The following is a 144,179-nucleotide window of genomic DNA, read 5'->3' on the forward strand; positions in this document are numbered from 1 at the left end:
CCTGGAGGAGTACATCAAGCAGTGGAACGGCCTCGTCAAACTCTTCAGGAATGAGAAGAGGGAAGGATTAATACAGGCCAGGAGCATTGGAGCCAAGAAGGCCACCAAAGGACAGGTACCATGTGACGCCACTGTTGCTTTTCCTCTCTAATGCTGACGATGTCTCTTAGACTTTTAATTAGCGAACTGATCAGAATTTAAAATAAACACAGTGACGTACTGTGTGTAGTGTGTAAGAGTACTCTGTGTTAAATGTACAACATCGCCTCTGAAGAGATCCCAACGTGCGGCCGCTGCAGACAGGAAACCGTTCCAGCTCAGTTCTTACGTTCTGGCACTGCTGCAGTTTTCCGCAGAGATTTTGGTTCCATGTGATGTAACTGTTTTGTTTTGTATGTACACTTTATTACTGCAGAAACAATTTCATATAGTAAGAAAGTAAACTGGGCTCCCATCTTTAAATAAGTGTCAATAACTGATTTGTAAAAGTGCCGAATGGCACCAGCAGTCCTGTCAGTGATCCTCTGCATCACCGACAGTCCGACAAGCCGAATAAAAGAACTCAGACAACTGATGGGAGATCAGCTGACAGGCGGGAGAAAAGCATGTAGAGAGGACACGAACACAGTGCAGAGGAGCGTCCACAAACAGCTACAGAGGGCCAGTCGTTCTGGCTCTAACAGGGATGAAACCACACACGACTAATCTATCAGCAGAGTGAGAACTTTTAGTTTCTCATTTTCAAACTGCAGAGAACAGGAGGCAGGCCTCGTCTTTGTAACGTGAAGTTTAAACATGCTGGAGAAAAAACACTTTGAGGTTTGTCACAGTGTGACTGGAGGTCACAGCCAGCAAGAGTGGACACCGTGTTTGTGACAATTTTACCAACAGACACGGCGCTTCATCTGTCCTTAAACATGCCTGCAGTTAAACCCTCGTTTGTGTCATGTGACGCCAGATTTGCAGATGCAAACCTGCTCTGAAGGCGTTGTGTGTTTTTGCTGCTGACATCAAGCCACAATGAACTGGTCCTTATGTTTCTGAGCAAGAGAAGGAAGAATTCTCACGAGTCGGCAGATTTCGTGACCCAGGAGTCGGAGCTGCTGTCATATTTCAGGATGTCAGTGGACGCGTGGAGCAACATTTAGACAGAGGCTCAGCTTTGCAGCATCACATTTCAAAGGGTTTCCTTTTTAAAGGTGCTGGTCTACCTGGATGCTCACTGTGAGGTCGGGATCAACTGGTACGCTCCACTGATCGCTCCCATTTCAAAGGACAGGTAGTGCGCGCACACACACACACACACACACACACACACACACACACACACACACACACACACACAGTGTAGCCTCATGTTATCACAGCTGTCGTGGTTGTGAAGCTGTGCTGTCTGTTAACCTGCAGCTTGTTGTTTTTCAGCACTGCTGTGACAGTTTCAGTTTTTCTGTTTGCACGTCCTGTTCAATGACGTGAACTCAGACATACAGACGTTATTATTACGACATTATTTGTAATGTTGCTCCCGTGTGATCGATGTGAAATCAAATCACGACGTGCAGACTTTCAGCTGTAATTCGAGGGCTTTGAGTCAACCTGCTGAATAATTTAGTCGGCTGTCTTTATTGACCCCCAAATTGTGTTTGTGTGAGTTTGTTATCGCAGCAGCAGATTCGCACAAAGACGCAAAACAGACGCATTTTAGAGGCTCAAAAGTCACGGACTGAACTATCATAAAGTCAAATTTAAGATTTTATTTTTAAATTAAGAAAAAGATATGAAATGTGATGACCTGCAGCTCTGTAGTGTGTCTTGGACAGATGAGCGAACCGGCCTCGCTAACCGCGAAGCCGTCTGAGTCGGTGTCCTGTTGCTTTTTCAGTTCTGCGATATCATCTACACATAATATAATCTGGATATGAGATGGCTCTGATTGAAAACCAACACATCACCAGAATAATATGGATCCAACTGTTGAATGTTAAAAATGGCTCAACAATGTGGCACAGATGGTTTTAATCTTATGGCTGATCAGTGGCTGAGTGCCTGGAGCTGTATTGATGGAGCCTCGGTGAGTTAGGGCCTCCCCTCCACCAGTCCTTTGACATTTTATGCTTTTTAATCAGTTTTCTGTATCAGAAAGGTCTGACGGCGCTCCGAGGACGCGTCGTCGTCCCACCGTGGCTGCTCAGTCTGCGCGCCTCTAGATCGTCTGCTGTGCTGCATCACTTCTACGCTCTGAGCCACACACTCCTTTACTCTGGTTTTACAGCGCTGTTGTTGAAAAGCGGCACATCCAAAGGCTTGTGTGTGTTTATGTGTATGTAGGACAGTATGCACAGTGCCGCTGATAGACTATATAGATGGTAATGAGTACAGTATGGAGCCCCAGCAAGGCGGAGACGAGGACGGCCTGGCTAGAGGAGCGTGGGACTGGAGCCTGCTCTGGAAGAGAGTGCCGCTTAGCCAGAGAGAGAAGGCCAAGAGAGCGCACACCACCCAGCCTTACCGGTACACACAACGCACCAGCTTGTTAAACTGACCTCTGTTCTGTTTGTGTCTCCACCCCCACCCCGCGTGGCACCTTTCCCTGTGTCTGTCTGTGTGTTTTTCCTGGCACTGCTGTCATCCCCTTCATGTACACCCCTCCTCTCCACGTATGCTGCATGCGTGGCCCTCTGTGTCAGAACGGTGTGTACGGTGCCTCTGATCGACTCCGTCCACGGCGAGACGTTCACCTTTGAGCCCCAGGGTGGAGGAGACAGCAACGGTTTTGCTAGAGGCGCCTGGGATTGGAGCATGCTGTGGAAGAGAATCCCTCTGGGAGCCAGGGAGCATAAGCTGAGAAAAACTCAGACTGAGCCTTATAGGTACACACAGTCATTCCTAACTCGTGTGGACGTGTCCCGGTCATTTCTCACAGGGCTCACAGTAGGAGTAGAGCAGCCTCACCTTAACAGAAAATGCTAATCTTAAGGTCATGTCAGCCGTGCCTGTGTAGAGGTAACGTCATGAGTATGAGTCATTGTTTAGGTGTCTGCTTTTGGGGAATCGCTGCACACATCTATCTTCCACCCACTGGAGGGGAGGAGCTTGTTGTTGACTCTTCTTTGTTCAGTGTAGCACAGCTTCCTCTCAGGTGTCTCTTACCCTGAGTCTGTCTGAAAGGCCTCCTTCTTTCCTTTAAGTGGTCTTGGCGGCTGCGTTGCCTAAGGTGGGTTGAGTCCCGAGCTGAAGGCCGTGGGACTTTGGGATATTTGTGGGGTCTGTGGGTGAGCTTCTGGTGTGAACTGGGCTCGGACTGGGGCACCATCACTCCTTTCTGTCTTCACATTTTCATTCGTCCTCCTGCTGTCTTTCACTCATGTCTCTGTCAGTGTCACTTGTTCATTATCACGTCAGCAGAGGGACTGACCGCGTAGAGTCACATGATTACAAAGAGATGGAAGCTTGTTTCGGGCTGAGGACTGTTTCTTTATACCTGCAGGTCTCCAGCCATGGCAGGAGGTCTCTTTGCTATAGAAAGAGACTTTTTCTTTGAGCTGGGACTGTACGACCCTGGACTGCAGATATGGGGAGGGGAGAATTTTGAAATATCTTACAAGGTAGACTTTGAATTGTCCAGTTTATGTTCATCCCTGCACATTGTAAAGACATCATGGTTACTGTGACTCTGTATGCTGGTCCAGATCTGGCAGTGTGGTGGCCAGCTGCTCTTTGTGCCCTGTTCTCGCGTCGGCCACATCTACAGACTTCAGGGATGGCAAGGCAACCCTCCGCCAGCACATGTTGGATCCTCGCCTACTCTCAAGGTGAAAGCAGACAAACGTGTGAATGGATGGAAACTTGTATAGTGCACATCTTCTGTTTCAAGTTTCCACAGAGTCCTGCATTTCCAAGTTTCTGTCTACACAAAGGAGGTGTTGCTGCCATCTGGCCCTCCACCTGCATGCATGGAGCCAGGTCCAATAGCAGATGCATGCTTTTGCCCTTCTGCCCACAGTCACCGCTACACCTATGCAATCACTCTGTCATGAAAGGGATGGTACTTCATCTACATGTGTTGTATTTGTGTTTGCAGAACTATGTTCGTGTGGTGGAGGTTTGGTGGGACGACTATAAGGACTACTTCTACGCCAGCCGCCCTGAAACTCTGACTCTGGCCTACGGAGACATCAGTGACCTTAAACGATTCAGGTGCACAAAAACCACTCTTCTACCTTTTTACTGAGTGAACGCCCACTCAGAACATAGTGTAGCACTGACTGACTTTCCCCAGGATGTATTCCTTCAGCTGTGCAGTGTGATTGTATGATTTGCAGTCGACGAGTCGGTCTTCATTTAGGGAAAACTGTTTAATGTGGGTACGATCATATAAAGGTTTGTTGTGCTTTTGACACAAATTCACTCCATCGCTGTGGAAACGTTAAACACTGACCTCCAACTGTGCTCAGAAAGATGTGGCTACGCATGCACCCTCTATCATGCTGTAGCGTAAATGTTTTAAAGTGGTGTGTTACAGGTGTGCAGTAAATAACATGCAGGACTATGTGACCTGAGGATGAAGCGTTTTTCTGTCTGAATTCATCTTTAGCTGCTAAGCACACAGCTGATCTCATGTTTGCTTGTTGCAGGGAGGAGCATCGATGCAAAAGTTTCAAGTGGTTCATGGAGGAAATAGCATACGACATTCCACAGCACTACCCACTTCCTCCTAAAAATGTAGAGTGGGGGGAGGTAGGCGTGCTCACACACACACTCTCGTTTTGATATCATAGTGAGGACATAATGCTTTCCCTAGCCGCACACCCTAACCATTAAAGATGAATGCATAACCCTGTCTGTGGCCCTAAAACCACATTTTGAGTTTCAAAACTGTCTTCCCACTCGTGTGGACGGGCGTTTAGTCCCCATAAGGCAGGCTTGGCCAACTCCAGGCCGAGGGGGCCGGTGTCCTGCTGGTTTTAGATCTCACCCTCAGTCAACACGCCTGAATCACAGGATTAGTCCATTACCAGCCTCTGGAGAACTTCAGGACACGTTGAGGACGTCATTTAGCCTTTAAATCAGCTGTGCTGGATTAAGGACACATCTAAAACCTGCAGGACACCGGCCTGAGGCCTGGAGTTTGGACACCACTGCCATAAGGGCTGTTGGTCCCCACAAGCCTGCCAGTATTTGGTCCTCACAAAGATGCATAAACATGTTTCACACACAGCATGCTTCACTGTCCCTGTGATTGCAGATCCGGGGCTTCGACACCAGTTACTGCATCGACAGCATGGGACACACTAACGGAGGGAATGTAGAGCTGGGCCCGTGCCACAGGATGGGTGGAAACCAGGTAATTAAACACTGTCACACGTGACGTGGCTCTTTGTTTTCCTCTGGTGTGACGACATGAGCCAGTGTTACTGTGATCAGTGGGTTAAAGGGACAGCTGGCTGCTTCTGTAGATGAAAGCTTGGGCTCCTTATCGCTCCATGAGTGTGCTCTCCTGCCTCGTGTCACAGAAAGGATGGAGGCAGGCTTTACGTTAGGTGTCCAGATCCTGACTCTGGTTTTTCACCCTGAACTCTGTGTAGCTGTTCCGCATCAATGAAGCCAACCAGCTGATGCAGTATGATCAGTGCCTGACCATAGGAGGCGACAAGTCTGCTATCATCATCACACACTGTGAAACCAACCAGCACATGGAGTGGAAGTACTTCAAGGTGAGACACACACAGATCATAAGATGGATGTAGTGTTGGTCTTTAGATGTTTGCTCAGCAGCGTGTGGAGGCTGGAAGCACTGAGATCACACCAACATGTAGGAGGCAGAAAATCTCTGACACAAGCTGAATTTACTGCCTTTTTTTCTCTCCTTTCCCGTCTGTGTCTGCAGGATCTGCATCGATTCACTCATGTGCCAACAGGTAAAGGACTGCACTGGCATTTTAACTCATCTTTTCTCATCATCAAAGGCACTTTTGGCTTTATCACACATGGAGTCAGCTGCTGTTCGCATCATTTACTTCAGCCTCAGAAGTGCTTTTGGTGCCAGACAGAGACAGACACACACACACAAAAGCCCGTTCAGCTATCTTAGTGAGGACCGTCATTGACATAATGGTTTCCCTAGCCCCTTACCCTAACCCTAATCTGGCCCTAACACTATTCTTTAACTAAGCCCCAACCCACATGATAAACCATAACCATTCTGGTCTTAAACCTAATTAATTGGACCAATAATTTGGCCCTAAACCCAATCATTGCATAACAATTAATTACAATTTCCATTTGGCTTTAATCCTAATTGGTACAGTATTACAGTTACAAACTCAATTGATTAATTACATTTAAGAATAATAAAACATAAATTAAATATACAGTTGTGGTTAAACATACTAAGTACACGGTTAAAAAAATACTGTAGACATGATTAAAAATGATTTACATGGTTAAAAAATGACAATCTTTCTAAAAACATGTTGTTGATAGTGAGGAGTGATCAAAAAATACATTTGGAGAAATTCTACCCAAAAAACTAAGAACTTTCTAAAACGAAATTCGAACTGAAAAACAGACGTGTACAAGTGGGAGGGTGTAAATAGAAGCACTCTCTGCTCACTCCTCTCCATCGGACAGAGCAGGTCGCTGAGAGCAAGCCTGGTTTCCTCTTTCCACTGTGCGTAACTAGACCTGAAGACCTTCACGGGTGGAATCGCCGCCACATAGGCACACACATTCATTTGTTATAATTTGATTTCTTTTTTCTGTAAAATACTAAAAGGTTCTTTTCAAAACCAATTCATTTTCTTTCTTTAAAAACTTTTTAAAAAGTTAAAAATTTCTTTTCATTTGGTGAAACAAAAACAACAATTAAAAAACTCATCATGGTTGGATGGACTTCTGACTGGACCCTGGTGCACCATGGCAGACGCCGTGGACAATCCAGGACCCAGACACCCTACCGAGGGATGGCCCGTGCACCGCCCGCCTCCAATTGGAGGAGGGGCCCAAACGCTCATCCTAAACCTGACCATAACCTAATTGTAACCCTGACACTAAAACCACAGCCTCAAAAAGGCCTTCAAACTTGTGAGGACCGGTGAGTGTGTCCTCACAAGTGACTGTTGGTTCTCACAAGTATAGTGAATGCAGCTTTGGGTCCTCACAAAGATAGCTAGACAGGAACACACACACCATTCATGGTTTGCCCGTGCTCTGGTCTGGTCTACATCCTGCAGTGAGTGTTGGGCAGAATGTAGACCAGACCAGCACAGAAGGTTCTGGTTTGTTTTTCATTACCCTGCAGTGTGACACCCTGCACGCTCACAGCAGTAATAATCGTGTCCACACCAATCATTGTTAAAGGGCAGCCTTCCCACAGTTGTCCCTCAGTGCATGTGGACAGCACTAGTGTGTAGACCAGGGGTGGGGACCTCCAGGCCTTGAGGGCCTGTGTGTGTCAGATCTCACCATGAATCACATGATTAGTTCATTACTAGACCTCTGGAGAACTTCAAGACATGTCTAAAACCTGCAGGACCTTGAGGCCTGGAGGTCCCCACCCTGGTGTGTGTTTTGTAGGTGGCCTGTGAGCGTCCGTCAGTAATCCCGCTGCTGTATTCTCCTTATAGGAAAATGTCTGGACCGCTCCGATCTGCTTCACAAAGTGTTCGTATCAGACTGTGACACCAGTAAAACCACTCAGAAATGGGAGATGAATAACATCGTGGCTGTGTGAAGACATCTGGGAGAGATCTGTTTAGAGGAAGAATACCTGACACCTAGGTGTTGGTGTACCTCCAACAAAATGAAGCTCAAATGGTTTAACTGTTGACATCGGCCCAAATGTGAAGGTTGCTCTGACACTCCAGAAGAGTTTGATCCAGAGCTGCTGGATGAACACGAACTGTCCCTGGTGGTTGTTTACACTGTCTCTGTCCTTTCAGGCTCTCAGGTCTTTTCTAATTTTCTCATTGCATTTGTGAAATGAATCCCATCAAGTCTTAAGATTATTAGGTCTGTTTAGTCCTCGGCCAAACTGATGAGCTGACTTACCAAAGAGTTTAGACTTCAGTCACATCATCATCATCATCATGGGTGTGGTTTTTAGTCTGCCGCTGGAAAAAGACCAGGATGAAGAAGGTCCTCAGTTTAACGGAGGAAAAGAGCGACAAGCAGCACATTTTGAAGAATATTTGGACGTGGTGACTCGCTGCTGCTGTTTGCTTTGATTTGGTTTTATTGGATCTTCACAAACAAACCCCTCGTCTGGCCTAAGTGTGATTTTGATTGCACAGGCTCAGTTTGGCTCATTGGTGATTTTATTTTCATTTACCAAAATGTTGAAAAGGCAAAAAAAAAAAAGGATTTCCTCCCATTCGCGTCCCTAAGCTGTGGCGGCGTTTCCTTCCTCTGTGCTGAGCTTTCAAACCAGCATGAACTCCTGAACTTTAGCGCTTTGCTCCTCACAGGCTTCATTTACTCTCTGACATACACTGGGATACTCTAAAGGATGTGTGGGTCGCCGTCTTACCGACAGTCTGGATGAGAAATATAGAGTTTAGTAGCTGACCAGTACTGTGACTCATTAGTAATCGGGGTGGGGTTGGAGGCAGGATTATTAACATGTAAAAAATGCACAATTATTGTGGTTAAAAAAAGATGATGTTTTTGTTTTGTGTGCAGCAGGGAGGGGCTTTGGTGTTTGGATGTTTTGTACTGTGTAAATAATCATTTCTAAAGATGATCGTGATGGATTTTGTGGAGGGCTTGAATGATCTTGTAAATAGCTAACTTATAGCAGAGATTTCATAATGTGGGCTGAGGAAATAAATGACCTGATTTTTACAACTATAACTGTGTGACTGAAGTGGAACTACTTCATCAGCCTGTGCGAGAATCTCGCCTCACAGCAACAAAGTTGCTATGGATACGACCCCTCCCACAGGCCGAAGATGTGCAGAGCTATGGACGCGAGCGGCGAGACAGCCTGCAGTCTAAAGCAGGTCGAGCAGAAAAGGCGAGAGGTGTCAGGACGGAGGGGTGGAGCTGCAGGTGGATGTGTCCGGTGTTACAGGCTGCACAGTGGGCTTCACTTTGTTCTGTGCTCTTCTTTCTGTTTAAAGAATGAGAATCGTTTCTTTTTGTGAAAAAGTTATAAACAGAAAAAGGATTGAGAGAAAGAAACCTAAAATTCCAAACAAAATACACTAACAGACAATTGTAGATGCTCCTGTGTAAGGTCATTAAGATTAAACCGTGATGATAAACTTTGAACAATATTAAGTTGGCTGAGTTAGCTGCACAGTTTCTTCCTGATAAAAGGGAGTTTGTCCTTCCCATTGTTGGCTGCTGGGGTTTTCTCCATTTTGCCAGATTTGTCTGGTGACACCACTGAGAGAAACGATCTTTATATGAAGTATTTAAAACCTTGAGACGCACACACAGCGCTGTATTGTGAGTCAGTCACGGTGTGTTCTGCAGTACCCCTCCATGAACATCGTGCTGATAACATTCATATACATTTACCCACAAGAATTTCTTACAGTTTGACACGTATTTACATTTTCACATAATTTACAAATAATCATCAAAATCATAAAAAGGAAATCAATTATTTTTTCAGTGTAATGTAAATTCGTGGTAGGCAATATCAGTGATGGCAATAACAGCGTTACAAGTAACGGCGTTACTTTTTTCAGTAACGAGTCCCTCCATATTTTGGCCAATCACATGCGAGGATATAGGATAATATCATTATGTGAAAAACAGAGAGTGAGAGACGCGACAGTCAAGTGGAGCGTGCGTCTGTCCTCTCAGTGAGAGACAGTAGACAGCTGTGCGAAAGCAAAAACACAAATATGCCTGACACCCGTAAACAAAGCAGCATCTGGCTGCAGTTTAAAGACTTTTTTGTCTTGGTCTCGATACCCTCCGGTCTTGGTGATGTCTTGGTCTCGGTTTAGGCGGTCTTGACTACAAGTCTAGTAACGAGTAATCTAATTACTATTCCTATCGTTACAACGCCGTTACCGTTACTAACAAGAAACTGCGGCGGGGTCGCGTTACTATTTTACAGCAAACAGACGGTTGAAGCTGTCTGTAGTTTACAGCATCTTATATCAGCTGCACAGAAGTAGCTGTAAGTAATCTGGGCGCTGCAGCTTTAAGCAGCTGCGCTCCCGCGGACAGCGATCACTTTCTGCCCGACGATCACTTTTTGGCACAACACCTGGAGCTCAGGGGGCAAAACAATGGCATGAGTGCTGCTGTTTGACTGAGGAAGAATAAAGTAGTCGTGGTAAGCCGATCACATGACCACTTCAAGATGACAAAGCAACAAGGTGCCAGTTTTTAAATTGTGCTGATAGGCCACGTAAAACCAGACTCATGATAAACAATATATACGTGTGTTTACTGTCTGAGGACAGCGCAGCGAGACCTCTCTGCTAATGAGCAAAAAAGAAAAATCAAACCAAAATCAGCCCGTTCATGTTGGTGCAAAAATGCACCATGTTGATATGGCAACATGACATTTGGTTGTTTAGGAAGATTTAGGAGTGACGGCGAGAGAGAGAGAGAGCGAGTTTTGAGATGTGAGAGATTTGTGACATTTAGCGTGTTTGGAGTGTGTAGTTAATGTGTTGTCTTGTGTAGTTAGTGTGTAGTGTTGTGGATAGTTTTGTGTTGTGTGTCAGAACAATGAGGCGACTGCTGTCTCCAGGTAGAAACAGCAGTGACACAGGCAGAAATATTTGGAGTGGCACAAATAATTTGTGTGGCGTCTTATTTAATGCAGAACAGCTGATGGTTCTGTAAATAGTTTGACATGGTTAAAAAAGGTAAATGGCTGCAAATCACTTTGTTGTTTGCAAAACTTGTGCATATGATTTTAAAACTGACAATTTATATTTGCATTTAAAGTTATGAAAAACATGTTTGTGGTTGTTACAGTAACAAATATAACTTTTTCTACTCATTTTTTTTTGTTTTTTGTCTGATTTTAGATCAATTGTGTTAATACAGTATGTCAAAATGAAAACATAACTGTAAATTCAGTTAGTAACTCAGTTACTTTTTTGAAGAAGTAACTAGTAACTATAATTAATTACTTTTTCAAAGTAACTTGCCCAACACTGGGCAGTACATCGTTAGATGTAATGAAAAGAAACGAAAACCCGAGCATCGAGCTCGTCCTCAGGTTCTCTTGTAGTTCCTCTACTCGTCCGCTGGGTCGCAGTATTAAGAAGGAACGAAGAAGAAGCAGAGGGACCGAAGAAGATTAGTTATGGCGGTTCAGGTTGAGCTGAGTTATTTGGAGACTTTCCCGTCTCACCTCAGTCCTCTGGATGTTTTGATGTTAAAACCACACTTGGACCGTGTCTTCCTAAATGACACGGATCCGCCGACCGTCCTCTTCACTCCTCGGGGGCCTCAGAGCTCCGGCAGGACGGGCATTTTACTGCGTGTTCAGCAAACTACCGAAGAAGAGACGGCCGACGGAGTGACCTGTCCTACAGCCAACACGGAGTCAGCGCCACGGGTTCGGCTCTTTGCCAGCCGGCTCTTCCTGCGGCACCACGGGCTCCAGCAGTTCAGAGGTACCGGAACCGTCCGAGCTGTGGAGCCCGTCAGCCTGGACAGAGTCGTAGTTGGAGCCCGCAGCAGGCAGAGCCTCCGCCTGGCTGGATCGGAGCAGTTCACCGACAGGTTGCTGGAACTCTGCCGCCCGGGACATTGGCTGCTGGCTCGGCAAGGAGACCCGCTGCTGCTCCCCCGACATACAATCCTGGGAGAAGACCCAGGACAGGTGATGTTCAGAGTCAGATCGATTTAGAATCCCACCGTGAAGAAAAGCTGTAAACATCATTTCTGTTTTCAACTGATAATGTTTGTTTTAGCTAGCAACAAACGTGCCCGTGTTTATGTTACTTCCACAGTGCATGTTAGCCTAACGTGCTTTATGTTTGACTCGTGTTGTGATGCTTGTTGCTTTAGATTCACACGTCATGTTAGTAAGAAGAGGATGGAAAAGGCCCTTTATTTACTTACACTTGTAAATGTTAGAATTCTGGTGAAATCATTTTGAGGCCCTCTCGCCCGCCCTTTAATATTTTAAACACAATGCGCTCATCTGGATCTTTGATAGTCTGATGTTTATGTGGCAGCTGAAGACAAAGACGCATGTTATTTGTTTTGTTCAAAGCTCTAAATTCAGCGATTCACTGATTCTAATAATCGCAGTGAATCATTTTCCACTGAGCAGCTTCTTGTTACAGCTCTGAAATAAATATATGATGGAGGTATGAGAATACAGACTGATTTGCTTCTGTTTTCTGTTCATGGTGCAGCATCAGCTGTTGGAGCTGCTGGTGCTGGAGTGCAGTCCTGTAAAACAGGGCAGGATCACAGCTGATACCTCTCTGGTTCTGACAGATTGCTGGGATTCAGTCACCCCCCCACCCTGCAGGCCACTCAGACTCTGTGTGTCAGACTTTGCTCATTACGCTGACGGCCTTTGTGCTGGCCCATGTCTGCTTGATAACAGGAGCGTGCTGGATTCTGGGTTCCCAGGTGTCCCGTGTCCACTGCTATGCAGAGTGGAAGTTCGGGTAATGGACACCCAGCGATGGCTCGAGCTCAAAGAACAATATGGGGTAGCCGTGGACCTGCACAGCTGTGTGTTTGTGACCAAACAGCTGCTTCTCAGACTGGGGCTTTTCAACCAGGAGTGGGTACGGCTGTCGAAGCTCGGCGAATCCAGAGGACCCACAGGAGAGGGCGATGTCACGGGGGGCATCTGCAGAGAGAGGCTGGTCTCTGTGGTGGTGATGGATCTGCCACCAAGTCCAGAACTACAGAGCCATGACGACCTGGGCCTCATATCACCTCCTCTGTGGTTCAACATGACTGGAGGAGAAGTGATCCCTGTAAACAGCTTTATGCTCAGGATGAAGGTGCTTCAACACACTCTGCAAACATTTCAGTAAACGAGCAACTGTAACCAGATAACAGATTAGCTAGCCATCTGCACAGTGGGCGTTTTGTGCTGTGGGTGGACTGCACCTGGTGGCAGTCGTCCTTGCTCTGCTCTGTAGCCTCGATGAGCAAACTAGTTGAATGTAGAGAAGCTCACCAGCTCACAGCGAGTCTTCAGAGCAGAAGAAATGTCACCAGCTGCAGCCAAGGAGTGCATTGCTGTGAGGAGGTAGTTAAATCATGTCAGGAACACAACACCTAAACAGTAAGCCCATACACTAATCCAAGACTGAGAGAGCCAGGCTGACTTTCAGAGTAAGTGCACGGTAACTCCCAGTAAATCAGTTTTATTCTTGGTTGCCCCGTCGTCACACGTCTGTGCCCACGGGCCCGTTGTTCTCGAATTGGTCCGCACTTTAGAAAAAAGTAGGTAAGAGTATGAACCAATCAGGGTTTGCTTCCTGTCATTAACCTTTTGCTCACCCTTACCAGACATGGGCCACAAACAGTATGTTCGACTTGGAAACGTGTTTGGAAAACTATAAGCACAGCCACCAGCTGGATCCAGCAGAGTCGGATAAATAAACTACTGCACAGCTGTGAGCAAGTCTGTTTCTTCACATACATTCGAATATCAGGTTTTTAAATGACTTTACATTTTTAACGCTCAGCGGGTGCTCACAGAGGAATCAGCTGTCTGACGGACTGCATTAGTGCCAATGTTCACCAGTTGCTCTTTTTGTACAGGTCTGATTGATGATCCATTAATCTGGAAGAGTTTCTTCTATTCCAGGATTCCAAATTCATTCAAATAAAGTGTCAGTGCAACAGGAAAAAACTGTCGCCAGCAGGCATTGTATATTTGTTGAAGACTCATATTTGATCAGTTAAACGATTTTGATCCTTCTTCTTAAAGTTATCCAGTGTTGTGCACTTCACACCATAAATATCCTGAATTTGAACCCAGGACCTTCTCGCTGTGAAGCAAAAAAAAAAAGGTTTCATCCCATCAGCAAACCTTCAGTGTTTGGTTTTTTTGTTTCTGTCTCTCGTCTGGTCTCAGAGGTGGGACCCCCCTCCTCCACAACCCAGTGGTTGTCGCTCTGACACGTTCTGCCGCTCGGCTTCTCCACCGTATGCCAGCGAGCTCCACATCCAGCTGGTCACCTCTCCATCCTACAACAACCTGGGCTGCTATGACAACCTGCTGGCTCAACATTTCTGCACGCCCAGGTTGACTGATGCATCCAAACAGTGTCCTTAACATGTAGAAAGAAAGCAGCACTGTTTTACTCCAGCAGTTTGTTTGGGCTCGTTTCAGGCTGGTGTCACCAGGAGACGTTCTGACCGTTCCAGCTGGAAACCATCCAGACCTGCTCGAGACCCCCCCTGAAGGGATCCACAGGTGCTGCTTATTACTGGTTAATAAGACAAGTCTTTATGCTCATTACCTAAATCAGATCAGTGTTTCTTAGGAGCACTTGTTTTGTTCAAGATAAAAACTTTTGAAAAAATAATTCAAACATTTTAATAAATGAAATATCAGACGAGGTTTCTCAGAGAATACTGTTAAATGTCAGAACATTGGTGGTTGGGTTCATTTACATTTATAGAGAAGCAAATTGAGCCTAATAGATCAAAAACCACTCTCTTTTTTTTTTTCTTTCTTTTTGTTTTTTTCGCCTGTCCCATTTGGTTCTTTAGCCATCAGAATTGTTGTCTGAAGACCAACAAGGATACCCAATGGATTTACTTTGCCAAATGGATCATCGTGGCATTGCCGTATTGGTCCATTTGGTCGATCTTTGTTTTTATTATTTATTATATTTTATTTTCAGATGTTACAGACGGGACAGACATGAGTGAGAGATAGGAAAGGGAGAAAGAAAGAGGAAGGAAAGGAAAAACAGAAGGGGAGAGGGACAGTGAGAAAGGGGGGGAGAAAAAAAATAAAAATCTCCTGGATCACCTGTTGAGAGAAGAATAGAAAACAAGCAAAAGAAACAAAGCAACATACTAAACACAACACCATCGCATTAATCTAGCTAAGTGTAAACAGCAGTAAATACTAAATATTCAATGTTGTTGTGCAGCACGCAGGACAGATGTGCTTCGAAGTAGTAGCCAAGAAAGGTGTAATTTAAGTCTACGAGCAGTGAACACCTGTGTGGATCAGCGCGCTTGTATTCCAAAGGTTTCTCCATGTAACGATCTGCTAGGGAGTGTGGGGGGGGGGCACAGCCCCGTCCTCCAGGGTATGAAGCGGGTATGGAGGAGATCAAAACTCCAGCCATCCAGAGGCCCCCAGAACACAAGAGACCAAGGAAGACCAACAGAGGGGCAGCTGCGCCACTGTCCCAGAAAGAGCTGAGGAGAGTCCCAGATGAGGGCTCACTCAGCAGCCGCGGAGCAGAAGCCAGGGGGAGTTGCAGTGACGCGCCCGTGAGCTCCGCCGGCAGCCAGCCGTGCCTGAGTGACCGAGCCCCAGGCCGAGAGGCCGGGGGCACCCCACCTCCGAAGTGGTCCGAGCGAGCCCCAGGTTCCAGGCCCCGATAAGCAGCCGCCAAGGAGTGAGCCGGTGTGTACCTGGACGCCCATCCCCGGACACAAAGAACCACCAACGCACCGACACCTGAGGGAGTCCGCCACTGGCAGGGGAAGTGGTGGTAGTGGGAGATAGGCCTCCAAACCTTGGAGGGCCTGAGGTGTCCCCAGAGAGGTGGCGCCTGATACCCAACCTGACATATAGACACAGACATACAGGCACACACAGATACAAACATCCATTCCCCCCCTCATGCTCTCATATGCACTCACTCCACACTCAACCAACGTGGAGACAGACATAAAGAGACGCTGTACACACAATCACACTCCCCAAGCGTACTCTACACTCAAAAACCACTCTCAGGCTGTAAGTTTCTAAATTAATGTTGGAATCATCCACAATAATCATTTTGTCTGAGCTGAGCTCTAAACAATAGGCCGAAAAATCCTGAGAAATCAGATAAATTCAATTGAATTCTGAATTCTCGTCGACACACAGGCTGAGGAGCAGGAGTGGCTGCAATCTCCTACTACAGCTTATTAAGCAACCAAAGACCCAGACTGTTAATGTGTGGATTCGTTTAGGCCATCATAATCATCAGATTGCTGTAAGAGTAAATCAACAAAGCTCAGAAGAGAGAAAACTAATGTTTAAAAATCCACATTTAACTGTTTTATTCTTTGGTGCAGTGGAGGATGCTGTGTGTTCTTTGGAGGGCTCCAGAGACGCTGCAGTTAGAAACTGTTTACTGCCGTAGCTAATGCACTGCATCACTGTCTGACTGTTCAGTGAAAAATGTGTCCTCTGAACGTCTTCAGGTGTCCGGTGCTGTTCTTCAGGGTGCAGAAGGTATGCTCATCTGCAGGAAGAGAAGAAGGAGGAGGAGCTTACTTGGCCAGCAGACAGCGTACCTCGCTCTATATGGTGAACAGTGACCGCTAACCTCAGTCATTCTTCTTTATTTCATTTCCTCTGTGCGCTCCAAACATGCGGTATGTTGTTGGATCCAGAGACTTTGATTTTGGCCTCATCTGACCAGACCAGTGTTTCACAGGCTCGTCTAAATGTTCTTCAGCAAACTTAAAACACGCTTTGTCTGCAGCTATGGAGTCCTGTGTGGTAAGCGCACATGCAGGTCAGGGTGGTTGAGTGCACTGATGCACCTGCTGGTCCTAAGCCTTTCTGTAGCTCTGCACATGTCGGCCCCTCGGACAACTCTCAGTAATTCTTTTCACTCTGTCTGAAATCCTGAGGGCAGCAGCTGGTCGAGGCCAGTTCACGGGGAGCTGATGTTCTGGTCTCCAGCAGTTTAGAAATTCTTCTGTAAGCGATGCCATCAGTATGTTTGCAACAATAAGGCTGTGAAGTACGATCGTTTCTTGTGTGACACTTTGGTAATGACACACCTTTTTATAGGCTATCAGTTGGGACTGAACCCGCTGATATGTGCACTGAGTGTTGCTTTCTGATTACTGATCGGGTTCAGCTGGCGCCTGTTTGCAGCTCCCTTTCTTCATGTGTTCAGTACTGTGTCCCTGTGGCATTTATGGACATCTATGGTTTGATTTCTTTGCATGTGTGGATTTAATTAGTAGTTGTCGACATTTGTTGAAAATTTCATGCAGCAGCACTTCTACACATCCGTTTAGTTGGTGATGTGTTCAACACTTATTTTGGATACGCTGCCAGTGAAACTGGGTTACTGGTGTTCATGAATGATTGTGTGACTACTGGTTCAAGTAGCATTCATGGGTGGCTGTAGCTCAGGAGGTGTAGGGCAGGTCGCCTACTGATCGGAAAGTTGGTGGTTCAATCCCTGGCTCCACAAAGTATCCTCGGGCAAGATACTAACCCCAAGTTGCTCCCCGATGATTGGAGTGTGGATGTGTGTGGATGTAGTTAGAAAGCACTCAGTTTAGAGTGAATGGGTGTGATTGTGTGAATGCGGCGTGTTGTATTTGAGGACTCCGGGAGAGTAGAAAAGCGCTCTGTAAGAATCCGTCTGTGTACCATTCATTTTGAAGTGCACAGGGTTGGACTGTCTGCTCAGATGCAGCTGAATGCTGTGAAGCTGGTGAATACCTCAGTGTAACACATCCTGTAAAAGCTTTCTTCTGATATGGTTTAGTGACCATGTCAGCCAGCTGATCTCAATGCTTTACTTAAACCGTTGAATAAACCCATTTTTAGCTCACTGGGTTGGAGTCCGACCCGCTTCCCTCCCTGTGTCCCTGCCTTCCTGTCTGTCCAATGAAGGCTTTTCCCAAAGTGTCAGACAGCAGCTTAGCTGTGTCTGAGGGCGCTAGCTCAGGGGAGCCCTGACTCACAATAGATGCACTTTTTCTTTATTTGATCTCATTTCCATCTTCAGTGTTTTGTTGGCATGTTTCCTGTCTTTGTAGTTTTTCTTTCCTTCTCATTTTGTTATTATTTTTGCCCCTCGTTCGTGTGTGTGTCTTTCACGTCCTCTGTGCCTGCACTGCCTTATCTCGGGGGTAACAGGGTTGCAGGCACTGTTGATTTATCACAGCGAGTAAATGAGACTGTTTGTTTGCAGGGATCCTGCTCACAGTGCAGTCTTTTCTAAATCTAAGCTGTTGTTAGTCAGCGTTGTTGCTCTGACAGCTTCCCCCATCTCCTCAGGGAACATCTATAAACAGCCCCGTCCCATGTTCTCTCGTGGAGGGAGCAGCTCTGTCTCCTCCAGGCCTTAACAAGACTGTGGAGCTCCTCATCGACACCATCCTGCCTCACCTGCAGCACAGGTAACCGACCTGTCTGCTCCGATTTACAACATCAGGCAGTGAAAAATACAACTCAATAGGACCTGAGCTTGAAGTTCACATAAACAAACCTAGTTCAGTAACAGAGGGATGCATGATGGCACACTGCTGATGTTGGCTGCATGTCTGCTCGCAGCAGCTCTCTGTCTGGTTGCACGGTCCTCCTTCACGGTGCTGCAGGAAGTGGAAAGATGGCAGCAGTGAGGGCAGCAAGTGGCAGACTAAACCTCCACCTGCTGAAGGTACAACAGCTGTGCTCAAGGTTTAGAGTGATAAGATAATTAGACACCAGCACATTCTTCATGATTCCTCTCTGCAGGAGAATATTTTGTCTTTAAATAAAAGGCAACGTATTGTTTGGCTGCTGTTGTTCCTCGTTTGCAGGTAGACTGTGTGAGCCTGTGCGCTGACAGTCCTGCAGCCTCTGAGGTAAAGCTGGCGTCAGTGTTTCAGAGGGCCGAGGCCCTGCAGCCCTGCGTTCTGCTGCTCAGGAACCTGCAGCTCGTCCTCAGATCACGAGGGGCTGCCGAGAGCGACTGCAGGGTCCAGGCAAAGCTCTGCCAGCTGCTCAGCTGCGCCCCCACCAGGTCAGTGACTGCCTCTAACCCTCATTCAATACACTGGTCTAGCTCATCGAGTAGGTGATCATGTTGATGAAATGAGCTTTCCTTTTATTACCTCCCCTACCTGTAAACCACGCACCACTACAGGAGCGCAGAGTATGACTCGGCGCCACACCAACAGCTGCACTTTCACTCGGCTCTGCTTCCGAGCAGCAGAGACTTGAAGTGTTTTTAGTCAAACTGGAAGTCTCCTGTGTGAGCCACGGCTCAGAATATAATCAAATGTCTCTGGTTATCTTTCAGTGTGGTGATGGTGGCAACTGTCTGCAAAGTTCGAGATTTGCCTGCAGGCATCATGGCAGCGTTTGTCCATCAGGTAGCAATAGAGAGTCCAACTGAAGAGCAGCGGCGTGCCATGCTGTCCAGCCTGAGCAGAGACCTGCACTTAGGGAAGGACGTCAACTTGGAGAACCTCTCCAGACTCACCACAGTGAGTAATGACATCGACTCTACTCACACCACCACTGGGGCAGAATGAACTGTTAAAGCTCAGGCGTTCAGGTGACAACATGGTAGGCAGCTGTGTTGGTCCAAATCTGTAAAGCTACTCTGGGGGAGGCTTCAGGTTGTTTCTAACCATGAAGCCAAAAAGCTTCTTCTAGCTGCTCCCGTGTTCAGGAGTTGCCACAGCTGGCTGGATTTGGATGCTGGTTGCCCTTCCCGAGTGCGGTTCCTGTTTCAGTCCACATGTTCTTCCTCTGCTCCACAGGGTTTCGTGTTGGGGGACCTCAGTGCTTTGCTGGTTGAGGCTGGTAGAGCTGCCTACAGGAGGTTGATCCACAGCTGGTGAGAATAACTATGTCTTACAGGACAAGATTACCTTCTAGTCCAGATCAAATGTGTCATACTTCATCACCTGTAGTCTATAACCGAGTCTCTGAAACATGTTGGTTTTGAAGGTTGTGGTCCTGGAAACAGCGAGGTGGTGGGGTTTTTAAACGCTGAAGCTCGGTGCTCTCAGCTTCTTGGTTTTTGTGTCTGAAGCTCTAATTCAGTATGGAAAGCTTGAATGCTCCCCTCTCAGGTCTCGACTGAACATCCTTCTGCCTCCTGGAAAAAGGTGTAGACCGGGGTGGGGGACTCCAGGCGTCGAGGGCCGCAGGTTTTAGATCTCACCCTGGGTCAACACACCTGAATCACATGATTAGTTCATTGCCAGGCCTCTGGAGAACTTGAGGACATGCTGAGGACACCGGCTCTCGAGGCCTGGAGTTCCCCACCCCTGGTGTAGAACCCTCAGAGAGCTTCTTCTCCACAGCACCATATCTCCCTCACCCCTGCATACCTCGTGCTTAACCCTTTAAGACCTACCATAGAACCAAGTTCGCCAGAGCTTATATTATATTTTTACATGCTGTGGAGCCATTTTTGGGAGCATTTCAAGTTGCTATACATCAATACAACCATTATAGCCCAAACTTTAATAATATGTCTGCATTAGGTGCATAGTAATTACATAAATTGCAAAAAAGTGCAATAAACTACAAAAAAATTGAAAATCGTTTTTGTTTTTTTAACATATATTTCTAGTTAGAGAAATTTAAGAGGCTTATCCCTCAAAACTGTAAATACAAAAAAGTTGCACAAACTAGTTTCCCACCACAGGAAATTTATTTTGAGTGTCTTCATAGTTTTATTTTTGAAATACACCAATTTTTATATACTGCAGGAAAAACGAAAATAAATATTATAGTGCAAATTTGCAAAATAACAGCATGTGCATCAAAATAAACTATTTCCAGCAGTGCAATATGAGTCTTAAGCATCCCAGAAATGACACAGAAAGTCATAAAGTCAAACATAACTTTTTAAAACACATAACAAGTAAAACACAAGCTCATAAGGCCCCGATCGTAAAAAAACTACATTTCCGCAAAATGACGTCACTTCCGGTTTCGGGCAGGTCATGCGGTCATGTGATAGTTCGCGCTGATGGACGTAGGAAGTGTTACAAACAGCTGATGGATCGGCGAAGCGTGTTTCTGGAATATCATGTTTTTGTTGCTGCAAGTGATTTTTATGCAGTTTTTGCAAAGCTATATGTGGAAGGAAACTGTGACCTAGGACAAGCTGATGGCATAAGATGTAAGTACAACTCCTCCAGTTTCATATGCAAAAAAAATTATTGCGCTAGCTTACTTGGTTGCAGAGCTACCGGGATTTAAAAATAGTTACGCAAAACAGAGCGTGCCCGCTCCGATCGGCTGTAAAGGGTTAAAGAACTGTGGAGACAACAGTTGGTACAGTGCTGCTTTGTAAATTTTTGCCTCTTACGTATCCTGTTGTCTGTGTCTTAAATACGGCTGTTCTATGCTGTAGGTTACCGCCCACTGTTGTTGTGTGAATACTTGATCGTCTCACTGAACAGCCTGTAGTTCCGTCTTTATTGTTGTTTGTGCAGTGGTGCTCGGCAGCAGGAGGATCTGTGCTCCAGCGGAGTGACCATCCTGAACCAGGACTTCACCTCTGCTCTGGAGATCCTGCAGGACATCCTGTCCAAGGCCATCGGGGCCCCGAAGGTGACCAAAGACTAAAAGACCGTTATATTTCCATTTTTGCTGTCGTTGTTGTTAGTGCCCCTAATAAGGCCACACACACACAAGTTGTTGTGCATGAATGGTTGTCTGTGGCAGACTGTGGTGGAGCCGACCAAAGCGGCGGAATAACCTTTACTCCGTTTTTAGAAATTCAAGTCCATGTTTGGAAAAATGAACTGACACAACAGGCAGTGATCTTTGTTTGTGTAAACATAATATTCATTATTTACAAAAAAGTGAATATAACAGTAAAGACTTCTGTGTGTCATCGGGTTGTTTGTTTACAGTGAGAGTGGAGAGTTGTGTTTAAGTCACTCCTGTTGTATAGATACTGTGTGTGTGTGTCACAGGTGCAGCTTAATAAATTGGAAAGAAGCAGCTGTTTCTTGTTTCACCACGTTGTTGTCCTTTGTGTCCGTGTTGTGAGTAGATACCTAATGTGCGCTGGGAGGATGTCGGCGGTCTCCAGCATGTGAAGAAGGAGATCCTAGACACGGTTCAGCTTCCTTTGCAGTGTCCTCAGCTCTTGTCTCTGGATCTGAACCGGACTGGAATCCTGCTGTGTGGACCACCAGGGACAGGAAAGACTCTGTTGGCCAAAGCTGTGGCTACTGAGTGCTCCATGACTTTCCTCAGGTAGATTTCGTTCCACTTCATAGGAACGAAACAGGCAGAAAGGCGTCACGCTGGAAAGAATCAGCATTTGTTCACTGACACTGTTACTTCTGTCTTTTAGTGTCAAAGGTCCAGAGCTCATCAACATGTACGTGGGTCAGAGTGAAGAAAACATCAGAGAAGGTGTTTCTTAGTCTTTACATTCAACCATATTTGTTTTGGTAATGTTGTTAGTTTCAAGCTAACGTCTGAGACTGAAAACTCACCGAGTTACTATAAAGCCACATTATTGTTTGTCTTGGAACATTGTTTCATTTTAACATGGCAGAGTGCCTGGACAGTGCCGCTCCTTCTTTAAGCCATTACCGAAAAAATTGAAGTTTATTTTTTAAAATGGCTCACTGTAAAAAACAAACAAACTGTCGTCTCTTCCTGTTTGTTCTTTTTTGTTTTGCTGCATTTACAGTGAATAATATTCTTGTTCCCAGAAACGTATCACCCAGAGTTAAATTGGAACACATTTTTAAGTAAATGTTATATTTTTGTACGTGATGTGGATTGCCATCAGTTTTCCACAGAGCACGCTCAGCAGCTCCCTGCGTCATCTTCTTTGACGAGCTAGACTCTCTGGCTCCCAGCAGAGGGCGCAGTGGAGACTCTGGAGGGGTGATGGACAGGTGTGTGCACGCCTTCATTTTTATTTTGTTTGATTATTTATAATATTTGTTGTTTCTGATTTTTCTTTTTCTTTCTTTTTTTTTTGTTCAAAAGAAATGAATCTTTTTCATTATTGGGAAGCACTATGGCACCTTGACTGAGAGAGAGGGCTGCCACGATTGGTCGACTAGTCACGATTACGTCGGCTATCAAAATCGTCGACGACTGATTTAATAGTCGACGCGTCGTTTGAAGCTTTGTAAGATCACAAAAGACGCAGGAATAAGTAGCAGGATTTAAGAGTGTAATAACGGACTGAAACAGAAGATGGCAGCACTGCATGTACAAGGATGCCAGCTGCCGTTAAACACCAAAGAAGAAGAAACTGTGTCCCAGAATTCATAGCGCGGCCCTGCTCAGTTTCCAACAATGGCGGCAGCTAGTTAGTTTTAATATTACTCTTATTATTCTTTCTGGGTCACAAAATAAACATTTAACATATTTTCAGACGAGAATGTAGCTGTGTAAACCTCAAATATCGGCTCAGTTTATCAGGACACCACATATTTTCAAAAGCGCTCCGACGTTTTCGGAGACGTCTGTTACCCACTAGCTCGATAGCGAGCCGGGAGCTAGGCTCACTAGAGCTGTGAGAGCACCGGCTCTAGTGACACCGGCTGTTTTCAAACCCACCGCCGTCTTTCGCTACTCAGGTTAAACATGATATATAAGTCACTTAGATAACTTAAAATGTTATTGTTTGGCTTTTTTTTAGTATTTTATTTGTTCCTGAGTAAATCGGTTTGGCTGAGATTAAAGTTATAGTTTTTACACAGCTGAATAAACGTCAAGCAGACAGCTGATTATCAGAAGTGTGAGATGCTCCAGAGTTTACTCCGGTGTCCTGTTATATTTTAGATAGCAAGGAGTTTATTAAACTTCACCGAAACAATCTGCAAACTTCATCAAAATTTAATAAACTATCATCTTGTCTTTATTTTTAGTTAGCACTGACCATAAACACTTAAAGCTGTAAGCTAATGATAGTTATATAAGAGCAGATGCTGCTGGTGCAATAAGCTGTACGTTTTACGTCCAATGGATGATGATCTGATTAGTCGACTAATCGCAAAAATAATCGGTGACTATCAAAACAATCGTTTGTGGCAGCCCTACTGAGAGACATAATTTACTGTGCTCAGCTCTTGTACCATCGATAAATTTTACTTGCCTTCTTGTACAGAGTTGTGTCTCAGCTGTTGGCTGAGCTTGATGCGCTGCACTCATCTGGTGGGGTTTTTGTAATCGGAGCCACAAATCGTCCAGACCTGCTGGACCAGTCACTGCTCAGACCTGGCAGGTCAGCGCTCTCACTCACTCACACACAGTTATGTTTACATCACTTCACAGGGTGTTGTGCTGGCTCCAAAAACAAATCAGTTCTTAATGAACCACAGAATTACCTTGCTGCTTAGTTGATGAGTTTTTGTTTGCAATTCCTAGATTCAAGACTTCTTCAATAAAGCAATTCTGGTTCCCTTTCAGTGGTTTCACTCGGCACAACACATAAGCATCCTCCCCCTTCTATTTAGCTCTGTTGTCTGCCGCCTTGAAGTTAGCTTAACTGCCCCTGTTGGTGTTGGCCTCCAATGCACAGTTGGTGCATAGGATGCCCGTGGAGCGATAAGTTCGAGTTTTCCTTAGCGTTTTGGAATGGACACCAAATCAAAGCAAGCAAGGCAGAAATCTTCTGTTTGCCCCTGTCCTCAGGGGTGCGGTTTCTCTTTGCACGACAGGGACCAGCACGATGCGTGCCCCGTCTGCCTTGAGATTGTCCACGCTATGAGAGCATTGATGGAGCCGAAGCCTGTTATTTTGTCACTAGCTCCGGCGCTCGAGGCTGGAAAGACAGGTGGTGTTTGTGGGGAAAGTGCTGGGACATACGGTTGTCGCACTCCATGACCCTCTCCAATCTGAGTCTGGGGCCCCGGCTTCATCCGAGTCATGAGCTCCGTCACTATGTTCCGGATGTACCAGGAGCTCAGATTGCTGGTTCCTGATGACAGCCCGCTGGGACCTCACCCTGCGAGTCTTGAACAAATATTTACAAAGGTACAAGTTGAAGATGCTAACAATCAGCTTTTGAATGCAGTCGGCCTGGAAGATTGTTTCAAACCAACTGATCTAATAGATGCTTATTTTCATGTGGCTATACACCCGAACCACAGGCAGTTTCTGAGGTTGGATTCGAGCGCGTAGGCTATGAATACCTGGCGCTGCCATTCCGGTTGTCTCTCGCTCCTCGCACTTTCACAAAATGTGCCGAGGCAGCATTGGCATTCCTCAGAGAGGGAGGCATTTGCATCTTAGCTTATGTAGATGACTGGGCTCTTGTAGCTTGCTCCAGAGAGTAGGTGGCGACACAGCTGCCTCTGGTTCTGTCAAATATTCAGGCACTGGGTTTCTCTGTGAACTTTCAAAGAGCTTGCTAGTTCAGAGTCAGCACATTTCTTTCCTCGGTTTGGAAATATGCTTGCTTTCCAGCTGTGCACGTTTGTCAGCTGCATTTCATTGCTGATTTACTCTATGATCACTGTAGTGCCACTTGAATTGTTAAAGATGAGAGCGTTTCAGTGCTGCATCTTGCATGCTAGCTCTTGGTCCTGTAGGGAGCCGGGGTGCTGCATCAGGGTGTTGTTTCACAAGGTGGTGTCCACAGATGCTTCCCTAAGGGGGTGGGGAGCACTGTGTGAGGGCACATCAGTGAGAGGGATCTGGACCACAGCCCAGTGTGATCTGTGCATCAACCACTAAGAGCTGCTAGCAGTGTTCTTGGCTCTCAAGCATTTTAATTCAATTCAATTTTATTTACACAGCGCCAAATCACAACAACAGTCTCCTCAAGGCGCTTTATATTGTAAGGTAGACCCTACAATAATACATACAGAGAAAAACCCAACAATCATATGACCCCCTATGACCAGCACTTTGGTGACAGTGGGAAGGAAAAACTCCCTTTTAACAGGAAGAAACCTCCAGCAGAACCAGGCTCAGGGAGGGGCGGGGCCATCTGCTGCGACCGGCAGATGGCCGGTGATGATATGCATAAATGGGAGCTCATTTCTGTCCAGTTCTGAGGGGCCAGCATGTCCTAGTCAGTGCAAACAAATCAACAGAGGTCTCTTACATAAACAGGGAGGGAGGAAGACGCTCCCTTCCCCTGTTGAATCTGTCTTACTCTCTACTGTTATGGTGCAGTGTTCGTTTTATGTCTCTGAGAGCCGCTTATGTTATGGGCCATTTGAACCTGGGGCCAGACCTTCTCTCCACAGGGGGTCCTCTGGTGAGGGAATGGAGGTTCCACCCTTTTGATAGTGGCCCAGATTTGGGATCTGTTTGGCAAGGCGCAAATTGCACCAATCATTTTGCCTCCAGGGTAAACACTCACTGCCCCCTGTTCTTCTCCATAATTGACCACATTGCACCCTTGGGCATGGACGTGCAAGCGCACCAATGGCCAGACGTGCTCCTGTATGCATTCCTCTCGATATCTCCAGTTCTAGAGAGAGCCTCACCAGTGTCTTTCTCTGATTCTAGTGGCCCCTTGGTGGCCCACAAGGTCATGGTATGCAGAGATAATTGGTCTGTTGGCAGTGAGTCCTTGGCAGCTTCCTCTCCACAGGGACCTCCTCTCACCTGTGATTCACCCACACCCGGATCTGTGGTGCCTTCATGCTTACCTGGTCAATCTTGATTGCTACCGCAGCGTCCACTAGAGGCTGGTACCCTCACAAATAGCAGGCCTTGGAGCGAGACTGCCACACTCTCCAATTCCAGTGCTCTGTTGTGGATGTGTTGACATTCCTGCAGGAGCTGCTGGATGAGGCCCTTTCATTTTCTACAGTTAAGGTTTATTTAGTAGCTATATCTGCTTGTCATATTGACTTTGACAGGGTGACACCAGGTGCACATGCCCTCGCCATACGTTCTTTAAAAGGGGTTTGCCGGCTGAGACCTGTGGTTAGGTTAATCTGCTCTTATTGCACCTACTGCTCTTGCACTTCTGATTAGATGCAGAATTTATTTCGATACCCTGTATTTGTACATGTGTCATGACAATAAAGTTTAAGTACAGTGTCCCTGCAGGGGACTTGTCTTTGGTGCTGGAGCGCCCCCTTTTTTGAACCCATTAGGTCTTGGATATGAAATATTATATAATATGCTTCTCGCTTTGGCAAAGCGAGTGGGTGACCTTCATCGTCTGCCTGTGCATCCCTCCTGCACACAGTTCTCTCCTGATTGTGCCCGAATGCTGCCCATTTTCCCACGGTCATTCCTGCAGCTTCTAGCTCTATGGACATTGAGTGGCTGAGCTTTTGCTCCCCTCCTCTTGCGTCTGAGGAGCAGAGAAGGATGCTTTCTTTTTGTCCGGTGCGTGTGCTATGTACCTACATTTGGTCCACTCAAAACATGCGTTAATGTGACCAGTGTTTGTCTGCTTCGCTAAGGGGGGCTCTGTCTAAACCAGAGGTGGGACCAAGTCATTGTTTTGCAAGTCTCAAGTAAGTCTCAAGTCTTTATCCTCAAGTCTCAAGTCAAGTCTCAAGTAATGTCAGGCAAGTCAGAGTCGAGTCTCAAGTCACTGGTGTAAAAGTCCAAGTAAAGTCACAAGTCTGAAACTTTGAATTTCAAGTCCTTTCGAGTCTTTAAAAAAAACAACGAAAAAATAATGTTGCAGTTATGCTAAATGTAAATATTAGACCATGTAATTTTTAAATCTGTGTTTTTCTCAACACATGACAAAATAGTGAACTTAGAAAATATACACAAATTGTGAAATTGCACCTCTTTAAAATGCAGCTCAATTAAACCTAGCTCCAAGAATAATTTTCACCGACAGTTCTGAGATAAGCTGCATGTTATTCTTGGATGCGCTAGGACTGGCTTTAAAATCGCATGACAAAAATATCATACATAAATAAATGATATTTAAAAAAAAAACAAAAAAAACTGCATCACCAACGTAGCCTGGACAACATTTGCTAGTTAGATGAAGTCAGCTATCTCATCGTAGCATATTTATATGCATATTTATAATCATACGGTTCTTGGAGTGAGTGCATACACTCATGAAGTTTAGTAACTTCAGGTCACTGCAACAAGCCCAGGTACAGTTTACCGCCGGATGGGTGCAGGACCTTGAAATGCACCGTGTAGAACGAAAGACCATCGTACGTATCATAAGTTTACCAGTCTCACAAATCGTCGTCATAAATACACATTCATTAACCGTTTATTAATAGGACCTTTGAGCTCAACGGTAATTAATTAGTAGTGGAAATAATTTCTGGTAGCATCACAGAAATGTAGCAGTGACAATAATATTGTATGCTGTAATCGTACTGGGCAATTAGTGATACAAAAAACCTGTTTTATCCTGTGAATAAAAGTATATGTTTTTGTCAATGTACCATAATAACAGAAGCGAAACGCAATATTGTGTCAGGACAATTCACTATTTATGCACAATAAATAAAGGAGCATAGCGCGACAATTTCTGTTCAGCGCCAGACTTGCTTGTAACCTATATCACCAATTATGTTATGAAAATGACGCATTAACTACAACAGCAGACTGACCTTCGTGTAAATGCTTGGAGCAGACTAACCTGTGAGCTGGAGGGTTCTGGGACGTTATATTTGATCTTTGAATGGCTGCAATCCAGGCCATCCGTCGCGTCTTTGTTACTTCGGAAACATGGCTCGAACAATTTCTCTTCAACGACGTAATCCGATAACAACCGATCTCTTTACCCGTCGGCTTCCCGTGGCTGTCATGCGACCGGCTATTGCAGTTAATAATACAACAGCTTCTTGCCATTTTTGTGTTTCTTTTTATCGCTGTGTAACTGATTTCAATTGAAAGCCTGCGTGCGCTAGTACCGCTTGCCACGAGTTCCCAGAATCCTTTGCGGTTCTACCCGTGAATGACGTCACATTTTCAATCTCTATATAATATGCATGTTAAATTTTATATTTGGGGTGAAATATCAAGTCTTTTCAAGTAAACCGGTTCAAGTTCAAGAGACTGAGGAGGAGCTTCTTCCCGCAGGCGATACGGTCTCTCAATCACACCACCACACAGTACTGACCCACACATATGGTTCTTACACACACACTGGACTTTCTGGACTTTGGTTTTGCACAACACTGGTCACTATATTCTTCATTTCCGGTTAATACTTGTACAGCTGCTGTTATTGTGTATATATTTATTTAGATTTAGATTTCTTCATACATTCTTATATAGTTCTATATTGTGTATTTTGTTGTAGAGTTATTTTATTTTCAACTTTAATTTATAGATTTTATCTTATTCTTCCCAGTTAAATTTACCCTTCATTCTAATTTGTGTTGTACAGTTATTTCATTTTTAACCTTAATTTATATTTTATTCCTTCCTAGTTAAATTTACCCTTTTTAATTTTCCATATTTATTTCCTATCTTATTCATAGCCTTTTCCTTTTTTGTTTTCTTTAGGTCACGAGCAGTTGTCCAAGCATTTCACTACATATCGTACTGTGTATGACTGTGTACGTGACAAATAAAATTTGAATTTGAATTTGAAGTCCAAGTCAAGTCACAAGTCTTAGAACATTTTTTCAAGTCTAAAGTCATAAAATTAATGACTCGAGTCTGACTCGAGTCCAAGTCATGTGACTCGAGTCCACACCTCTGGTCTAAACCAGGGGTGGGCAACATCAGGCCTTGAGGGCCGGTGTCCTGCAGTTTTAGATATCATCCTAGGGCAACTTCTGTTCCCTGAAGGAGAGGAACGAGGTACAACACAACATTGCCCTGCCGCACAGCTTGGCTCGGTGAAGAGCGACTATCGAACTGATGGATGACTGTGATGACACGGGGTATATATGTAGGCGGGGCCGTGCGCATGTCATCGCGGGCCATCCGCTTTAAAGGTGTGAATAAAGGTTTCTTCAGCCAGGGCACGTGGGAGCGTAATATCAAATACTTATGTGTTGTACTAGGGCTGTGCGATATGACCAAAATCTCATATCCTGATATTAAGACGTCTATCGTCCCAATAACGATATAAATCACAAACATGGAACATTTTCTGTAAATCCTGTGAACCTCGGGCAGCTCGACTTGTGTGAAGTGTTTCCAGCTGGGCGTCCTGTAGCTGGAGGCGAGTGTTTTAACGATGCATGAAACGATACATTTTTAGTCATAAGTTGTAACGGCGCCGTTTTCTTTGAGTATTTATTACACGGCGTGCTGCGGGGAAAAGCCTGTTCTAACGTTTGAGTCTAAGGTTTATTTTTTAGCACCTGACGGCTCTTTTTGCTTCTCATTCATAAACTCTCTGCATCTTTCACGTGATTCAGTTTATTTTGAAAAGTCTAAACAGGATCGTGTCACTAGCGTGTCACGTGCGACACCACGAAACAAACGATAGCGTAAAATGAAACGACAGACGTTTTTATATCGTCATCCGATATATATCGTTACATCGAACAGCCCCATGTTGTACCTCGTTCCTCTCCTTCGGGGAACAGCAGTTATAGATATAACATTATGTTTCATTTGGAATCAATTAGACAGATTTCTCTGATTTCAGTGTGTGTCTGAACCTCTCCTGGACTTTGTCTTCTTAGGTTTGATAAGCTGGTCTACATGGGAATCAATGAGGATCGTGTTTCCCAGCTGCAGGTTTTTCAGGCCATCCTCAGAAAGTAAGAACAGCACTTCCTGCGAAGGCCGGGCCTTTACACAAGCTGCAAAAAGCTAGGCACAAAAAACAGCCATCGAGCTTTTTTTCTCCGACATTTTTCATTCTGATATGTTTCATTAAATACTTTGGTCTTCACAGCTTCAGTACAGAGAACCTGTCATCGGATTAAAGTAAAATTATGAAATTATGAGCATGAGAAATTTGTGTTTACGTAGCATCAGTCCATTTAAATGGTAAGTACTATACTTTAACTTCATCTTTTAAAATGAGCTTTTTCTTGGTTCCAGATTTCAGTTAGACCCTGCTGTGAATCTCCAAGAGGTGGTGGACTGCTGCCCTGCTCACATGACCGGTGCTGACCTATACGCTCTTTGTTCAGATGCCACGATGGCAGCCATCAAGAGGAAGATCTCTCTCATCAGTGACGGTGAGGAAACCTGATTCATTCTGATTCATTGAAAGGACTAGATGTTACAATCCCTGATGATGCATTGCTTAAGCGATGACTACTATGAGGAAAGGCAGCCCGAAGCTTTTTCAGGGGGACACATTGTCAGCTGTGTGCCTCAACTTCACAGGGTGTTTCGGCCTTTTGTCACAAATATTTTACTCTTAGCTTCCTTGGTTAGGTGTAGGGATTAGAAATCTGATCTAGAGTATTATATTTAAATTATTAACATTTTTTTTGTGATCAACATTTTATTGATTTAAAACGGGGAGGGGGGGTACAGACATATACAGCACAACTGTAAACTGCAGTAGCAAAGCAAACATTGGTCACAAGGCATAGGGACAGCAAAGAACAAACACAAAGTCAAAACCAGTTATTGCCTGTTCCAGGAGGAAGAGGATGTGAATCCAGCGAACAACATTTTGCATTTTATTTGTTTTAAGGAGATTTCAGAGGTATCATAAGGAGACAAAGACCAGGATTGGGAATATAAAAAAACTTCCAGCACCTCAGATAACACAGAGTTCACAAAGACCCAAAAATTGGATACAACAGGACCGTCCCAAAACGTGCAAGAACGAGCCTGGTGACGAATCATTGCAGATGTGACAGTGATACGTAGCCTGTAGTTTCATCTGGAACCTCCTACAGGGTGTAATGTATGTTCTGTGTATGGTTTTCAATTGATGCGCCAGGTTCTTAGAAGTCAAACTCAGATTAGACCACACTGTATCCCAGTCTACATTAACCTGTAGTCCTCCCAGTTCCCTGACCCAAATAGATTCAATGGGCAGGGGCTTTATACCCTGTTCAGCTAATTTGTTGTAGAATTTGGAAACAGAAGGTCTGCCAGAGTTAGGCAAGATCCATTCCAGCATGGGATGAGAGGGAAGAGGAGAGTCCCAGGGGACACCATATGCTTTTAAAGCTGATCTGAGCTGCAGATACACGAAGTAAGAAGAAAAACGTGTCCTTAAGTCCTGAAATGAACGAAGGCCTTGGGCGTTGAATAGATCATCAAAAAGGTTTATCCCGAGTGAGAACCAAGAGGGTTGAACAAATGGTTGGTGATATATTTGGAGGGCTGATGAAGACAACACAATGTCAGGATCCCAAATCTCATGGAGTCAGTCGAGGGAAGTGACCCAATTACTTTCTTGGGGAAGTTTATTCCCAAGATTGTGGAACTATTGGTTTGGTCTGTCACTGTGATAACGGTCTTTTCTTTCTGATTTCATTTTTATTTTAATTATATCTTCTAACCTGTTGTTGCCTTTACCCATGAACTTAACTTTCATTTTTGGGAAAGTAATAAATAATGCAGATTTTATCGTTATTACTGTTGATTTGTTTACTCAGACCTTCTCTGTCACTTTTTAACCGGATCTCGAGGGAAGGAAGTCCCTTTTAGCACAGTTGCATTAGCAGATTTGTCTGAAGCTGGTTTTTCTCTTTGCTCCAGAAGAGTTATACACAGGGCTCTCCCCGTCTGCTCTCTGTAATATGTTGACATTTCTATTGTTTTTGCAGGTCTTGTCCTTCTAACAGGGTTTTCCAGTCAACTGTTCATTCTTCTGCTGCTGATAAGTGTAATGGGGTTGTGAGATTTTCCATTGTAATCTACAGTTCAAATTGTTGGGCTGACAACGGTGGTAGAATAGCTGTGCAAAAACTCAAACTGATTTGTGGTCAGCTAGTACTGCTGGGCCTCTCAGGCTTTAAACTTGTTATATGTGCTCTGATGGATCATACACTGTATAGATTATTAACAGAGTCTTTGCAAGCGTGGTCAAACAACAATAGCAATAGTAGATTGCTGCTGCCTGTTAAATCCTAGTGTTTACCCACCTATCATTAAGACATAAATCCAACTCAAGAATTGACTTCAGTTTTGTGTCTAGTTGTTTGTTCCACGAAATCTGAGGTGAATCACGTAGGCTTTACTGTGAAGCAGGGACTGCTCCGTACACTACACCTCATCGAAACACCACCTAACTGTGCGATGAGCTCTTTGGGAAGCCCCGGTCGGTGTCTCTGAATCCAACCACAGACGACTTCAACCCCGACCTCCTCTTGCCGCCTTTTATTGAAAACAGTTACAGTGCACACAAGCAGCACCCATTGTAAAATCCCCCTATGGTCACAAAAGGTTAAAATTGTGTGTGTGTGTGTTTTGGGGGTGCGTTTGTGTGACTTCCTGCTCACCAAAGGCTAATCTCCCCCCCGTGTATGGCTTAACCCCTCTAACAGTCTCACAAAACACGAACACAGGTGAGGTCATAAAGGCAGGAAGTAAAACATCCTCACTAAATAAGAAACAGAACCCTCACATAGGATGTGTCCCTGTAATGAAACACTACAGCCTCCCCCACCCACAGGCTGGGGAGGTCAACAGAAACAAAAGAATGTCTTTGATCATGCTGCTTGAACTAAGACTTACAAATTTAAGTAACACAATGACAACATTTAACAATTTGATTTGTGTAAAAACAACAAAAATGTGATCACAAAAGATACACTTCCTGTTCCTCTTTCTGTGCTTGTTGTTATTTGTAGTAAACACTGATGGACTATATGTATAGAAAAGTCTGAGTGCAGCTGCAGTCTGCCAGCTGAAAGTTGTGCCCGTTAACAGCTGATTCTGCTGGTCTGACAAAAATGATGCAAAAAGATCCCTGTTCCACATCTTTAAACTTTTGAACAGGCGGTGAGATCGGCGCGACTTGTCTGCTCTTCTCCCTTCAAACCTTTTACCCTCTGCATCCCTTCCTCTCTCCCTGTCAGGTCTAGACTCTGAAGACTCTCCTGTCCTCCTCTCTACTGAGGATTTCTCCACTGCTTTAGAAAACTTCAAGTCATCAGTTTCTGATGAGGAGCTCCTGCGATACAAAGACATTCAACAAAAACTCGCTGCAAAGTAGAAACACACAGACATCTGTTCGTCATGGGGCTGACAGATGTTCAACAGTTTCATTTAAATCACCTCAGAAACATCACTGCTGTACAATACTGCACGGCAATGTAAATCATTTAAACAGAAGTTGGTAATATATTTAATTAATAAAGACACTAATGAAAAGTGGTTTGTCTGTCTCTGTGTTAGCCGTGTGACCCTGGACCGTCAGTCTGTCCCGGGTGTACCCGGCCTCTCGCAGCCTGTAGGCTCACTGTGACCCTGGACTGGCTGGATGAAAACTGGTGTAGAATTTCACTGTGTTTGGTGGAGCTGCCATCATCATTTGTAATTGGCACATAAGCGGGGCGTCGGAACGATCTGGAGTCGTGTTTCAGCACCTTCAGTAAATCTGAGCGGCAGCTTAATGCTGTTAAGGAAGATCTTTCTATTTCTGTGCTGGAGCCATGGTTCCACCTGCAACGCTCGCCACACAGCCTGCTTTCCTTCTCGTGTCTGTCATGCATGTAAGCATGCATAGGTCAAAGTTACAGCCAGTGTTTTTCTACACGTAACTACCATGAACAAAGCCGCTGATACCATAAACTCCCACAAAAGAAGAATCAGCAGCAGACACAATCTGTTGGACCTTTTTGTCAGCCATGTTAGTGATACTCATAGTTCCCCAAGTGCAACATTATACTTTTACTTTAAACTTTATCCTTTTTCCTTTTCTGGACAGGGAGGAACGCTGGTTTGAGGGCGGAGTCAAGGGAGGCCATTTACGTGAAAAGAGAAAGGCCCCATCCTCCATTCAGAGATGGCCTAAGGGTCCATCTGTCACCATCTTACATGCTGTGATTGCAGCCATTCAGCTCTCTGTGAATGAGACTCATGGCCGTTGATCAGTGAGCGTTGTTCAGTGGTCATGAGAATTTGCATATTAATGATCATAAACTGACCTCCCAGCCCATTGTTCCGTCAGTGCTGCTGGTTTCAGTCATTATGCAGATGTTTACAAGGTTGGAAACCTGCAGTCAGCTGAGACTGAAGAAGGCAGTTGGATGAGTGACAAAACATTTCTCCCACTGAAAACATCCAGATGAACAGAATTCATTTTTTGGGGCTGTTTATAATAGATGTAATTTATCCACTCCGGGTTTTTTTATTGTTGGTATTACATGTCCAAAGAATAGAAGCCATGATGTGATCCTGCAACAATTTAATTGCATACTTTAAATTTATCAGGGATCTCTGGGGTGTCTTTGTTTGAAATCATTAACAATAGCAGCCCGTCTGACAGCCTGGTGGAAGTGTTTCAACAAATGTGTCCTTAGAAGTTTATTTAGATGGTGCTATTTCGAACAATTCTGACTTTACAATTAACATGAAACCACTGTACTTGTGCATACGAGTTAGAAAAGGCTTCACACACCTGCAGCACATTTTTAAAGTAATATCCTGGTCTTATTTTCTCACTTGATGCAGACGTACAGGATACGGACATTTATCTGCAATACCTACAACTTAAATCAGTTGTCCACTCACTTAATACTGAGCTTAATACTATAAATGTTATCTTTCCACAGGCAACTTCAACATCCAATTACAAAAAAAAAGAAACATGGGAATCAGACCTATCACTACTATCACTACTAATGCCAACATCTGGAATGAGATTTGCAGAAGCATCTATTTCAAAACAAAATCTGCCAATTTACAGCTAATGCAATATTAAATATTCCACAAAACTCAGCTTTCTAGACAAACAACTTTAAATAGGAGTCACATCAGGATTGTTCACAAAATTAGGTAAATGGTTTTATGCAGCTCTGCTTTTACAGTTAAATCGACTTAAACTACAGTATAAAAGAGCCCTTGCACTGCAGTGGTGGTCTCTTTGATTGAAGCCCAAGTCAAAAAAGCCCAGTATGCAGATGGCATTGCTGTCTTCAGTAATAGATTAAAGTTTATTGTCATGTACACTGCAAAACACAAATGGTTACTCTGAGCAATGAAATTCTTGCTTTGCGAGTTCCCAGGCAGGGGACAGAAGTAGTGGTGGTTGAAGTGAGCCTTCAGAAAACGAGGGAAACGGCTGGCTCACCAGAGGAATGGGCGCAGGCATCTGCCAGGTGGCAGGAGTGTGATCTGTGTGCCGTGGGTGGGTGCGGTCCTTAATGATGTTGTGTGCCCCTTTTCCGACCTGGGTGATGTAAATCTCCTGTAGTGGTGGGAGGGGTACTCCACAGGCAAACTGTGCTGTTGGAATTACCTCACTGTGATGGAGTTTGTCAGGACACTCTTTGCTGTGCATCTGTAAAGGCTGCTAAGACGTTTGGAGGTTAATCGAAATTTTCTCAGCTTCCTTAGAAAGAAGAGGTTTCAAGATGGAAACCATCATGAACTGAACACACCTGCAAAGCAGGTTGCTGAATTTAGATGCGTGAGTGTCATTGAATACCTGTGCCTGTGAAAGAAGTTAGTTGCACATGATTATGTTCTTTCTAGCACATGGCTTTGGAAATAAATATAATTCCATATTTTAGTTATAAAAAGGGGGTTGTCATAGTTTACCCCTTCAACATCAACCAGGTAACCAAAAAACTCAAGACGACCTCAGAATCTGGAGCTTTTTCCTATAAGAGATCTGGAAGTGAGAAAAGGCAATAAATAGACATTTTCACATAAATCTGCAACAGTAGGGCTGATGAGAAATAGAAATCTATTTTAATATTTGATATCTGGCAAATAGGTCTTTAAATTAGTTGGTGTTGATGCTTCTTATCACCTGTCCATGGGCCTTTGGAGAAAAAGCCCATGGACGGTGTCTGCTCATTATACTGGAGTGCTTTTGAAGAGAGGTATTTTGAATATAACTTTGTAAGGTGTAGTCCCCTCACTTATGTACTCATCAGTAAAAAAGCTGTCTTTGTGCCATCTGAATTTCATGTTAATTCCAGACAGAGGAGGATTTTTTTAAAGGTTTATTTGAAGATCATCACACACTGACAGTGTTTTGTTTTTTTTTACATCGGAGTTTCAGTGGTAGAGCACAGAGACAACTATGAAAAAGGCAAATGTATTGATTTATTTATTGATTTGGTGTCGATAAAGTAACTATCTAAACTCTGTAACATTAAAAACAGTCAGAATCTTCTCCTTCACTCATGCATCGTTTCACTATAAAACAGTCACATCACATAAATCCTGCTGAGGGGAGATTACAAGTGCAGTCTCTTCAGAATCTTCATCTTTATTTCCACCACTCATTCCTTCTGAATGACTTTGACCTTCATCACTTGAGGTACTCGTTTCATCCTCATCCTTGTCCTTGCTCTGGTTCCCCTCCTCTTCATTCTGTCTGTTTAGTGCCCTCTCCCTCAGATCATCCCCCTCCAAACTTGAGCAGTCATCCGAAGTGTCGCTGTCTTCCTCCTTGTGTTCTCCTTTTTCCTCGTTGCTTAGTTCATTATTAGCTCCTTCTCCACCCCTCCACACCTCTCCCTCATCTGCCTGTCCTCCTTCTGTGTCCTCCATGGCATCCTCCTCCATGGCATCCTCTGCTGGTCTCTTGTCCCCTGGCCAAAGCTGAACACCCTGGTGGTCCTCCAGGTTCCTGATCCAGGTTCTCAGCCTCTCCCTCACATCTAATAGGAACCTGGGCACAGAGCCGCTATGGCCGGACTGCTGGCACACGTGATGGAGATATGCCACAAGCACCATCAAAACCATGATGACCAACAGAATGACAATAAGCCAAATCTTCACTGCCTTTCCGGTTGTGGGGGATGAGGAAGTTGTGCTAGGTAGAGCTGTATTTGTTGTACCTGATGGAACAACGGTTGTAACTGAATTGGATGTTGGGGAGGATGTTGTTGTGCTGTTTGTAGCTCCAGAGGGAGAGTGTGAATAGCCTAAAGTTTGAGTAGATGTCGTATTGTTCTCTAGAGTATAGTTTTGAGTGCCGGTAGCAAAAGATACGGGAATCAAGAGTATCAGTATAAACACTGACATAAGAAGGATGGCTTTGGTCCTCATGGTGACTCTGTAGATCACTAAAAAGACAAAAAGCAGAAACTGCAGTTAAAATGATGTGAATCGCAAGAAATGACCTCAGTAGCTCTAAACTCAATGAACAACTTGTGAACAGATTTGTCAGGTAATGTTTCTTTAAACACTAAATGATTATTCAGTTTTGTTTATATAGTACCACAACAACAGTTGCCTCAAGGCGCTTAGTATTGTAAGGTAAAGACCCTACAATAATACAGAGAAAGCCCAACAATGACACTTTGGGAATGAAAAACTCCCTTTGAACAATCAGAAACATCTGGCAGAACCAGGTGACCAGTAGGGGCTGTGGGGAGGGAGATGGTCAACAGTGGGTGCCTCCCCTACTAAAGAAGCATGCCGTGGTGGAGAGCTGGAAAAAGAAGCAGCGGCAACAACAGGTAGACACTACAAAGGCACACACAGGAAGACGTGTGTGTAAAAACATAAACCCCACATTGTTTGCAATAAACAATTTCTGTAAATGTGCAGATGTGATTGTTTGCCAGCAACTTTCCTCTCTATTTGGAACTGTATACAGTAGATACAGCAGTACCTGTACTCTATAGCTCCATCCAGCAGGTAAATAGTTACATATTGTTAATGCACATATTTTAAATGTTTTAAAGAACTTCAATAACTCAATAGACTCAAGACATTTGCCTGAATATTTTAAAAAAATGATTTATAATGTTTATTTTCATTCTTCCATGATATGACATTAGTGTCTCCTCACTGTGCAGCTGGTCTTTTTTCCTGCTACTTATCTCTTCTCCTGCATATTGCATTACCATTCTGAACATGTGTCTGTCTCGTGGTTACAGCGTCACCAGTTTGCTCTGGTTTTTCAGAGGTTTTTCTTTCCCACGTTACTGAGTGCTTGCTAAGAGGGGAACTTTGCATTACACTGTATACAACAGATGCATAGAGTCTGACAGATTGGAGATGAAACTACTTTAGCAGAGGTACAAAGGTGAAGAAGAAGCAAGAAATCTGCTATATTTAACATCATAAATGATAAACACGCTGTACAGTTACAGCAGCTGTGATTTAGCTAGAAGCCAGGCAAACAGGTTTTTCACTTGCATTTTATTTAGAATTGAACTATTGACATTATTAACATCATATTTTATAAACTGATATCTGAAAAAAATGTTCAGCTATGATTATGAGACACACACCTGTGTGAAGTGACAATCAGTCATGCTTGTATTAGTTACAGGAAGTATGCTGTCATAAGAGTTTTAGTTGCTTTTAGGATAATTAAAAATACAAGACTGACTGATGAAAAGCACACGGACACTCGCTGAAAACTTCACGAGGTACACCTGGTCAGCTGCTTGTTAATGCAAATCAGCAAATCACATGGCAGCAACTAAATGCATGTAGGAATGCAGTCATGGTCGAGATGACATCAGAACGGCGAAGAAAGGTGATTTAAGTGAATCTGGTTGTACTGAGTATTTCAGTAACTGCTGATCTACTGGGATTTCCCCATATAACCATGTCTACAGTCTACAAAGAAACTGGTCAGAAATAGAGCAGCAGCAGCTTCCTGTGTGAGAACGCCTTGTTGATGCCAGAGGTCAGAATGGCCAGGCTGTTTTGAGCAGACAGGAAGACAACTGTAATAACCTTTCTCTATTTGTGTTGTGTACTCTTCGTTGTGCATTTCAAAAAGAGCACCTTGGAATGCTAACACATGAAGCTTTAAGCAGATGGACAACAGAAAACCACACTGGCTTCCACTCCTGTTAGCAAAGAACAGGAAACTGAGTCTACAGTTTTTGTGAAGCCATGAAAACCGTTTGCACAGAACACTCCACTAATAACGAGAATGCCAAATGTTAAAGTAAAAAGGTTATATTTGCCCTGTTCACTGACTCACACTCGTTCAGGCTCAGGATGTGGTTAGTTCTGTGCACTCTGCATCTGTGTTTCACTGAAAAAACAGGAAATCGATTTTGCACCTATCTGCAACTTTGCAACAGCAACTGCAGTAATCAGGGGGTTTTCTAACTGGCACCTGTGAATTCTGACTGTTCTATACACAGGACTAATTGTTCTTTTCACTGACAACAAAGTGAGTTTCACTGCTTCAGTCCACTTCAGATCACTGAGATCTGCACGTGGCCCACCATGTTAAATATTTATAGTGTGGTCACTGTAATGAAGCTTTCATTGCAGTGACCACATTAGAGTTCCTCATGAATAATGACAGCTGCTGAACTCTTATGAATCTCTGTAAAAGGAAACTCAGTTTCAGTTTAGTTAAATCATCCCAGGACTGAAGCTGATTCCGCATGTTACATATTTTATTACCTTCAATTCAGATAGATTTCTCTCATACTGAAACACAGGAAACGTTTGTTCTTTGAGAATGAAGAACATTTACAACAGGTAGGCAGAAGACAAGGAGGTGAATAAATATGTCCAATAAAGAAATGAGTTAAAATAAATGGGAAACTTTATAATACCAGAAAGATACAATATTAAAAAGTAACAAACCAAACTAAAAACTGCAAGTATTTACTTACTCAGTAAATGAACAATTCAGTGAAGTAATGCCAAGCTCCCAAGAAAGACAGGATGTGAAGGAGGCAAAGTTATAGCTACGTATGTGAGAAGACTTAGAGAAGGGAAAGAAAGCAGACACTGAGGGTGGGTGGGGGAACAACAAAGATGAAGGCTTCAGAAAATAGCTTGCCACATGCTCTCATCTCACAGGTCTCATGCAGTCATTTGTCTAACTTTCCTTTTCTAGCATTCAAATGCAGCAGATATAAAATGCTAAAGACAGAAATTAAAGCTGCAAACACAGAGGGCAGATGACCTGTGCTACAGCTTGGGCGAGCTGTTGGTGATTATACGCACGCAGTCGTTTCTATAAAGCATGTGAAGTTTAGGACAGATTACATGATGTACAACTGTGAAATACAATGTGATGTCCTAGAATAAAACAGCCCTACAGGTCATGTTAATGTCCTAACACAGGGGTCAGCAACCTTTAACACCCAAAGAGCCGTTTGGACCCAGTTTCCACAGAAAAGAAAACACTGGGAGCAGCAAATACTTTTTGACATCTAAAATGAAGATAACACTGTTATTGTTTTTTACCTTTACGCTTTGTATAAACAACTAAATTGTGTTGCTTATGAAATCCATGAAGTGCTACAGAGAAAATTAAATTTTATTTATGTAATGAACACATTTTGAACTCTTAAAAAAATATAACAAAAAGGAGATACACCCAGGTGAAGGTCTCTTTTAAATGAATTAAAAAGCTGAACTTAAATTATTCATATAGCAAACAAAAACTGTAGTGAGCCGTCATCCTTATATCACCTTTGGGATTTTGCGGCCTGTAGCGGAGCTTTGACCTGAATTTTAAAAATAATTGGAAAAAATCAACTGAAAAATAAATATTTGCAAAATATCTGGATAAATATTTATTTTACATGGCTAATGTGTGTGTCGCAGTGTGGTCTGCAGTGCCGCTGCAGGGGAGGCACCTGAGCGGCATCCTGTCAGTCTGTGCTCTCTCTGCTGTTGTGTTGGTGTGTGTGGGCTGTGAGCTGGACAGCTACAGCCGGCTGTGTGGCTACAGCAACCATGTGTGTAAAGTGGTCAATCCAGTTGTTCAGTGATGATGCGACGAATCCTACTTCCGGGCCTAAAGTAGTCTGCGTTTAATATGGCTTTTGTGTTGTTAACATATTTAATGTTTTGTATTTTCTTCTATTTGATCTCAAAAAGCTCCTAAAACAGTCAGTGATCCCTGTTGACCTCCCTCGGCTTTTATTACCACTAATCATTTATTTAAGCTCAGTTTTTAAAACCTTAGGATGTAACTACAGCCCAGCCCATGCAGCAGTATATGAATGACTAACCTTGTATTGTGGATGGATTATCTCAGTTGTTCTCCTGGCTGAAGTTTGGTCCTTTTACAGCATCCTGCCATGCGATTACATTTGTTCCTGACCACCGAGAACACTCGCGTTAACTTTTATCGAGTGGAAAAAAAGTTAGCTTGTTTATATTATGCTAACATAGCTGTGTCGCTAGCGGTCACGTAGCACATCATTATATACCAGCTAGCCCAACTTCAGTAACCCTACAAACGTCACTGCTGTTTAGTTTTCTGTCTTCATTTATGCTGGAAGTGATAGCAGAGCTGTACGTTTGAATTTGTTTCCAAAACCCCGCAGTCAGGACATGCTATATTGTATTTAGATAGAAGCTAGCGAGCTAACTCCCTGCTAACTTCTAACTCCGTTAAATGTCATAAATTCCGTTTTCATGGATGCCTGGATGTTAAACTCAATTGTTACACCTGGTAGAGCAGAACGCTGATCATTTTATTAAAGATGAAAGACTTTAGACAGTTTTTCAACTCTCAGTAATGCCATAGTGATCGTTTGATATATGGACCTGCAGCGGAGTTTAGGCCCAGACATGGCTAGTGACGTCAGACTGAACAACCGGATAAAGAAAAAAAGCATGTTCGTGCAAACATCATTTTTTTCCAAACCACGTGAAGCCGCAGTATAAAGACTAAAGAGCCGCATGTTGCCGACCCCTGTCCTAGGAGAAGGCCTGAAATAGTGAAACGAGAACATTTTAACCCTCGTGCTCATTGTGAAAATTTAGCATAAACATTGTTGAAATTGCTGTTCTTGGTGCTCCCTTAACAGACCACAACAAAATACAGTGCACTCACCACAAAACAAAGCATGTTGCTGCTACCTTTGAAATATCTCAGCTTGCATAGGAAATATAATGCCCATCCCTTCTTGTAACCAGCCTTTGTAAGCTTGTTGTCAGCCTAAACACCCAAACATACGACTTAAATCCTGTTCTGCCCTCTTCTTTCACCATCTCTGAAAGTCTTATGTAGCAGACGATTTCTCCCAAACCACACCATTAGTGCTCTGTACTCCTGCTACTGTCATAAATGCACAAGAGAGTTTCAAGAGGTGGAGCAAGACTTTTCTCTGCATGTGAGCTGAGGCTACTGCAATGACATCTTGTGGCACTATGGAGGCGTTTGCTATCCCCATGTATGAGACCCACACATTCTCTGCATGTGCGTCTCTCAGCTTAAGCAGTGTCAGAGCGTAAATGGAGCGGATACACCAACATGGCTCCAAATTTACATCATTTCAAGTCACTAAATTAAAGAAGTTATTGTAATGATATAATGAATCCAACTCACAAAAGAAATGAGTAAAAAACACATTTCACTATTTTAGCTTCCTCGATGCTGCACACTGATTAGATATTTTATTTTAGGTTTCTGTAATGCGTCATCCACCACTATGCACGAGCTCTTTGATCAATTGTATTGTCTAGATGCATTCTCCATCATCCAGGTAAGTAAATCTCCAAAAGTTGATTGTGTTCATCTGGACGTAGCGTTTTCAGTGGGAGAAACGTTTCGTCACTCATCCAACTGACTTCTTCAGTCTCAGCTGACTGCAGGTTTCCCCAACCTTATAAACGATATATTTGCATAATGACTGAAACCACCCACTGAAGGAACAATGATGAAGGAACTGTCCTCCCAACTGTCCTTCCAGGCCTTTGTTCCTTCAGTGGGCTAGTTTCAGTCATTCTGCAAATATATTGTTTATAAGGTTGGAAACCTGCAGTCAGCTGAGACTGAAGAAGTCAGTTGGATGAGTGACGAAACGTTTCTCCCACTGAAAACGTCCAGATGAACACAATCAACTTTTGGAGATCAATTATATTATTTGTACTAAAATATACATTCATGTATGTCTTCTTGTTTTTATGACAGGTTGAAGGTTTCGGCTGCAGTATCACTGCCCACATCAGCAACAGGAAAAGTGCAGCTGCAAAGGCTGAACCAGAAGCAAATTTGTGGCAGTGACACCACACTCTCATCTCTCGTGACCCCACACTGTCAGAGGATGCATGTAAATGCATGCGGCATGGAAAAAACATATTTTTTCTTTGTTTGTTTCACAGCAGGTAAGCTTGCTTGTTTTTCTCATCAGCCAATCTTTTTGGTAAAATGGTTCTAGGAACCATATTATCTTGATATATACACAGTACAGCAGCTAAAATAACTATTGAACGCCACTTTTCCAAGTAAATACATTTCTAAAAGTGCTGTTGATATGAAATTCTTACCAGATGTCGACAATAATCCATCCAATCGACACATGCAAAGAAATCAAACCATATATGTCCATAAATTATGTGTAATAATGAGAAATGACACAGGAAGTATTGACATGCATACTCTGTGTAAAAGCCTTGTTGTTGGTGATGACAGTTTCAAGGGCTTGAGGGTCCTGAGCAGTATCTTAGCTGGGGTGGCTGTAGCTCAGGAGGTCTCTGTCTGCATGCCAAGTATCCTTAGTATCTAAGATACAAACCTCAAGTTGCTCTCTGATGCATCCATCACAGTATGAATGTGCGTGAATGTTAGTTAGTGAGCACTTAAAACCATAGAAGAAAGTGTGAATGACTGTGTTTGGGTGAATGTGGCATGTTATGTAAAGCGCTTTGAGAATCAGTCCATTTACCATTCCCACGACTGCACTCTTCTGGACAGAGATCTTGGATGTTATTCCTGGGATCTGTTGGAGTCACTGCACCGAGTGCTCCGATTACCATTGGGACCACCGTTACCTTTACCCTCTACATTTTCTTGAGCTCGTCTCTGAGCCCTTGGTACTTCACCAGCTTCTCGTGTTCCTTCTTCCTTCCTTAACCATGTTGCTGTCATTCAGTATCACTACATCTATCATTACGGCCGTCTTCTTCTGTTCGTCTACCACCACTATGTCCAGTATATATACAGCCTGCACCTGGGGTCTTGCCTGGTGTGATAGACCCCAGCCTCTATGGATCTTGTGCTCAGAGCTTGTTGTTGTGCTGCCATGATGAAAAATCTATAGGCAGTTTTAGGTTTAGATCAACAAGTCATAAAGACAAGCATCCCACAGTAGTATCTATGAAATCGGCATTGAACAAATTTATAGAAAATCAAGTGTTTTAACAAATTGGAGTTTAAGAATTGATTTCAAGTCTTGTTTCTAACTTTGATGTTTAGTACAGAGATAATGGCTGCTATTTGCATGTGTACATTTAGTGCAGGCTACCATAAAACTTTCCATCTCATAGAAACATAGCACTCTGTGAATAGATGGCTCACAACCCCCCAAACATTGTGGTTAGCACCTTTTTTTTCTTTTCTTTTTCCAAATGTAGTATTTGTCTTTAGTCTACTGCATGTTACAAAGAATGTTTTTGTTCTATGTTGCTATTTAATGTTCTGAAAGCTTAGAGGAGGGTTGTTTATGAATCCTGAAATCCTGCAAATGATTGGAGGACTGTTCAGAACTACATAAACTTGTGAAAATTCGGTGGGGTTTTTGTTACCGCTATGCAGAGTGTGCTTAAAAAAGAAAAAAGAAAAAGTATTTCATGATCCTCAGTATCTGTGTGTAGAAAATTACCCTCCAACTTGCTAAGAAACTACTAGATATCTAAACCAATTCTCTCTGGACGTTCGAACTCAGCTTGATCATTGATGAAGACTGTTACTGTGACCTGAAGGTTTATTGGCTTTACTTTCTACATTTTGTAATCGTATCACCAGACCTGCAGCTGATAGGTACCGACAGGCCAAGCGGAATGCGGCTCGGGTAGTGGCTGAAGCAAAAACTCGGGTGTGGCAGGAGTTCGGAGAGGCCATAGAAAAAGACTTTCAGACTGCCTCGAAGAGATTCTGGCAAACTGTCAAGCGTCTCAGTAGGGGAAAGCGGTGCTCTCAATTCAATTCAATTTTATTTATATAGCACCAAATCACAACAAAAGTCGCCTCAAGGCGCTTCACAGATACAGAGAAAAACCCAACAATCATATGACCCCCTATGAGCAGCACTTTGGCGACAGTGGGAAGGAAAAACTCCCTTTTAACAGGAAGAAACCTCCAACAGAACCAGGCTCAGGGAGGGGCGGGGCCATCTGCTGCGACTGGTTGGGGTGAGAGAAGGAAGACAGGATAAAGACATGCTGTGGAAGAGAGACAGAGGTTAATAACAGATATGATTCAGTGCAGAGAGGTCTGTTAACACATAGTGAGTGAGAAAGGTGACTGGAAAGGAAAAACTCAATGCATCATGGGAATCCCCGGCAGCCTACGTCTATTGCAGCATAACTAAGGGAGGATTCAGGGTCACCTGGTCCAGCCCTAACTATATGCTTTAGCAAAAAGGAACGTTTTAAGCCTGATCTTAAAAGTAGAGATAGTGTCTGTCTCCTGAATCCAAACTGGAAGCTGGTTCCACAGAAGAGGGGCCTGAAAACTGAAGGCTCTGCCTCCCATTCTACTTTTAAATACTCTAGGAACAACAAGTAGGCCTGCAGAGCGAGAGCAAAGTGCTCTAATAGGGTGATATGGTACTACAAGGTCATTAAGATAAGATGGGGCCTGATTATTTAAGACCTTGTATGTGAGGAGCAGGATTTTGAATTCTGGATTTAACAGGAAGCCAATGAAGGGAAGCCAAAACAGGAGAAATCTGCTCTCTCTTTCTAGTCCCTGTCAGGACTCTTGCTGCAGCATTTTGGATTAGCTGAAGGCTTTTCAGTGAGTTTTCAGAACTTCCTGATAATAATGAATTACAGTCGTCCAGCCTGGAAGTAATAAATGCATGAACTAGTTTTTCAGCGTCACTCTGAGACAGGATATTTCTAACTTTAGAGATGTTGCACAAATGGAAGAAAGCAGTCTTACATATTTGTTTAATATGTGCGTTGAAGGACATGTCCTGGTCAAAAATGACTCCAAGGTTCCTCACAGTGTTACTGGAGGCCAAGGTAATGCCATCCAGAGTAAGAATCTGCTTAGATACCATATTTCTAAGATTTTCAGGGCCGAGTACAATAACCTCAGTTTTATCTGAATTAAGAAGCAGAAAGTTAGCGGCCATCCAGGTCTTTATGTCTTTAAGACATTCCTGCAGTTTAACTCATTGGTGTGTGTTATCTGGCTTCATGGACAGATAGAGCTGGGTGTCATCTGCATAGCAGTGTAAATGTATGCTATGTCTTCTAATGATGCTGCCTAAGGGAAGCATGTATAATGTAAACAGAATTGGTCCTAGCACTGAACCCTGTGGAACTCCATAATTAACCTCAGTGTGTGAAGAGGACTCTCCATTTACATGCACAAACTGGAGTCTATTAGATAGATATTATACAAACCACTGCAGTGCAGTACCTGTAATACCTACAGCATGTTCTAATCGCTCTAATAGGATATTATGGTCGACAGTATCGAACGCTGCACTGAGGTCTAGCAGGACAAGCACAGAGATGAGTCCACTGTCAGAGGCCATTAGAAGATCATTTGTAACCTTCACTAAAGCTGTTTCTGTGCTGTGATGAGCTCTGAAACCTGACTGAAACTCTTCAAATAAACCATTCCTCTGCAGATGATCTGTTAGCTGTTTGACAACTACTCTTTCAAGGATGTTCGATATGAAAGGAAGGTTGAAGATTGGCCTATAACTAGCTAAGACTGCTGGGTCTAGAGATGCTTTTTGAGTAAAGGTTTAACTACAGCCAGCCTGAAGGCCTGTGGTACATAGCTGATTATTAGAGATAGGTTGATCATATTTAAGATCGAAGAATTAATTAATGGCAGGACTTCTTTGAGCAGTTTTGTAGGAATGGGGTCTAAAAGACACGTTGATGGTTTGGAGGAAGTAATTATTGAAGTTAACTCAGAAAGATCAATTAGAGAAAAAGAGTCTAACTTAACATCAATGGTACTAAGAGTAGCTGTAGATAATATTACATCTGTGGGATGATTATTGGTAATTTTTTCTCTAATGATAAAAATGTTATTTGTGAAGAAGTTCATGAAGTCATTACTAGTTAACGTTAAAGGGATGGTTGGCTCAACAGAGCTCTGACTGTTTGTCAGCCTGGCTACAGAGCTGAAGAGAAACCTGGGGTTGTTCTTATTTTCTTCAATCAGTGATGAATAGTAAGATGTTCTGGCTTTGCGGAGGGCTTTCTTATAAAGCAGCAAACTATTTCTCCAGGCTAAATGATGATCCTCTAAATTTGTAACTCTCCAATTTACGAGTCATCTGCTTTAGGCTACGTGTTTGAGAATTATACCACAGAGTCAGGTACTTCTGATTTGAGGCCTTAGTTTTCACAGGAGCTACAGTATCCAGAGTCGTACGTAGTGAGGAAGTGAAATTATTAACAAGATAATCGACCTCTGTTGGGGTGGCGTTCAGATAGCTGCTCTGCTCTATGTTGGTACAGGGCATTGAAGATGATAACAGTGGGTGGATTATATTCTTAAACTTAGTTACAGCGCTTTCAGAAAGACATCTACTTTGATAAAGTCTACTCTCCACTGCTGTGTAATCAATTATTGTAAATGTAAATGTTATCAGGAAATGATCAGACAGGAGAGGGTTTTCAGGAAACACTGTTAAATGTTCAGTTTCTATGCCATATGTTAAAACAAGATCTAGAGTGTGATTAAAGTGGTGGGTGGGTTCTTTTACATTTTGACAGAAGCCAATTGAGTCTAATAACAGATTAAATGCCATGTTGAGGCTGTCATTTTTAGCATCTACATGGATGTTAAAATCACCCACAATAATTATTTTATCTGAGCTCAGAACTAAATCAGATAAAAAGTCTGAGAAATCAGACAGAAACTCTGTGTAAGGCCCAGGTGGACGATAGATGATAACAAGTAAGACTGGTTTCTGAGTTTCACAGCTGGGGTGGATGAGGCTAAGCATCAGGCTTTCAAATGAATTAAAAGTCTGTCTGGGTCTTTGGTTGATTAATAGGCTGGTGTGAAACCGCCCCCCCATTGCATATAATGGCTGATCAGACCACTTTGACACACAATGGGGATACTAAACAAAACACAATCATAAACAAAGAATGCAGCACAGTCTGGTTTGTTATTAAACTAAAGATCAAATAAGAAAATCAAAAGTATTGAATCCTAAACTCAATATCCAATTAAATGCTAATACTTTTTCTTTCAGGAGGTGGTGGCGCAGTCCAATTATCCTATTGTATTTAAGGGTAAGACGTAAAGAAACAAAGGTTAGTCAAAAGTCAAATTAACGAACTGGTGTGAATATGTAAGTAAACTAAATGTGCGTGCTTACAAATAGAACAAATTTATCCAAACCAGTCAATAAATTTATTGGAAACTAAAGTGTGTTATTGTGTTCAAATGAAGAAATGAAAATACACAAGAGTTACCGACTTTAGTGTGGCCATGGGTTTGGCCATCACATGGTGCCTGTGTTCAGTTTAGGTGCTTCTACCTGTTGTTTTTTGCTTTCCTGCTAATGTGTCATTGTCTTTCTTCTCGCTGGGTGCATGATCTTCAAACTCTATTATACATCCAAGCTGCTATGAGAAATCAGTTTTCCGTGCATGATGAATCTCACCCTCAGTGGTCTCAGTATGTCCTCACAGCCAGCGCCAGTGGAGCTACTCGGTGACCTCTCACTGGCACAGACGGAGGGTCTGTGCCAGTGAGAGTGCAAATGTTTGCAATATAAAAATAAATGAAAAATGTAAACATCTATGTTTAGTGAACTTTGCAGTGTTGCTCTGTGGTGCAGCTACGACACTGTAGCAAAGTTTACACACTATGTCTACTTGATCCACGTCTGACTCCGCGAACCCATAATGTTTCCACACCACTGAAGTTTTTTTTACCTCTCTTTTCAACCAGCGGCAGTCACTCTCCTCTCCAAATAACTTCTGCTTAGCTTTCCGAGCTTCCCTCGGGTCCTCTTAATTGTTGTGACACGTGTTCGAAATGCAGAGAGGTGCGCTCGATTTGCCACACGGAGCAGCGTGAGAGTAAAGCACGAGGGAGGGGCTAATAATCGGCTCAGTCATTTTTAATGATTGTTGAAAGCCCAGATCGTAATCGTGATTAAAATTCGATTAATTGAGCAGCCCTAAATAGGGGTCATCATTTTATCACCTCTAATATTTTTAATCATCTTTCTTTGCTGCTATTTTAAACATTGGTGATGCTTTTTTCCTGAACAAAGATGTAGAGATCATGGTTCTGTCATGAAACCGCTGTGCAGGCAGGAAAGGATCCAAAAGCAGACTTCACCAAGGTGTGACGTGAACTCCAAAATCCCAGCTTTCTTTGCTGGGAAAAGGCGATACAAAACTAAACTGGGAAATTCTAACTCACGAGGAAACACCGGGAGAGTGACACAGCCATGAGGGAGGATAAGACACGGAACTGAGGGAGACGCAGACATAAATGCACAGAAGGATCAGACGTGGAGCACACCTGACACAAATAAAGATAACAAAACAGGAGAAGAGCAAACACAACACGATGCACACTGATGGGAGACTATCAAAGTTAAACAGGAAGTACACTGGAGGGAGAGAGAGGACATGGAGGAACTGGGGGACGTAGATAAACATGACGAAATGAGGGGCAACGAGGCACAAGAACTCACACCACGATACAAACACAGACACACAGAGGGCAACAACACAGGGAGAAATCTAATAACTGAACTAACAGAACAACCCAGGCACTAAATAATAACAAAAGTAGACTTAACGTGATACAAAATGACATGAAGTACAAGAACACAAAACACTGGCTCAAATGGCCCAGAACCATGACAGGTGCATCCTTTCAATGACCACTGTTCACCCGTTTTAGACAGCAAACAGAAACATCTTTACCCTGTGTGAAATACAGCACGTGCTGTTTCAAGCGTAGTTGTCAGAATGTGGAACATTTGTGGATTTCCAAACTCCAGGTTCATCTTTGTCATCTTATATTCTTTTAATATGGTCAAAGATGTGAGGGCTACATATTTTTAAAATTGAATTTATCTTTAAACTTCAACACAATCAGAGACACCTTTAAGCTCTTCTCTGTTTACTGAAATGAAGAGTATTTTTTGTTAATAGCATTCATGATATCAGAGACGTTATTAGCCCTCCTCCTTGCTCTCTGACCACATGCCTTAACTGGCTGACAATCTCAAAGATCTTTGTATCAATATCTCTGAACACTCAACAACATCAGGCCTTTAATTTCTGGTTGTTTACCTAAACAAGCTGTTATTTAGCACTGACCCCTCCCACCTTCAGAATTTATCTCCAAAATATTAGAAAAAGTGGTGGCCAGCCAGCTTTCAGAGGTTTAAACTGCTCACAACATTTGAGATACATTTCAGTCTAAATTTCAACATGATATTTCACATTATATTTTAATGCATAGAGATACAGGTGAATATTCAACCCTTGTACACAGCAAATCCAGCATGTCCAAATTAACACTGTCGGATTTGATTTCAACACTATTAAAGTGTCTATATGGGTCCACACCAGAGAGTGTTAATTTAACTTTTTTTGGAGAGTTGGTACGTTAACTCTTATTTACACCAAATCCTCTTTGAGCCATTACTTGTGTAAAGTATTTTCCCAAAAGACAAGGACACAGGCAACAGGTAATACTGAACTAAATGTAAAACCTCAACCTTTTTCATTTTTACCTAAACCATGTGCACAAAACTCTGGAGGGATCTATGCTACCGTAGAATCCAGTCAGGACGCCTGCTACTGCTGTTTGCTCGTTGTTTTTTTTATGGGCGATCGTTTTCAGGCTTCAAGCAGCACCATTATACCAACATTTCACATTCTACACATTGTTTTAGGTGTATTTGACCAAACGTTTGACTGAAAATTCACATGCAAGCTTTTTTTCAAGGCTGTGGTATTTGCCCGCAAACAATACCTTTCAGCTAGCTAAAACAGAATATTATGCTATCAGCGAGCAACATGGCTAATGCCTTTCACACAGCTTTGTCTCAACTCCAAAGAGCCACAGAAGTAAAAGCTCATAATAATAATTGAAACAATCTTTGAAAAAATGACTTACCAAGCATGGCAAACAACTCAAATATGTAGAGCAAAATGTTCTGAAACGGCTTCACTTCAGCTTGGATTGGAGCCGTGCTGGGGGCGGAGTCTGTGAATTTACTCTGTTGGTGTCATAGCCCCTGTAGGAGTTCAGAGTTAAGAGGTCAGGAGTTAATGTTTCCATTGTAACACCTCCAGATTTGACAGAGAAACACTCATTTTTAACACTCGATTTTAACTACTATCATTTTACACCTCAGAGTTACATTAAAAGAATGTGACTCTGCTTAGAGTAAAATTAACTCTACTTTTGCAAGAAGACTATTAACACCAAAACATTTAACACTTTTGAATTTGCTGTGTACCCTTGGAAGTCTCAGCTGCCTTTCAAAGTACCTGACTGAGAGACTTATATCTCAGGGTCGCAGCTCTGGCTGGCTTCTTCCTCTGTCACTCTCACTAAAGCTTTTCAGTTCCTGTTGCTAATTTTGTGTCCTCCTCTGCGACTCCATCTTGTGTTGAGCTGCTAGGTTCTGCACTGCTATCGTGTTTGCTCTGTACATCCTCCGAGTTTGACACACCCTGAATAACTAAGAAGTCTCATATCTTTTTTACACAGATGATGTTCAGCTGTGTTTGTGTTTCAAACACTAGAACATAGCCAAATTATCTGTCCTTCAAGACTGCATACATACTGCAACAGAGAAGAAGACATCAGAGGGTCTTCTTCTGCATTTAAAAAACAAGACCAACATTGGCCATTAGACACACAAACAGGACTAGTCCTGAGTTTTTAGCTGTACTAGGTCTTTGCAAGTATTTTTTCTGCATTTCTCTTTGATTACATTGATGCTGATGCACATATTATAGAAATGTGGAAGAATATACAAGAGAAACCAAAAGATACTTAAAGTTTGTAATTATTATTCTTTGAATGATTTGGGTAACTGTTTGTTACAGTTTTTCACGATTACTAAGACACATTCCTGGAAAGCTGCTCTCCTTTTCCCCAAACTGTGAACACAAAACCCAATTTTCAAGCTACATTCACAAAACCTCTGACTCTTCTTGCAAAACCAAACTTTCACCCTAAAACAGTTGAATTTGTGCTCAAAACTGAACTATGCCGTCAAATCATGCCTCAAGTCAATCTAAATTATATTCTCTACTGAGTAGTCACTAAACACTACATAGAAAGTAGTTTATGTTATGTTAATGAGAGTGCGGGGAGTGAGTTGGAGGGTGGGGTGGGCTGCTTTTAACTATGTAAAGCACTTTGTGCTACATTTTTTTTTGTATGAAAAGTGCTTTATAAATAAAGATTGATTGATTGATTTAATAAACTCAGCCGTCTGCTCCTTGCTATCTCAAATATAACAGGACACCGGAGTATATTCTCGAGCATCTGACACTTCTGATAATCAGCTGTCTGCTTGACATTTATTCAGCTGTGTAAAAACTATAACTTTAATCTCAGCCAAACCGATTTACTCCGGAACAAATAAAATACTGAAAAAAGTTATCTAAGTGACTTATATATCATGTTTAACCTGAGTAGCGAAAGACGGCGGTGGGTTTGAAAACGATTTGCCGGGAGTCCGGTGCTCTCACGGCTCTAGTGAGCCTCGCCCCCGGCTAACTATCGAGCTAGTGGGTAACAGACGTCTCCAAAAACGTCGGAGCGCTTTTGAAAATATGTGGTGTCCTGACAAACTGAGCAGATATTTGAGGTTTCCACAGCTACATTCTCGCCTGAAAATATGTTAAATGTTTATTTTGTGACCCAGAAAGAATAATAAGAGTAATATTAAAACTAACAGCTGCCGCCATGGGGGGGGTCACGTGGCCAAGCATTAAGATGGCAGCTTAGCGGGGTCGCTCTCAGGACAGTGTACAAACTTTCTATAAAAAACCCTTGCATATGCTGTTAGTGTGGTCTGGAATATACGGCACTGACATGTCAAAAGCTTCATCTGTGAAACAGTGTGACATCTTTACCCGAAGACGCAAGACAGGCGCTATACCATCAACGTCCGACACAGATGCTAACATGGCTAGCATAGCCGAGGTTTTGGATGAACTCAAATCACTCCGGTCAGATTTTGGAGCCAAGTTGGACAGCATCGATATAAGACTGACTGGGATGGCGAGCGCAGTGACTGCACTGGAGGGTAAAGTCTCGGAGGTAAAGCAAGACATATTGAACCAGGGGGCTCATATCGAAGAGGCCGAAGCCCGCATTGCCGAAGTTGAAAGCACACTTGAGAAAACAGAAACGTCACTGAACTCGGCTATCAAACGAATCGCACTTCTTGAAGCCAAAACAGATGATTTGGAAAACCGCGGACGACGAAAGAACCTGCGCATCTTCGGCATAAAAGAGGGAGCAGAAGGGCAACAATCACTCTTCGACTTTATTAACATCATGCTACCTAAGTGGCTGGGGCTAGCGCCCAACAAGTCATTCACACTGGAGCGAGTGCATCGCACGCTTGCCTCCGGGAAACCAAACCAGAGCAGAGCGGTGCTTATTCGTTTCTTAAAATTCCGAGAGAAGGAACTGGTATATCGGGAAGCAAGAAAACAACAAATTACACATGATGGGGCCAAGATCACATTTGCACAGGATCTGTCTGCGGAGACGGTTCGGATCCGACGGGGATTTCACCCGGTTGTCAAACTGTTTATTGATATCAATGCCTTCCGTGGATTCCAGCACAACCCATGCAGACTCAGAATCCTGTACGGTGGGAAGATCCACCTCTTCTCAACACCTCAAGAAGCCGAAAAATTCTACAAGAATCTGCCGAAGGAAACAGCAGAGGATGCTCATCACCAGTGAGTTGGTTAAACAACAGGTTAACCATTAAGACACTCCATAAGACTGCCTCTGCTTCAACATAACCGACCAGTAATTGAGTCACTGATAAGAGACAGATAAAATTTTGAGCTCGAATTTATGTGGGACTTATGTTACCATAACTGGGCGTTTTTAAGCGCATATTCGTTCTAAGTTTGATTGCAATCGTTTTTGGGTTGTATATTAACAGCTGAACCTCACTTAAGTCTTTTTTTTGTTTTGTTTTGTCCTACCAAGGGTAAACTTTACTTTATTATGGGGGAAGAATCAGTATCATTATATGGTTAGTGTACACTGTCTGATTTATGGGGTTTTGGAGAGGTCGCGTTGACTAGTTACTCCTCAGTGATGTGGATTAACGCCCTCCAAATAATTTGTTCAAGGGAGGGGGGAGACATTTCCAACAAGGAAATGCAAATGTTCAATCAGAAATTGTTTACAAGTTCTTTATCTGGTATGTGTGAGTGTGTGAATGTATGTGCAAACCTGCTTCTTCAATTTTCCCTTTACTTTGTTTATTTAAGTGAACAGTCTGACAATATTTTATAGAGAGGACAACTAAAGAGAACATTTTGAAGGTTAACATTACGACCTGGAACGTTAGGGGGATACGGAAGTTAGCTAAACTGAAACAAGTATTAAACTGACTAAAACATTTTAACTCTAGGATTATTTTCCTACAGGAATCTCATCTTACTGCATCAGAGATACATTTATTAACCAAAAGATGGCAGGGTCAGGTATATTTCTCTTCTTTTACTAGACATGCCAGAGGAGTCATTACTCTTATACATAAGTCAATCCCATTTCAAACTACGAGGGTGATTACAGATCCAAACGGGAGATATGTAATTGTGCAGGGCCGTATCTCCATGTTAGAAATAAACCTGATAAATATCTAACGAGGCCCCAACGAGGATAACCCATCCTTCTATGAAAATCTATTTCTCACAATATCAACCTTGGAGGGCCTTTATATCATAGGAGGGGACTTCAATTGCGCCCTGGACCCTAACCTGGATAGGTCGTCTCAAACTGACACTACTCATACCCAGACTAGAAAAATACTTTTTAACTATATGAAAGATTTGAGATTAAATGAGGTCTGGAGAACAAGGAATCCAAATAACAGGGAATTTTCATGTTATTCTAGTTCGTATCAAAGTCATTCGCGGATAGACTACTTTCTTATCTCTACAGAGTTATTACCTTGTGTTGAGAACTGTTGGTATAACAGTATTGTGATTAGTGATCACGCAGCAGTATGTCTATCAGTTAGATTGGGCGAAGTTGATCAAGGTGTAAAGCGATGGAGGATGCAAACATTTTTGTTAAAGGACCCATCATTTGTCAAATTTATAGAAACTTGCATTGATCAATATTTTCAAATAAATAAAGATGAAACCACAGCTAGTATTAGGTGGGAAGCATTTAAAGCTTACATAAGAGGGGAAATTATAAGCTACAGTAGCAACAAGAGTAAGCAATATAACCAAGAATTAAAATCATTAGAAAGGCAAATTAAATCTAATGAAACAGAATTTTACCAGAGCAATGATCCCACTAAACTAAACAATCTGACTATTCTAAGAGCCAGGTATGATAAATTAACAGCAGAGAAAGTGGCAAAAAGTTTAATGTGGACCAAACAATTATTTTATGACCAAGGAGAGAAGGCAGGAAAATTATTGGCCTGGAGGATAAAAAAGATGCAAGCAGAAAAGGCCATCACCCACATAAAGTCCAAATCGGGTATTATAACAACAGACCCTTTAAAAACAAATGAAAATTTCAGAGAGTTTTATCAATCTTTATACCAATCTGAATATACGGGAAACAGAGAAACACAAGATGCATTTCTTGATCAGTTAAAATTTCAAACCCTCTCAGAAGAGGATAAAACAGCCCTTGATAGTCATTTAACAATAAAAGACCTGTCAGAAGCCATAGACGACCTGAATAGCAGTAAAACGCCTGGTCCTGATGGACTTCCAATGGAATTCTATAAAACATTTAAAAATAAATTAATACTGCCACTTCTTAACATGTATGAGGAGTCATATAAGTCCGGAATACTCCCAGCTACAATAACCCTTTTATTGAAGCCAAATAAGCCTCCGACTGAATGCTCCTCTTATAGGGGAATTAGTCTTATGGGATGTGATACGAAGATTTTGTGTAAAGCACTCTCTAGAAGACTAGATAAATGTGTGCCTAATTTGGTAACGAGACAAGGCTATCATAATATAAGACGTGTCCTCAATGTACTTTATGAGAAAAACAATAGGGAGGACACTGCGCTGCTATCACTAGATGCGTGCAAAGCCTTCGATAGAATAGAATGGAATTATCTCTTACAAGTGCTCCCCAGATATGGACTAGGTGAAACATTCCTGAAATGGATCCGATTATTGTATACACATCCAACAGCACAAGTTTTAACTAATAATAACGTATCAAAACCCTTTAATTTACAGCGATCAACCAGGCAGGGCTGCCCTCTGTCACCAATTCTCTTTGTGTTAGCAATAGAACCTCTGGCCATAGCTGTGAGAGCAAATGCAGGAATATCAGGGACAAGAATTGGAGGAAGAGACCATCTAATTTCTTTATTTGCAGATTATATTATATTTTTTTTGACTAATCTGAAAGATAGTATCCCTAATTTAGTAACATTAATAAAAACATTTGGAGAATTTTCAGGATACAAAATTAACAATTCTAAATCAGAATTAATGTTTCTTAATGAGGAAGAAAGAAGAAGCCCTGTGGTGGCCACCCCATTTAAGACAACTACAACAGGCTTTAAATATTTAGGCATTAGGATCACTCCAAGCCTCAAGGACATAACCTCAATAAATTATGATCCCCTTGTAGGAGAGGTCACGGAAATGCTAAACCGTTGGACAAACCTGCCTGTATCTATGATAGGCCGGATAAATATCCTAAAAATGACAATTTTACCCAAATTTTTATATTACTTCCAAACACTTCCGTTGCCTCTACCAACTTCATTTTTTGACAGTTTAAACAAACTATTTAACCAATTTATTTGGAATAATAAGAAGGCAAGGCTCCGCTTACAACTACTTTACTTGCCCTATGAAAGAGGAGGTCTCCAAGTCCCCAACCTCAGATGGTATTATATGGCTGCCCAACTAACATCAGCCACCCATTATTTCTGCCCAACAACACCTCCAGCCTGGGTTGACATCGAGCAAAAATCTGTTCCAGATCTTCCCTTACACACTTTTCTATATTCTTCAGACACTAAGATATTAAAAAAAACTACAAGGAACCCTTTCTTGAAAAATACAATTATAATTTGGCATGCAGCTCATAAATATGTGGGCGATCCTCCATCGCTTTCGCGATTTACCCCTATTTGGGGAAATGAAAAGTTCACGCCTGGTAAAAGTGATGGGGGATTTAAAATATGGAAAAATAAAGGCATTCAAAAAATTAAAGACCTATATGCAGATGGCATGCTGCTCACATTTGATCAGTTGTGTAAAAAATATTTAATACCCCCAAAGCATTTTTTTAAATATTTACAATTGAAAAACTATTTGTCATCAAAACTGCAAAGGATTGCTGAACTTCCACCATTGACAAAAATAGAGGAGGTATGTGTTAAGAATACAAAAGGGAAAGGTTTTCTCTCTATATATTATAATTTACTGGTGCTTTCCTCCAAAGACTCAGCAGCAGATAAACTGGATGCTTGGAGAAGGGAGATCCAAGAGGACATAGATGAAAATGACTGGAACCAGGCTTGCTTAAAAGCACAAAAACAAACAATAAACACACGCTTTAAACTACTGCAATATAAATGGCTCATGAGAACCTATATAACACCTGTCAAGCTTCATCATATGTCCAATGATATTCCGGACATCTGTACTAAATGTCTAGTTGAAAAAGGAACTCTTCTTCATTGTCTATGGGAGTGTCCTAAAATCCAGGACTTTTGGAAAGATGTTATCAAATATCTGTCTGAAGTGTTTAAGGTAAAAATCCCTTTAATAGGAAAACTCTGTGTACTTGGAATATATCCAAGGGAATTTAAGCAATCGGGGAAAAAAACTAAATTACTGGACTACGGACTACTTCAAGCCAGAAGAGCCATTGCGCTATGTTGGAAGAGTATGGATGCTCCCTCCATGGGACTCTGGAAGAAGGAAATTGCAATCTCTCTAGGCCTGGAAAGACTGACATATATTGCCAAGGGCAAACAATGGGACTTTGTGAATATGTGGAAGCCATATATGACTATTTTAGGGAGTGGAGGTGAAGGACATTTATGAACAAAAAGGAAAAGAAGAAGGAAAGGAGGGGAGAATCTTGTCTATCCTAACCCATTGTATTTTTGTATTGCTGTGAGAACTATGCTCATTTCTACATTTGAATGTGATGTAGGCAGGTTTGATGTATGGATGGATGTGTGAATGTGAGGGTGTTCAACATTTGTTTGTATTGTACTATAAAAAATTTCAATAAAAATATATGGAAAAAAAAAAAACAGCTGCCGCCATTGTTGGAAACTGAGCAGGGCCGCGCTATGAATTCTGGGACACAGCTTCTTCTTCTTCGGGGTTTAACGGCAGCTGGCATCCTTGTACATGCAGTGCTGCCATCTTCTGTTTCAGTCCGTTATTACACTCTTAAATCCTGCTACTTATTCCTGCGTCTTTTGTGATCTTACAAAGCTTCAAACATCGCATCGACTGTTAAATTAGTCGTTGACGATTTTGATAGCCGACGTAATCGTGACTAGTCGACTAATCGTGGCAGCCCTACATGATTCCAAACATTTTTTACAAATAAATAACTGCAAAGTGGGGTGTGCGTAATTAATCAGCCCCCTGAGTCAATACTTTGTAGAACCACCTTTTGCTGCAATTACAGCTGCCAATCCTTTAACGTATGTCTCTACCAGCTTTGCACATCTAGAGACTGAAATCTTTGCCCATTCTTCTTTGCAAAACAGCTCCAGCTCAGTCAGATTAGATGGACAGCATTTGTGAACAGCAGTTTTCAGCTCTTGCCACAGATTCTCGATTGGATTTAGACACTTAACTATCTTTTCAATAATTTTTGAGATAAAAGGCAGTTTGGAAATAGGTCTGTAATTTGCAATAATATCAGGATCAAGAGCAGGTTTCTTGAGTAGAGGCTGATTCACTGCATGTTTAAGATTGACAGGTACAACACCAGAGGACAGACTACTATTTACAATGGATTGTACAGCTGATGCTATAGTGAGAAAAACCTCTTTGAAAAATCGAGGAGGGAGAGCATCATAAGGGGAACCTGAGGGCTTCATGTGAGCAACCAACTCCTGCACGCAGAGCAAGGAAACTGGCTCGAACCTGTCAAAGACAGCAGAACTAGGGACAGGGGTAGAAGGGTCGAGAACGGACTGGGAAGTCTGCGCTTTGACAGATAGCACTTTATCAATAAAGAAGTGCAGGAAGTTTTCTCAAGTTTCCTGAGAAGACTCGACACCAGCAGTCTGTGGAGCATGAAGGACCATGTCAATAGTCTTGAATAATAGCAGCAAAATGTTTCCTCTTAGCATCTTTTACAGTCTTCTGGTAGGAATTCCAGTAGTTTTGTAATATTCGGTATGACACCTGCAGTTGATCCTTCTTCCATTTACGTTCAGCTCTCCTACACTTTCTTCTGGCAGCCCGGGTGTCTTCATTCAGCCAGGGTTCAGATTTGGCTTTTACTTGCCTAAGCTTAAAGGGGGCCACCGAATCTAAAACAGTTTGGCAGACTGAGTACTCAGCTCTTCTGGAATCAGGAAGGTTGCAGTTCTGATTAAAAACAATAGAGAACTGACCAGCAGAGGAAGGATTAAAAATACAACAGCACCGAGCAACAACAGAAGGAGGATTAACTTTGGTACAAGAAAGGGAAACCTCAAACAAGACAGGCTTATGATCCGACCCTACAATGTCACAAACCTCTAAGTTAGAGACAGGTAAATTGTGAGTTAAAACAAGATCCAACGTGTGCCCATATTTTTGTGTAGGCACAGACACAGGTTGCACAAGATCAAAAGAGTCAATAAGATTTAAAAAGTCCTTTGCCACTGGCTTGTCAGGGCAGCACACATGAATATTGAAGTCCCCAACAATAAGGACATGATTGTATTTTGGCATAATTTCAGCCAACAGATCAGAAAAGTCATTTAAGACGTCCTTATTGTATTTGCGGAGTCTGTAAACCACAGCACAGAGCACTGTGTGAGAGCGACCTAGCTCAAACATACTCAGGTCAAAGCTACTAGGTGATGTTGATAAGGGCAGTGGTTTACATTTATACTGCTTCTTAAAAACAACCGCTAGTCCTCCTCTGCCTGATATTCGAGGAGAGTTTAAAAAGCAGCAGTCATCTGGTAAAAGATCTGTGAAAGCACTGGACTCACCGGCCCTCAACCATGTCTCAGTTATACAGAGGAAATCCAGTCCTTGGGTCATAAATAAATCCCTTGCAATAAAAGTTTTATTACTCAGCGATCTAGTGTTCACCAATCCAAACCTGGTGGAGGTCAGCGTGTTCGTGGCTGACAGCGAGACCCGACACAGCAACCGCAGGTTCTATAGGTTCGCACTACGCCGACAAAGATGAGGGAAAATCCTTCGCGGCTGGGACATCTGATCCGAGCCAACAACGGGCACCAGCCAGGCATCGATGGGCTCCAGAGAGCGCGGAGAAAAGACATTGTGAGGCACAGATCCATGTTCGTTCCAAGAAGCCGGGGAAGAGCGCACCAAGTACGCCTTAAGTTTCACGAGCAGACCGCTGCATTTGCCCTGGCATCTGAAACGCTTTCGCCGTGAGGCCAGGATCCGAAAAAGGTTAGCTGTTAACCCAGATAGGAATGGAGGTAACGTCTTATGTCCAGTATAAGTTGCATTGGTAAGATCACTGGCAACTAGTCGGAGGTCCAGCAGAGTTTGGCGATTGTACATTAAAAGAGAGTTGACTCTAGCAATAAAAAAACAACACAAACAAACACAACAGGGGAAGAGGCAGATGGCGAGCCACACACACTGGCGCCATCTTGTAACTGTTGTCAACATTTACATACTATGATGTGAAAAAAGGTAACTACCTGTGCTCTTCTCTAAATGTTTGGATTATGGTGGACACGGTGAATCTACTGATGTTTGGTTGTACCCTTAGTCCGGCCTCCTTCATTGTCATACCATGGACAAGAACATGGTCAATCACAGTAGCTCTGATTTACAGTTTTTTCTGAATGCTTAAACCCTAACTGTGATTCCTGTAGCACTATCTCTAAAACTATTCAGACTTATAGCAAAACCACTCACTGAGTGTGCAAAACTAAAAGCACAAAAACTGCTTTGCACTCAGTTTGCAATTTTGTAACACACACTTTGCAAAACTGTAGGCAGAATTCACTGCACAACACTCAATTACCAAATTTCCAACACACTCCTAGCAAAAGTATACACATGTATGGCTATCATTAACACTAATTTGCCAACTGTCTGGCACACTTTCACATGTGAAAACTTCTTTAGATAATTAGTTCACTTTGCAATCAGCCTAAGCACTATAATACAGGTAAGCTGTGTGTGCGGAGTACAATGGAGGGAGCAGAAAGAGTGAGAAGTAGAGGAGGCCGAGGAAGAGGACGTGGAGGTGAAGAAGTAGGATGAAGAGGACGACAAGGACAAGGAGGAGCAAGAGGAAGACGAGGAGGGGGGAGAGGAAGATGAGGAGGGGGGAGAGGAAGGGTAGGAAGAGTAAGAAATAGAATTGCTGATGACATCAGAGCTACAATAGTGGACCATGTAATCAACCGTGGAATGACCCTGAAGGTAGCTGGCCAACAGGTCCACCCTAACTCGAGCCGCTACACTGTAGCAAGTACCATAAGGACATCTTGAAATGAGAATCGGTTAGTACAGTCACTTCGCACAAAGATTTGTAGCACTGCCATATGCCAATGAGAAACACACCAATACCATTGATGTAAAAATACTGAAATTGTTACTTTACAGAATTGCTAGATGACCAGATGCTGGGGCAGAGGAAGCATGTTCACTGCAGACCAAGTAACCCATATAGTCATTATGGCGATTGCAAATAATCCTATACTTGGAAATAAACACTTGTGTTTGTTTTGATGTGTTTGAATAAACACCAGTACTTGAAGTTTGGATCCCTCTATGCTTATGGATCTATGACAGAAGTATGAGCTCACACTGACATAGCCTACCTTGTGCACAGAGAAAGCAAAAGCCAGATGTGTTTTGTATTCATACCATCAGTGTGCAGTTGGCGCATTGTGTGCTTAGTAGATGATGGCTTGTGTGTACTGTTTGATACGGAAACACCATTTTTACGAAGGTGTGTAGAGTTAATCTAGCTGTGTTTGCTTTTGCAAGAGAACTACAATGTTTTGATTATTGGGTGACAGGTTTTCTTATTTGTGTGAAGAGTTTTGCAAAATTAGCCAATAGTTACACAAAATGTGCTTAAGCAATCAGAAAAAACTGTAATCTGATATCACATCATTAGCCACAAGTGTGATAAATTTTGAGTTGTTGTGTTCAACTGGTAAATGGACTGGTTCTTATATAGCGCTTTTCTACTCTGTCTGAGCACTCAAAGCGCTTTATACTACTAATTCATTCACCCAAACACACAAGCACTTTTTTCTGAGCTAAGTAGTCTACCATTCACACTCCGATGGATGCATCGGAGTTAGCATCCCTAGGCAAGATGCTAACACCATGTGGCAAAGGAGAGCAACATGGTGTTAGCATCTTGCCTAGGGATATTTGGCATGCAGACTGGGATCGAACCACCAACCTTCTGGTTAGTGTCTGACCTGCTCTGCCACCTGAGCTACAGTGTTTGACTTTTTCCACCTGTGCTCACCATTATGCAACACAGGTGCATCACAATGACAATGTGTTGACAAGATGTGTCTAAACAGATGAAAAGTGCTTATGGTTTTGCCAAAAGAGTGACTGATTCAATAAGTGGGTTCAGGCAATAGGGTTTAGTGTTTTAGCAATCGAGAAAAACTGTAAGTTACTTGCAAATTCAAAATAGTGCAGTACCCACTGAAGGTCAAGCTTTGTGCACAGTTGTCGAATGACACAGGAGAGATTTTGAAGCCTGAAGCTGCAGTAATTGCTTCTTAGTCCAGAGTCAGTCAGTGTTATTACAAACAATCTTGCATCCCATTTTAAAACAAATTTAATGGTGTTTTGACTTATTTGTTATTATTAATCAGTGATGATTTTTTACTGTGGTAAAAACAACAGGAAAGGTGATTTACCTGTATGACCTCTTCAGCATCATTGAACAAAGAAAGTAGCTCTTAGTGAGAGGAGAAATTCTGTCTGTCATATTGGAAACATATAAGAAAACATTTACATAGCATTTTCAGTGGGAGAAACATTTCTCAACTGAAAACGTTACAACCAGATGAACAGATTGGCTTACCTGGATGATTAAACATGCTTCAAGACATTTACGCAAAAGTAATTTTAGCATTTTCACAAGGAATTCTCATGGAGCCACATCTTCTCTCTCTCAGGAATACTGTGTTGTTTTGGTGGAAATGAAGGAAAGACTGCTGTGAAAGCAAAAGAGAGAGCAGATGTCACCCTACAGACAGGAGAAAGTCCAAGTAATGCCAAGATAATATGGACTTTTGGAGCCGAAAATCCAAACATGCGACTTGCCACCATAAAGAAGAGAGTGGTGAAGAGTGACTATGATGTGCGTTTTAAAGACAGACTGCAGCTGGACAGTCAGACTGGAGCTTTGACCATCACACAGCTCAGCGTCCAGGACTCAGGCATCTACAAGTGGCAGGCCATCAGCGACACCATCTTATGGAAGCAGTTTAACCTGACTGTTTATTGTAAGTACATCCGCTCACTCGCGTCACTAGACCTTGAAAACAATTTAATAAAAAGGCAACATTTTTTTCCCACACTGATTCATGAAAAGATGCACAACAACTCCTTACTGCTGCTCTGTTTAGATACATTAGCCTCCATCTCACCTCATTTCTAGCATTCTCCTCTGTTACAAAGGCCCTCTGCATGTCCTCCTTCACTACATTCATGAACCTTCTGGTAAATGGACTGATTCTTATACAGCGCTTTTCTACTCTCCCTGTATACAACATGCCTCATTCACCCATGCACTTCCAAACACAAGTGCAAACTAAACTACCTTCACACACATTCATACTCCAATGAACACATCGGAGGGCAACTTGGGGTTAGTATCTTGCCAGGGATATGCAGACTGGGGAAGCCAGGGATCGAACCACCAACCTTCTAATTAGTAGCTGACCTGCTCTACCACCTGAGCCACAGCCATGTGCTCGTCCTCTTTTCCTCATACCACACAGCTTCAAATCCTCTTTTTGTTAGTGCCTGATAGGTTTGTAGCTTGTACCTATCCGCTGGAACGTTGAAGACAATATAGTTACACTGCAAAGCAAGACACAAGCAGGCTGGTTTTACTCATGCATGAGGGAAAGCTGGCTGGAGCCGAGTGTCGTTCCACCACTTGACCTCCGTCAGACTCTCAGCCAGGCTCCCCATAGCACTCCTTTTATTGTGGTTACATGAATATGCATAGGGTCATTAACATATGACATCTTACATAGGTATACATGTGAACAAAGAATACTGTGTGTGTGTGTGTGTGTGTGTGTGTGTGTGTGTGTGTGTGTGTGTGTGTGTGTGTGGTGTCCAGATGTGACCCTGTGAAGACTCCCCAAAGCTGGTGCCAGGAGTCTAGCGGTCCATCTGAACAAAAGGCTCTTATACTTAAACAGATATACGTGTGCTTGCTATACCATAAATCAATAAGAAAAGATACGAACTCTCCTAGGAGGTGTGATCTACGCCGGAACACTCTGTAGAGGGAGTGAACGCACTCCCCCTTCATGCTACACAGAGCTGTTACAGACCTCCTAGGATGAGACATTCTTTCAATCTACAAATGGTTATACACTTCTAAGCATATGTGGGTAAATGTTTCTAAGCATAAATGACAATCAACAATACAAATCTAACATTTCCCCCCTTATTGACCTTTATGCTAGAAAAATTCATAGTTATGAATACCTCATGACTGACAGTTTTAATGCAAACATTTTTATACTCAGCATATGTCAAATCACCCTAAATTACTGTAAAAGTACACAGTTTAACAAATGTATTAGCAGTTATCCCATTCCTCATTAATCTCATCCAATGGCAACCTGCATCCTACAAGCAAACAAAGAAATTGTTAATTTAATAGTGAAAATAAGAAAGTAACATTTTCAAAAACATCTCAGCTTGGTGATGCTTCCTCCGGGTGTGCAAATCACATGTCTCTCTGCAGGGTGGTTTGAGCTCTGCAGGGCGTCATGAATGTCTCTTCCAGTTGTTTCCATCATTGTCCATAGGACCAGAGTCCAAATGTATGTAGAATAAACATTCAAACATACCAGTTAGTTTTGTTGTTTGTCAACATGGGTCTCAGCTATTTCCAAAGCTGCAGACCTCATAGGAAACTGCTGTTATCACCACCATCCTTAGACTCCCTCTGCGTTGTCGATGGAGCTTGGCACGCTCCCCTCATCCTTCAGGTGCCCGTCTGTTGTCCACAATCTCCTCTGTTGGCCTCTGGAAACCCCCCGTGGCACAGCTCTCAGTCCAACGCAGTTTCATGGTCCTTGCTGTGGCTCCAAAGTCTGATCTCATGATGGGCCCCAACCAGCTCGACCTTTGACCTCAACTACTGCCTGGGCTGTCAGCTATGCCTGGAATGGTTCTTGCTTCTCACTGGCCTCTTAAGATTTCTCAGGAGATTACTGCTGCACCTGTATTTCCTTGCTAGGAGGGAAAACTTCTATTTGGAGAGCATGTCAACAATCATCAAACAACATTCTTTAGTTCAGTGAACTTCACTTATAGGCCATCAAAGCCTCATCTGAACATGGATGCACCACTTGCATAGGTTTAATACCTGTAAATAAACTGTTAATCACACAAATCACTGCAACAATAATAGAAAACATTGTTTAATAAAAAACATTGTTAATCCTTGGACCCCTCCTCTTGACGCATGGACACACCCATGCGTCAACTCACCAAACCTGGATTCCTGTCTTAAAGAAAAAGATTAACTAGATCATATCCCAGGCAACATCAGGGCATCTCCTCCCCAGGAGCAGCACCACCCTGGACCTATAATCCTGCAACAAAAATGCTAGTGTGTTTTGCATATTAAGTTTGCTTAACACCGGGCTCTCCCAGGAGCCTGCATACACACCATCATGGCCTGGAAAACAAGATCTGGAAGTGAAATCAAACTACATACCTGTAAACAATTGTATCATAAGAACAAGAAGCATTCAACATCAGCAAGACAAGTGTCATGTGCAGGTTTTCTCAAATCAGTAAACTACAATTATTTTCATAAGTCGCCTCAGACATGGATCATCCCATGTACTCAGTCAACATTAACGTAATCAGTGACTGCTCTTAAGCAAAGTCACTCCACTCATATATTATTTATGGGCTCAAGAGTGGCCAGCAAATGAGCCCATATTAACTATTCCATAACACCGCATCTCTTATTTGTTTGTCTCATGTCACTTGTCCGCTTCTGCTGAATCTTGTACATGCAGTCTCAAAAAACAAACATTAGCAACACACATTGATTATCCTGGTGGGCAGGCGTCGGCCAACCACATTCCAGAGGTGCCATAAAAACACAATAAAATCAACCATCCATTGCTGTGGAAAATATGTTATTCATATCATCAAAGTAACCGTCACATTTTCCCAAAAACACAATGTAACAGCATCACTACTCATAACCGGTAAACACAGTTTTCCTCACACATAAACCCAGAAATCCTGTAGTAGGAAAAAACATCAACCAGTTGTCCTGGTATAAATCGCATCATCAATTCACATGAAGAACTGGCATGCTGTAAGAAAAGAAAATGCAAATATTAGCGCTTGCGCAGGCGTATGCATACTTTGTCACAGCTCCCTCTGTGAGCAACACAAGCCTATGAATAACACACCTGATAAATGCACAGACACAGAAAATGGCATTTAAAAGGTTAAATCATCATGCAACCTCGAGTGTTGCTGTCATCTTTCTGCTCCTGTAAAAGGAAACACATGGGTTCATCTGCACCTTTGTCAGGTGGGGGTTAACTTCACACAATCATGTTCAGTCAGTCAGTCAGTTATTTTAAAATTCTTACTCATTCAGTCAGTGGTTCCTTCTTTTGCTAATTGTGGAAATTATCATCGCATTCGTTTCCACGCTCAGCAAAACAACGTTATTTCAAAAAGAAAAATAATTTAGACTGGATTTCCTCGTTGAATCCTTTTTGGGGGGGACTCTCATTTCCTAATTGTCCCAAATAAGTGGCTTTCTCCTGAACCCATTTTAAATGTGGAGAAACTCACTTGCAACAATTTTCTTGACGATGTGTAACGCTTTTAATTCCCGACTTGCAGATCTGCTCAAAGAAAAGAAATTCACAAGCAAAATCAGTGCTTGTTCAAAAATGAAAAATAAAAAATAACAGAGATTATCAAACCAAACTCTCAGTGCACTGTGAAAGTATCAAAATAAAAAGGCCTTGTTAAGTCATGACACAAACTCCTCATCATCTTCACAACAGGAGAAGAATCATCAGCTAGATTCACTCCAAACCAACCATCAACTGCACAACACACAACATAACCCTAATGTCTTATTAGCTATGAGTTTAATCACCCGGTCTGTGCTCTTCACTCATTTAAGCCACAGATCTATTTTATTCAATTTTTCCTTTTTCCCTTCATCATAAAACATGTGACATGCTGTCATGCACTTCACAAAAGACGTTTGTTCTGACGTATTCAGAGTTGTGTATCTAAATACAGGATTCACTCGCACATCAAAACAGGAAACTCAGTGTTTTAGAGTCTCCACTCTAACAAACTCCAACACATCCCATTCACTCGTGCTAGAATTCAGTCACCTTTCATTAATCTAAAAACCAATCAACTAATTTGCATATCAGCTATTAACCCACTAAGTTGACAGGACGACAGAAATGCATGTTCAAAATGTTATCACTAAAAGAGAATTTCCCTCATACAGTAAATTACTTGTGCTGCATCAATCAAGCAGGAAGCTTCTCCCAATTTACTATATTAATAACTAAATTTATTGTCTGATCACTGGTTGGTCAAACCAGGATCTTTTTCCCCACAAAAGTTAAACTGTTGTCCTGCAACCTAGAGAGTCAATTTTTTTTATTGGATAAATTCAGTATTTGATAACAAGTGTCTGCTAAATTGACACTATTTTAACACTGATGAAAGATAACAAGCATGTCTGTGGAGCTGCATCTCCAACAGAGCATGTTCTGTGCTATGAGTTCCACTGGTCTTTGCATCACACGAGGTGACTTGGACAAGATGATAAACAGACTCACGCTTAAAATGTCTAATCTTCATGAGTTATTTTGTGTTTGTATTAGTAGGGTTAAGGCATGTTCTGTGTGATTTTGTATATGTTTGTATATGTTTCAGACTCCTTCACAATTTTCCAACTTAAGCAGTCAGTTTTCTTTTTCCCCAGGTTTGCTAACCCAAATTTTGATTTCCCACATTAAATAATTCCTATGTGTTCTCACCTAGTCTTCTCACTCTGTCCTCTCACTCTTTTGTCCTCTCCCACTTCAACAGTCCCGGCAGTTCTCCTTCAGCTTTGTCCTGTGTTCCACTGTCTCTTCTTGCCATTTTACTCCACAGGTGGCAAATGTCAAACTCCAACTGTTCAGTTCTCCTCAAACGTTTTCTTCACATGCACAGTGAAGTTTCAGCTTGTTGTAGACACAGTGCCATCCATCCGATCAGTCAGGATGATGGGTTTGCTCTTCTTCTTTGATGCTGTTTGTCCACATTGCTGCTGCTTTGCTGGGACTCTTTGCTCAGGACTTGCTGCTGTCTTTATCTGCCATGTTATTGCTCTTTGGAGCTGCATTCCTTGTCTTCAGGGAGGAGTGAGCACTTGCTTGTGAGGTTGAGAGACACATACACATTGCGCTGTAATAAGTCAGCCAGAAACTTGGCCTGCACGTTTCCAATGATGTTAAACTATAACTTTCTTCCGACCGCTGCATGTGGAAAATTGATTCAGGTCTGCTTTTCACCTGAAAGTGACAAACTAAGACATTTCATTATTATCATCGCTGCTTAATCAACACACATCTCTCTCTCTCTGTGTGTGTGTTTGTGTGAACAATCCTTTCTTAAAAGCATAAAATGACATTGTAGTTGTTTTTCGGCTGATCAACACGAAACCTTTTTCCCATGATTATTTTTCTTCGTCTACAATGTAATTTTTGTCTCTTTTTCACTCTTTTTTTTTTCCCCGTTACAATAGCTGGTGACCTGCAGAATCACCGCTCTCACTCACAATCAAAGGCAATTACTTTTGCACAGTGCACAAAAACACTGTGATGTCAGACACATTCACACTCACTTTTTCATCTGCATAAATAAATCACGTGGCTGGTGATATGTGCCATGGTAATCCATAAGCATGATCACACGTTTATTTAATTATTTTCGACCCAACAAAACAAATAAACAAAAACATGATGCTGATGTTATGAACACTCTACACACAAGTCAAGATGCAGGAAAACTGCTCACGGAAACGCTGCACACTCCCTGTTTCCCCCTCTTTGAGTAGTTCCCAGACAGCTCTTGATCTGATAATGTGTAGCTTGCTCATCAGCTCAGAAAAAGAAACTGCAACGCGACATCACACAGTAGTTGCATGCTCTGCCCACAGAGCTGTGTTGTTCATATTCAACACAGCTCCTCCATCATGTACTTTTAGATGTTTCATACAGGGTTCAGCATATTAGTTGTTTTCACAGGTGTGCTCCATATCTCAACAATGGCTCATAACAAGACGACAGTCTTTCACACAGGTCAAGTGCCTCTATGCACTTCATTAGTTTAAATATTTACCTATATCACTTCACCTCACATGTCATTGTACTGAATTTAAGCAACCACAAGCTTAATGTAGATTACTTTTAACAACTATCCACCTCAATTAAATCTATGGTCTGGCACACAGGCTGCTGTCGATCAGGGCAAGCTAAAGAATAAACATTGTGTCAGCAAGGGGTGGGGGGAAAGCCATTCACCAGAGCATATCTTAAGTGCTGCTGATGTGGGCTGGCCTTCTCCACAGCTCTCCAAGGCTGGTGTGTTTTCTGAAAACTTCTAACATTTGAATCTCTTCCATTTATAAGCCTGCGATTAACCGCACGGCTCAGGTCCGCGTGACCGGGCTCGCGTGAACCCGCGCAGCTGTGAAGCCGTCGCTCTCTCTCTTTTTTACATAAATACTTTGTGCTGCCAGGAGCAAAGTCCAGCACAAACATCTATCTCCCTCCGACTCACTCTTGGTTGCTTAGAAACCCATGATAACAACAACAGTCGGTGTCACAGACCACATGTTCTGCTCCGCACACACAACAACAACAACAACGACGACGACAATGACAACAACACAAAATAGGCCTATTGTCCAGCACAATCTGGACCCCGCGGAACTTCTCAACACCCCACTGAGCGGTGGAGAACTCACTACAGTACCCCACACAGCGGTCTGTATTTCGCCCCACTAAGACGGCGAACAAAAAAAAGTTCGAACTGCGCAACTCTGCGACTTAATGCTTCTGTACAAAAAACCCCACTGAGCGGCTTTGTACATCGCCCCACTTAGATGGCGAATTTTAGCCCCACTGAGCGGCCACGGACAACGCCCCACTGAGCGGCGAAGACGTACAGTTATAGAGTTGGACTCTAAACTTACTTGGTGTTGCTTAGCGTGTAATATCAGCCTCGAATCCCGCCGATCGCCATTCATCGAGGAGAAAGGACAGACAGCGAATCCACAGGAACCTCCTGGCTGACGTCAGTCTTTCCGCGTGCCTCTTCTCCCCCCGGTGAATGTCGACTCCAGGGATCCGGCTCGAAGGACCAATTAATGATAGGTTTGTAGCTTGTACCTATCCGCTGGAACGTTGAAGACAATATAGTTACACTGCAAAGCAAGACACAAGCAGGCTGGTTTTACTCATGCATGAGGGAAAGCTGGCTGGAGCCGAGTGTCGTTCCACCACTTGACCTCCGTCAGACTCTCAGCCAGGCTCCCCATAGCACTCCTTTTATTGTGGTTACATGAATATGCATAGGGTCATTAACATATGACATCTTACATAGGTATACATGTGAACAAAGAATACTGTGTGTGTGTGTGTGTGTGTGTGTGTGTGTGTGTGTGTGTGTGTGTGTGTGTGTGTGGTGTCCAGATGTGACCCTGTGAAGACTCCCCAAAGCTGGTGCCAGGAGTCTAGCGGTCCATCTGAACAAAAGGCTCTTATACTTACAGTTTTTTACAGACGCTAGGACACATTTCTCAATACTTAGGTCACGTTTGCAAAACTCCTCACACAGTGAGCACAACAGAAGTCTATGTGGGCTAAACTGAGGACCAGTTATCATTGTTTTGGCACAAAATGCATTCAATGACTACATCTCTCAAATTTCATGAATTATCTTCTCACTCAGACACAACAACTGCCAAAAATCTTTGTACGTACAGGACATTTTGCATGTGCTTACATACTGTTTTCAAAACTGTTAAACTTATGGCCAAAACAATAACACAATGCAAAACTTGAAAAGAGCAAAATTCAACATCAATATTTTATTGAAACATGTTTTAAATCTAAAAATGCAGTTTAACCAGCCACAGCTGATTCTCATTGTAGATGAACATCTACACAGGTGTTACTCCTTCAATTGTTCAACTCCTTCAATTCTGGCAGCCAGAAGATTCTTTCCTAGGTGTATTGCCCTAGATGACATAAGATGTGATGTGGATGAGAACCTGTGGCCAAATGGAGAAGACCGAGTAGATTAGCATTACTATTGTATGTGTATCAGTGGATGGTGTGTATACAAATTCTTGTATTTTGGGATTACTTAGTGCAAAAAAGATAAAAATACATAAACAAATATTAACGAATTCTGCATGATGTCTGATTCATTCCAGTAACATATATTGAAATTATAAACAGAGATGTGTCCTTGTTTTACACAAGGAAACACTGTGTAACATGTTGTTAGTGTTTTTTAGGTCATTGTTTTGTGGGTGACAAAGTGTGTTTGTCGGTTGTCAACCTTTGCTAGTGTTCTGGAAGAATGAGTTTATTTGAGACCTGAATGAAGTGTTTTGGTAGTTGTAGTGCATTTTGAATGTGAAATGAACTGCTTTGCCAAGCTGACGGTCAGTTAGGAGGATTGTGTGAAGAGTTTTGCAAAAGTGACCTAAGTATTGAGACATGTGTCCTAGTGGCTGTAAAAAACTGTAAACAGATATACGTGTGCTTGCTATACCATAAATCAATAAGAAAAGATACGACCTCTCCTAGGAGGTGTGATCTACGCCGGAACACTCTGTAGAGGGAGTGAACGCACTCCCCCTTCATGCTACACAGAGCTGTTACAGACCTCCTAGGATGAGACATTCTTTCAATCTACAAATGGTTATACACTTCTAAGCATATGTGGGTAAATGTTTCTAAGCATAAATGACAATCAACAATACAAATCTAACAGTGCCTGTCTCCGAACCATGCATCATAGCAGGTCTCATTCCCCTTTCACTCTTGCTGTTACCATTCTTTCACAAATCAGTCGGAGACTTGCCTCCACCCATTCCACCATGCCTGCACTCTCTTCTTCACCTCTCTTGTGCATTCACAGTTCCTTTACATTCCTGTTACTTAAACTCATCTACCTTTGCTATCTCTACTCCTCGAACTTTCACTTTTCCAACTGTGTCCTTCTCATTCACACACATGCTTCCACTGAATTTTTTTCCCTTTCCCCTCCGCTTGTCCTTTAATGGCACCAGCGAGACAGCACAGCAGTAAGGCAGCACAGCAGTAAGGCAGCACAGCAGCGAGGCGTCTGGCAGGAGAACGAACAATAGTCTTTTTTAAGGCTACTGCAGAAGGAGATATTCCCCGCTAGCTCACCCAAGCTTGCTCTCTGGCACAGCTACAAGCCACGTGAGCTCATAGCCCCTCCCGCTAGGATGTACTACCACAGTCGACTGTCGTAAAGCAGCCGCAAACCAATAGCAAGTAAAAAAAAACTCAAAATCATTGAAGAACATTTTATAACACCCAATATAGATATATACATATATACTGAATATCACACAATATCAGATAACCAAATTAACACTGGGTTACATCCACCCCTGCTTAAAGTGTGACGTCCCCGTCACTATCACCCGACAGAGATTGCACTAACCCAGCAATCTGTTGTTGTAATGACAGGAAAAAGTTATTGAGCAATGCAAGTGTCATCGGCAGCCGTGGCTCTCTACCAAACATCAGAAGGAAGGGCGCTTCTCCAGTTGCGTCATGTTTTGTACAGTTATAAGCATGTACAAGGGGGCGAACATACTTCCTCCACTCCTCTTCTTTTTTTTTCCTTTTCCTCCAGTTGCTCTCTGGTACAAGCATCCAGTGCTGTGGGAGGGTGCCAGAAGGCCTGCCGTTACCGTCAACTACCTCCTGCAGCAACGTCTGGAGTCTGCGCAAGTAATCAGATGCCTTTTCTCCACTATTCTGATGAGTCTCTAGGTACTGGATATACAGCTCTTCACCTCCAGTGACATTGCCATAAGCCTTGTCGAGCTCATCCAGGTAGTCTTTTGGTGGTGCTTGAGACCCAATAGAAAGGGCTACATTCAAAGCAGGGCTAGCCAAGCTATCGAGGAAAACACGGCGCTGCTGCCCTTCGGAAAGGGTAGAGTCATTTAGTACCTGTTTAGCTCTAAGTCGCCATACCCTGTACTCTACCTCATTAGGGGGTTTTGGAGAATTTCCTGAAAATGAGCGGAGCTCAAAAGCAGAGGGAGTATGCATGGGCGAGTCATGTTTTACAATGTGCTCCACGATAACTCTCTGAACCTCCGCTGGCACAGGATCAACAAGCAGGGAGTCCGCATGAAGTGCCTGTTTAGCCTTGGGCACATGGCCATCATCACAGGCGGCAGTTGACCTGGGACCGGGTGTGGACTGAGTTTTAACTCCCAAGGTAGGAGTTGAGGTAGCTAACCCCTTATATGTATCATTTTTCCCACACATGTGGCTCACTGCAGCCTGATTTAAAGTCATGGGGCTCACATTATATGCTAATGCCAGTTCGTTCACTTGTTCTCTGAAACTAGCAGTCACATCATCAATTGCTCGAGCAAGGGGGACCACATCATGCACCAGGTGAAAACTGTCAGGTCCCTGAGGACAGTACTCATCTATCTGAATAACCTCCCAACACTCCCCATCTGCTGAATGTTCTCCATCTAAGAGCATTGGGGTAATGCACTCCATGAACTGACACAAAATCGTGTCAGGGAGACTATCTATTTGTTGAATTTTGACAACGTGATCCAGCAAAGCGAATGCTCTTTGCACCTCTTGTAGTTTAATCTTGGCTTTAGCCCCTTTTAACAAAACAGTGTACTCTGGATCAAAACCATACCTGTCACAAAACTCCATTGTCTCTCTCTGCAAAGCAGTCGATGAATTCACAGATGTCTGTGCATGTGCTTCAGGATAAAGTTAGTGATGCGCTCAAGTCCCTGTTCGGGCGCCAATTTTTCCTACTACTTTTAGTTGTAACCAATACGTCTACTCACCAAAGAATGAGTGAAGCAATATGGATAACAGCAGAGGACAATTTATTTAGGGTCTGATGGCAATTTACCATCGGTGTCCAGCACTTTAAAGGATTGGATGGACTGGAGCACATCTGTCCTTAACATACCCTCTTAAACATCAGCTTGACACTGATACATCAAAGGAAACTTAACAGACTTTAAGTGCAAATGTTTCAACCTGAACAACTTAAAACTTCTTTGGGATACAATGTAAATAAAGACAAGAAGAAGAAAAATATTTCCATCAATAGTCACTTCTCCTAACCCGGAGACAAGTGAATATATTATGTAAAGAGTCCTTTTTCTCAGTCCTGGGGTTGTAACACCACAACCTCCTCAGTCCGTAATCAGAGAGTGTCTATTTGACAATAACCAAAATGTCTTTGGATAGTCTTTGTGAATGCAAAAAGAAAAAAAAAACAATGATGTTAGCTGGCCAGCAAAATAAAGAGAGTGTATGGCACTGAGTGCGGGCGTGTGTGTGAGTACTTCGGTCCAAATAATCGAAGTCCGGATGGATGAATGGATGGCAGCCGCTTGTCCTTTAATGGCACCAGCGAGACAGCACAGCAGTAAGGCAGCACAGCAGCGAGGCGTCTGGCAGGAGAATGAACAATAGTCTTTTTTAAGGCTACTGCAGAAGGAGATATTCCCCGCTAGCTCACCCAAGCTTGCTCTCTGGCACAGCTACAAGCCACGTGAGCTCATAGCCCCTCCCGCTAGGATGTACTACCACAGTCGACTGTCGTAAAGCAGCCGCAAACCAATAGCAAGTAAAAAAAAACTCAGAAGAACATTTTATAACACCCAATATAGATATATACATATATACTGAATATCACACAATATCAGATAACCAAATTAACACTGGGTTACATGAGCATAGCTCCTTCATGTGCATAGCTCTTCATGAGCATAGCTACTTCATGAGCATAGCTACTTCATGTGCATAGCTCTTCATGAGCATAGCTACTTCGTGAGCATAGCTCCTTCATGTGCATAGCTACTTCATGAGCATAGCTACTTCATGAGCATAGCTACTTCATGAGCATAGCTACTTCATGCGCATAGCTACTTCATGTGCATAGCTCTTCATGAGCATAGCTACTTCATGTGCTCCATGAAGTAGCCAGCGAGGTTCAGAATCATTTTCAAGGTCCTCGTGTTTCTCTACAAAGTCCTTCATGGTTTGGCTCATTCCTACATTTCCGACTTCAGCTTCCAGGTCCCTCCAGTCAGCTGATCATATGCTTCTAACTGTCATGTGCTCCAGATTTAAACTCAGAGGAGACTTCTCTGTGATTGCCCACAGTCAAATCTGCTCCCTCCATTCAGTCTTTAAAAACTTGAAACTTATTTTTACACACTGGCATTTGGGTCTGATTGCTCATTGTGTTTCCTGTGTCTTTTTCAGTCATGGTTAGATCTATTTACTTATTTCCCTGTTCCCTCCTTTTTTATTTCCTGACTTTTATTAGACGCTTTGATCAACCTGAGTTTTTTAAATGTTTTTTTTAAAATGTGCTTTGTAAATACATTTGAGCTTTAGTTTACTCGATTAAAGAGCTATTTTCAATTAATCATAGTAATCACAATTACATTTTGTGTCAAGAAAGAGTTGGGAGAGCTACTCTATATTTAAACAGTTTTGTTTATATCCCTTTGCTCTGTTTGCAGAGTATCTATGAGCCCACAGCTACAGTTAGTAAAGTCATAGACTTCATCAGTATGATAACTCTGTCAGCACTTATCAAATCACATCAATCATATTTTCTCTTTCCTTCATCAGGTTCTCTTGGTACTCCCTCCATTACAGTCAGATCGTCTTTCATTAACAAAAGCTGTTCCGCAGTCACAGTGGAGTGCTCAGTGCACAACAGCCAAGACCTGGTCCTGTCCTGGTACAGACAGGAGGGAAGATTGACAAATGTTAGCAGTCCTGATCTGTCCTCCAATCTGTATCTCACTCTGGAAATAGAATCCCATGACAGCAGCAGTTACAGCTGTGTAGCTGAAAACCCTGTTGAAAAAAAGGTGACCAAACTATCAGGAGAAGACACAACTATTAAGATGGGGTCTGGAGGTAAGATGGTGATAAATCATTTTCACCTTTATTAAACTAGAACTATTATTTTTTTGTTTATCACAGTCTTATGATTAAAGAATATCTAAGCCCCAAGCTCTTCTCTCCCCCCCAAGAGTCCAGGAGCTGGTGTCAGACTGAATCTACAGTAAGACTGGTTATCTCTACTGTCTTTGGCATGGCCTTGATTATTCTTGTTGTGGACCACATCAGACTCCGAAGATGAACCACATGTGCACCGAAGTTTTTCTCAAGCTTCACAAAATGCAGTGTGTCAACCAGTGTTGGTCAAGTTACTTGAAAAAAGTAATCAGTAACTAATTACTGATTACTTCCCCAAAAAAGTAATCCCATTACTTTACTGATTACTTATTTTCTAAAGTGATAGATCTTTCAGCCCAATTCTACTTTTTCTACATAATCCATCATACAAAATGTAATCAAATGGAAAAGTCCCTTTTTAAAACTTGTTTTATTAGTTTTAATCTTTTAACTTTATGCATCAAGCAAAAATGTAATTATATGCAACATTCTCTGACTGGAAGAAATTAGTTTAATATTTAAACCTATTTTCTGCACATTCCAGCACATAAAATAATTTTTTTGTGTGTGTTTACACTCACTCTTTCAAATAGATGCAAGTAAAACACAGCAGAAAATAAATAGTCAAAGACTACACTGTTAAAAAAAACATCTTAAAAAAACGGTGATATTCTGGCAGCTGGGGCGCCAAAATACGACCGTAAAATAACAGAAAATAACTGTCCCATAAAAATACGGTTATTTTCAGTGATGAAAATAGAGTTTGTTGCCCTAAGTTCACATGGGATTCTGCCTTTTCCAAGTGCTTTTAGACATTAAGGCTGGCTGTAGCTCAGGTGGCAGAGCAGGTCAGCCACTAATCAGAAGGTCGGTGGTTCAATCCCAGGCTGCCCCCTGCCTGCATGCCAAATATCCTTGGGCAAGATACTAACCCCATGTTGGCCTACTGGTGGTGGTCAGAGGGCCCGGTGGCGCCAGTGTCCGGCAGCCTCGCCTCTGTCAGTGTGCCCCAGGGCAGCTGTGGCTACAAAGTAGCTGCCATCACCAGTGTGTGAATGGGTGGATGACTGGATGTAGTGTGAAGCGCTTTGGGGTCCTTAGGGACTAGAAAAGCACTATACAAATGCAGGCCATTAAATTAGGAACATTTTTACGTGATCAAACAATGAAATTACCTATAAACAAGGTCACTGAATGTGGCAATATGAATCATACTACGTAAATGTACAGAAATATACAGTTAACAGTTGGTTTCAATAATAATTGATTGCATGCCCTGGGACAGAGGCGAGGCTGCCATATCGCACCATCGGCCCCTTTGGCCATCACTAGTAGGCGGTAGGTGAAGAGTCTTGACCACGGACACAACGACGGAGAGTGTCCGAGCCGGGGCTCGAACCAGCAATTTTCTGATCACAAGGCGAACTGCCAACTCTTGAGCCACGAACGGCCTAACTAGCAATGATAATAATACTTATGTGATGTAACACAAGCTTATAGGGATCATGTTATATACTTTTCCATAGCATTACATTTGAATTCAACAGTTCAATCTTTCAAATAACGGACAGATATTTGTGAAATCATGATACCTTTGTGAATCTGTATCTAAATATGCATATGTACAGACATTTAACAATCATGACAATTATGTTTTATTACATTACAGATTTAACGTTGATTTACATTCAAAATGTGAAGTCAAAGTCTACTTACATAACTTTAATGATATTCTAGAAGAACAGAAGATTACTGTGAAATGCAGTAAAATACCTTCATATTAGGGGTTTTTTCCTACGGTCGCAGCCATACCCGCGACCTTGTTGTTAGTTCACATTCATTGGCCGATGCTTAGCGTCATGTTATTTATATTAATTGCAATTCCTACCTCTACATTTATTTTTCAAAATGTATAATTAGCACAGCGTGTCCGTGCAATGTTTTACATTGTGGCATGCAGAGAAATCTTAACAACGAAGCTCACAGAGAGAGATTGAGCTTGTTATTTAACCCCAAGCTGATAGGGGGAGCTCTTTATTAAAACACTTGCCGGTGTTACAATGTGCCTCAAGCTTCAACAACAGCACAACAGAAGTCACTCATGGTACAGCACTCTCTCTACAAAATAACAACTGTCAGTGACGCTGCACCACGGCGTAAACACAACAATCAAGATAACAGTTAAAAGTAACGTAACCATAAACAATAAAACAAGAACATCCAAACAGCAGCACATGTCCCAAGGCATGATGGGAGACATTTCTGGATGTATTTTTACAATCTAAATATGCATATGTACAACAAAATATATTTAACAAACAAGTAAATTGTGTTTTATTACATTTACAGTGATGTTTTGTTATTTTACATTTGACGTGTCAGATCACAGTCTACTTATGTAAATGTAATGATATTCTAGAAAAACAGTACACAACCGTAAAATACACAGTAAAGTAATTTGACATTACTATTTTTTGGAACAGTGTAGTGGTCCTTTTGCTCTATTTTCACCTGTAAAGCAGGAGTCGGGTAGGCGGAGGTTTACCCTGGTGCAGGTGTGCCGCTGCGGTCAGTGGAAGAATCCGCGAGTTTCTCTGCGAGTTTCCCATTACGTCGCACTCGGTGCTTGCTTTGAAGTTTAGGGGGGTTTTTTCCGCTGTAAAAAGAAGTTTTCTTCCCACGCACAACGGACGCTAATGTTTTTGTCACTTTTTATGGAATCAAACTCAAAGTAAGGTCAGTACTTCCACGCTTTAAACGCTGCACGCTCATACTCTCTCCCACAATCAATATGTGATCCATTGTTGATCTGCACACAGCTGTTGTCACGAACGTCGCACTTGCTTACGTCACTGTCATGAGACATTCTCGCAAAAAATCACGGTTTTAGTAACGCAGTAACGCAGCGTTCCTACGGGAAAGTAAAGGTAATCTAATTACCGTTTTTGCAATAGTAATCCCTTACTTTACTCGTTACTTGGAAAAAGTAATCGGATTACAGTAACGCCCATCTCTGGTGTCAACACATCCGCTTTAGAGCTACACAGGACATGGGACATAATTCTTTTCAAAAGTCCTTTAAAATTTGATTTTGGATCTCAACCAGAAATATCACAAGGTAAGGTGAATAATACACAGAAACCCCAATAATCAAATGGCCCCCTGTGAGCAATCACTTTGCAACACTGGGATGGAAAATCTCCCTTTTAACAGGAAGAAACTTCCAGAAGAACAGGGCTCGGGGAGGGGCGGCCATTCTGCTGCAAACACATTAAAAGAAACCCAAGGATGCTTTACAAAAGAACATTAAGAGTAGTTCATTCTTATTTTTTCTCAAAGTGCATATAATACAAATGTCATGGTCCTGGTGTTTTGTTTTTATTAATAGTCTTTGATTGCATTGTTAGTTTCTAGTCTCTGGATGTCTGTCTCTATGCTTCCTCCGTGTTCTTTGTTTCATGTCTGATCTACTCATGTTTCACATCTATGCTTCTCCTGGTCTTAGTGTCAAGTCCGTGTCTCTGTGCCTGTCTCGTCTTTCCTATTTTACTTTGCCAGTCTCGTGCTGTGTGCTCAGTGCTCAGTGAAAGTTTGTCAGCAACCAAGTTGCTCTCAGCGTCTAAAACTCCAACCTAAAGAAACATCTGGAAGTAATTTCTTTATTAAAAGCTAATGTTAGCCTACTGCAGCTAGCTTGTTTTAGTTGTGGTAGCTACTTGGGTGTTTGTGAGAGTGTCTCACGACAATAACGTACGAGCGTGTGATGCCCGTGGCAGCAACAGACGTGTGCACATCAACAATGGATAACATGGAGTGCAGGAGGGAGTACGACCATGTAGTGTTTAAACTTTGGAAGTACTCACATTATTTTGAGTTTGATTCATTAAAAAGTGACAAAAATATTAGCGTCTGCTGTTCACTTTGTGTGAAGAAAACTTCTTTCTACAGTGAAAAAAACCCTTAAACACAAGAGTGTAAACACAAGAACATTATTTTATTTTATATGCTGGAATATGCAGAACATTGGTTTAAATCTTAAACACATTTCTTCTTGCATATAATAAAATTTTTGCTTGATGCAATGTGCATAAAGTTCCTAGTTACAGGTGCTAAAAAGACTACTCATCGGAGTTGGGATATTTTTACTTTTATTTTGTGTCTTTGTAACGTGTATATTGCCATGTATAAAACTCATGATTAACCGCGTAATATTTTCTACTGTTGCTGCATAAATAGCCATGACAAGTGATGATGATGATAATGACCCCGACCTGTTGGAACATGAAGACTTTGTGTGATTAATGACAAACTGGTATCTCACTTAAAGTTTTTCTGACAACAGGAGGGAATGTCAATGGAAAATTGTATTTAGTAGTCAGTATAATCTTTTAGTGATATAAGTTTGCATATGGTAGAATACTGCATGTAGTTATTTGTATTAGGAAATATTCAACCATGTATACTTAGAGGCATATAATTAATTGTGTGTGATCTCTAACAGGCTGCAGGCTTGGGGTGCATCGCAGGAATGCACCCCCACGTCTGGGAGCATGAGAGCTCATACCTTGTTTTATTGTTTTACGGCAGGATTAACGTAGCTATGTCTGTTTTAGTTTAAGTGCTTCTTTACATATAGATGAACTGCTGGACTTCCTCACCATGTTATCTAGGGTGGGGGAGACTACCCCCTTTCCTGAGCAAGGATGTACCTTTTGTGCTCTCATGACCCTTTGATCAGCAGGACACACACACACACACACACACACACACCTACTGAAGTATAAATAAAGATTGGGGCAGTTTCTTAGTGCGAGTCTCAGTCTGGAGGCTGCCCTTGCTAGCAAGAAGTTCTGTGTGTTTCTCTTCTCTGAGTCTTTACTGAAGAAGTGTTTTAGAATATTTTCCCTAACACTTATTTTCCACCCTGATTTATGAATAAATTGTTTACAAATCCTACCATGTGGATTCATGGATTTTTTTTTCACATTCTGTCTCTCACAGTTGAAGTGTACCTCTGGTGCAAATTACTGACCTCTGTCATCATTTTAGGTGGGGGAACTTGCACAATCGGTGGCTGACTAAATACTTTTTTGCCCCACTGTGTGTGTGTGTATATATATATATATATTCAATTCAATTTTATTTATATAGCGCCAAATAACAACATAAGTCGCCTTAAGGCGCTTTATATTGTACAGTATATCCTATAATAATAGATACAGGGAAAAACCCAAATATCATATGACCCTCTATGAGCAAGCACTTTGGCAACAGTGGGAAGGAAAAACTCCCTTTTAACAGGAAGAAACCTCCGGCAGAACCAGGCTCAGGTACTTCAAAAGTGTAGAAACCTGAAAACTAGCAAAAGATGCTTTGATTGCAGAGGTGGGAAAGAAGGAGGAGTTTTTGAGGAGAACTATATTAGATACCTCAGAGCCAGCAGAAGGGACATCATGTTCAGTAGTCTTGGAGCCAGCAAAGAAGACTCCACAGGTGGAATCTTCCAGGCATAGCAGACTTGAAAGTGTTTTTGATGAAATCCTGAAGGAAAACACTCTAGATCCTGTTCCTCAGTTAGCCACGACAAGTGCACACATTGAAGTGCAAACTTGCCATTCAACGCTCAGACAATCCACTGCTGTACTGGCAAGTCAACAAACTTAGCTTTCCCACTCTGCAGCTAAATTTCTCTGTGCACCTACAACAATTGTGGAGAGCGAGAGACTCTTTGATACAGCCTCCATTATTATTAATGAAAGGAGAAGCAGGCTGACAGCTGAGAAGGTTGAAATGTTGATATTTCTGAAGAACCCACCTCTGATGTTAACGTGAAAAAAATGTTACAAATGTGTTATTACAAGGATGTCGTGTGTTTAAAAATGAACTTATACAAAAACAGTTAAAAAAATAGACTATACCGGATTCATATTGGTATCGGCAGATATCCCAATGTATGATCTTGATATCGGACATAAAAAAGTGGTATTGTGCCATCTCTAATTCTAGCCATCAGAAACCTTGAAGCACAGGCCGAGGAGGTGGTGTGGCAGCGATTTTTCACATCAGCCTATCAATCAACCAAAGACTAAGACAGACTTTTAATTTATTTCAAAGCCTGATGCTTAGCCTCGTCCACCCTGATTTAGTGCTCAGCTCAGATAAAATAATTATTGTGCGTGATTTTAACATTCATATAGATGCTAAAAATGACAGCTTCAACATGGCATTTAATCTGTTATTAGACTCAATTGGCTTCTCTCAACATGTAAAAGAACCCACCCACCACTTTAATCACACTCTAGATCTTGTTTTAACATATGGCATAGAAACTGAACATTTAACAGTGTTTCCTGAAAACCCTCTCCTGTCTGATCTGACTATAAACGACCAGCTTCTTCAATGATGAATGCAGATGCTTCACTGGCTGATGAGCTGAACACGTTTTATGCTCGCTTCGACGCCGCAGCAATTAAAACAACAAACGGCTGCGCGTGCTCGGAGTGCACCAGTGAAGAAAATGCATTCGTCATCACAGAGCATGCTGTGAGGAACACCTTCAGGAGGGTGAACACCAGGAAGGCAACAGGACCAGATGCAATCCCTGGCCGGGTCCTTAGAGCCTGCGCTGATCAACTAGCACCGGTGTTCACGGAGATCTTCAACCTCTCCCTGGCCCAAGCCTGTGGTTCCCACGTGCTTCAAACGGTCCATTATTGTCCCTGTTCCAAAGAAACAACAGCCCGCTTGCCACAATGACTACCGTCCAGTAGCACTGACTTCAATTGTGATGAAGTGTTTTGAAAGACTGATGAGAGATCACATCACTTCTTCACTTCCTCCCACCATCGACTCACTTCAGTTTGCTTACCGGACTAATCGTTCCACAGACGATGCCATATCTCACCTGCTCCACACATCCCTGAGTCACCTGGACACTGGCAGAGGGAATTATGTTAGGATGCTGTTCGTGGACTACAGTTCAGCATTCAACACAATAATTCCCTCTAAGCTTTTCACCAAGTTGACGGATCTAGGACTCAGCTCATCACTGTGTCAGTGGATCCTCAACTTCCTCACAGACAGACCCCAATCAGTGAGGGTAGGAAAACAAGTCTCCCCCTCCATCTCACTCAGCACTGGAGTGCCTCAGGGCTGTGTTTTAAGCCCCCTGCTGTACTCACTGTACACTTATGACTGTGTAGCCACATCCGACACCACCTCCATTGTCAAGTTTGCTGACGACACTGCTGTTGTGGGCCTGATCTCCGACAACATCGAGACGGCCTACCTGGAGGAGATTAGGAACCTGGAGACCTGGTGCCAGGAGAATAACCTCCTCCTAAACATCAGCAAGACTAAGGAGCTGATCGTGGACTTCACTACAAAGCAGGCGAGGAATTACAAACCCCTCATCATCAGTGGCACGCCAGTGGAGAGAGTGGACAGTTTCCAATACCTGGGTGTCCACATCACTCAGGACCTGTCATGGTCCTGTCACATCAACACCCTGGTTAAGAAAGCCCGTCAGCATATCTTCTTCCTCAGAAGACTTAGAGACTTCCATCTGCCACTGAAGGTGCTCAAGAACTTCTACTCCTGCACCATCGAGAGCGTCCTGATGGCAAACATCTTCACCTGGTTTGGGAACAGCACCAAGCAGGACAGACGAGATCTGCAAAGGGTGGTGCGCTCGGCAGAACGCATCATTCAATCAGAGCTCCCTGACCTGCTGTCCATCTACACCAAGCGGTGCAAGTCCAAAGCTAGGAAGATTATGATGGACCTCTCCCATCCCAACAATGGACTCTTCTCACTGTTGAGGTCTGGGAAGCGCTTCCGCTCCCTTAAGGCCAAAACAGAGAGAATGAAGAGGAGCTTCTTCCCCCAGGCTATTCGGGGCCTGAACCAGGTGTAGGACTGGACTCTCCCAAACACGTCACTATAAGACTGGACTCTCACACACGTCACCACACATTTCCTATAATCCTATAATTCCTATAATTTATAATCCTTATCTTTATAATCTCTTCTGCTATTTGCACATTCTTTACTGTAATTTCCTAAGTTAATTTGTAAATTTTTGTAGTAAATTGTAAATATTGTAAAACTTTTCTTCTGTCATTTAATGGTCGGGCATTGTACAGCTACAAGCATTTCACCCCCATGTCATACTGTGTATGGTTGTGTGTGTGTGTGACAAATAAAATTTGAATTTGAAATCATTTCCTGATAACATTTACATTTACAATAATTGATTACACTGCAGTGGGGAGTAGACTTCATCACAGTAGATGTCTTTCTGAAAGCGCTAAGAATATAATCCACCCACTGTTATCATCTTCAATGCCCTGTACCAACATAGAGCAGAGCAGCTATCTGAACAATATTGGATTGCATTTATATAGCACTTTTGAAGACCCTCAAAGCGCTTTACAATTCCTCTATTTATTCACTCTCACATTCACACACTGGTGGAGGCAGCTACAGTTGTAGCCAGCTACAGTTGTAGCCACAGCTGCCCAGGGGCAGACTGACAGAAGCGAGGCTGCCATATCACGCCATCAGCCCCTCTGGCCATTACCAGCAGGCGGTAGGTGAAGTGTCTTGCCCAAGGACACAACGACCAAGACTGTCCAAGCCGGGGCTCGAACCAGCAACCTTCAGATTGCAAGACGAACTGCCAACTCTTGAGCCACGATCGCCCTCCAACAGAGGTCGATCATCTTGTTAATAATTTTACCTCCTCACTACGTACGACTCTGGATACTGTAGCTCCGGTGAAAACTACCGTATTTTCACGACCATAAGACGCACTGTACTAAAAGGCGCAGTCTCAGTTATGTGTGCCATTACTGTATTTAACACACACATAAGGCGCACTGGATCATAGGGCGCATACAAGTACCGTATGCGTATTTAAAAATAAAGCGGGAGCAAACCTGAGTTCGATACCTTACTCACATTTTTATTACCAGTAATCGTCATCATCAACAACACACAAGCATACAAGTGTGCGTATTTAAAAATAAAGCAGGAGCAAAACGAAGTTTGGTACTCACGTTTTTATCATCAATCAAACCCATGGAAGTCCTCATCCTCTGTGTCTGAATTGAACAGCTGCGCTAAATCTCCATCAAACATGCCAGGTTCACTTTCTTCACCGTCAGAGTCACTTTCCGTGCCGTGCGGCTCCTCGGAAATGATGCCGGCTTTTGCGAAAGCTCGAACAACAGTGCCAGCAGACATGTTAGCCCAAGCATCTACAATCCATTCGCAAATTGTGGCGTAACTCGCCCGGCGCTGCCTTCCACTCTTGGTGAAACTGTGGTCTCCATCGGTCATCCATCGCTCCCAGGCCGCTCGCAGCCTTACTTTGAACGGGCGGTTCACACCGATGTCCAGCGGTTGGAGTTCCTTTGTCAGGCCTCCCGGAATGACAGCAAGCTCACAGTTCATTTGTTTCACTAGTTTTTTCACATCGGCTGTGAGATGGGCACGCATAGAGTCACAAATTAAGAGCGATGGTGATGCGTGGAAAAAAAAAAAAAAAAAAAAAACACCTGGTCTCCTTACATACACCTCCCTCAGCCACTCTTTCATCATTTCCTCATCCATCCAGCCCTTTTCATTTGCCTTAATGATGATTCCTGCTGGAAACTTCTCTTTAGGCAAAGTCTTTCTCTTAAAAATCACCATAGGCGGCAGTTTCTGTCCATTAGCATGGCAGCCAAGCACAACAGTAAAAGAAGACTTTTCGTGCCCCGTTGTGCGTATCGCTAGCGTGCTGGTCCCCTTCTTCTCCACAGTGTGACTCACCGGGATATCAAAAGTGAGCGGGACCTCGTCCATGTTTGTGATGTGGCTGGGCTAGATGTTTTTGTCCCCGATGTGTTTGCTGCAGTAGGAGCGGAAGATGGCCAGCTTTTCCTTATAATCCGCTGGAAGTTGCTGCGCTACCGTAGTCCTGGTCCGGATGGAAAAATGGCACAGTTTCATGAAAAGTGAAAGTGAAACTGCTTTTAGCCGAATGGTGACCGTCGAAACGCTTCTCCCGCTCGTTCTTTGCTCGATGATCCACCGCTCGAGTCTTTCCTCCAACTCGGGCCACCTCGCCTTATGTCCGCGGAAACTCAGCTGCGTTTTCTTGACCTGCCGGAGCTTGTTTTCTAGCTTCCTCCATTTGCGAACCATCGATTCGTTAATCTTAAATTCTCTCGCCGCTGCTCGATTTCCATGTTCCTCCGCGTAGCTGATGGCCTTCAGTTTAAACTGTGCTTCATAAGCGTGTCTCGTTGCCATTTTCAGGGTTGCGCCCACACTTCACCCTTTAGCGTTCTCATGGTGTTCTCTACTACGTCCTCCTTACAACACACAGGGCGCACTGCGCTATAGGGCGCGCTGTACTTTTTGAAGAAAATCTAAGACTTTTAAGTGCGCCTTATGGTCGTGAAAATACGGTAAGTCCTCAAATCAGAAGTACCTGACTCCGTGGTATAATTCTCCATCACGTAGCCTAAAGCAGATGACTCATACGCTGGAGAGGAAATGGCATGTTACAAATTTAGAAGATGATCAGTTAGGCTGGAGAAATAGTTTGTTGCTTTATAGGAAAGCCCTCCAGAACATCTTACTATTCATCACTGATTGAAGAAAATAAGAACAACCCCAGGTTTCTCTTCAGCTCTGTAGCCAGGCTGACAAACAGTCAGAGCTCTGTTGAGCCAACCATCCCTTTAACATTAACTAGTAATGACTTCATGAACTTCTTCACAAATAAAATTTTTATCATTAGAGAAAAAATTACCAATAATCATCCCACAGATGTAATATTATCTACAGTTACTCTTAGTACCATTGATGTTAAGTTAGACTCTTTTTCTCTAATTGATCTTTCTGAGTTAACTTCAATAATTACTTCCTCCAAACCATCAACGTGTCTTTTAGACCCCGTTCCTACAAAACTGCTCAAAGAAGTCCTGCCATTAATGCTTCGATCTTAAATATGATCAACCTATCTCTAATAATCAGCTATGTACCACAGGCCTTCAAGCTGGCTGTAGTTAAACCTTTACTCAAAAAGCATCTCTAGACCCAGCAGTCTTAGCTAATTATAGGCCAATCTCCAACCTTCCTTTCATATCGAACATCCTTGAAAGAGTAGTTGTCAAACAGCTAACAGATCATCTGCAGAGGAATGGTTTATTTGAAGAGTTTCAGTCAAATTAACTGAATTTATAGAGAAAACATGTTTAGTTTTTGTTGATGTGTGTGTGCCATACGTTAGTCTAGGCTGAGAATGAAGTGTAGTTTCCAGGTTACGTTCTTGCTGTGCCTCATTATGCCAGCAGGTGGCAAGTACCTCAGTCGAGTCATCTGTGTTGCCGCTCCGTCCACGCGTAGCTTCATGTCAGCAAAAGTCGGGAGAAAGCGCCAGAGTCCAATTTGGGATTACTTCGAATATGACTGTGTTTTAGATAAAAGCAAGTGTCTTGTAGTGGAAAGAGATAAAATATGTGGGACATTTTTAAAGGGGAAAAATCCCACAAACCTTAAAGTGCACTTGAAAAGTTCGCACAAGAAGGCTAACCTAGCTTACCTTGAGAAGGTAAGGGAGCACGCCCAAGCCTCATCCCCAGAAACAGAAGCTAACCCCAGGCAAGGCAGCGTGATGCACGCTGAGAAAACCCCACAAAAAACATTAATGCAGTACTTCCAACGGCGACCGGATGGCTGCTGGTTGGTCAATTCGCAGGAACATCACAAGCGAGAGGAAGCGTTGGTGAATATGTTTATTGAGACTGGGATATCTACACAACTGTGTGAGTCAATTGCCTTCAAAAAGTTTAGCAATTCACTTGAACCAAAATTCCGAACATCAGGCGCTGCAAGAGTTAATTGTCTCATTGGGGCCAAGATGGATATAGCAAAGCAGAAACTGAAAGAACTAAAAAAAGAAGCGAGGAAGCTAACACTATGTGTAGATGGCTGGAGCAAAAGGGGATTAACAGCATCTTTCATGGGTGTGTCAGCTTGTTTTTACCACCCACCTGGAGGCCAGGTCCACCATGCTTTGCTTAACCTGCACCGACTGGAGCACCCACATACCGGGGAGGCCATCGCCCGCTGCATTGATCATACATTAGAAGAGTGGGCTGTAGGGAACGAGAAGGTGCTGCTCGTTGTAACCGATAACGGGGTCAACATCGTCAAGGCCGTACGGCTTCTTCAGAATCGCAGGCGAACTGATGATACCAATGGTTCTCAGGATGAGCAAAGAGCTGCTGGAGAGGGCCAAGGTGAAATGTGGATGGAGTCTGAGTCGGAGGAGTCAGACACAGAGTGTGAGGAACGTGGAGATTTTGGTGAGTGTTTTTATAGGAGCAAACACATTGTCAATTTTTTTTCTTTTTACTCATGTAAACCGTTGCATTAACTAGCATCCCCAGGCTTCTACCTTTCTACCTATAAAACCCGAGAGCAGCCAAATGGCTGGTAGGCTTTTAGCTAAGCTTTAGCTTCAGCCAAGTGGAAGCTAAATTGGCTAGTCATTCATATGTATATTAGGTCGTTATCTGGGAATTCTGGAGGGAGGGGAGTGGGGGTGTGTGATTGAGGGCGTGGGGGAGCTGCTAAAAGCTGTGCACTTCCTTTTGTGTTTCATCTTGATGCATTCTCAATCATCCAGGGAAATAAATCTCCAAAAGTCACCAACTTGGAGTGTTTCAGTTTGCCATCTTAGGGAGAAATCAACACACATGGGTGTATGTCCTTTGTTGCTGAGATTTATTGATAAAAACAGTACAAAAAACCAACCATTTGTACAAATATTTACAAATAATAATAAAAAGTGAGTGAGTACAATTCAACATTTTCAGCAATCACTCACAATCCTGGCACTGCCATGGTTTCTGTAGTCTGCATTTACCACATGTGTATCTTTTGCAGTGAACACATCGCACAGTGGCATGATTGTTCTTGCAGTTGTGTTTGACCTGACACGTGGCTCTTTTTCCAGGGCTAGGTGTGGAGGGTTGTGTCCGAAGCAACTGTTCTCTTCTTGCCTTCTTCGCAGCTACATGAGAGTGAGCCAACTCTGTTGCAAGCGCCACCAGGAAGTCCACCCGTCTTTCCTTCGTCCCGGTGCATGCTTGATACAGCACATGTGCATTCAGTGCTGCCATGTCAATCATGTTATAAAACACGGCGACTGGCCAGCGCCGTGTTCCTTTGCGGACAGTGTACTCCCGAACCATCCAACCATCCAACTTGATCCCAAACTTGTCAGGTTTACTTGCAATATTCTGCAGGAAACAACACCGAGTCTTTGATGGGAAAAGCTGTTCATCAACGGTGATATGTAGACCAGGGTTGTAGCACGTGATGCAGTTGGTGACAAATGATCCCCACACACTGGAAATTGCAGCGAACTTATCAGTCTTTGCTCGATTTGCTCCATTGTGGCATCAATCAGACCACTGGTATAATGTTGAAATGTACTCACTCACTTTTTATTATTATTTGTAAATATGTGTACAAATGGTTGGTTTTTTGTACTGTTTTTATCAATAAATCTCAGCAACAAAGGAAATACACCCATGTGTGTTGATTTCTCCCTAAGATGGCAAACTGAAACACTCCAAGTTGGTGACTTTTGGAGATTTATTTCCCTGGATGATTGAGAATGCATCAAGATGAAACACAAAAGGAAGTTCACAGCTTTTAGCAGCTCCCCCACGCCCTCAATCACACACCCCCACTCCCCTCCCTCCAGAATTCCCAGGTAACAACCCAATTTACATATGAATGACTAGCCAATTTAGCTTCCACTTGGCTGACGCTAAAGCCTAGCTAAAAGCCATTTGGCAACTCTCCGGGTTTTAAAGGTAGAAAAGCCAAATGGCTGCTCTCCGGGGTTACAGCATTTGCAGCTATAATGTTAGTTTCCTAGTAAATTTTCTGATGCATGTGAATACTTCCTCTCTTTTACTGTAGCTATATTGCAGACAGCATATATGTTGCAGAAAGGCTGGAAATGGAAACTAGCTGTAGCTGGTAAAGGTTCACTTGTCATGATTCGGCTGTGTGGCAGGCAGGAGAGGACCCAAACGCAAACTCACAGAGACAAAAGGTAAACTCAAAAAACACAGCTTTATTGCTGGCGTGGAGTGGGACACGAAAAACAATACAAAATAAACTAAACTGGGAAAACTAAAGCACAAGGAGCCACAGGGAAAAATCACACAGCTATGATGGAGACTACGACACTGACAAAGAGAAACACAGGGCTTAAATACACAGAGGGATAACGAGGGAATGAGACACAGAAGGAGGCCACAGCTGGGAGAAATCAGGACTGGACGAGACAGAGACGCAAAACTAGAAACACTCACATGAGGCATGGACCTTCAAAGTAAAACAGGAAGTATCACACAGAGACGCGAACTAGACACAGTGGAGACAGCAACTAAGAAACAGAGACAAACCATAAGGCAGAGGTCTAAGAACCAAAATACACAGAGGGAAATACTCAGCTTTGAGCACAAGAGACTAGACTAGAGGGAGTAACAAAAGACCAACCATGAGAACATAATGCACAATGCAGGGTGACAGAAAACAAGAAACTCAAACATGCAAAGACACACCATAAACAGAACAGAGGGGGCACAGAGAGACATGAAGGGCAGGGGAGACTTAACATGGGTTGAAACACAAGGGGGAACTAATAAGCAAATGAACATAGGAGGCCCAATGAGCTAAACATACTATAAACATCAAAATGAACTAGAACTCAAAACACTGGGTCCTAAGACCCAGGATCGTGACATCACTGTTTTTGTAAACGAAAGTTCCCCAACTTTTTTTTATTTAAACTAAATAATTGCAATGCTGTTTATGCTTTATTGACCCTGTGCACGAGAAAATGCTAACTTCCTGGTTTGAGACCGGATGTGGGGTTGTACATTTCCGGTAGCTTTACTTTGTGGTCAATCACTACTGTGAAGATATCCTCCACAATCATGTCCAAAACTCGAAAACGGAAAGATGGCGTTAAGTTACAAAGAGCAGAAGGTGGGAACACTCACCACTGTTGTGTCACAAAAAATCTAATGATCAATTTTGACGTTTAAAGAGTTTAGATCGATCAGTTGTTTACATCACTCAACACAAGCAGAACTGCATCACTGCAGCAGAAGACACATCGTCCACATTCAGAAGCACATCTCTGTATAGTGACTGGTCTCATGATTTAAACAGGCAAATGTTCAGCATTCAAACTACAGGTGAAGAACAGTCAAACCAGATGTTTCCCCGTTATGTCGAGATCAGCTAGTCAAGTACACACCTACACAGCATGTTAACAAACTGTGAAAAAAGCCACACAAAAATGAATGATTGCTGGTAACGGTTTCTATACATTAGTATTTACGAAGGGTATGTTGTAACTTACCTTCAAAATTACAGCGGTCCCTCGCTATAACGCGGTTCACCTTTCACCTCGCTGTTTCACAGATTTTTTAGTGCAAGTTTGCACGTTTTTTTTTACGTCACATTGTGTCCTGCGTCCTGATCGCTGCAGACGATCTCCTCCGTGACGTCTCTCCTGTACAGTACAGAATTGCTGCATCGATGCTAGCAGTGTGACTCTGAAGTGCAGTGCTGTATGTCCACGATGTCCACGAAACGTGTTGTACCGTCAAAAAATAACATTGGCTACTTGATTTCACCTATCGCTGGTTATTTTTAGAACATAACACCTGCGATAAACGAGGGACCGCTGTATACAGATACTGAGAAATATAACATTTGAATCCCTTTTCTCTTTTGCTCTGAGGCGCAGGGGAAAAATATCGACAAGTCGATGAACATCATTTACAGATATATTGGGTAAATGCCCAAGACATCTATAGAAATGTAAATCGCGGCTTGATTCATTCATTTGCTTAACTTGTTTTGGACCGTAAACCAGGCGCGAATAGGACACCGGAAACAAAGCTCCCCACAGGAGTTTCCGCACCGGAAGTAGCATATGCTAACGTGCACATAGTCAATTCACATAAAAGGCTGCCCACATTACTCACAATCCCCAGTAAAAGCTTTAATCGGTGCTTCTGCTGTGATCCTACTCATGGCTATGGGGATAACACTATTAAGAAGTAAAACGTATTGAAACAGGTCTGCTTACCTAAGAGACCTGCAGCACAGAGCTAATGTCCATAGTTTACGAAATAGTTTTTATTAAATCAAATACATACCTCAAGTGGAAATATAACAACATTTTTAGACTATTGCTTCTATGTTTATAATGTTTACATGTTTTATAATTGTCTGTTTTGTTTTTTTAAGACCTTGAGCTGCAAGAATATGGGGAGAGCAGCAAGTTCCACAGAATGCCGTGCCTAGCACACACTCTTCAGCTCACAATCAAAGATGCCATGAAACACCCGACTGCTGATTCAGTCATAACTAAAGCAAGAAAACTGGTACATGCTGTAAGAAAATCATCAGTGGCAAATGAAGAAATGATCAAAAGGTGTGGCAAAACTCTGATCCGGGATTGTACCACTCGTTGGAACAGTACTTTTGACATGTTGAGACAACTGCTAGAAACCAGAGCTGAACTAAACCAACTGCTTGAGCAGCTGGAGATGGATACTTCTCACAAGTGATTGGGCCAAGCTGGAGAACCTTGTCAAGCTGTTTGAACCCTTTGCCATTCATACAGACCAGCTTCAGAGTGACAGCCAGTCACTCTCACAAGTAGTGCCATGTCTGCTCAACCTTGAGGCACATCTGCTGACGAGTCCTTTTAGGAATCCTTTAGCTCAAGTGCTTCTGAAGTCTTTAATTAAGGGAACGGTTTGCTGGTATTCTTAATCCTGATTCCACACAGTTTGATGCTACACCAGCAGGAGCCTGCCTGCTGGATCCAAATGTTTCACTGATTCTTCAGTCACCAGATACAGCATCGCTGCATTTCTGGAAAGCAAGACAGGATGTCTATCCAAAACTTGCCCCAGTAGCTTTAGATCTTGTTAGTGCCCCTGCTTCACAAGCATTTGTGGAACGCATCTTTTCTGTGTGGACTCCTGTCATTTGGGCTGAGAAACTGAACAACCACATCTCTGGAGCAGCGAGTTTTCCTTTAGATCAACACTTGCAGTTCAGTTCAGTGCTTTTTTTTTTGTTGCTTTTTTTTATGTTTTACTAATGTATAACTAAACACTTAAAATTTACTCATGATGGCTTGGCTTTTGTGTTGTGTTATTGTATTGCTAGTCAGTTGCAGTGTTTTATCACAGCTGTAATGCCAGCATTGAATGTTGGGCTTCCTAATGTTTAAATTAAATTTCATCCAAGTTACTTTAGAGTTGGCTAAGCTCTGTTTATCTACACTACCTGCTTTTCAGATGCTGTTGTAAATGTGTCTACTAAATATTAAAGCCATATATCATTTATAGTTGCCTGGTGGGAATGTGGGTTGTCTGTCTCTATGTGTTAGCCCTGCGACAGACTGGTGACCTGTCCAGGGTGCACCAGGGTATGGTAGCTGGAATAGCAACCTATCCAAGGATAAGTGGAAGAAGATGGATGGATATGATGAAACTGGGATTTTGTTACACTTAATTATTTCCATTTTTTTTAACAGTCTTTTTTTAACAAAAAAAAAAAAAAAAAAAGAGCCAATATGCAAGGACTAATCAATTAACCAGTATTAAACAACAGCTATTATAGCTAAGTTATCTAGAAAGTTAATTAATCTTTTATTCACAAGGACGACTAGGGGCGCTCAGAGGGGAATTTATTTTAGGCAAAGTGTTTTATTTCCTGTCTCCCTTCCCTCACCCCCAACCACTTGCAGCAGATGACTGCGCCTCCCCTGAGCCTGGCTTTGCCGTAGGTTTCTTCCTGTTAAAATGGAGTTTTTTATCCTGCTGTTGCCAAGTATTTGCTCATAGCTTTTCGTCCGATTGTTGGGTTTTTTTCTGTATTATTGTAGGGTCTTTAAGTGACAATATAAAGTGCCTGTGAAATAATTAAGTAACTTGTGAAATAAGTAAATACAGACGTGCTGCTAAAGTATGCCTGGACTGTACCTGGTGTAGCACATAATCTGGTTGCGGTGTGTGGAGTCTCTCTCCACATCACAGGGGACTGACAGGGTGTTTGACACCAGGGTCACACGGTTTCCAAACATGTCGTCTACTGGATTCAGCTGGAACTGCCGCTCCTGTGCAAAACCTGGAAGGGAAAAAAGGGGGCAACAAAATCTCAGAAGGTAATTGTTTTTGAGGCTTAGAGTCACATCTTTCAGCATCATCCCACCAGGCCAGCAGGCACAAGGACTCTCAGGACAGTTACAACTGCATTAACAAATCTTCTTCAGCTGCATCTTTTAGCTACAGAATAGCTTAAAATTGACTTATATCTAAGAATCCATCATAACTTGTTTTACAAAGTAAAATAATGCCCACACTACTTTTTAAATTTACTTCTAAACCTCATTACGGATCTCCTACCATCTCCTTGAATGGTGAGTCGTGTGGCTCCATTGACGCTTCCTATGCGTGGGGACACGGAGGTTATGTGCTGAGCATCTGCAAAATTGAATTAAAACCGCATGAGAAATCTTTTTTCCTCGAGTGTGAACAGCGAGCTAAAACAACTGAGTTTAGAATAGAAGTTGACTTAACTTACCGCAGCAACACCAAAGAGCGAAGAGGAGAGCTGCGGCCTTCCACTTGACCTCCATCCTGAAGAGCTCCCAGGTTACTTTGCTGCCTCACCTGCGCCCCTCTCTCGACCGATTGTGAATCACGTGACACAAAAGTACTATTTATAACAAAAATATAATTGAAATTTATTGACAGCCATAGAATAAATATATGTGGTAAAATGTACAATTATTAAAACAAATATTATTTTAAAAAAATTGTATTTTCCATTTTCCAGTGTGACATTTAAGTGAACAAAACTCACCTGCTGTGAGAAAATTTTGTTTACCTGTTGATTGGGAAACTGTCAGTTCAGGGACGCGCACTACCTTTTTATAACGTGCTCAGGGTCCCGCCCCTCACCTGAAACTGGGAGGAGACTGGAAGAAGTTTTTGCTGCATTTATCAGATTTTCAAGATGTCTGCATTTAAAAACAAAAGCGAAAGTGAGTCAAAAACCGTGATAAATAATGGCTCCATGAACACGGGACGTAATTAGCGATGAACATGTGGAGGAAGAAGTGGAGCTATAAAAAGCTAAAGTATGCAAAGTTATACACGTTTTGCATTTGTTCAGTCCTTCAGTAAATATGGTCTTTGTGTAGCCTTTGACTTTTTCACACCGTTTCATGACCGTTGGATTAAATTTGCATTAAAGTGCAATCATTCTCCACTTGCACAATGTGCTCTTGAAGTGGTCTTCATGTTATTCTGTTATTGTCATGTTATTCCACGTTTCATTTATAAAACATATCGTACAGTAGTGCTTCGCATTTCAGTCTTTGAGTGTTTGCAAAACTGTCTGTGATCATAACAATGATAAATAAAACTCCTTATGATGCTTGCAACCTTATATTAATTGTAGATTTCCTATTCAACTAATTTGTGCCTTGAACCATAAAAAGAAAACAGATCTAAAACTGGCAAACAGTAAATAATAATAATAATAATAATAATAATAATAAGAAAGAAAGAAAAAAAAAAAAAACAGTCTTGCCCCTGGTATGTGGCTCATTTTGCAAACAAGACTAAAACTATAACTATAACTAATAAAAACTAAACTGAAACGAAGGATTTTCAAAAAATAAAAACTCAACTAAACTACCAAACAAATGGTAAAAACTAATTAAAACTGATATAGAATTGAAAATCTGAAGTCAAAACTAAATAAAAATAAAAACTAATGAAAATTGCAAAACTATTAAAACCTTGGTCCATAGTTCAGCGGAGACAGTGTCCTTTGCCCTACCAGGCTAAGTAAAGTCTACCAGCCAACAAGGTGGCCTTGCATGGAGTGGGAAGAAGAGTCTAAACACAGTCGTTATCAGGGTGTTTTTGTTCGGCTCCAGCCTTCAGCCCACAGCTGGCGCCGAAGGGATAGCCGCATTATGATGTTGATTTTTCTTTTATGCGAACAACTCATGAGAATTTCAAAGCTGTTCTTTAACACTCCGACAACAATTCAGAAATGTGTCATGATTTCACAAATATCTGTCCGTTATTTGAAAGATTGAACATTTAAATTCAAATGTTGTCACGATCTGGTTATAGGGACTCAAACGCAGAGCGGTTAGATGTCTCCAAAATGCAGTTATTTACAGTTCCAGTGCACAATATATACTGTATACAGTGAAGGGAATCCAAAACTCCAGGGAATCACAGGGTAGCTCTCTCACACTCGCTCACGTCCTCTTGCCCACACTCACACACGTTCACACGGCAGGGAGGTCGCAGGTCCGGGGGGGAAGGTCTGAAGCAGAAGAGAAGGGAAGTCACAAACTAATCACAAATCACGAAGCACAAATCCACAGGAGCTGTGAGAACACTAACGTCAGTAGTACAATCATCCAGCGACGAGAGGCTCTGTGTTCCAGCCTCAAATAGTGCTCTCGGTGATGACAGGTGATTGTTGTCAGGTGTGTGGGCCAAGGGCGGGAGCCCACAGTGAGCTCCGCCCAGGCAGAGAGGGAGAGAACCGAAACAGCAAATGTAGCCTTGTGGGGCCGTCCGGGCAGGCACGGACACCATGACAAATGTAATGCTATGGAAAAATATATAAAATGAGTCGTATAAACTTTTTTAAAATCACATAATAATTACTATTATTGCTATTTAGGGCGATCGTGGCTCAAGAGTTGGCAGTTCGCCTTGTAATCAGAAGGTTGCCGGTTCGAGCCCCGGCTCGGACACTTTGGGTCGTTGTGTCCTTGGGCAAGACACTTCCCCTACTGGTGACGGCCAGAGGGGAATTATAAAGCGCTATATGAATGCAATCCATTATTAGTTAACTGTATGTTTCTGTACATTTAAGTATTATTATTCATATTGCTGCATTCAATGACCTTGATTATAGGTAATTTCATTGTTTAATCACGTTAAAATGTTCCTAATTTAATGTTTAAAAGCAATTGAAAAAGGCAAAAGCCCATGTAAAAGTAGGGCAACAAACTGTATTGTCATTACTGAAAATAACCGTATTTTCATGAGAACGTTATTTTCCGGTATTATTTTGGCGCCCCAGCTGCTGGAATATAACTGTTTTTTTAGGATTTTTTTTACGGTGTAGTCTTTCAGCGGCCACGTGACTTTATGATTTACTTTGATGTGCAGGTGGGTAAAATAGTCAACGAACCCAAACGACAGACGGCAAACCAACTCAACGCTGGACAAGCCAGATGGTCTCCTTTTTTTCACACAATTTAACTTCACTATCGCTTCCAGACATGCGTCCTGTAACCCACAAAGAGAGATGCCGTAACCCCCAATCGCCAGTATGTTCCCTCTAGTGTCCCTTCACAAGGTATCTACTCTGCACACACCAGCCATCCTGGGAACAATCGCAACATACCCTCCTTCAGTTTGTTTTGGTGGTTCATTTTAGTTCAGGATGTTAAGGATTATGTGTATGTCTGTACCACATGTGCTCTCCTTCTGCTGACCTACTCTCCACATCGACGCACCACTTCAGCTCCTGCCTGACTCGTTACTGGTAGAAGCCCTCCGCCCCTGTTCACACAGAAACCACCACAACACAGGTCAGCTGACACAGAGCAAACATCTGCAGCCACAGCTGCTCGAAAAGCTGCATGTTTTCTTTCAGGATGCTTCATGATCATATGGGATAATCAGATTGTCACCATCTCATCATGAGAAAAAGAAAGACCTCCTCAGAGGTTCAAACGCAGTCCGGCAGCACCGATGATGACATACCTGTGATGACCTCGGGTACGCAGCAGAACCCAGTCCAGCCTCCATCACGCTGTCTCTGCGTCCTCCTGAGCAGCGTCCTGTTAGGCTGTGTGCCCCTCCCACCACCTTCGTGTAGTGTTGGCGGTCTTAATGTTGGCAGTCAAAGAAATCTAAATTTGGAAAAAATGATCAGGTAAAGACAAAGCTGCGGGTTTAAAAGCCGGCTGAGCGTTTCACCTGAATCTAGTCCCTCCACCGCAGCACCTGCTGCACATGCTTAGTGGTGAGTGTCTTGGTGTCGAGCCACTTTTACACGGTGACAGTTTGAGGTTGCTCATGATATTGAAGACTTTGACCGGGCAGCAGTGCTGGTGCATCTTCACACAAAGGGGGGTTGTGCCAGGAGCGCCCCCTCACCGAGCTCCTGTCCCCAGCACCACGGCAAGCAGGACACCTTCTGCTCAAAAAACGGAATCGTTAAAATTGAAACAAGTTGAAAAAACATCACAGAGTAACTTTATTCTACTTTTTCCTGTAAGATTTAAACGGGAATCACGATTACATGTGACTTTAAAAAGCTTAGGACAACGATGCAGAATGCCACACAATCCTGCAGAAAACTGTTTGTGAATATTGATATGTCAAAGACACAAGAAAACTCGCACTAGCAACACCAACATCTGAATACAATGAGACTGTGTCTGTGGAACTGTGTGAACTTTAACCATGAGTGGTATCCCCACATTATTGACCAGTTTAGTGCAGGCAGAATCCTAAACTCACAGAAATGTTTTGAAATTGTCAAACACTTTGTTCATGACGCGATGCGTGCACGTGGCTCCTCTCAAACAACTTAGTGACAATGGGGGAGAGTTTAATGACAATGACGTGAGAGACATGGCAGAAAATTTCAACACAGAGGTAAAGACAACAGCTGCATACGGCCCATGGAGTAATGGACTGCTTGAGGAACGCAATCAAGAACTCCCAGAAATAAAAATGTCAAGGCAAGTAACTGCTGCCAGTGGAACACTGCAATGGACTGGGCTCTTATGGCAAAGAACACATTTTTGGCTACAATACAACACTCCTTGCTGTGCCTTCTAGGCAGCAAGTGTCATGGTCTGGTTGGGCACCTGCAGGTCTCAGATAGCGGCTCCTCCTCCTTTAGGCGGAGTCCGGTTGCCCCTCCCTGGCTGACCACCTGTGAGCAATCGTGCCAGCGGTATATCAGACCTGCGCTCTCAACCACTCATCGCCTGAGTATCTGCTATTCCCATGTTAGTTCAGTGGAGCATCCTAAACCTTGTCTTAACGCCGTGTGATGACTGACCTGTCTTTTCTTGTCCTCAGCGATAGCACCCGGAGTGGAGATCTTGTTCCCCTCGCTCCCGTCCTCCTGGACCTGGGCCGCCAGCTGCTTACACAACGTGGCCTGCCGGCCCACCGCTCACCTGCCTGCCTCCCCACGCCTCGACCGCTTCCGGGTTTTCCGCTCCACCTGTCCCCTCCATCTGAAACCAAGTAAGGCAATTCAATTCAACTGCGGAGGATTATTGGTTGTCTGCTGGATCCCTCTGATCGTGATCTCCTCTTGTTCCAGTGCCCCCGGCCCCTACCTAGTCCTGTTTCTACCTCCCCGCTGTCCCCGCTGTTCAGCCGTCTCCTAGAGGTGTCTAGGTCGCCCTCATTATCACCGACGAATCCTACGCGCCACTAGTGTGGTGGCGTCGCTTTGTGTTTCACCTTTGTTTACCTGTGGGCGGAAATAAATCATTTGTTTTCTGTCACCTCGCTTCCGGGTTGGTTTCTGCGCCTGTGTCCATCCCTGTTCCCTCGTGCCGTTGAGCCGTGACAGCAAGTCACACTTGTGCTTTAGATGCATCAAGAAAGTTTTTACAGAAGCAAAAAGTTCGCAGAGAATATGGAGAGCACTGCGGACACAGACTCGTCACACAGATGTGAAGTATGCAGCTCAAGACGAGGTGTATTACAAGCAAGTGGCCTGCCCTGAGTAGAAGAGACCAGGAATTGTTATTGGTCAAAATGGACCAGTAATAACACGGCCTGCACCTGAAAGAACACCTCTGAAATTAATTAGAGCAGAGACTATAAGCCAGGGCTTCTCATCCAACACTGGTGTCTGACCTTACCAGCTCAAACCTGTAGCTGCACAGGGTAGGATGACATCATATTAGACCCTATGGATAAAGAAAGAAACCAATGAGCTAAAATTCAAACCTCAGTGTGAAACTAGATAAATTACGTTATTCAAAGGAAGTGAAATACAGATGCAAATTAAACAAACTATATCACAGATTTATGAATGAACTGTTCATCACTGCCTTTGTTACCAGTTCAGGCTCTGGTGCTGGGTTGGGGTGTATTCTAGAGATGGCACGATACCACTTTTTTATGTCCGATACCGATTCCGATATCATAAATTTGGATATCTGCCGATACCGATATGAATCCGATATAGTGTTTTTTAATCAACAAAACTGTTTTTTAAATATCTTGCTGCATTTTGTATAAGTTCATACTCAAGTTTAAAACAACAACTACACTAAAGCTATTCTGTTATACCTGTATGCAAAAAAAAAAATATTTCATAGTTCAGCAATACTGATCAATCTAATAAACTTAAACCTGCACCATCCTCCCTATTCTGGTATTTTAAAGAGTACTTAGCGTAAATATTAAGCAACCTAACTAATAGGGTTCCAACTCCCAGCAACAACAAAAATAAATAAATAAAAAATAGGGAACCACCCCTCACACTCCACCTCATGATGCTTAATCGACGTAATCAACCTTAATTTGATGCAGGGGGAAAAAAATGCACAGAAATCAATTATTTTTCAAGAAATATTAAATAGATTCAACATCTTTCTTCAACAAAATTGCAGACTGCACAGATGGTACCTTCCCAAAGGAAAAAGTACTATAGCTTACTAGGGTATATATATTAGACTTAATAGTCACTATATACAGTAATTGACTTCTATTCATTTTACATCAAATTAAAACTTTGGGTGTCAGATAATTATTTATTAAAAGCTAGACATTTTAAATGAGAATAAGAAAGAAAAGTATGTCTTTGTGCCCCCTTTTCCCAGTTAATGCCCTATCGGCCCCCCTGGCTAAACTTTGCTAGATCCGCCCCTGCACAGTTACCAGCCGTCAGCTACAAAAGATCCTCGAGTAGAAAGTAATAATAAATACATTCTAACAACAGCTTATCAAGCGCTGCTGTTGTTCAGCCGCTGGTTTCCTCTTTCTGGTGCAAAGTGGGCCAAAAACAAACCAGAGAGACGGAGTCGCGACAGAAAAGCCGATCAGCTGATCATTAAGCAGTTTCATGATTGAAGTAGCAGCAAGAAGAGGCAGTCGCTTGTTAAGCTTTACGCAGGAATGCTTTACAAACATTCAGAGATGGACTTACACACTTGCTTTACTTCTCTCGGGGATAACTTTGTCGGAGATGAAATGCCGGGTTGCTAGCGAAGCTCCACATGCTATCCAGACCACCCACAGGTCACAAATGCCACAGCCGCTCTATCACGTGATGCATACTGCTCCGACGTGCTAACGTTCTGAGGTGAGTTACGCGTGTTGCAAGTTTTATGAGGTGCTTTCGTGATATTTAATGGATCGGATTACATTTTTTATTTTTCTCCAATATCCGATCCAGTAATTTAGGTCAGTATCGGACCGATACCGATACGTAATATCGGATCGGTCCATCTCTAGTGTATTCACTCATCTTTAACATCACACTGAGTCAGCGTCATGGCCAGGCCTCAGGAGTCTGGTTCCACTCCTGCCCCTGTTCACAACGACAGCACCAAAACACATGTCACCTGACACGGAGCAAAAGTCTGCAGCCACAGAGGCACAAGAACTGAGTGTTTTCTGCCAGGACTCTTTGTGATCTTAATGGAGAATCAGATCCCCCAAATTTCATCATGAGAAAACAAAGACCTCCTCAGAGGCTCAAACAGAGCCTACCGACGCTAATGACAACATACCTGTGATAAACAACTGTCTGACGTTGAACAGCTGCAGGTTTTCTTTGGTTCCACAGCAGCACCAGCTCGACAAACCTAAGTCCAATAATCAATTTAGGATTATTGGGCGATATATTCATGCATGCTTTTTGGTGGGTGGAGCAATGTAATCATGTAATCACGGACTGATTTAAGAAGTCTAAACACGGACAAATTAATTGCCCCCAAAAAATATAAAGTCGACAATTTGGATTTTCTTTGGCTTTAAACCAGATGAAAGAAGTAAACCCAAGGACGTAACCAAAGCGGTGTGCCACTTGTGCAGACGTATAGTGCAAGCAAAGGATTCAAACTGTCAGGGTCCTGGGTGTGAGCGACCCAGGGTCTCTGGGCAGTTCTGGACATGTGTATTTTTGGTGCTGCTACCTGGTTTGTGGGTTTGTGTGTGTGTGTGTGTGTGTGTGTGTGGGTGTATGTGTGCTGAGCACTGGTCTACAGGAGTCTTCAGGCCTGCTGGGTGTGTCCTGCCAGGTGGCTGGCCACGCCTAAGGACCTCACAAACCTGCAGCTGATCTGGTTCATCCGGGGAGCTACATAGGAGTGTAGCTGAGAGCTCCTCAACGCGGGATCATTAAGTTACACTCCAAGTTAGTGTGTGTCTGCATATTGCCGGTCGTGTTTGCCCACGTGAGTTGGTGTTTGATGGCTGCCTTTGTTGTGTCCGTGAAGGAGGAGCGTGGAGCAGAAAAGGACACGCACGGGGTGTGCAGAAACACGGGAGTGGCGAGCACGAGCACGAGCACGGACGTTGGAGTGAGACACGACACGGGAGTCTAGGGAGCTACGGGAATTTATTGTGTACTTGTTATTTACTTCACTGTAAATAAACGCACTGCCTTCATTAAAGAGCCCAGCATTTGGGTCCAATACCAATATCCCAGTCACAACACACAATGCTAAAAACCAAATAAATGCAGTGAACGAGGCAGGACTGGGCCCACAGATAGGGTGCTTTGCACATGCAGTTAATTTAGCATCCCAAAAGGGAATTAAAGTGAGTAAGATGGACCGCCTCCTTGGGAGGATAAGAAAGGTGGTTTCCTACTTCCGCCGAAGTTCAACAGCTGCTCATGTGCTTAAGACCAAGCGAGATATGCTACAGCTACCTACTCATAAGCTCATACATGATGTCCCAACAAGGTGGAACTCCACTTATGTTATGTTGGAGCGTTATCTTGAGCAGCAGACAGCTATATACTAGGGCTGCTCAATTAATCGAATTTTAATCACGATTACGATCTGGGCTTTCAACGATCATTAAAAATGACTGAGCCGATTATTAGCCCCTCCCTCATTTATCCGCGACACCTTAAAGGCCGGTCCATGAAAATATTGTCGGGCATAAACCGGTCCGTGGCGCAAAAAAGGTTGGAGACCGCTGATTAAGAGGACCCGAGGGAAGCTCGGAAAGCTAAGCAGAAGTTATTTGGAGAGTGACTGCCGTTGGTTGAAAAGAGAGTTTAAAAAAAAAAAACTTCAGTGGTGTTGCACACTATTTTATATTATTTTTTTAAAGTCATTGTTAACCCTTTAAAGCCGGTCAGAGCTGCATGCTCCGTTTTGCGTAACTATTGTTAAATCCCTGTAGAACCTGAACCGTGTAAGCTAGCGCAATAATTTGTTTTGCATATGAAACCGGAGGAGTTGTACTTACATCTTATGCCATCAGCTTGTCCTCGGTCACGGTTTCCTTCCACATAAAGCTTTGCAAAAATTGCATAAAAAGCACTTGCAGGAACAAAAACATAATATTCCAGAAACACGCTTTGCTGATCCATCAGCTGTTCTTAACACTTCCCACTTTGAAAAAGACGTCAACGCGAACTATCGCATTTCCTGCCCGAAACCGGAAGTGACGTCATTTTCGCAGAAAATGTAGTTTTTTACTTGTAGGCCTTAAAAGCCTATACTAGTGTTTTTATAAGTCATGTTTGACTTTTCTGAATAGTTGCTGGGATGCTTAGAACTCGAATTCCACAGCTGGAAATAGTTTATTTTGATGCACATGTTGTTTTCTTTGCAAATTTGCATCATAGGATTGTTTTTTTGTTTTTCCTGCAGTATATAAAAATTGCTGCATCTCCAAAATAAAACTATGAAGACACTCAAAATAAATTTCCTGTTGTTGTAAACTATTTTTACAACTTTTTTGTATTTAAAGTTTTGAGGGATAAACCTCTTAAATTTCTCCAAGTAGAAATATATGTAAAAAAACTAAACAAAAACGATTTTCAATTTTTTTTGTAGTTTATTGCACTTGTTTGCTGTGCTGGGTGGCTGTGGCTCAGGTGGCAGAGCAGGTCAGCCACTAATCAGAAGGTCGGTGGTTCGAGCCCAGGCTGCCTCCTGGCTGCATGCCAAATATCCTTGGGCAAGATACTAACCCCATGTTTGCCTACTGGTGGTGGTCAGAGGGCCCGGTGGCGCCAGTGTCCGGCAGCCTCGCCTCTGTCAGTGTGCCCCAGGGCAGCTGTGGCTCCAATGTAGCTTGCTATCGCCAGTGTGTGAATGACTGAATGTACTAGAAAAGCACTATACAAATGCAGGCCATTTTCCTTTTGTTTGCAATTAATGTAGTTACTATGGACTTAATGCATACATATTATTAAAATATGGGCTATAACAGTTATATTGATGTATAGCAACTTGAAATACTCCAACAAATGGCACTACAGCATGTAAAAAAATAATATAAGCTCTGGCGGACTTGGTTCTATGGTAGGTCTTAAAGGGTTAAATAAATATTGTCAAATAATCGTGATCTCAATTTCAGTGAAGATAATCGTGATTATCATTTTTGCCATAATCGAGCAGCCCTACTATATACTCTGCATTAACAGACAAAACCCTGAAGAAAAATGTCAGAGACATCGTCACCTTGTCTGATGATGATGTTAGAGTGGCAGAGAAGGTCCTCCAGCTGCTCAAACCACTCAAACCACAACTCTGTTGAGCAGTGAAGCTGCACCATCTGTGTCCATGATCCTGCTTCTGAAAACAAGGATCCTACAAGCCATGGTCCCAAGTGAGGAAGACAGCACCATCACAAGAGATGTCAAGACTGCCATTAGAGAGGACCTGAAGCGCAGATACACTTCACCACCAGCCCTACAGGAGGACCTTCACAGAGCTACTGCACTTGATCCAAGGTTCAAGTCCCTGTCTCACCTAGACATGGCCCTACGCCTGAGGACATACAGTGATCTCACTACTGAGACTGTGAGCAGTCTTGGAACTGCAGACTGTGAAGAGGCAAAGAAAATAAATATTTAGAAATTATATATTTTTTATTTTTAATGATAATGTTTTTCTTCAAAGTTATTTCCACATTTGAATGTCAATGAAATATTTAAAAATAATTGTTTTAATCAATAAAGTAACTTTCCCTGTAGGGTCAAGCAGCACCAACAGGAGCAGACACATGTCCTCCTCAAAAGAAGCCGGCAATGGCAGAGCTTTTTGGTGATGCCTTTGTACAGAAGGACATGGGCAGCAAGGCTTTTGACACCATCAAAGAGGAGGTGGCATCCTATGAGGCAGCAAGTGGCATTCCAGTGGATGGTGATCCACTGACGTGGTGGAAAAGTAATGACTGTAAACACCCTCACCTTGCCATAATGGCAAGACGCTATCTGGCTGTGCCTGCCACTTCAGTGCCTAGCGAGAGGGTGTTCTCAACAGCAGGGGACATCGTTACAGCAAAGAGGTCTACACGCTCCCCAGAAAATGTAGACATCCTCATCTTTTTTTTTTTTAAATTTGAAGTTATAACCTCACATCTGCTTTGCTTTCTTTCTTCTTTTTTGATGATGTGGACATAAGCTAGTTTTTATTTCATTCTCCAAATGTTCAAAGTAAGAAGCAATGATACCTTAAATTGCATTTTAAGTTGTTTTTGATTGTATACACATTAAAGGAAATAATTATAATGCCCTATAATGCACCTTAATTTGTTTTTATATAATTGTGTGGAATGATTCTACAGTTTAATGTTTTTTATAGGGAAAAACATACTTAAATAAATAAACGGACAGTTAAATTTGTCTTGTCTTTTTTTGCTGATCTGAAAATTGATCTGATCCGTGAGTTTTTTGATCCGTTGCACCACTAGCTAGAACATACTTTAACAGCTAAAATTCAGTTGTGAACCTTCCTACCTTTGTGAATGTGACCTACAAGCATACTTTAACAGCTAAAAGTAAGTTGCAAATTGTCCTACCTTTGTTAATGAGAGGTAGAAACTTGAACGGGTAAAATGAAGTGGCAAACCATCCTGGCTTTATAAATAAGAGCTACAAACACACTCTGATGGGCAAAGTTAAGTGGTAAACCGTCATATCTACTTAAATTTGTCCTGGAAGTATTCTGTGACAGCAGAAATGTGCATAAACTACTTAAGGTAGGACATTTCGCCAAAGTAGGATGGTTTGTCAGAACACCGGTGTGACGGTAGAGCAGTATGGTCACATAAGTACAGACCTCCCGAAAGCCAACCAGATAAACTCAGCTAAAACACGAATTAAAGCTTGAGGCAAAACAACTTTGGAAGATGAGGGGAGGGACAACAAAAGCAAAGAATAAAAAATCCCCAGAAACCCAAGGTAAAGACATAAAACACCTGAACAACGAGGACAAGCTAGCACCCGAAGCTAATATGGCTACCTTTCAAAACGGGCTAGACTGTATTAGCAAACAAATTCAATCCCTCCAAAATAGGGCTGCTCAATTAATCGAATTTTAATCACGATTACGATCTGGGCTTTCAACGATCATTAAAAATGACTGAGCCGATTATTAGCCCCTCCCTCATTTATCCGCGACACCTTAAAGGCCGGTCCATGAAAATATTGTCGGGCATAAACCGGTCCGTGGCGCAAAAAAGGTTGGAGACCGCTGATTAAGAGGACCCGAGGGAAGCTCGGAAAGCTAAGCAGAAGTTATTTGGAGAGTGACTGCCGTTGGTTGAAAAGAGAGTTTAAAAAAAAAAAACTTCAGTGGTGTTGCACACTATTTTATATTATTTTTTTAAAGTCATTGTTAACCCTTTAAAGCCGGTCAGAGCTGCATGCTCCGTTTTGCGTAACTATTGTTAAATCCCTGTAGAACCTGAACCGTGTAAGCTAGCGCAATAATTTGTTTTGCATATGAAACCGGAGGAGTTGTACTTACATCTTATGCCATCAGCTTGTCCTCGGTCACGGTTTCGTTCCACATATAGCTTTGCAAAAATTGCATAAAAAGCACTTGCAGGAACAAAAACATAATATTCCAGAAACACGCTTTGCCGATCCTATCAGCTGTTCGTAACACTTCCCACAGTAAAATGATGCACATGCTGTTTTCTTTGCAAATTTGCATCATAGGATTGTTTTTTGTTTTTCCTGCAGTATATAAAAATTGCTGTATCTCCAAAATAAAACTATGAAGACACTCAAAATAAATTTCCTGTGGTGGGAAACTATTTTTTGCAACTTTATTGTATTTAAAGTTTCGAGGGATAAACCTCTTAAATTTCTCCAAGTAGAAATATATGTAAACAAAACAAAAGCGATTTTCAATTTTTTTTGTAGTTTATTGCACTTTTTTGCAATTTATGTAATTACTATGGACTTAATGCATACATATTATTAAAATATGGGCTATAACAGTTGTATTGATGTATAGCAACTTGAAATGCTCCCACAAATGGCACTACAGCATGTAAAAAAATAATATAAGCTCTGGTGGACTTGGTTCTATAGTAGGTCTTAAAGGGTTAAATAAATATCGTCAAATAATCGTGATCTCAATTTCAGTGAAAATAATCGTGATTATCATTTTTGCCATAATCGAGCAGCCCTACTCCAAAACAACCTGAAATCGGACTTCATAACATTCAAAGAAGAAATTACCGGTCAAATGAAACACGAACTGAATAAATTCAAAGAAGACATCGACCAGAAGTTTAAGAACATGACTACTAGGGCTGCCACAAAAAGATTATTTTGATAGTCAACTAGTCACTGATGATTTTTGCAATTAGTTGACTAATCAGATCATTCATCCGCTGGACGTAAAACGTACAGCTTATTGCACCAGCATGCATCTGCTCTTAAATAACTATCATTAGCTTACAGCTTGAAGTGTTTAAGGCATGTGCTAACTAAAAATAAAGACGAGATGATAATTTAAGATGGCGCCGGTGAGGTCGGCTGCCGTCACGACTGCTCCGACCACTTTTTCTTTGTCTTTGTTTTTTAAGTTAGTTTTCAGCGTTTCTAAATCGGCAAAATCATCACCATTGGGTACATTAGGTATGACAGTGACACTCTTGTTTCTATTGGTTTACAATGTACTCACAATTCGAAGTTTTTAACTCCGGATCCGAGCTGGCCGAGTGAGATCTCGAGGGAGAACAAAGGGAAGCGGCGGCGGCCTAGAGGGAAGCGAGCCGGCGTCAGGAACAGGCTGAGAGCTCGTGCACACCGCACACCTCTGCCTAGCATCCTGCTCGCCAACGTCCAGTCACTGGAGAACAAGCTTGACGACCTCAGGGCCAGGATAAAGTTCCAGAGAGACATTCGGGACTGCAATCTCCTCTGCTTCACCGAGACATGGCTGAACCCAGCGGTGCCGGACCACGCCATCCAGCCGGCCGAGTTCTTCTCGGTTCACCGCATGGACAGGACACGGGACTCGGGGAAGTCAAGGGGAGGCGGCGTGTGTTTAATGGTGAACAACAACTGGTGCAACAGTGCGAACGTTGTTCCTCTCACACGCTCCTGCACACCAAATCTGGAACTACTGTCCATCATGTGTCGTCCTTTTTATCTACCTCGGGAATTTACATCGGTCATTGTAAGTGCCGTTTATATTCCACCACAAGCGGACACGGTCACCGCCTTATGCGAGCTGCATGAGGCACTCACACAGCACCAGACACAACACCGGGACGCTGCGCTTATTGTGACGGGGGACTTTAATAGCGCCAACCTCAAACGCGCAGCGCCGAACTTTTATCAACACATCACCTGCCCCACCAGGGGTGAAAGGACACTGGACCACTGCTACACTACGGTCAAGGACGGCTACAAGGCACAATCCCGCCCCCCGTTTGGCAAATCTGATCACGCCGCCATCTTCCTCATGCCAAAATACAAACAAAGGCTGAAACAGGAAGTTCCGGTTCAGAGGAAGGTCGCGCGCTGGACGGATCAATCGGTGGCCGCGTTACAGGACGCACTCGATGACGCAGACTGGGGCATGTTCAGAAACAGCTCCGACTATGACGTCAACGTGTTTACGGAAGCGGTTGTGGGATTCATCGGGAAACTAGCGGATGATACCGTGGAGACAAAGACTATCACAACGTTTCCCAACCAGAAGCCGTGGGTGGATAAAACCATCCGCGACGCTCTGAGATCCCGCACCGCTGCCTACAACACGGGACTCATGACGGGGGACATGGACCCGTACAAAGCTGCGTCATATAACGTGTGGAGGGCGGTGAAAGAGGCGAAGCAGCGCTACGGGAGGAAACTAGAGTCACAACTCCAACAGAGTGACTCTAGGAGCCTGTGGCGGGGACTAAGGACAATAACGGACTATAAAGCACCAACAACCGGTATGACGAACGCGGCCGTGACTCTGGCAGACGAGCTGAACACTTTCTATGCTCGCTTCGAGGCTGCAGCTAAGGTCTCCAACAATGCTAGTGTTAGCGGCGCTAACGGCTGCAGACAGGAAGATACTGCCAGCACTGGAAACGTGCTCGTCATCTCCGAGCATGAAGTAAGGAGAGCCTTCAAGAGAGTGAACACCAGGAAAGCAGCAGGACCAGACGGCATCCCAGGTCGTATCCTAAGAGACTGCGCATACCAGCTAGCTCCTGTGTTCACTGAGATATTCAACATCTCTTTATCTCAGTCGGTGATCCCCACATGCTTCAAAGAGTCCATCATTGTTCCTGTCCCGAAGAAACCCCACCCTGCTTCTCTCAATGACTATCGCCCTGTAGCCCTCACCTCAGTAGTGATGAAGTGCTTTGAACGCCTGGTCAGAGACTTCATCATTTCTTCACTACCAGACACACTGGACCCACTACAGTTCGTTTACCGTCCAAATCGTTCCACAGACGATGCCATCTCTCATCTCCTCCACACATCACTCACTCACTTGGACACTAGAAGGGGGAATTATGTTAAAATGCTCTTCATAGACTACAGCTCTGCATTTAACACCATAATTCCCTCCACACTCACCACCAAGCTGGAGCATCTGGGACTCAGCTCATCTATGTGTCAGTGGATCTCCAACTTCCTAACTGGCAGACCGCAGGCAGTAAGGATGGGCGGACATGTCTCAGCCTCCACCACTCTCAGCACTGGAGCCCCCCAGGGGTGTGTTCTGAGCCCCCTGCTGTACTCTTTGTACACATATGACTGTGTAGCCACTACCAGCTCCACCACCATCATCAAGTTTGCTGACGACACCGTCGTGGTGGGCCTGATCTCTGATAACAACGAGACGGCCTACCTGAAGGAGATTAGGAATCTGGAGAACTGGTGCCAGAGGAACAACCTCCTTCTAAACGTCAGTAAGACAAAGGAGCTGATAGTGGACTTCAGCACTAAGCAGGAGAGGAACTACCAGACCCCCGTCATCAACGAGTGCCCAGTGGAGAGAGTGGACAGCTTCAAATACCTCGGAGTTCACATCACGCAGGACCTGTCATGGTCCTGTCACATCAACACCGTGGTGAAAAAGGCCCGACAGCGTCTCTACCACCTCAGACGCTTGAGAGACTTCCAACTGCCCTCCAAGGTGCTCAGGAACTTTTACTCGTGCACCATAGAGAGCATCCTGGCGGGAAACATCTTAACCTGGTTCGGGAACAGCACCATGCAGGACAGACGAGCTCTACAGAGGGTTGTGCGGTCAGCTGAGCGCACCATCCGCTCCGAGCTCCCTGACCTGCACTCAATCTACAGCAGGCGGTGCTGGACTAAGGCCAGGAAGATCGTGAAGGACCTCAGCCATCCCAACAACAGACTGTTCTCTCTGTTGAGGTCAGGAAAGCGATTCCGCTCCCTGAAGACCAACACAGAGAGACTGAGGAGCTTCTTCCCGCAGGCGATACGGTCTCTCAATCACACCACCACACAGTACTGACCCACACATACAGTTCTTACACACACACTGGACTTTCTGGACTTTGGTTTTGCACAACACTGGTCACTATATTCTTCATTTCCGGTTAATACTTGTACAGCTGCTGTTATTGTGTATATATTTATTTAGATTTAGATTTCTTCATACATTCTTATATAGTTCTATATTGTGTATTTTGTTGTACAGTTATTTTATTTTCAACTTTAATTTATATTTTATTCCTTCCCAGTTAAATTTACCCTTCATTCTAATTTGTGTTGTACAGTTATTTCATTTTTAACCTTAATTTATATTCTATTCCTTCCTAGTTAAATTTACCCTTTTTAATTTTTCATATTTATTTCCTATCTTATTCATAGCCTTTTCCTTTTTTGTTTTCTTTAGGTCACGAGCAGTTGTCCAAGCATTTCACTACATATCGTACTGTGTATGACTGTGTACGTGACAAATAAAATTTGAATTTGAATTTGTTAAACTTTCAATGAAATTTGCAGATTGGTGGACTCGGTGGAGTTTAATAAATTCTGCCATCTGTTCTTTCTATGTAAAATATAACAGGATACTGGTGTAAATTCTCTACCATCTCACACTTCTGTTTAATCAGTTCTCTGTTTGACATTTATTCATCTGTGTAAAAACTCTAACTTTAATCTCAGCCAAACCAATTTACTGAGGAACAACTAACACACTGAAAAAAGCCAAACAATAACATTTTTAAATGATCTGAGTGACTTATATATCATGTTTAACCTGAGTAGCGAAAGACCTCTAGCTATCGAGCTGGTGGGTCTCCGAAAACGTCAGAGCACTTTTGCAACTGTGTGATGTCTTAAAAAAAACGAGCAGATATTTAAAGTTTACATAGCTATGAGTAGTTTTATGGACAAAACCCACCAGGTCATTCAGTGTTCCCTTAGTGCTAATGTATATAAGAGATGTTGGTGTACTATAACTGAAGTAATGTTGTTAAGTCCTTAAAGTCATATTCTTTTATTGTCGTGACTGTATTTGAAGCTATTTTTATTTTTGTATGATACCTGATTTATATGGAATATGGCTGAACTAGAGCTGGGCGATATGAGATTTTTTCATATCACGATATGTTTTTTTCATTTCAGGCGATAACGATATCTATCACGATATAAGCCAAATAACTATATTTGTAAGATTTAAATGTGCCGTTGCTCACAAGTAAAATGTGAAATAATCAGCAGCTTGTTTTTATTTAAATATTTATTTCCCATAATAAGTTCAACAGGGTAGATGTACTTAAGGAACATGAGACTTTTTCAGATAAATAAAGGCAAATATTGCAAACTACACAAAAGGCAGCCGCTAAAGCGTTTAAGTTTCAAAATAGAACAAACGAAACAGCCTAATTTGTCAATTCCACTTAGAAACAAAATATAAATTCTAAAAATAAATCTTAGTTTGTTTTACAGAAGAACAGACAAAACTGACTAACTTTTGTCAATATCAAATAAACTGAGAACTAAAAGGAAATTCTCAATCTCTCCTTGTTGTATAGCTGAGCTTTTCAAACAGTTTTAACAGTTACTTTAGTCTGACAAAAGCCGAATGACGAATCAGCGCTTCCAGTCAGAGACTGAGGCTACGTCCACACGTGCACAGGTATTTTTGAAAACGGAGATTTTCCGTTTCCGTTTTAAAAAATAATCCCGTCCACACATAAAGGCAGAAATGAAGGAAAACGCTGCTATGAACATGCCAAAGCAGCAGGTGGCGCTAGATTCCTAACCGTGCAGAAATGTTGGCCAATCAGAAGTCTAGAAGCCTCGGTGGGAAAAAGTAAACAAAGCTGGGGCATAGAAGCAGAACCGAGTCGTCTGTGTGGACGGACAGTAACTGTGTGTATATGTAAGCATTTAAACACTGCAGAGAGTAGAATTAACAGTATTGTAGAAATTCATTTCACCGAAACAATAACGTGGCGCACAGTGTGACGCATGCACCAGTTTATTGTATTTCCAGACTTGCTTTCGGCACAATTTACAGTGCACGCTACTCTGTTTTTTGTCAGACTTGAAATAGCCGAAATACCTTCAAACTACGGAACTTCTATGGCTCTTCCGTTCGACAATCTCTCCGGCATTGGAACCATCATCTGTTTTCTCTTCGGTCACGCTCGGTTGATTTTTCTAGTCGGCACACTCATTTCCTCCATTACGTGCTGGCTCCATTACCCGCTGGCCGCTTCCCAAACAAACACACGTGCGGCTTGGCACTTGTGCTGTACGTAACAAGTCACGCGACGTGACGCTGCGGCTGTGATTGGTTCGGCTCTGCGCTACTTAATTTGGATTGGCTGACCTTTTCTTTTTTTTTTTTTTCTTTTTTAAGAGGACAAGAGCGGCGAGGTCTATCGCGATACATATCGTTATCGTTCTATCACCCAGCTCTAGGCTGAAGTAAACTAAAGTATAAAATAAATTTGTTTAATAGTAATTTAACATTTTATAATTCACATATTAAACTATGAATTAAATGGTTTAAAAGCATGTAGAATAGCATATGTAGGCAAGTATATTTCTCCCTTTTTTTTTTTATTTATCAAGAAGCTGAGACAAAAAGGAAAAACAAAGAAACAGGGCAGGGTTCGGTGGTTGAATCATCTGTCCCCACCAATGCCAAAACCAAATCTACACCCTTGAACACAGAAATAAGTGGAAAATCTGGAGGGACAAAAAACATTGACAACTGAAAACAGAATAGCGGGAGTACCCAGTAGGAGAAGAGCTTCTAACTCACTGTTGCTGAAGCAGGACATGCATTTTTTGTTGATAACACTAAAACTAAAATGTCCGTTTAAAAACAGAAGGATAAACATTAACAACAACTCAGACTCTAATTTGAAGTCAACATTTAGCGAGCGAAAGACCTTTGGTCTTCATTAACAGCAGTGAGATACAGGCCAACTCAGGTTTGGGAGCTGTTCAGAGTATTAAGGCCTAATAATCTTATTTAGCAGCAAAATGTGAGATCAAATTCAGCTAGAGGCCTCTGGGCTTTCACCGCTGCTTTCCGTCATTAACAGTTAAGGACTGTAATATTACAATGACATTACTTTGTTACGTGCATAAACCTATCCATGTTACCAGCGGTTTAATTAGGAGAAAATCTAAACAAGCACCATGTGTCGAAAGAACAACGGACAATAAAGTTAAGAGGTGAAATTTGTGTCTTCAAACTGGTTAAATCTGGTTTCTGCTCACAGACTGACGAAAAAGAAAAACGTTAGCTTACCTAACAGGTGAAAAATATCAGCGAGAGCGGTTATGCTAACACTACCAGAACCCCCACAGACAATAAGAAATTTATAAATAACAAGGTTCCTACTTCTTTCCCTTTCTCGCCGGGTTTAGTGGACGCAGTCCCGCGTGCTTCTCCAGCGCCCTTCTCTGTCCGGTCGGGAGCTTTGATGCACAGGCGTGTCCGCTAACAGCTCTGCCAGTAAGAAAAGTTGCTGTCAGGTATGTGTCAGGTGAAAATGTTCCACCCTAGCTGCTGTTTGTTCCTCTTCAAATGCAAAGCCTTTGAGAAAAACGGCGAAACGGAGTGGCTGGAAACGTCTGTTAGTTCGGAGCAATAAGATGCATGCTCCAATCACGCATTAAATCAGCCAATCGCCGAGCTCCAAAACTCGTGATTGGCTGATTGTTTGTTTTTTGTTTATTTTTTCCCCCTTCTAGCTTTATTTCAACTGGAACAATAACAGCAAATATTATACATGGAGGAGACGTTGTACAATTGTAGTGCAAAATTATAATAAAGTGGAAGAGTATGTATAACTAAACAAATAAGAGACAATGATTAAAAGGGAGAAAAATAGAAAATTACGTTTTTGTTGTTGTTGTTTTTTTTTTAAAAACAAAGCAAGACACACAGTAACATTTTAATAATCAAATAATAGTGATTTTTTTAAGCTTTCTTCTTGTGATAAGATAAGACAAGATAAAATAAGATAAGATAACCTTTATTAGTCCCACGTGTGGGAAATTTGTTTTATTACAGCAGTGGACAGTGCAAAGTTGCATAGAGAAATTAGAGAAATTGGAACTGGAATAATATATCTATGAGATACTGTACACAATAGAATAGAATAAAATTAAAATAAAATACTATATACATTGTATATAGTATTTTATTTTATTGTAGCTCTAGTAATAAATAATAATGTAAGGATTCTGGATCAGCACCGTGATGCCCATAGTATATACAGTATTCTGAAGAAGGTCTAAAATCTCACTGTGTGTGCGTGCATGTGTGTGTTTTATTTAGATGGATTTAAAAAAAAAATATTACTCATGATTAGGGATGGGTATCGTTTAGGTTTTATCCGATACCGGTGCCAAATCGGTACTTTTGAAACGGTGCCGGTGCTCAAACCAGTGCTTAAAGAATGGAGAACACAAAATTGGTCCAAAAACCTCTCATGTTCAGCTGGTTTTTGTAAAAAGATAACAATGTTAGCCTTTTCTGCAGCTATGGGGCATATATGGTATCACTCTTGGCTGGAAGCAGTGCTTAAACAATGGAAAAAACACAAACTTTGTCCAAAAACCTCTCATGTTTAGCTGTTTCCCTCTTTTTCTTTGGTCATTTTAGCCTTTTTGGCCAGGGTGAAGGGAGTACCTGCCATCAAACAAGAAGACAGCCGCATGTAGCTATGATGATGTTTGCTAGTTCACCTTACATGCATTAATGTAATAACGTGGTTAGCCTACTCAACGTAAATTACACACGAACAACATTAAGCTACTCACGCAGAGAAGAATGGCTACTGCTGCATCATCATCCTCATCATTTCTGCTACACTGGCAGGGCTAGGGGCCAGGACTCTCCTCTTCGGGTTTTTGGGGGATGTTGCTAACATGTTGCTCCGATAACAGGCACCACACCCACAGTAGATGTGCTCGGTGTGAGGTCTCGCAGCAAGCTATCAAATACGGCGCATTTCTCGGCTTTTTAAAAAAAATGCTATGTGTCGCCAGGTGTTTCATCGGATTCGAGGTGTTACCTCCTTTGACAGTATCAGCTTAAAGCACTTGTTGCAGGCTGCTGAGTTTGCATATTTTGCTGTGAAGTACAGCCAGACTTTTGACCGCTTCGGCTTGGGCATTTTTAATCTGTAGCTCTGCTCTAAAAGAACGTACGTACCTGGACCCGCCTACTATCCTCGGAAACGTAAAATGATTGGCTAGAAGTGTATCACAGCTCAGGAAAAAAAAGCACCGAAATAAAGCACCGAAATGTGCGCTGCTTTTCGGTCTGGTTACTACCGTTTATGTCAGAACCGGTGCCCATCCCTACTCATGATATAACATTGTCCAGACATGCCTGGTAAGGACATGAGGAGGAAACAGTAGAAGCTGTGTGAGGCTACTAAAGGCAGTGCTATAACATTTTTCTGTCATCATTTTATTATAGATTAAGTGCAAGAGTTGTTAGGTGTGGATAATTAAATTATAGTTTATTGCAATAGCAAGTTGTGCCTTGTTCTCAAATAGACAGCAAGTGGAGAGTGATATAGAGTGATGGGATGGAAGAAAGAAGAGAAGCAAAGAGTGATTCACAGGCGGAGCCTAAATTATTTCTCACAGTTTTTTGTTGCCTTATGGTTCCAAGTGCTGTCACCAATCTTTGCATTTTGTTATTATCTCATGATACTTGTTTAATCAGCTACCATCTCTCCTATGGACTTTTTAATGTTTACAGTCTCAGATCAACACAGCCCTGCCCTCCAGCACTATCCACAGCAAACCCTCAATAGCAACATTGCACCCATCAGGTAAAACATTGGCTACGTTTGCTTTGCCTTGTTGCCCATATTAGATTCTTGATGAATGTGTGTTGTTGTTATTCAGCCTGGTTCAATGTGCCCCTTTTTAACTTTGAGCACCCGCCCCTTTAAACCTCTCTGCACGGCCCTGCCAGCAGGTACTGAAGACTGTTATCCGTTTCGCTGTCACCGTCCGTGAGGTTTTTTTCCCCCAAAAGGTCAAGGCCCACCGCTCGCACACTCTGTCTGCGCATGCGCATCTCAACGACTGACCCCCTCCATCCGCTCCCGGGAGGTTATAGTATGATGTGTTCTGACATCACTCTCTCTCTCCCTGTCATTTATTTGGCTCGAAACACATATTAACAAATTGCTCAGTGATGAACAACTACTCAGATCATTTACCTAAGCAGTGTGCTTTGTCAAAATGAAGTGTGTGTTCATTACACTGACATTCTGTTCTGCAATTGTTATTTACTTGTATTTTATAATTTGACTTTACATACTGCTGGGTGGTTTGTAAAGTTTACAATAACTAGTATTATCATTATGCTATATTTTCAAAAATATATAATAATCTTAAAAGTAATGCCTTGGAGTAGAAAATAGTAATACTTCATTAAAATTTAAAACTAAAGTACAGTATTTGAATGTGTGTATTGTGTCTATTGTTTGCAAATATTTCCAACTTTTATTTACACTGAACAAAAATATAAACGCAACACTTTTGTTTTTGCTCCCATTCCCCATGGGATGGACGTAGAGACCTAAAATTCATTCCAGATACACAATATAACCATCCCTCCCAAACAGTGGTCACAAATCAGTCCAAATGTGTGGTAGTGGGCACATCTGCTATATTGAGATAATCCATCCCACCTCACAGGTGTGCCACATCAGGATGCTGATCTGACATCATGAGTAGTGCACAGGTGTACCTCAGACTGCCCACAACAAAAGGCCACCCTGGAATGTGCAGTTTTGTCTCACAGCAAAATGCCACAGATGCCACAAGCAATGAGGGAGCGTGCAATTGGCATGCTGACAGCAGGAATGTCAACCAGATCTGTCGCCCGTGCATTGAATGTTCATTTCTCAACCATAAGCCGTCTCCACAGGCGTTTCAGAGAATATGGCAGCACATACAACCGGCCTCACAACCGCAGACCTCGTGTAACCACACCAGCCCAGGACCTCCACATCCAGCAGGTTCACCTCCAAGATCATCTGAGACCAGCCACCCAGACAGCTGCTGGAACAATTGGTTTGCACAACCAAACAATTTCTGCACAAACTGTCAGAAACCGTCTCAGGGACGCTCAACTGCATGCCCGTCGTCCTCATCGGGGTCTTGACCTGACTCCAGCTCGTCGCCGTAACAGACTTGTGTGGGCAAATGCTCACATTCGATGGCGTCTGGCACGTTGGAGAGGTGTGCGCTTCACGGATGAATCATGGTTCACATTGTTCAGGGCAGATGGCAGCTGAGAATGTCCCAGTTCTTGCATGGCCAGCATACTCACCGGACATGTCACCCATTGAGCATGTTCGGGATGTGCTTGACCGGCGTATACGACAGCGTGTACCAGTTCCCACGAATATCCAACAACCTCACACAGCCATTGAAGTGGAGTGGACCAACATTCCACAGGCCACAATTGACAATCTGATAGACTCCATGCGACGATGTGTTGCACTGCATGAGGCAAATGGTGGTCACACCAGATACTGACCGGTTCTGGGTCCCCATACCCCCAATAGCGCAAAAAACTGCACATTCCAGGGTGGCCTTTTGTTGTGGGCAGTCTGAGGTACACCTGTGCACTACTCATGATGTCAGATCAGCATCCTGATGTGACACACCTGTGAGGTGGGATGGATTATCTCAATATAGCAGATGTGCCCACTACCACACATTTGGACTGATTTGTGACCAATGTTTGGGAGGGATGGTTATATTGTGTATCTGGAATGAATTTTAGGTCTCTACGTCCATCCCATGGGGAATGGGAGCAAAAACAAAAGTGTTGCGTTTATATTTTTGTTCAGTGTAAATATTACGTTTCCTACCATCTTCTCTTAAAGGGTAATTGCCAGGTATCCCGCCCTTCCCCTTCGCACACACATGCACACAAAGAAAACACACAGTATAATTCACAGCCTCATTATAGTGAATAAATATTTATGCCATTTACACCATCAAACTTAGATTGCTAAGGATGAAGAACCGTTTGTTCTTTAAAGAACCATTTGTAATAGCTGAAGAACCATCCACAAAATAAAAAGGTTCTTTGACGTATGATGGTTCTTTAAAGAACCATGAAGACATCTGAAGAACCATTTAAGAACCATAATTTTTCTGAGTGTAGAGCAGAGCTGGCCTGTTCAGTCTCTTCCTGTCCCCCGGTAGAGAGTGTCCCGATTCGTGATTGAGGTGTGAGACAAACGACCACTGGTCCAAGTGTGTCAAAACAATGATTTTATTAAACACATGTATGGGAAGATACACAGCTCAATATTGTTAACACAGATCTCCCGTCAAAACATACTTTCAGAATAGTTTTATTATGTCAGGATTCATGCCTCTTCTTGCGTCAGAAAGAATATCACATGCATAGGTTATAATTAATGACAGTTAAACAAGTTTCCGTGTTCAACAGCATTTTGCCCTATATGGTTGTCTGGCTTCTCCAGATGTTTCCTGTAGACTTATTCATGGCATGCTTATCTTTAACACCTTCTGCGTCACTAAGCAGAGACAAGCAGAGCAAGATGTGCTTCACCTTTACCCTAGAAATTGTACTTAATGTCTGTGTGTATGTAAGCATGTTGTGCATTCATTCACAGCACTCCAAGTCATTCCTACAATATATCAGTTCAGACATCACGCTGAACGAAGCTTCCGACGACCTTCACAGGACTGAGTGCTTAACTCTCTCATGAGCACATATGCAATGTGTGTAATAACATGATTAAACTATATGTTTAATAAATTGAATAAATGTTTTCATCAACTGCCACTGCTCAAAGCTTAATAAAAAGGATATAAAAGAATAAACATGATATAAAAATGATATAATTCCCACAAGAGGTTGTCCAGCAGACAAAAAAGATAGCTAAAAGATAGCCGAGGCCACCACAGAGTCATAGGTCTTCAGGAGTGGGCCCTTCACTCCAAAAGACCTGAGTCTCCGCAGCAGATGCAGCCTGCCCTGCCCTTTCCTGTAGAGTAAATGGTAAATGAACTGATTCTTATATAGCGCTTTTCTACTCTCCCGGAGTACTCAAAGCACTCTATACAACATGCCTCATTCACCCCCACTCATACAAGCCCAGTCTAAACTTTCACTTTCATTTCATTTATTTATTTATTTCACACTTGGTACAAAAATTTCCACAGTTAGTTCTTTCAGACAAACCAACCACACTTTCTATCAGTAAAGCAGGAAGAAAAAAATATTCTTATTAAACCCTGCCCCCTATCTACAATCCAACTTATATTGCAAGTGGGCACCAAAAATCAAGGAACAAACCATTTATCTCCGGTCCTAACTGTCATGGTCCTGGGTCGAGCGACCCAGTGTTTGAGTTTTATGTATCTTTTGTATTTATTTGTGCCTTAGCTTAGTTCACCTAGTTAATTTCTAGATTGCTGTTTAGTCTTGTTGTCTCCCCCTACTAAGCTAAAGCACAAATAAATACAAAAGATACATAAAACTCAAACACTGGGTCACTCGACCCAGGACCATGACAGAATCATTCGTATCACTTTCTTCTGTAATAAGTTTAGAGGTTTTATAGTATTCTCATATGTATTCCCCCAAACTTCGACACAGTAACTAAGTATGAGAAAAACAATGAAAAATATAAAATGCGCATTGCTTTGTAGTCTAATAAATCTCTTACATTTCCCAAAATATAAATGTTTTTAACCATCTTCTTTCTAATATACTCAATATGTGATTTCCACGTCAAATTTTCATCTACTATTACACCCAAAAAAGCGAAATTCAATAACTCTTTCAATCAATTCTCCATTAATGGACATAATGACTTCTTCCTCCTTTACACGATTGCCAAATATCATGAATTTCGTTTTTGTCAGATTCAAAGATAATTTATTTACATCAAACCATTTTTTTAATCTTAAGTCTGATAAAAACCTCATAAAAATGATTTTTTTCTTTGTTTTTGGGTAAAAAATAAATTAAATCATCAGTTATTGTGATTATTGTTTCACAACCAGAGTCGGTTGCTTTAACAGATGATCACGGACGGGTTTATGTCAACGTTAATTTAGAAAGCTGTTTTTAAACTACTTCAAGTTTTTTACTGGCAGCAAATAATCACATCTGTTGTCCTCTGGGCTCAAAAATGACCCCGTTTGCTTTGACTGTTTATAAAGCAATAAGTATAAAATATCATCCATCTCTGTGTTTCAAGGTTTTATTCAACTTTATTCCAACTCATTACCTGACATTACCAGTTTTTATTATTTATTTTATTTTATTTTCAGTTGTTAAAGACGGGACAGACATGAGTGAGGGATAGGAAAGGGAGAGAGAAAGAGGAAGGAAAAGAAAAACAGAAGGGGAGAGGGACAGTGAGAAAGGGGAAAAAAATAAAAAATAAAATTTAAAAAATAAAATAAAATAAAATAAAATAAAATCTCCTGGATCACCTGTTGAGGGAGAAAGAATAGAAAACAAGCAAAAAAACCCAAAGCAACGTACTAAACACAACACCATCGCATTAATCTAGCTAAGTGTAAACAGCAGTAAATACTAAATATTCAATGTTGTTGTGCAGCACGCAGGACAGACAGCGCACAATGTGCTTTGAAGTAGCAGCCAAGAAAGGTGTAATTTAAGTCTACGAACAGTGAACACCCGTGTGCATACCTGTGTGGATCAGCGCGCTTGTATTCAAATGGTTTCCACATGTAATGGTCTGCAAGAGGATGTAGCGAGCCATAGCCCCGTCCCCCAGGGCATGAAGCAGGCATGGAAGAGATCCAGGCCCCAGACATCCAGAGGACTCAGAGTGCGAGAGCCCAAGGAGGACCACCGGAGGGGCATCCGTGCCACCCTCATGGGAAGGGCTGAGGATACCCAGACGAGGCGTCACCCAGTAGCCGCCGAGCAGAAGCTAGAGGGGGCTGCGGCTCTGCTGGCAGCCAGCTGTGCCAGAGTGAACCGAGCCTGAGGGCCCCCCGCATCCCGGAGGAGGCCTGACCGAGCAACAGGCGCCAGGCCCCGCCAAGTAGCCACCAGGAGTGAGCTGGTACATACCTGAGCGCCCAGCCCCGGACACCAAGAACCACCAATGCACCGACCCCTGAGGGCATCAGTCACTGGCAGGGAGTGTGGTGAGGGGAGATAGGCCTTGGAGGGCCTGGGAGTTCCCAGAGAGGTGGAGTCTAAGACCCGACCTGACATATAGACACAGACAAACAGGCACACACAGACACAAACATGCATTCCCACCCTCATGCACACATATACAAACACTCCGCACTCACCCAACGTAAGGATTGATTTATTTATTAACTCAAAGGAGAGATACTAAACTAGACTGGGAAAATATAAACTTCACAGAGAGGTACACTAGGGAACAGCATGAGGGATGACATAAATACACAGAAGGCAATGAGGGACGTGGGAACACACGATGAGCACAGCTGAGGACAATTACACATAAGTGCAGAGTGGGACAAAGGAGTCTGTTGGTGTCACGACTGGGGCAGCAGCCGTGTGTTGTGTGGAAAAGAGGACTTGAAGGCAGCACTTACTGAGATGTGAGCGTAGTTTATTATGAAAACAGAATACAGTGGGGATGGCAAAACAGAACTAAGGATAAACTAAACTGTGAGAAACTAAACCATAGAACAACAAACCTGAACACAAAGGGAGGACAGCAGGGAGAACACGCAGTGGATTCACGGAGATGACGGAGTAATGCAGAGAAACACAGGGAATGAACACAGAGGATGAATACAGACGACGCAACGAGGAACAGAGTCAGACACACACTTTAAATACACAGAGGGACACTGGGAAATCACACACAGGTGGGAGACACAGCTGGACCTGATTAACCTGACGAGACAGGGGAACACTAACACCAGGGACCAATAGAGGGAGCACAAACTCAGAAACCCAGTATCCAAAACCCCAAAACACAAACCATCCCAAAAAAGCCCACAAATAATAATAATAATAATAAATAATAATAATAAAAATAATAATGATAATAATAATAACAACAATAAATACACCAAACACAAAATCACTGAGTCCACGGACTCGGGACCATGACAGTTGGTCTAAGATTATGGGAGATGCAATCGTTCGCTGAGGAGATTCCTCTGGTTGTTTATGACTATATGCAGAGGATACCCAACATTGTCCATAATGTCTAGCCGTTTTTGTAGTGTCCTCTTTGTCATGGTCTGGAGTCTGCGACTCCGTGTTTATGTTTAGTTTATTAGTGTTCTGTGGTTTTGGTTGCCTTGAGTGTTTGTACTCCTCTGTTTCATGGTTCATGTTCCTATGTTCTGTGTCCCCCAGTCTGTGTTACGTTGGTGGGTTATGTCATTGCGTGTATGTGTTTCCTGTTTTATTGTGAAGGTCTGCGTCTTATGTGAGTGTTTTCAGTTTGCCTCCCTAGTCTCGTCACTCCCAGCTGTGTTCCCCACCTGTGTGTAATCTCCCTGTGTTCTCTGAGTGTATTTAAGTTGTGTCTTCTGTCATGGTAGTTGCTGGTTCGTCTGTGTTGTTTCCCCTCGGTCTCCCTGCGTCTCTCCGTATGTATTTCCCCGGACCTCCCTGCATCCTCCTTTCTGGTTTGTCTTGTTAGTTTACCCAGTTTAGGTTTCCAGTTTCATGTTTTGCCACCATTGCTGTTTGTACTTACCCACCCCTGTAAATAAACACTCACCTGCACCAGAGCTGCCGCCTTTTTGGTCCTTTCTACAATTCCACACGGCTTGCCCCGGCAAACCGTGACACTCTTCTCTTCCATTGTCATCAGTGTCTAGATTTATGCTGACCACAGAGCCAGCCTTCCTGATCTGTTATTGTATATGTTTCATGTTTGTACAGAATGTTGTATTTTTTTAATTGTTATTGTGATGCATGTGTTTTTGACTTTTGCTGCCTTGATGCCAGGTCTCTCTTGGTAATGAGATTTTAATGTAAATGAGATTTTTACCTGGATAAATAAAGGACTAATAAGTGAAGATGTGGGAAAGTTGTTGAAGCTAGGTTAAGACAAAAGGTGGTGAAGCAGCGGGAATGAGGATCAGTACCTCCAAATCTGAGGCCATGGTTCTCAGCTGGAAAAGGGTGGAGTGCCGGGTCGGGGATGAGTTCCTGCCCCAAGTGGAGGAGTTCAAGTATCTCGGGGTCTTGTTCACGAGTGATGGGAGAAGGGAGCCGGAGATCGACAGACGGATTGGTGCAGCGGCTGCAGTGATGCGGACGCTGCACCGGTCCGTCGTGGTGAAGAGGGAGCTGAGTGTAAAAGCGAAGCTCTCAATTTACCGGTCAATCTACGTCCCTACCCTCACCTATGCCCACGAGCTGTGGGTAGTGACCGAAAGAACGAGATCACGGATACAAGCGGCAGAAATGAGCTTCCTCCGAAGGGTGGCTGGCCTCTCCCTTAGAGATAGGGTGAGAAGTTCGACCATCCGGGAGGGGCTCAGAGTAGAGCAGCTGCTGCTCCACATCGAAAGGAGCCAGCTGAGGTGGTTCGGGCATCTGACAAGGATGCCCCCTGGGCGCCTCCTGGGTGAGGTGTTCCAGGCATGTCCAACCGGGAGGAGGCCCCGGGGCAGACCCAGGACACGCTGGAGAGATTATATCTCTCGGCTGGCCTGGGAATGCCTTGTTGTTCCCCCAGATAAGCTGGAGGAGGTGGCTGGGGAGAGGGAGGTCTGGGCCTCTTTGCTTAGGCTGCTGCCCCCGTGACCCGGCCTCGGATAAAGTGGATGAAGATGGATGGATGGATGGTGATGAACAGTGAGCAATAGGATGGCTTCATGCTGAGAAAGAGCTCTACAGATGCAATGTTGGCTTTGCTCTGATGTTTGTTGTGGAGAAGTTTTAAAGAAAGTCTGGGACTATGGGGGGCAGGAGTCAACCTCATTTAGCATTTATGTCTGAAAGTTCAAAATACACAGCAACAAAAACCGAAATGAACAAGGAAATCACAAAAAGTACAAATCTCCATGAGATACAAATTTGCTGGGGGACTTGGAGAAGGGAGATGCAGAGCTAAAGTTCACACAGTCATAATGACAGTGCCACAATGAACAGAGATATAAAGAGATATTGGCAGAGGATTCACCTGGCCAAGTAGTCAGAGGAGGCAGCTGGCTTGGAATACGAGGCAGGCCAAAGCAGAGGAAGCGGCTCCCAGCTCCACCCCTACTTGCTGTCACGGTTCTGGGTCAGTTTTGACCCAGTATTTTGAGTTCTTATGTTTTGGTTTATATTGGCATTATGAATTGTTCTTGGTTTCTCTGGTGCTTTGATTATTATGATAAATCTATGTTTTAGTTATTCTGGTGAGGGATTAGTTCTTAGGGTTGTTTCTCATGTTTAGTGTAGGTTTAGTTCAGTGTCTAGTCTGTCTCTCTGTCTAGTCCGTGTCTTAGTAAAGTGTGTCCTGTTTCCTGTTTTACTTTGAAGGTTCATGTTCATGTGTGATGTCAGCGTGTTCAGTTTTACTTCTCCCCCGTCTTGTTAGCCCTTAATACTTCCAGCTGTGTTCCCCACCTGTGTGTTATCTCCCTGTGTTCTTCTGTGTGTATTTAAGTCGTGTCTTCTTTTGTTGTAGTCGCTGGTCCATCTGTGAATCTACTGTGTATCTAATGTGTGTTTTCCCTGCTGTCACTATTGTCACAACCCGGCTCATAGGAAGTGACAATCAAGTGGGAGACCACACACAGGCTTTTAAAGGCTGTAAGTCATATTTAATAAAAATAAAGTAAAGCAACTTAAAGACAATTTAAAGGACATAACAGCCATAACTGAAACTTCCAAATGAACATGTGTGCCAGACAGAGAGAGCCAGAGCCCAAAGCCAGCGCCCTGCTGGTTCAGTCAAGGTGTCTTTATATACACTGGGACTGGCCTCTCAGGTGTGCTGCATCAATAATTGGGTCAGCTCCACCCACCTGCAAGAAACAGGTAAAAGAAAAAGCAAAACACAAAGCCAGCCCACTGGCCGTCACACTATCATGTACCTTTTGTCTACATACCTTCATGTTCTGGTTTGCTGCTTTGTAGTTTTAGTTTTGTCCCAGTTTAGTTTAGCTTTTATTCGGTTTTATCTTCAATCATCTCAGTGAGTGCCTGCACTTGGATCCTCCTTTATTTTTCCTCACAGCTCTTCTCACTCTCCGTGACAGTACGGACCAGCCAGATTATGGATCCAGTGGCATTCGCCCCTCCCAAGGAGCTTCAGGAGGTTATAATTGACTCTGCTTCCAGGTTAGTCAACCTATGGCTGGAGCATGAGGGAGAGGGATTTCTCTGCACTCTGGAAGGCAGGCTACAGCAGCTTATTTCCGGTCACCCCTGGCTATTGGACTCACTGCACCTGCTCGTACGAGATTTCATACTCCAACTTCACCCCCTCACCACTACCGCTTGCCTGCTCGCCTCAACGGAGGACGTGTTCTAGAGAACTGCCAGATGTGGAATTACCCGGCCTGTCAGAGCCGTCTCCGAGAAGGAAGCGACGTTTGTGCCGCCGGTGCATCACCCCACAGCCGGATATTGGGACTTTAGAACTGCTGGCTGTGGTGAGTGAAAAGAACACTGACTCTGACACAAGGACTATTTTTTCTGGTTCTGTTTTCTGTGCAGCAAGTGAGGGAATGACTGCTGTAAATGAGACTGGTTTTCCTGGGACTGCAGTCGGCCGGCCCCATTACTATGATTACTATGAGCCCACGGGCAGCCAGCTCACACCTGCACAGGCGTTCTACAGGATGTTGGGGATTATCATCTTACCACCCGGCTCTCCCAGAGTGTCCACACCACAGCTGGAGCAGCTACGTCAGAGTTTTTCCCCGTCGCGGTCCAGCACCTCCGCTCCCTCCTCCACTGAGACGCGACGTAAGTGCGATCGGCGCCCCCGGCTCCAACAGGAGTCCAACTTCCCTTGTGGACGCCCAGCTGGGATGAGTGAGAAAGACTTCGTTCCTCCGCCTTTCGTGTCAGGGAATACACAGAATGTTTTCACCAAGACTGCTAAAGCTAGTATTATGAACCCCAGAGCTCCTGTCCATGAGAATCAAAGGAGTGTTTGTTTTGAGAATAATTGTTTCCTCTGGGTTCAAAGAACTGTGCATTTCGTGTTGTTAAGACTGTTTCATCTGGGACCATTTTGCAATCTAACACAAGCTTAATTAAGGATTCTGTTTGTTTTATTCCTTCTAAGCCCAAATTAATTTCTTGTGAATCTGTCTACTGTGAGCCTGGTGATTTTGTTACTGATGCCTGACTGCCAACTGTATAAAACAAAAAACTACACACAATATTCGAAGCACATAGCGCACAGTCGTAAATTCACCCTAATTTTGGTAAGATCTGAGCTCAGGCACTGGGTGACTGAGCATAGCACTTACGCATGTGAGCGAGGGGGGAGAAGCTACTGCAGGAGAAGCGTAGACAGGCAGACAAAGGAGAGCTTAAGTTTGAGCAGGTACCAAAGCAAATCATTCATACTGTACAAATAATGTAAATATGACGGTGTATCACAAAAGATTGATATCAAACTGATCACTTGACCCATATTACGTTACTTGCTCTTGGAGTGAATCAACAAATGGGGAAATGAAAAGCCGAACAACAACAATGATGATTTTTTAGAGAGTCGTAGCTTACATGTGTGTTTATTTCATATTTTCAGTTGTTTCCCTCCACGGCTAAACAAAGAACTGTAATCGGTTTCAGTTATGTACTGATGAACACAACAATGGACATAAGTGGCTTCTTTCAAAGAAAAAACTCAGGTAGATTTTATTTTATATATTATGCTTTGTATGTTGTTCAGTATATTTCTATGCAAAACAAGAGGAATTTCAATACACAGCAGTATATTCACAGCTGAAACCAGATATTTACATACACTTTAGGGAAAAAACATAAAAACATTTTTTTTTGTTAAACATCAATTTAGAGTGAACTTGTCTTGTTTTAGATAAATAAATATTGAAATATCTTTTGAATTAGTTAAATGTCAGAATAAAGAGAGAGAGAGAGCTGTCTATTATTTATCACTTTCATCAAATTTAGGAGTACATATACACTAAGTTTATTGTTAATTAAGAAGAAATCTGCAGATGATTCCATTCTGATCTTAAGCAGCCTCTGATAGGTTAGTAGAGTCGGATTCCTTAGTAGAGTCCTCTGTCCTCTGCTGGATGTGTTGGAGAACACTTTCAGCCCTCTGAGGACTGCATCCCACTGCCTGAGCCAAGCCAATGTGCGGCTAAGCTCCAGCCAGTGTCCACACTGCCAGAGGTCTCCACACATGCTGGTTCAGTGTCTGTCTCCGCTGAAGGGTCAGAGGAACCCGTTTGAGGTGTTTGTCTCCGCTGGAGGGCCCAAGGGGCCCATTCAGCCACCTGTCTCCGATGAAGGGTCAGAGACCCGTTCGGCCTCCTGTCTCCTTTACGGTCGAAAAAGATGTGCTCCTGGGCGCGCTGGCCCTGCTGCTACTCACATCGGGCATGGACCTGGACCTCCAGCAGGCCCCGGGGACCTACATCACACCTTGCTCTTGCCTCCCTTACAGCTGAAAAAGGTCCATGCTTTTGCCCTGGCCCTTCTGAAATTCCCTCTCCATTTAGCCGAGGCAGTGAGTCGGCCTCCTGTCTCCCTTTACGGTCGAAAAAGATGTGCTCCTGGGCGCGCTGGCCCTGCTGCTACTCACATCGGGCATGGACCTGGACCTCCAGCAGGCCCCGGGGACCTACATCACACCTTGCTCTTGCCTCCCTTACAGCTGAAAAAGGTCCATGCTTTTGCCCTGGCCCTTCTGAAATTCCCTCTCCATTTAGCCGAGGCAGTGAGTCGGCCTCCTCTCTCCTTTACGGTCGAAAAAGATGTGCTCCTGGGCGCACTGGCCCTGCTGCTACTCACATCGGGCATGGACCTGGACCTCCAGCAGGCCCCGGGGACCTACATCGCACCTTGCTCTTCCCTCCCTTACAGCTGAAAAAGGTCCATGCCTGTGCCCTGGCCCTGCTGAAATTCCCTCTCCATTTAGCCGAGGCAGTGAGTCGGCCTCCTGTCTCCCTTTACGGTCGAAAAAGATGTGCTCCTGGGCGCGCTGGCCCTGCTGCTACTCACATCCGGCATGGACCTGGACCTCCACCCAGCCAACATGTATATATGGGCCCCACCTGGTTTTTGCTCGGGCTGGATTGGTACCATGTGGGCATGGGCTCAAACTGGGCTTTTTGTATGGGGCCTACTTGGGTTCTTCACATTAAACCCATATGGGCCATCCCAAGTGAGCACTTTTAGTAGGTCCTAGCTGGGTCAAACATGGGAAACACTTAACTTGGTCCAAAATGGGAAACACATGTAGGACCCACTTGGGTTTTCCACCTGGGATAGACATGGGCAAACACATTCATTTAAGGATAGGCTGTTGTTGTGTGCCCCAGGTGGGGCAAAGTTAGGTAATCAATATATGTTTTAGTATCGATGACACAGGTGGGGCCCCACCTGGTCAAACTAAATGGGTCGCACATGGGCAAATGCAAGTCAGACCCTGAAAACATGTCTATGTGGGCCCCAGGTGGGGCAAAGTGAGGTAATCAATATATTTTTTTAGCACTGATGACATAGGTGGGGCCCACCTGGTCAAACTATATGGGTCGCACATGGGCAAATGCAAGTCAGACCCTGAAACATGTCTATGTGGGCCCCAGGTGGGGCAAAGTTAGGTAATCAATATATTTTTTTAGCACTGATGACATAGGTGGGGCCCACCTGGTCAAACTATATGGGTCACACATGGGCAAATGCAAGTTAGACCCTGAAAACATGTCTATGTAGGCCCCATATGGGTTATGTTAAGTTAATATGGGCATATATTTTATGTGGGCTCAAGATTGTTTAGTATATATGGGACCCACTTAGGTTTCTCACATGAAAGCCATATGGGCAAAACCAAGTGGGAACATATAGTAGGTCCTGGCTGGGTCAAACATGGGAAACACTTCACTTGTTTCAAAATGGGAAACACACGTAGGACCCACTTGGGTTTTTCACCTGGGTTAGACATGGGCAAACACAGTCATTTAAAGAAAAGCGTTTGCTGTGTGCCCCAAGTAGGGCAAAGTTAGGTAATCAGTATATATTTTTTAGTACTGATGACACAGGTGGGGCCTACCTGGCCAAACTATATGGGTCACACATGGGCAAATGCAAGTCAGACCCTGAAAACATGTCTATGTGGGCCCCATATGGGTTATGTTAAGTTAATATGGGCATATATTTTACATGGGCTCAAGATTGTTTAGTATATATGGGACCCACTTAGGTTTCTCACATTAAAGCCATATGGGCAAAACCGAGTGGAAACATATAGTAGGTCCTGGCTGGGTCAAACATGGGAAACACTTCACTTGTTTCAAAATGGGAAACACACGTAGGACCCACTTGGGTTTTTCACCTGGGTTAGACATGGGCAAACACAGTCATTTAAAGAAAAGCATTTGCTGTGTGCCCCAGGTGGGGCAAAGTGAGGTAATCGGTATATATTTTTTGGTACTGATGACATAGGTGGGGCCCACCTGGTCAAACTATATGTGTCACACATGGGCAAATGCAAGTCAGACCCTGAAAACATGTCTATGTGGGCCCCAAATGGGTTATGTTAAATTAATATAGGCATATATTTTACATGGGCTCAAGATTGTTTAGTATATATGGGACCCACTTGCGTTTCTAACATCAAATCCATATGGGTGGGCATCCAATGTAGGTCCTAGTTGGGTTAGTGATGGTAAATGTGTACATTGGTTCAAAATGGTAGCACATGCTTATGTGAGGATTCTTCTTCTGTGAAGAGCCTGAGAAAGTGTTATTTGAATAAAGGAGGATTTATTCCAAACAAGCCCATCACAGATTGCGCACAACCCAGGGAGTTCTGAAAGTCAAATTGTAAAAATAATCTCAAAAGAAAGTATGAACATAACTCTCTTTTATAACCTGCAGACGGCACCCATGTGGTACCATTCTCTAAGAAATCACCCTAACTTTAACATATTTGGCACAACCTCAGTCTATCACTTTTGCTACCCTTACGTACAGTCAGATGTTCTTGACCCTTCATTTTTGACCCTCTCAGTATTTAGCCTTGGCTAGCAAATGTACTCAAAGTCCACATTGAGACCTCAAGATGTTATGTGTTATCAGACACTACAACCCAGCTGTCAAGTGAGACTATAGGAACTTTGGTGTTTTTGAACATTCAATGTTACTCAAAACACTCTGCACACTATTCCAAATAACTGGTTTGAAACTGGTTACTTTTTAATTTTAGATTTCATTTTATGTACTTAATGTGAACTCTGCATGGTAGGCTGCATGGTGAGGCTCAGATAAGATAAAATAAGGACTTCATGATTCTTCTTAGGTAAATTCACTTGTCACAGCAGCAATAATAAGTGATTAAAACGGACACAAGAGTAGAAAAAAAGAAAAGCAAAAAATACGAATAAAAAACCTAAGATAAAAGTGAATTACACAGACAAAATCCAGATTTGGCATTTGCAAATTAAGGATTACTGGTTGTTCAAACAATTAAGACTATTTACTTGAGCAAACATGCAGTTGAGGATTTTTAGTAGATCAGACACACTCTACTGTATTAGAGAAAAGACAGTTAGTTACATGGAAGATGGAAGTTTTGGTTAATCAGATCCAGTAAAGCTCCTGAAGTATATTACCGATCTGTTAAAATGTTACTCTTCAAACTTGTGCCCTCAAATTATATAACCAGAAATAATTTACATTTTCTTTGAACTAGTGGAAAGGAGAGGGAATGGGGTCTTTCAAGCAGTCACACTTCAACTGTGAAACTCCCTTGTCCTTATGGTGTATTGACACTATTGAAACTTTTCAAAACCAGTCTAATGTTAGAAGAGCTTTTAGGTAAACTGTTATTCTTCTTCTTATCATTATTATATTTTTATTAATTATATTTTTATTATGATGTTGATTTGGGTGACACTTTTTGATAAATATTATATATTACTTTTTAAAACATATTAACCATCCCTATGCTTAAAAAACTTTTAAAAATAAAATTGTTCTTTTAAACTTGTGCATTGTTTGACTTTTAAAATTTTTGTATCAGGTGTAAAACGACTTTTTAAATAAAGTTGTTTTTAATGTGAGCAGCTCCTATTGGCTCGTTTAAAAAGAGGGAGGAGCAGATTGCACCGCCTAGCGTCTAGTCTTCGCGGTCTTTCGTCTGTTGCGCCTTTTCTCTCCCTGGTGTTTAAGAACGTGGAGGACAAAAGGATACCAAAGAATCGAAAACTATGACAAAGGTAAATACTTAAAGTTTGATACGTTTTCATCAATGGTTATTTTAGTAACTTTCTATAGTCGTCCTAAACGGTATAAGGGGGAGAAGCATAACATCTTTAGCTAGCAGGTAGAACTGGGTTAATTTGCTGCATTGTCTTTGGCAAACATAATTTAAAGTTAATTAAAAAACTCTTACTGCCTATATTCTACTCAATAAAGTTCATCTTATCTTATTCTGTTTTCATTGCACCATTCTCTCTATACAGTTTTTGAATTTACACACTATAACGTACACGGCAGTTTTTTTTCTGTGCTTCTGCAACTGTTTCTTGGGTTTTCCTATAAGGTTTTTGTAATTAATTTAAAAAATTTATATTATTTTTTTGGCTTTAGTGGATTCCTGCTCAGCTAACTCGGCCATTATGCACTACCCAGTAAACAAAATGGCTGAACAGTATCTTAAATGTCTGAACATGAGCTAGTCATACCATGTTACGTAATATTCATGTGCAGTGTAGCAAGGTGATTGTTTAAATTACAGGAGTAGATGCCTGCAGCTGAAACGGTTTTCTGATCTGAATACGGTAATGTTACCAGATATGCATTGTACTATGGGAAAACGGTGGTGGATCAGTGTGTAAAAAGCCCCCAAAAGAAACACACAGCGTCTTTAGCTCAAACACTGTCTGATCACTCTCTTAGATACTGTGCTGTTCCATCTAGTTATTGGTTACTGAGAAATGTTAGGTCATTAATTAATTAAGAGAGTGCAGCTGTTCAGATCAGATGGTGAAGTAGGAAAATGCAGAACATGTTATTATAGCTGAATGCTGTGTAAAATACTAGTAATAAATCTAACTCCCATTTATGGCTTTTACTACTGTGGGGCTAAATAAAAAATTACAGACATAATGAAATCTGCTACAATTACAAAGCTTAAGTTTAAAACAATTATTATATATTAAGCATTTTTTTGCTCTTTTTTTTTAAAATTCTTTTTGCTAATAATGGACTCAATTTTATTATCAACTTCAAAGACCTATTAAACTTTTAAACCATTAAATCCAGGAAATTAGATGCCCGTAAATGTACGAGACCCTCTTTATGTCTAGTATCCCCAAATATTTAATAATCCTTTCTAAAAGTACACAAATTTTCTTCTTTTCAATTAAATATTGCATGTTCAATGTATTCTTGAGCAGGTAAAAATTCCACTAAATTAGTTTTTGCATATTTTTAAGTATAATCAAATTTTTATAGTTTGCGAGTACTTTTAATTTGGAGATTTTGCCACTTGATTTGAAGTTTGGATAGTGCTTTATAGTCATTTGTAAATGTTTTGAACTCATCTGGCTTCTTAATAATTTAATAAAAAATTAACAAGCCATGTAATAATTTGAAAACCACTAGGGACCACTTATAAAAAAGTAATTCCTTTTTTACTTAAAGGAATTTAGGATTTATGTCTGTCAAGTCATTTGTTCTGGCATAAGTCACCATTTTGATATATCTTCCTGTGACTTTAAAGTCTGTCAGCTAGTTAGATACATTTTTGCACTGCTAGTGTTTGCTGCTTGAATTAGTCAGTTTATCATATAAACACATGCAGTGCCTTTCAAACTTTTAATTACACTTTTCATTTTGTGCATTAGTAAGAGAATCTTTTATATTGAATTATCCTGGGAAAAAACAAAAATGTTTGTATTTTCTCATGCACTTTCTTTCATTTCCTTATCACGTTTAGATTCTTCAAGATCACAAGCACCATCTTTGACATGTAAGTAACTTTCATATTATTTGTATTACTTATTATTATTATTATTTTTGAAAAGTGATGGTCTTTGGGGCATCCTTTTTTTTTTTATTGGTATTAAGTATATATATTTATTTAGGCACAGGAGGCAATGATCTATTTTAAAATTTAACATTTATTTAATTTTCATCTTTTATGCTAACAATAATGCCAACAGTGTTCTCTTCACTTGACCCACAACTCTGACAGTTTTGGTCCTCTGCTCTCCTCACAATTGGCTGATTTCCATCTGAGCTGCTACTGTCAACTGCATTAAACTGATTTTACATTGCCTTGTTATTCTAATCTTTATCTGCGTTTTGGACTCCAAACATTCACACCTGCTGTTAGTAACCAGAGCTCACAAGAGTGTAAGGCGTGTAGTTCAATAAAGTGATCGATGTGTTCACTAGCTGATTTCAATAAACCGGTAACTTATCAAATCCATATTTTATAGGAAGTACATTACTGATAAAAGTGGTAATAAACACGGTAACCAATAAAAATTAAAATTTCCTGTTATAAAAAAAAATACTGCTGTGAGCTCGGTTTTCTAACACCAGGTGTGAACATCTACAGTCTTTAAGCGCTGGTAAAGATTTAAAAATAAAAGCATTCAATAACATAACATAACATTAAACACTAAATTAGTTTGATGGTGTTGACTGCAGCAGCTCAATGTTAATCAGCTGATGGTGATGGAAGCAGATGAGCGTTTTTCATCATGGTTGTTAGTGATGTGTTGGTCAAAACGAAACGGCTCTTTGAAGTGAACGACACAAGCGTGTTTTTTCTCTCTCTCTCACCCTCTCTCTCGCACTTTTTTTCCGCTTCACTCTGCACGCGAGCCTTGTGCTTTGCGCTGGGAAGAGGGGGGAGGGGCGGTTGTTACACACGCAGTAGCACAGTAACAGAGCAGGAGGGAGAGAGAGAGAAAGAGAGCCAGGGACAACAACGTCACATTACAAAGGTATAGTAATCATCCACAACTATTTTCAATTGCGGATGATAAAGGATTCAGAAAGTTTATTCATGCAGGCCCATATGACAGAGAATGTGCATCTTCTTTTTGTTTTCATATTATAATTTATATTTAATTGTGTTGTGGTTTGCAGTGTTTTGTGTTGTTTCACTTTAAATTTGTTTAAAAGGAAAAAGCTGAAAATTTAAATAGTTAAAAGTTGAAATGTAAATAGTTGTTTTTTTTGTATTATATGATTTATTTATTACATTTTATGTGGAGAGAATAAATAAAAGTATATTTACGGTGGCTGCTAGAGACAAAGCACGTACAAACCCCAAAACACGTAAAAACTCCATAGCACGTACAAACTCCAAAGCACGTACAAAACACAACAGAAGTGCTCCAGGATGCTAGGCACAGTGTTGAGATTTTGTTACCTAGTGGCTACACAAGCCAGGAAGTACCAACGACCAGATTTGGTGTGTGGTAGTAACAGGTAAATGAACAGCTTTTGGAATTTTTTATGAATATATATGAGTGCTTGTGTATAAATACACAAAAAATACACATATGATTTCAATTGTGTAAATTAAGTGATCTAGATAGCTCTGTTTTGGAAGTTCAGTTGACGCTAGAAATGGGTTTTGGAGTTTGTACATGCTTTGTCTCTAGGGGCCACCATATATATTTATATATAAACATATATAAATAAAACCACGTTTCTTTTTTTACATTAGTAATTCCTTTTGTTCATAATTTTATATTGTTGTTAATAATAAATAAATTAAAGCAACAAAACAACCTGAAGAGCCGGTTGGGAGCCGAAAGAGCCGGCTTTCTAAAAAGAGACGAAAATCCCATCACTAGTTGTGTAATATGCTGGTATTGATATGATCAAAAATGAACTGAGTTGTTTCGTATTCTATAGAAATTGTACATCTAATTAATAACAAGGCTTTCTGCTGATGTTATTAATTAAAAATGTATTGTTTTATTTTTAAGCAACAACTTTTTAGCATGCAATCAGTCCATGCTGTACAGGACAGATTTGTAAACTGTGCATACAAAAATAGACTATTTTACAAAATTGCTCTTTCAACAAATGTAAATCACAGCAGATTTTTTTTGTTGTAGGTGCACTGTCACAACTAGAAATGTGGGGGGAAGTCCTCAAAGTTGAAGGCAGAACAGGAAAATACATGGAAATAACAATTTTCCTTTAAATGGTAAATGGCCTGCATTTTTATAGCACTTTTCTAGTCCCTAAGGACCCCAAAGCGCTTCACACTACATTCAGTCATTCACCCATTCACACACACAATCACACACTGGCGATGGCAAGCTACATTGTAGCCACAGCTGCCCTGGGGCGCACTGACAGAGCACATCAGTAAAGGTCGATCTGGATACTTGATAACTGTTGGTATAGGTATGACATGAATTTGAATCTCCATTATCACAGGTTTTAATTGGGAGGGAACATGCAGATATACAGGAGGACTATAAACAGCAATTCCTATTGCATACAACTATTTTAGAAAATACCAACAACACTGTTAATTTATCACTTGCTGGTCTATAGACTTTACAGTGTGGATGGATGGAAAATCCATCTGGCTCCACTCTGGCTGAATTGGTGCTACAAACAACTCTGCGCTCGGCTTTCCTGGCTGTGTGTGGATTTATACTTACACATCCAAATTTTGACCCTATTTTTCTTCCTTTCAGCTGATTGGTCAATTTCATGTCAATCACCAATTAAACAATCCAATCAGAGAACATCTCCAGAAGTTGATTCTGTTCATCTGGACGTAGCATTTTCAGTGGGAGAAAATGCTGCAAGCGCTACGTCCAGATGAACAGAATCAACTTTTGGAGATTTACTTACCTGGATGATTGAGCATGCATCAAGACAATCAGAGAACAGATAGGTTTGGCTGTTGGAGGGCTGCATTACGGAGCTTCAGGTCCTGGAAGGCTGCATTACGGAGCTTCAGGTCCTGGAAGAATAAATTCCCTTTTACATACCAGACCAGCATTTTTCTTCATTAGCACGAAGGAAAACAGTCTGTGCGTGTCAGAGTTCTGTGGTTTTTGTGTCACAGGGCTTATAATATGTGTAAAAATCTGGCCAGGGACCATCACATCACACTGCTATCATATTTTTCTGTTGCTATCATGTTTCTTTTCTGAGATGTTGTTACTTTTATGACAGATGTAACGAGAAATCTTCCAGAAAGTTAAATTTTTTATTCTAATCAAATATTTGATTCTGATAACAGATAAAGATTTTTTTTTTTACTTTTGTTCTGCTATTTCATAGTTTATACAAATTTTGGCCAATTCCTATTTATTTTAACCCTTTAGCCCCCAAAAAGTCGCCAGCGACAGGTTTTTCCAAACCTGTCTCGTCAAACCTGAGCTCTGCCAGGGGCCCAACGCGCCTGGACTTTTAGAAGAAAAGAGATGTCCGAAAATAAACCACAGGGTCAAATACTTAATTTTGTTCAGTGTTTTAGAGTTATTAATTTGAATTGACTAATTTAAATATTTTATTCATGTACATTTTGATTGCCTTTAGTAAAAATGGCAAAATTTCAATTTCTTTTTTCTTTCTGTTATTAATCCTTGATTACATTCATATAGTATACAGTAGAGGAAAAAACCTACCAGACCTACCAGTTATCCTGCGTAACATTATTGGGGATAAAGGGTTAAGGAAGCGCAATTAATTTTTTTAGTTTAGCTTGTGTTTACTACCATTTTTTTTTTATCACCACACAGTAAACATTAAGTAATATGTAAAGTGTCCATTTATCCTCCATTCCGGTCCATTATCTTAAGCTTAGGCTGCTGCCCCTCGACCCAATCCGGTACTAAGTAGAGAGGCCCAGACTTCGCTCTCTCCAGGCACTTGGCCCAGCTCTTCCGGGGGAATCCCAAGGCATTCCCAGGCCAGCCGAAAAACATAGTCCCTCCAGCATGTCCTGGGTGTTCTGGGTCTCTTCCTGGTGGGACGTGCCCAAAACACCTCACCAGGGAGGCATCCTAACCAGATGCCAGTATCTAATCTGTCCTTTTTGTATGTTCCCCTCAGGTTGCCATGGTAGCAGATACAGGGGAAACAAGTGTAGACGATGCCACAAGAAGGATGATGAAATTCCTCATATCACCTGAGCTGGCTGTGGAGTACAACATGCTTGGCCGACATGGGGAAAAAAAGTTCAGAGATTTGCGTCTTTTTAATGTTGTGTATGGTAAGTTAGTTTCACTTGAGACATTTGAACTTTAGAAAACTAAACTTTTTTAATAAAGTGTTTGAAAGTGTAACTGAGTTTGGTTATCATGCAATTTGTATATATTTTTTGAGGCAATAAAGTGAAATAAACATTGTTCTTTGAAAATCATCACCAAATGAAGTAAGCTAAGATTAACTTTACTTTGGCTTGCCCGTTTTTCTTCTTCTTCATTTGCAGAGGCACTGAAGAATTATTTAACATCAAAAGTCAACTTGCAAGAAGCAGAGAAGGCTCTGTCCAAGTGGTTCAGTGGAGCTAAAGACAGAGGAGGACCGAGGGCTGCAAGGGTACAAAATAGACTTACGGCTCTGTAAAAAAACAAACCCTGCTGATTCAAGATAAGCTTTTGAGTTTTCCATCTGACTTTTTCCCCATGTTGCTACAGTTCCAAATATCTAAGGAATTTTGCTGTAGTTTGACATTTCTAGTTTTTAAACGTTTACGCACTTTGGAATACAGTTACGTAAAATCACAGTTGTTGGACAAAATAAATGTGAAAAATGTTGTTTTGTGTACCCTCGTGATTTTTGAAATGGTTTTATTTACAAACTAGATTTTGTTTGCGGTCAGCTTTAATATATTTGGTGTCTTTGTGTCACAGAACCCGTATTAGCCGTCTGAAAAATTGATTTTGTGACTGTTTTACTACATGGGGCCCACTCAGTGCCAGAACTTAGTCAATTCAAACTAGAAATAAGATGCAAATACAGAACCCACTGCTAATGCCATTCCAACTTTTTAGCTCATGTTTTCCTCATGTTGTACCCACTAAGAACTTGAAAAATGGGGCCTGGGTGGGTTTCAGTGTACTTTGCCCAGTTGGGGTCCATTTAGTTCCCAGATTTTACCTATATAACATCGAGATGGGCTTACAAAATGGGGCCATTATGGAACCCGCGGACAATCCCACTTAAAACCCACTTTTTAGCCTATGTGGTACTCACATGGTACCCACAAAACAACTTGAAAGGTGGGGCCTGGGTGGGTTTCTTTGTACTTTGCCCAGTTGGGGCCCATTTAGTTCCCAGATTTTACCAATATAACACCGAGATGGGCTTATAAAATGGGGCCATTACGGAACCCGCGGACAATCCCACTTAAAACCCACTTTTTAGCCTATGTGGTGCCCACATGGTACCCACAAAAACTTGAAAGATGGGGCCCGGGTGGGTTTCTGTGTACTTTGCCCAGTTGGGGTCCATCTAGTTCCCAGATTTTACCAATATAATACCGAGATGGGCTTATTAAATGGGGCCATTATGGAACCCGCGGACAATCCCACTTAAAACCCACTTTTTAGCCTATGTGGTGCCCACATGGTACCCACAAAAAACTTGAAAGATGGGGCCCAGGTGGGTTTCTGTGTACTTTGCCCAGTTGGGGCACATTTAGTTCCCAGATTTTACCAATATAACACCGAGATGGGCTTATAAAATGGGGCCATTGTGGAACCTGCGGACAATCCCACTTAAAACCCACTTTTTAGCCTATGTGGTGCCTACATGGTACCCACAAAAACTTGAAAGATGGGGCCCAGGTGGGTTTCTGTGTACTTTTCCCAGTTGGGGCCCATTTAGTTCCCAGATTTTCCTAACATAACACCTATATGGGCATTTAATATGGGGCCATTACGGAACCCGCGGACAATCCTATATGGGGCCCATTTTTCAGCCCATTTCCAAACCATATGGGCCCCACATATAAATGTTGGCTGGGAGCAGGCCCCGGGGACCTACATCACACCTTGCTCTTGCCTCCCTTACAGCTGAAAAAGGTCCATGCTTGTGCCCTGGCCCTTCTGAAATTCCCTCTCCATTTAGCCGAGGCAGAGAGTCGGCCTCCTGTCTCCTTTACGGTCGAAAAAGATGTGCTCCTGGGCGCGCTGGCCCTGCTGCTACTCACATCGGGCATGGACCTGGACCTCCAGCAGGCCCCGGGGACCTACATCACACCTTGCTCTTGCCTCCCTTACAGCTGAAAAAGGTCCATGCTTGTGCCCTGGCCCTTCTGAAATTCCCTCTCCATTTAGCCGAGGCAGAGAGTCGGCCTCCTGTCTCCTTTACGGTCGAAAAAGTTGTGCTCCTGGGCGCGCTGGCCCTGCTGCTACTCACATCGGGCATGGACCTGGACCTCCAGCAGGCCCCGGGGACCTACATCACACCTTGCTCTTGCCTCCCTTACAGCTGAAAAAGGTCCATGCCTGTGCCCTGGCCCTGCTGAAATTCCCTCTCCATTTAGCCGAGGCAGTGAGTCGGCCTCCTGTCTCCCTTTACGGTCGAAAAAGATGTGCTCCTGGGCGCACTGGCCCTGCTGCTACTCACATCGGGCATGGACCTGGACCTCCAGCAGGCCCCGGGGACCTACATCACACCTTGCTCTTGCCTCCCTTACAGCTGAAAAGGTCCATGCTTTTGCCCTGGCCCTGCTGAAATTCCCTCTCCATTTAGCCGAGGCAGTGAGTCGGCCTCCTGTCTCCCTTTACGGTCGAAAAAGATGTGCTCCTTGGCGCGCTGGCCCTGCTGCTACTCACATCGGGCATGGACCTGGACCTCCAGCAGGCCCCGGGGACCTACATCACACCTTGCTCTTGCCTCCCTTACAGCTGAAAAAGGTCCATGCCTGTGCCCTGGCCCTGCTGAAATTCCCTCTCCATTTAGCCGAGGCAGTGAGTCGGCCTCCTGTCTCCCTTTACGGTCGAAAAAGATGTGCTCCTGGGCGCGCTGGCCCTGCTGCTACTCACATCGGGCATGGACCTGGACCTCCAGCAGGCCCCGGGGACCTACATCACACCTTGCTCTTGCCTCCCTTACAGCTGAAAAAGGTCCATGCCTGTGCCCTGGCCCTGCTGAAATTCCCTCTCCATTTAGCCGAGGCAGAGAGTCGGCCTCCTCTCTCCTTTACGGTCGAAAAAGATGTGCTCCTGGGCGCGCTGGCCCTGCTGCTACTCACATCGGGCATGGACCTGGACCTCCAGCAGGCCCCGGGGACCTACATCGCACATTGCTCTTCCCTCCCTTGCAGCTGAAAAAGGTCCATGCTTGTGCCCTGGCCCTTCTGAAATTCCCTCTCCATTTAGCCGAGGCAGTGAGTCGGCCTCCTGTCTCCCTTTACGGTCGAAAAAGATGTGCTCCTGGGCGCGCTGGCCCTGCTGCTACTCACATCGGGCATGGACCTGGACCTCCAGCAGGCCCCGGGGACCTACATCACACCTTGCTCTTGCCTCCCTTACAGCTGAAAAAGGTCCATGCTTGTGCCCTGGCCCTTCTGAAATTCCCTCTCCATTTAGCCGAGGCAGTGAGTCGGCCTCCTGTCTCCCTTTACGGTCGAAAAAGATGTGCTCCTGGGCGCGCTGGCCCTGCTGCTACTCACATCGGGCATGGACCTGGACCTCCAGCAGGCCCCGGGGACCTACATCACACCTTGCTCTTGCCTCCCTTACAGCTGAAAAAGGTCCATGCTTGTGCCCTGGCCCTTCTGAAATTCCCTCTCCATTTAGCCGAGGCAGAGAGTCGGCCTCCTGTCTCCTTTACGGTCGAAAAAGATGTGCTCCTGGGCGCGCTGGCCCTGCTGCTACTCACATCGGGCATGGACCTGGACCTCCAGCAGGCCCCGGGGACCTACATCACACCTTGCTCTTGCCTCCCTTACAGCTGAAAAGGTCCATGCTTTTGCCCTGGCCCTTCTGAAATTCCCTCTCCATTTAGCCGAGGCAGTGAGTCGGCCTCCTGTCTCCTTCACGGTCGAAAAAGATGTGCTCCTGGGCGCGCTGGCCCTGCTGCTACTCACATCGGGCATGGACCTGGACCTCCAGCAGGCCCCGGGGACCAACATACTCCTCTGCTCTACTCCCCCACTAGCTTTCCTTCTCCCGCAGTTACCCTCCACCGCATATCCAGCATGGCCCTTGACCTCCAGCATGCCCCGGGGACGCACATCCTCCCCTGCTCTAGTCCCCCACTAGCTTACCTT

At 42.7% G+C, this 144,179-nt stretch overlaps 5 protein-coding genes and 3 long non-coding RNA genes across 21 annotated transcripts in view; 5 read left to right on the forward strand and 3 right to left on the reverse strand.

Moving 5' to 3' along the window:
* galnt7 (UDP-N-acetyl-alpha-D-galactosamine: polypeptide N-acetylgalactosaminyltransferase 7) overlaps positions 1-8,850 on the forward strand; it is a 16,654-nt gene extending 7,804 nt beyond the window's left edge. Inside the window, exons 5-15 of one of the 2 annotated variants that reach the window (XM_026172185.2) lie at positions 1-115; positions 1,200-1,279; positions 2,329-2,511; positions 3,488-3,605; positions 3,690-3,812; positions 4,082-4,197; positions 4,635-4,737; positions 5,246-5,344; positions 5,586-5,714; positions 5,888-5,918; positions 7,626-8,850. The exon at positions 1-115 is cut by the window's left edge and continues 16 nt beyond it. In XM_026172185.2, the coding sequence (XP_026027970.1) occupies positions 1-115; positions 1,200-1,279; positions 2,329-2,511; positions 3,488-3,605; positions 3,690-3,812; positions 4,082-4,197; positions 4,635-4,737; positions 5,246-5,344; positions 5,586-5,714; positions 5,888-5,918; positions 7,626-7,732 (1,204 nt within the window). In that variant the 3' untranslated portion in view covers positions 7,733-8,850. Of the gene's footprint in view, positions 116-1,199; positions 1,280-2,328; positions 2,512-2,687; positions 2,871-3,487; positions 3,606-3,689; positions 3,813-4,081; positions 4,198-4,634; positions 4,738-5,245; positions 5,345-5,585; positions 5,715-5,887; positions 5,919-7,625 lie in introns of both variants that reach the window. The other variant, XM_080302560.1, reaches the window with a different exon arrangement.
* Positions 8,851-11,240: 2,390 nt separating this feature from the next.
* pex6 (peroxisomal biogenesis factor 6) lies at positions 11,241-34,018 on the forward strand. 4 transcript variants are annotated; one of them, XR_013909511.1, is made up of 18 exons: positions 11,241-11,803; positions 12,345-12,950; positions 14,036-14,205; positions 14,294-14,377; positions 16,339-16,444; positions 18,164-18,285; positions 18,440-18,545; positions 18,688-18,890; positions 19,170-19,356; positions 19,636-19,712; positions 21,328-21,445; positions 21,894-22,099; positions 22,200-22,261; positions 22,567-22,755; positions 23,979-24,095; positions 30,412-30,489; positions 30,776-30,915; positions 33,724-34,018. XR_013909511.1 is itself a non-coding variant. In XM_026172190.2 (18 exons), exons 1-18 carry the CDS (start codon positions 11,282-11,284, stop codon positions 33,858-33,860), a joined length of 3,150 nt encoding a protein of 1,049 aa, XP_026027975.1. In that variant the 5' UTR covers positions 11,245-11,281; the 3' UTR covers positions 33,861-34,018. The 4 variants fall into 4 exon arrangements, 3 of the variants coding, with proteins under 3 accessions (XP_026027975.1, XP_026027976.1, XP_026027977.1); XM_026172190.2 differs by having other exon boundaries at positions 11,245-11,803; positions 22,647-22,755; XM_026172191.2 differs by having other exon boundaries at positions 11,245-11,803; positions 18,443-18,545; positions 22,647-22,755.
* LOC145429277 (uncharacterized) lies at positions 29,143-113,257 on the reverse strand. The gene is made up of 2 exons (XR_013909519.1): positions 112,989-113,257; positions 29,143-29,172 (listed from the first exon to the last, which is right to left on the reverse strand). It is a non-coding gene; the product is annotated as an uncharacterized LOC145429277 (long non-coding RNA).
* Positions 36,914-75,379, reverse strand: LOC113024834 (uncharacterized). Of its 8 annotated transcripts, none has more exons than XR_013909514.1 (5): positions 71,613-75,379; positions 64,191-64,323; positions 64,024-64,087; positions 51,852-51,972; positions 36,914-37,890 (listed from the first exon to the last, which is right to left on the reverse strand). XR_013909514.1 is itself a non-coding variant. In XM_080302561.1 (5 exons), the coding sequence occupies exons 4-5, from the start codon at positions 51,856-51,858 to the stop codon at positions 37,016-37,018; spliced, it is 882 nt and encodes a 293-aa protein (XP_080158687.1). In that variant the 5' UTR covers positions 51,859-51,972; positions 64,024-64,087; positions 64,191-64,323; positions 71,613-72,479; the 3' UTR covers positions 36,914-37,015. The 8 variants fall into 8 exon arrangements, 2 of the variants coding, with proteins under 2 accessions (XP_080158687.1, XP_080158688.1); XM_080302561.1 differs by having other exon boundaries at positions 71,613-72,479; XR_013909512.1 differs by having other exon boundaries at positions 64,191-75,379.
* Positions 43,673-82,620, forward strand: LOC145429275 (CD48 antigen-like). The gene is made up of 4 exons (XM_080302563.1): positions 43,673-43,879; positions 64,285-64,614; positions 77,329-77,622; positions 77,739-82,620. Exons 1-4 carry the CDS (start codon positions 43,819-43,821, stop codon positions 77,846-77,848), a joined length of 795 nt encoding a protein of 264 aa, XP_080158689.1. The 5' UTR covers positions 43,673-43,818; the 3' UTR covers positions 77,849-82,620.
* LOC113024836 (fibrocystin-L-like) lies at positions 75,544-116,407 on the reverse strand. 3 transcript variants are annotated; one of them, XM_080302565.1, is made up of 9 exons: positions 116,144-116,407; positions 100,900-101,080; positions 99,804-100,023; positions 99,588-99,736; positions 98,208-99,383; positions 96,361-98,127; positions 96,183-96,260; positions 95,760-95,904; positions 75,544-76,136 (listed from the first exon to the last, which is right to left on the reverse strand). In XM_080302565.1, the coding sequence occupies exons 6-9, from the start codon at positions 96,413-96,415 to the stop codon at positions 75,968-75,970; spliced, it is 447 nt and encodes a 148-aa protein (XP_080158691.1). In that variant the 5' UTR covers positions 96,416-98,127; positions 98,208-99,383; positions 99,588-99,736; positions 99,804-100,023; positions 100,900-101,080; positions 116,144-116,407; the 3' UTR covers positions 75,544-75,967. The 3 variants fall into 3 exon arrangements, with proteins under 3 accessions (XP_080158691.1, XP_080158690.1, XP_026027983.2); XM_080302564.1 differs by lacking the exon at positions 116,144-116,407 and having other exon boundaries at positions 98,208-98,418; positions 99,293-99,383; positions 100,900-101,039; XM_026172198.2 differs by lacking the exons at positions 99,588-99,736; positions 99,804-100,023; positions 100,900-101,080; positions 116,144-116,407 and having other exon boundaries at positions 96,361-96,495; positions 96,667-98,127; positions 98,208-98,428.
* On the forward strand, positions 100,955-101,356 carry LOC145429276 (uncharacterized). The gene is made up of 2 exons (XR_013909518.1): positions 100,955-101,090; positions 101,170-101,356. It is a non-coding gene; the product is annotated as an uncharacterized LOC145429276 (long non-coding RNA).
* A 17,563-nt stretch (positions 116,408-133,970) lies between the features above and the next one.
* LOC113024837 (uncharacterized) lies at positions 133,971-140,715 on the forward strand. The gene is made up of 4 exons (XR_003272715.2): positions 133,971-134,175; positions 135,900-135,932; positions 140,009-140,168; positions 140,388-140,715. It is a non-coding gene; the product is annotated as an uncharacterized LOC113024837 (long non-coding RNA).
* Positions 140,716-144,179: the final 3,464 nt, after the last annotated feature.

This window comes from Astatotilapia calliptera, chromosome 6 (genome assembly GCF_964374335.1).
Source record: "Astatotilapia calliptera chromosome 6, fAstCal68.1, whole genome shotgun sequence".
NCBI classification, from domain to species: domain Eukaryota; kingdom Metazoa; phylum Chordata; class Actinopteri; order Cichliformes; family Cichlidae; genus Astatotilapia; species Astatotilapia calliptera.

What these genes read in the sequence shown, in the direction of transcription:
- LOC145429275 (XM_080302563.1), top strand. Translation starts at nt 43,819, where the DNA reads ATGCATGTAAATGCATGCGGCATGGAAAAAACATATTTTTTCTTTGTT. An exon ending in CTTTGTTTGTTTCACAGCAG is followed by an intron (nt 43,880 to 64,284) that starts GTAAGCTTGCTT and finishes TCTCTCTCTCAG; the next exon opens with GAATACTGTGTTGTTTTGGT. An exon ending in TATTAAGATGGGGTCTGGAG is followed by an intron (nt 77,623 to 77,738) that starts GTAAGATGGTGA and finishes CTCCCCCCCAAG; the next exon opens with AGTCCAGGAGCTGGTGTCAG.
- pex6 (XM_026172190.2), top strand. Translation starts at nt 11,282, where the DNA reads ATGGCGGTTCAGGTTGAGCTGAGTTATTTGGAGACTTTCCCGTCTCAC. An exon ending in CAACATTTCTGCACGCCCAG is followed by an intron (nt 14,206 to 14,293) that starts GTTGACTGATGC and finishes GGCTCGTTTCAG; the next exon opens with GCTGGTGTCACCAGGAGACG. An exon ending in CTGCCTCACCTGCAGCACAG is followed by an intron (nt 18,286 to 18,439) that starts GTAACCGACCTG and finishes GTCTGCTCGCAG; the next exon opens with CAGCTCTCTGTCTGGTTGCA.
- LOC113024836 (XM_080302565.1), bottom strand. Translation starts at nt 96,415, where the DNA reads ATGGAGGTCAAGTGGAAGGCCGCAGCTCTCCTCTTCGCTCTTTGGTGT. An exon ending in ACTCACCATTCAAGGAGATG is followed by an intron (nt 95,905 to 96,182) that starts GTAGGAGATCCG and finishes TTTCCCTTCCAG; the next exon opens with GTTTTGCACAGGAGCGGCAG. An exon ending in CAGATTATGTGCTACACCAG is followed by an intron (nt 76,137 to 95,759) that starts GTACAGTCCAGG and finishes TTCTCCTGCCAG; the next exon opens with ACGCCTCGCTGCTGTGCTGC.